This window comes from Osmerus eperlanus, chromosome 22 (genome assembly GCF_963692335.1).
Source record: "Osmerus eperlanus chromosome 22, fOsmEpe2.1, whole genome shotgun sequence".
Lineage (NCBI taxonomy): Eukaryota > Metazoa > Chordata > Actinopteri > Osmeriformes > Osmeridae > Osmerus > Osmerus eperlanus.
The window spans coordinates 3,443,239-3,587,417 of NC_085039.1; the positions used below are offsets into that span (position 1 = coordinate 3,443,239).

Consider the following 144,179-nt stretch of genomic DNA (forward strand, 5'->3'; position numbering starts at 1 on the left):
CGCTCAATGTCTTCCATTAGTAGACTTAAAAGCTCTCGTCTTGGACCGCCCAAATCTATTCCTTCCTCAACATGTCCAGTTTCATCAGAAAACTTAACAGAAATTCTCTTAAATGGATTGTATGATTTCCGGTTGAATGCTCTAAATGCACCATCGAGTACATTGTTTCGGTTGATGTTAAATCTGCAGCTCAAGTTGTAGTTAATATTTTTCCCAAGTTCCAAAATAATTTCTTTTGGGGAACAGTCAAAATCTTCTGTGCATCTGCAAACATTTTAATATTGTAAATATTAAAATGCAGTAAAGTCCACCCCCCCCCCAAATGCATTCAAAGTCACATGCCAAAATCTATATTTTCATCTAGAAACAACTGACCATAGACTGGAAACGCTACAACAAAATATGTACAACTCACTGAATTTCGATGTTATCCGTTAGCTGCATCTCATCTGGCTCTGACATCTCAGTCTCTGGCATGATGTCAAGGTAATCTATGTAGATTTCCTCTGCAGGTCCACACTGTAGGCCCAAAATCACTTTGGACAACCTCCATCAAATCAGGCACTTCAGCAGAAACTCTGTTTTGCTGCTGGTAAATGGTCTTCAGAAAGTGATAAGTTGTAAATACACAAAGATAAAAGATTACATCTATTACATTGATTTCGGAGCTAAAACTTAACACCTTTGTAAATCTTTACTTTCAAAAAAGTAAATTTTAATTCAAAGGTAATCTAATTTAGTTCTATCCACAACAATGTTAACCAAATCACACTTTCAAATTGGTAATTGAGCTTTGAGGTCTAGCATGCAATGCATTAAACAAGTGTTGAATGAAGTTGTAACTGCTGCTTTAATACCAAAAGGTACATTACACATGAGTCATTGCAAATCCTGTGTTAAAATTTATTTCACAGAAACATAAATGAGGCTGTCCAAAACACAAGTGATAAATACCCACCCCACTACTTGTATTATATTATTCACCTGCACTTCCTCCATGTCCATCCATCGAACATGGAGGTTCAATGGAGAGGTGATGTTGTGGTCCAGAAGAGTCCCAGACACCATGTTGATGACTGTGGTGCCTGACGTAGTTTCTCTGATGTAAAAATACTCAGTGGCTGAGGCATGTGATCCAACAAAGTCAAACAAGGCCTGAAATAAAATATGTACTTATTTACTAGCCGGAAAATATCAGTACAATGACAATCAAGGTTTATGACTGCCGTTTTGACCTGACATCCTTGCTGTGTTTATATATTTTAAATATAAAAAACTATAGTGTTTAAACCAAAAAATACAATTGCACTATATGCAAAATGTGGGTAACATAGTACCATATTTATAGTATAGTCAGTAGCAGGTAACGCAGTGTCATTTACACACCAGTGGAGGGCAAGTAGTAAAATGTTAAGGTTTTTAGTTTCTAGAGTTATGAGGCCTGCTTGCAGGCACCAGTAGATGGTCAATTTAGACAACAAGGACAAACCATGTCTATGTAGGGATGAGGAAATTGATATGATATTATATAATGTCATCATGTGTTCAGAGGTTTAATTAGGTAACCTCAGTGCGGAATGCTAAGCACTCAATTGAATGATTTTGCCTTCTGTAAAAACACAGCCTTTTCTTTGAAAAGCCGTTTTCATATTTGAGATGCAAAACCTTACAGATCTACATGCTTCAGATGGGTCATGGTTTTTGGTTGGAAAATCCCAAATTTTACAAATCCAGAAGAATCACATCAAAAAAATTTAGCAAATTAAGCATTTATACATCTGTACATTCAACAATGTTTACCTGCATAGGATCAGATGTATGGAACCGTCTGATCTTCATTGTGCCATCTGGAAAACTGACTTTCAGAGGTATGCCACCAGCAGGTTCCTCAGTTGTCCTCATGAGTCTCTCATCTATTGTCTGAGAGACAGTGAGTTTGTAACAGGTTGAATATGTGCCTTCTACTGAATAGATGCTTACGGAGATGATAGTACCTTCAAACGCCTCTCCTCGTAGTCGCAGACAGCTCGTCTGCTCTGATCCTGTCATCAAATAAAAACCATCAGCTTAAGAAATGTTAATCACCATGAAAGTTTGCACAGACAAGGAATTGATGTTGGCAGGAAGGCGCATGCGTATAGGAATACATAAGTGGTGTTAAGTTTAAACAAATCCAACTATACTAACAAGGTACAAAGCCAACCTAAAACCAACTACTACGGGGAAAGGTATGCAGAATAAATTATGTATATAGTTAATATACACAATATAAAAGGCCCTGGGGACTTGAGGTGCAGCCGTTGGTGTACAAGGAGAAGAGCAGAGGGGAAAGGCAAATACCTACAGTTAAATGTTCCAAAAATATATACCTTTTCTTGGTCAGCTCTCAATGACAGATTGTATTCAATGTCTTGTTGTTGCCGTACAGTCCTCCACTCCTGTTAAAACAATTATTAAAACCAGGAAGAAAATGCTATAACACTTTTTTATAACTATTGTTTAAATGACAATGGTGAACAATTAATTGAAATTGCTTGGGTTTTAATTCAAGTTGCACATTACTACAACAAACCAGAGTCAAGGATAGAGACAACAATGAGTCATAGAAAAAAAAGAAAAAACCCTTGACACAGCAGATAAATGTATTTGGATAGGTCCTCCAACCCCTCTATGTAAAGTTAGGAAAGAACAAGTTACCTCTACATCATGTGGTGTTCCAGGTATAGGCAGTACAACCAGTCCTGGACTTTGAGCTCTCTCAAGGTTTTCTACAGTCTCAGTGCTGGTCGGATGTAGACTCTGATGATGACTGGACGAGTTAGAGGTGTACCCCTGCAATTCAGAAAAGCAAATAGGACATGTGGTTACGCATTTGCTCTGATCCGCCAACCCCCCTTGTGTTCATATAAATAGTCACGGATGAAATCCAGTCCAATAGTAAAGAATTAAGACAGCAAGTTACCTACCTCTACATCATTTATTGTCACAGGTACAGTGAGGACTTCTGCTCTTGGACTTTGAGGCCTCTCAAGTGCTGGGTTGCCTTGTGCTTCATGTATGGTGTCAGGCGGTATGGGTAGATCCTGTGTCTGAAGAGACAAATCAGAATATTTTGTGAATTATGCACTTGACACATGGATGCAAATACAGTGAATAGAAACTGCACTGTACCTGCCCCACTTCAGCACAGGGGACAATGTAGAGTCTGCTCTTTCCCATCACTTTCTTCAGGGCTCTCACAGAGTTGGCTTGGACCTTTTTGATTTTTTTGCCCTCGTCTACTTTTGCCAGCTCAAACCCCACCAGGTTCAAGCTAATCATTGGGAATCTCTGACAAAGTGGTTCAATTCTGCCAGACTCCAATTCAGCTCAATGGTGGACAGTTGTCCATCCACTGACTCCTGCACTGGTACTCCTAAAAGAATATTGAAAACAAATGAATAAAAGACATAATCCTCTAAAACTGATAAACCATCCACTAGATTGACTATGCCTGTATTGGCTTGCAATACTAGTTTGATTACATACATTAACTTTTTTTAAGGATTGACAAACTGCAAATGCATTATCCATTTGATCATTTTAAAATTACAAAAGTTTCTATTATATTATATTACCAATGTCATACAAGTTAATATTAATTTTTGTCAAACACATTTCATTGCTTCTACCTAATAACAGTGCATGATGTACCTAATCCATTATTTGTTAGAGCCTGACGCGCAGAAGTTGATGGCAGAGACTGGATATCTGGTCTTGGGAGCAGAAAGAGGCCCACCTGCCAAGTCGAACGTCCCCTTCTGGAGGATGTGCCTAAATCAAAGTTTCAATAAGATTGAGATTTACTTTATGAATGAATAATTTCAATACTTCAGGCGATTTGCAAAGCAAACTTCCAGTTGTGGCATTATAGCACACCTAATTTAAAGCCAGCATGGAGCCCATCTGCATCTCAAATGAGTTTTAAGTATCTTGGTTTACTCGTATGCAGTTTAGCCAGCGGGACCAACTTTTAAGGGGTGGGAAAATAAATACATATGCAAGAGAACAATGGTTGTAGGCCTACTCGCCGAAGCCTTGAGCACACCCAATTATGTTATTGTAATAGGCTACAGTGTCATTTTGGAAACTTTTTGGTCGTTGGTGTGCTGCAAGATTTTTCCAATGTAAAAAAAATGTGCCGTGGCTAAAACAAGTTTGTAATCGCTGAGCTAACGTTAGCTTATGTCATTGATGAACACCATGTGCACCCCCAACCGATTAGGTTTTCAAGCTGCAATGGAAAATGTTTAAATAACGTGGCAGAATCGATAACTAGCTATATTTGTGCATTTAGGTAGGAATATTGTACAACGAAAGTAAAAAAATTGATCTCTGTAATTATCGTTAGCCATTATTAGCCAAATTACATAGTTGCCTGTGCCACCACTGAATGAACTGGATAGAGCTAGCTACAGTACTAACCTTGAACTCGATTTCCACGTCTTCTGAAAAGATTTCTGGTTGATCTCAAAATGTTGGTGCCAGAAGTCCCTGCCGATGGAGCCAACGTCAATTCGTGCCTAGCACGTTGCAGAGCATTAAACACTCGGTCAAACACTGCTGCAGCTGCAACTGGTTGCTCATTAGTGTCTTGATTAGTGTTCGTCGGTGAACGTGTCTCCGCCATAGCTCAATTAGCTATATGGCGATCAGCCTGTGCTGGTGAATTGTCAAGCTCCAGAAAGGCGCGGGAATTGAGCTAGGAGATTTCATTGGCTGAATAAAAAATAAAAAAATGGTGCGGTCTTCTGTGAGGTGTGGTCTTCAGCAGCTAATTTGCATGTTAACTAGATATCTTCTAAAGCCAATTTGCATGTTAACTAGATATCTTGTTGGCAATAGTTACTAGTAACTAAAGAATAGTTACTAGTAAAACGGGAATAGATACTAGTAACTATTGGATTAGTTACTAGTAACTAAAAAATAGGTACTGGTATCTAATGAAAAGTTACTAGTAAAACAGGAATAGATACTAGTACCTTTTGGAATAGATACTAGTTGGAAACAAATAGTAGATATCTGTACAGGAGAGCCCCATAGAATACAATTGTAAAATTGGTCAATTTGTTACTAGTAAAACGGGAATAGATACTAGTAACTATTGGATTAGTTACTAGTATCTAATGAATAGTTACTAGTAAAACGGGAATAGATACTAGTAACTATTCTTTAGTTACTAGTAACTATTCCGACAAGAGATATCCCAAAACCAATAAGTACTAGTAACTATTGCCAACAAGATATCTAGTTAACATGCAAATTAGCTTTAGAAGATATCTGGTTAACATGCAAATTAGCGTCTGAAGATATCTAGTTAACATGCAAATTAGCTTTAGAAGATATCTAGTTAACATGCAAATAAGCTTTAGAAGATATCTAGTTAACATGCTAATTAGTTTTGAAGATATCTAGTTAACATGCAAATTAACTGCTGAAGACCACACCTCACAGAGGACAGCACTACAGAGAAAATATCGACGCAAACCGATTTCAGAAATGGCACATACGTGTTATTGACGTGAATTTGAGAAGACTCGAAGGCATTTTATCGATGGAGACGATGGAAGAACTTGTTGCTAGTCTTTCAGAACTCCGAGCTCTCCACGCACTCGATGGCAATAAGAGAGCACAACGAAGACGCCTTCTCAGATCCTCGTATGCCATCAGGTAACTTTTGTATTTCGCTTTTAGAATTACATTACTCGTACAATGGTAATATGGTGGTTAGCCAAATATACCTTGTATTAGAGATCCCCGTAGGTTATATTCCTTAAACTAGCTTGCTTGCTGGCGAGCGCTAATGTTATCTACCTAGAATACAGTACCAGGGCTTGGTTTATACTTATCAAAATGTCTAGCCACAGGGTGACCAAAGGCAGGCAAGGGGAACTCATATTAATGTTAAATAATCTCATAAAGTGAAATGTTTATGCCTTGAGACCTTAACAAAACAATCACCATGGCAATGACTACACAATGGAACTTGCATTTAGCTTAGCTTAGTTCTAACAATAGGGGCCAATAAATGGTTATGGTGTTGCATGACAAGTTATTGGCTATCCAATCAGAATATGCAAAATGTGTGTCATTCAACAGTTTGTGATGGTGCCCTTACCTGTGTTGCAGCTGGCTAGGGCACACTCTCATACTCTTGTGTCATGGCGCTCCCCACTGTCCTATCTGAGGCAAAGGCTACTATTTGACTGTAGTTCCAAATTTGTGTCCTGTTTTTCATTACTGCAGGTACATGGATGACCTCCGCAAAGCAGGACGACCTGCCACCTCTGCTGCTCACCAGGCTGCTGCGCTGCTATTTGAAAATGGCGTGGGCACAGATTTGGACGTAGAAGCTGGGCAGTGCTCTGTGCCGTCACTGTCAACCAACACAGCGTACAAAGTAAACTTGTTACACTTCACGTGTGAGGAGTGAAGTGTGGAGAGGGTGGCGGGACTTCCGCTTCTTGGGGGTCCACTTACAGGACAGCCCATCCTGTAGTGTGAACACCTCTGAGCTGCTGAAAAAGACTGTACTTCCCGAGAACACTCAGGAGGAATAACATCACACAAAGACTGCTGGTGTCCTTCTACCGAGCCTCCATTGAAAGCATCCTCACATACTGCATATTCATTTGGTATACCAGCTGTACAGTGGCTCAGAGGGTCATAAACAGCATTGTTGGCTGCCCTCTCCCCGCACTGGAAGACCTACACAGATCCTGTTGTCTCAAAAAATGCCCAGAACATCATAAAAGACACTTCACACTCCTGGGCACTCCCTGTTTAAAATGTTGCCTTCAGGCAGACAATACAGATCAATCAAGGCAAGGACAAACATACTAAAACAGTGTCTATCCAACTGCAATAACCACTGTTGCTGCTGGCAAAACATAATGTGCACAATGTTATGTATCATGTAATGACTGTGTGTGGTTCTTTACGGTACAGTCTTAGGTATATTTATTTGAGTAATTTTAGCACTTTAGTAATTTTATCCTGATTTTTAAGTCAATGAATGATCCACTGACCGGAAGCACTTTAATTTCTTTGTACCTGTGACAATGACAATAAAGATCTATTCTATTCATTTGTATAGTATGCAATTGTGTTTGGGGGCACAGCCTGGCCCAAGGAAAATGCTGTAGACTGTAGTTACATGGAGATTTTTATTAATGGACCCAGTAGTGTTTGTTATGGGACAGTTTATACATGAGATGATCAAGAAAACTACCATACCTGAGAAATCCCCAGAACAATATAATGATCAATTCTCGCAACTGGCTGAGCCTAAAACATCAGAACAATGGCCATTTGGTCTCATAGACAGAAGTCCTTGTATTCCACACCTACACTGGTACAACATGATACTAGTGTGTCCATTTCTCTCAGGCAGACAGTCTGAGAGGTCAACCAGCCCAACACATATTTCCTACATTATCCTACACTAACTGCAGCTGAGGTGAGGCAGCGCAGATCAACCCTCGCAAGGCTCCTGGCCCAGGCGGTATATCAGGTAGGGCCCTTGGGTTGTGCTGACCAGCTAGCAGGGGTCTTCAGTGACGTCTTCCACCTCTCCCTCAGCCTGTCTGTACCCCCCACCGCTTCAAGATGACCACCATTATCCCTGTGCCCAAGAACACCAAGGTCACATGTATGAACCACTATTGCCCGATAGCACTGACCTCTTTCATCATGAAGTGCTTTGAGCGGCTAGTCAAATCATTCCTCTGCTCCTCGCTGCCCCCCACCCTGGACCCAATGCAGTTTGCATACCGGTCCAACAGGTCTACAGACGATGCCATCGCTCTGACAATGCACACCGCTCTCTCCCACCTGGACAAAGGGAATACGTATGTGAGGATGCTGTTCATTGACTACAGCTAAGCATTCAACACCATTATCCCCTCCAGACTTGTCTCCAAGTTTGTGGACCTGGGACTAAGCTCCTCCCTCTGCAAGTGGATCTTCAACTTCTTGACGGGGAAGCAGGTGGTGAGAATCGGTGACCGCACCTCATCCACACTGATCACCAACACAGGCACCCCCCAGGGCTGTGTGCTTAACCTTGTTCACTCACGATTGTGCGGCAGCCTCCTTGTTAAGTTTGCTGACGACACAACCATCGTGGGCCTCATCTCTGACAGTGTCAGCCTACAGAGAGGAGGTTGATGACCTGAAATCATGGTGTCAGGACAATAACCTCTCTCTCAACATCAGCAAGACCAAGGAGATGATTGTGGACTATAGGAGGCGGCAGGAAGAAGAGCATGCAACCCTACACATCAACGGATCCGAAGTGGAAGGTCAGCTGCTTCAAGTTCCTCGGGGTGAACATCAGTGATATGAAGATTTTCTATACATATGTGAGGTTGTCTCTTGCTGTGGTCAAGAGGTCACGCAGTGGGCCTTTGACAATACCCATATAGATCAGGGAATGTGCTCTGTTTAACCTTTGAGAAAAGTACAAACAATGAGTTATGACGCATCACCAGTGTGCTATTTCTCCTGTGCATTAAGTTGTGAAATGTGTACTGTTTAAGGGCATGTTTTGGTGGTTACTATATCTGTATGGGCCAGCTCATGTATATAATGGACCTCTGAGAGACTTGTTTCTCTCACATGCTATCCCTCTGTCATGGACTGATGGCATGATCCAACGTCGTTACTAATAAAACCGAGTCAACCCTTTTCTAATAGTCGTGCCTCCTTCCGGCTTGCTTGGAGACAGAGATCTCATCCTTACAATCAGCAATGATCTCACCTGGTCTGCTCACACTTACAAAGGTGGTCAAAGCGGCCTGTAAACGCCTCTTCTTCCTGTGGAGACTGAAGAAGTTCAGCATGGACTCAGTCATCCTCACTAACTTCTACAGATGCACTATAGAGAGCATACTGACTGGTTGCATCTCAGTGTGGTATGGGAGCTGCACAGACAGGGACCGCAAGGCCTTAAGTAGTGTGGTCTGTTCTGCTGAGTTCATCATCGGCAACACAATTCATGATGAATTCTCTTAGCCTTCATATATTACATCATCAAGAAATATAGCTATTCAATTGAATTGTACTCAAAACAGAAAATGTCATTGATAATCATCCAGCTTGTTGTAGTGCTGATACTTCTGGCTTGTACATTTTGCCATTGAACCACAACTTCCACCAGTTATTCTTGGACAAAATACATATGAGATATATTAATTATACAGGGATGATACCCCACTGGTCCCATGGGAAAATACAAATAATCATTAAGATATATTGTCTTCTTTCTCTGGTGTCTCCTCCGCACGGACAGACCCCCACACTAGCATCATGTTGTACCAGTGTAGGTGTGGAATACAATGACTTGTGTTTATGAGACCAAATGGCCATTGTTATGATATTTTAGGCTCAGCCAGTTACAAGAATTGATGATTATATTGTTCTCTGGATTTCTCAAGTATGGTAGTTTTATTGATCATCTCATGTATAAATTGTCCCCTAACAAACACTACTGGGTCCATTAACAAAAATCTCCATGTAACTACAGTATACAGCATTCTCCTTGGGCCAGGCTGTGCCCCCAACACAATCACATACTATACAAATGAATAGAATAGATCTTTATTGTCATTGTCACTGGTACAACGAAATTTAACTTTTTCCGGTCAGTGCATCATTCATTGACTCAATATCAATAAAAAGGATAAAATTACTAAAGTGCTAACATTACTCAAATAAATAAGAATTAATATACCTAAGACAGTGCCATGAACAACCACACACAGTCATTGCATAATACATAACATAACATTGTGCACATTATGTTTTGGCAACATTAACAGTGGTTATTGCAGTTGGATAGAAACTGTGTTTTAGTCTGTTTGTCCTTGCCTGGCTTGATCTGTATCGTCTGCCTGTAGGCAACATTTCAAACAGGGAGTCCCCAGGAGTGTGAAGTGTCTTTTATGATGTTCTGGGATTTTTTGAGACAACAGGATCTGTGTAGGTCTTCCAGTGCAGGGAGAGGGCAGCCAACAATCTTTTGAGCGGTGTTGATGACCCTCTGGAGCGTTTTCCTCTGAGCCACTGTACAGCTAGTATACCAAATGCATATGCAATATGTGAGGATGCTTTCAATGGAGGCTCGGTAGAAGGACCCCAGCAGTCTTTGTGTGATGTTATTCCTGCTGAGTGTTCTCAGGAAGTACAGTCTCTGCTGGGACTTTTTCAGCAGCTCAGAGGGGTTCACACTCCAGGATGGGCTGTCCTGTATGTGGACCCCCAAGAAGCGGAAGTCCCGCCACCCTCTCCACACTTCACTCCTCACACGTGAAGTGTAACCCAAGTTTACTTTGTATGCTGTGTTGGTTGACTGTGACGGACAGAGCACTGCCCAGCTTCTACGTCCAAATCTGTGCCCACGCCATTTTCAAATAGCAGCGCAGCAGCCTGGTGAGCAGCAGAGGTGGCAGGTCGTCCTGCTTTGCGGAGGTCATCCATGTACCTGCAGTAATGAAAAACAGGACACAAATTTGGAACTACAGTCAAATAGTAGCCTTTGCCTCAGATAGGACAGTGGGGAGCGCCAGGACACAAGTGTGAGAGAGTGTGCCCTAGCCAGCTGCAACACAGGTAAGGGCACCATCACAAACTGTTGAATGACACACATTTTGTACATTCTGATTGGATAGCCAATAACTTGTCATGCAACACCATAACCATTTATTGGCCCTTATTGTTAGAACTAAGCTAAGCTAAATGCAAGTTCCATTGTGTAGTCATTGCCATGGTGATTGTTTTGTTAAGGTCTTAAGGCATTCAAATGTCACTTTATGAGGTTATTTAACATTAATACGAGTTCCCCTTGCCTGCCTTTGGTCACCCAGTGGCTAGACATTTTGATAAGTATAAGCTAACGCTAAGTCCTGGTATTCTAGGTAGATAACATAAGCGCTCGCCAGCTAGCAAGCTAGTTTAAATAATATAACCTACGGGTATCTCTAATACAACGTATATTTGGCCAACCATGTTACCATTGTATGAGTAATGTTATTCTAAAAGCGAAATCCAAAAGTTACCTGATGGCATACGAGGGTCTGAGAAGGCGTCTTCGCTGTGCAGACATCGAGTGCGTGTGGTGATGAGCGCTCGAGTTCTGAAAGACAACACGTTCTTCCAATGTCTCCATCGATAAAATGCCTTCGAGTCTTCTTAAATTCACCAGTAATGAATCAATAGGCAATCAATTGTGCGTGGCGTATGTTGCCTTGTTGGAATTTGTTCAATAACACGTGTGTGCCATTTCTGTAATACATTCGTGTCGATATGTCCACTGTGGTGCTGTCTTCTGTGAGGTGTGGTCTTCGGCAGCTAGTTTGCATGTTAACTAGATATCTTCTAAAGCCGATTTGCATGTTAACTAGATATCTTCTAAAGCTAATTTGCATGTTAACTAGATATCTTCTAAAGCTAATTTGCATGTTAACTAGATATCTTGTTGGCAATAGTTACTAGTACTTATTGGTTTCGGGATATCTCTTGTTGGAATAGTTACTAGTAACTAAAGAATAGTTACTAGTATCTATTCCCGTTTTACTAGTAACTATTCTTTAGTTACTAGTAACTAATACAATAGTTACTAGTATCTATTCCCGTTTTACTAGTAACTTTCATTAGATACTAGTAACTATTCTTTAGTTACTAGTAACTAATCCAATAGTTACTAGTACCTATTCCCGTTTTACTAGTAACTTTCATTAGATACTAGTAACTATTCTTTAGTTACTAGTAACTATTACAATTCTTACTAGTAACATTATTATTCTTACTAGTAACAAATGCGTTTTTACTCGTCATTGCTTATGACGAGTAAAAATGACTACTTGATAGTACAATTTAAAATGTTACTAGTAAAACGGGAATAGATACTAGTAACTATTGGATTAGTTACTAGTAACTAAAGAATAGTTACTAGTATCTAATGAATAGTTACTAGTAAAACGGGAATAGATACTAGTAACTATTGGATTAGTTACTAGTAACTAAAGAATAGTTACTAGTATCTAATGAATAGTTACTAGTAAAACTGGAATAGATACTAGTAACTATTTGAATAGATACTAGTTGGACACAAATAGTAGATATCTGTAAAGCAGAGCCCCATAGGATACCATTGTAAAATTGTCCAATTTGTTACTAGTAAAACGGGAATAGATACTAGTAACTATTGGATTAGTTACTAGTAACTAAAGAATAGGTACTAGTATCTAATGAAAACTTACTAGTAAAACGGGAATAGATACTAGTAACTATTGGATTAGTTACTAGTAACTAAAGAATAGTTACTAGTATCTAATGAAAGTTACTAGTAAAACGGGAATAGATACTAGTAACTATTGGATTAGTTACTAGTAACTAAAGAATAAGTACTAGTAACTTTAAAATAGTGACTAGTACGTTTATAGAAATAAATGTTAAAACGGCCTGCCATATACTAGTATCTATTCCTGTTTTACTAGTAACTTTTCATTAGATACCAGTACCTATTTTTTAGTTACTAGTAACTAATCCAATAGTTACTAGTATCTATTCCCGTTTTACTAGTAACTTTTCATTAGATACTAGTAACTATTCTTTAGTTACTAGTAACTATTGCCAACAAGATATCTAGTTAACATGCAAATTGGCTTTAGAAGATATCTAGTTAACATGCAAATTAGCTGCTGAAGACCACACCTCACAGAAGACCGCACCATTTTTTTATTTTTTATTCAGCCAATGAAATCTCCTAGCTCAATTCCCGCGCCTTTCTGGAGCTTGACAATTCACCAGCACAGGCTGATCGCCATATAGCTAATTGAGCTATGGCGGAGACACGTTCACCGACGAACACTAATCAAGACACTAATGAGCAACCAGTTGCAGCTGCAGCAGTGTTTGACCGAGTGTTTAACCCTTGTGCTGCCTTCGGGTCACATGACCCAAAGGTTCATAACGAACCATCGTTGTGTTTACCCAATTTTACCCAATACAAAAACAAATAAAAATAATTTTCTTTTAACCTTTGCAATGTGGGGGGTCTGACGCATGCTTACAAAAATACAAAATTGCTTTACTTTGTTTTTGTATGCGGTAAAGTTGTCGCAATACGACGGTGGGTCACAACGACTGATGGGTCAGAATGACCCGAAGATAACACAAGGGTTAATGCTCTGCAACGTGCTAGGCACGAATTGACGTTGGCTCCATCGGCAGGGACTTCTGGCACCAACATTTTGAGATCAACCAGAAATCTTTTCAGAAGACGTGGAAATCGAGTTCAAGGTTAGTACTGTAGCTAGCTCTATCCAGTTCATTCAGTGGTGGCACAGGCAACTATGTAATTTGGCTAATAATGGGTAACGATAATTACAGAGATCAATTTTTTTACTTTCGTTGTACAATATTCCTACCTAAATGCACAAATATAGCTAGTTATCGATTCTGCCACGTTATTTAAACATTTTCCATTGCAGCTTGAAAACCTAATCGGTTGGGGGTGCACATGGTGTTCATCAATGACATAAGCTAGCGTTAGCTCAGCGATTACAAACTTGTTTTAGCCACGGCACATTTTTTTTACATCGGAAAAATCTTGCAGCACACCAACGACCAAAAAGTTTCCAAAATGACACTGTAGCCTATTACAATAACATAATTGGGTCTGCTCAAGGCTTCGGCGAGTAGGCCTACAACCATTGTTCTCTTGCATATGTATTTATTTTCCCACCCCTTAAAAGTTGGTCCCGCTGGCTAAACTGCATACGAGTAAACCAAGATACTTAATACTCATTTGAGATGCAGATGGGCTCCATGCTGGCTTTAAATTAGGTGTGCTATAATGCCACAACTGGAAGTTTGCTTTGCAAATCGCCTGAAGTATTGAAATTATTCATTCATAAAGTAAATCTCAATCTTATTGAAACTTTGATTTAGGCACATCCTCCAGAAGGGGACGTTCGACTTGGCAGGTGGGCCTCTTTCTGCTCCCAAGACCAGATATCCAGTCTCTGCCATCAACTTCTGCGCGTCAGGCTCTAACAAATAATGGATTAGGTACATCATGCACTGTTATTAGGTAGAAGCAATGAAATGTGTTTGACAAAAATTAATATTAACTTGTATGACATTGGTAATATAATATAATAGAAACTTTTGTAATTTTAAAATGATCAAATGGATAATGCATTTGCAGTTTGTCAATCCTTAAAAAAAGTTAATGTATGTAATCAAACTAGTATTGCAAGCCAATACAGGCATAGTCAATCTAGTGGATGGTTTATCAGTTTTAGAGGATTATGTCTTTTATTCATTTGTTTTCAATATTCTTTTAGGAGTACCAGTGCAGGAGTCAGTGGATGGACAACTGTCCACCATTGAGCTGAATTGGAGTCTGGCAGAATTGAACCACTTTGTTTGTCAGAGATTCCCAATGATTAGCTTGAACCTGGTGGGGTTTGAGCTGGCAAAAGTAGACGAGGGCAAAAAAATCAAAAAGGTCCAAGCCAACTCTGTGAGAGCCCTGAAGAAAGTGATGGGAAAGAGCAGACTCTACATTGTCCCCTGTGCTGAAGTGGGGCAGGTACAGTGCAGTTTCTATTCACTGTATTTGCATCCATGTGTCAAGTGCATAATTCACAAAATATTCTGATTTGTCTCTTCAGACACAGGATCTACCCATACCGCCTGACACCATACATGAAGCACAAGGCAACCCAGCACTTGAGAGGCCTCAAAGTCCAAGAGCAGAAGTCCTCACTGTACCTGTGACAATAAATGATGTAGAGGTAGGTAACTTGCTGTCTTAATTCTTTACTATTGGACTGGATTTCATCCGTGACTATTTATATGAACACAAGGGGGGTTGGCGGATCAGAGCAAATGCGTAACCACATGTCCTATTTGCTTTTCTGAATTGCAGGGGTACACCTCTAACTCGTCCAGTCATCATCAGAGTCTACATCCGACCAGCACTGAGACTGTAGAAAACCTTGAGAGAGCTCAAAGTCCAGGACTGGTTGTACTGCCTATACCTGGAACACCACATGATGTAGAGGTAACTTGTTCTTTCCTAACTTTACATAGAGGGGTTGGAGGACCTATCCAAATACATTTATCTGCTGTGTCAAGGGTTTTTTCTATTTTTTCTATGACTCATTGTTGTCTCTATCCTTGACTCTGGTTTGTTGTAGTAATGTGCAACTTGAATTAAAACCCAAGCAATTTCAATTAATTGTTCACCATTGTCATTTAAACAATAAAAAAGTGTTATAGCATTTGCTTCCTGGTTTTAATAATTGTTTTAACAGGAGTGGAGGACTGTACGGCAACAACAAGACATTGAATACAATCTGTCATTGAGAGCTGACCAAGAAAAGGTATATTTTTTTGGAACATTTAACTGTAGGTATTTGCCTTTCCCCTCTGCTCTTCTCCTTGTACACCAACGGCTGCACCTCAAGTCCCCAGGGCCTTTTATATTGTGTATATTAACTATATACATAATTTATTCTGCATACCTTTCCCCGTAGTAGTTGGTTTTAGGTTGGCTTTGTACCTTGTTAGTATAGTTAGATTTGTTTAAACTTAACACCACTTATGTATTCCTATACGCATGCACCTTCCTGCCAACATCAATTCCTTGTCTGTGCAAACTTTCATGGTGATTAAAATTTCTTAAGCTGATGGTTTTTATTTGATGACAGGATCAGAGCAGACGAGCTGTCTGCGACTACGAGGAGAGGCGTTTGAAGGTACTATCATCTCCGTAAGCATCTATTCAGTAGAAGGCACATATTCAACCTGTTACAAACTCACTGTCTCTCAGACAATAGATGAGAGACTCATGAGGACAACTGAGGAACCTGCTGGTGGCATACCTCTGAAAGTCAGTTTTCCAGATGGCACAATGAAGATCAGACGGTTCCATACATCTGATCCTATGCAGGTAAACATTGTTGAATGTACAGATGTATAAATGCTTAATTTGCTAAATTTTTTTGATGTGATTCTTCTGGATTTGTAAAATTTGGGATTTTCCAACCAAAAACCATGACCCATCTGAAGCATGTAGATCTGTAAGGTTTTGCATCTCAAATATGAAAACGGCTTTTCAAAGAAAAGGCTGTGTTTTTACAGAAGGCAAAATCATTCAATTGAGTGCTTAGCATTCCGCACTGAGGTTACCTAATTAAACCTCTGAACACATGATGACATTATGTAATATCATATCAATTTCCTCATCCCTACATAGACATGGTTTGTCCTTGTTGTCTAAATTGACCATCTACTGGTGCCTGCAAGCAGGCCTCATAACTCTAGAAACTAAAAACCTTAACATTTTACTACTCGCCCTCCACTGTGTGTAAATGAGACTGCGTTACCTGCTACTGACTATACTATAAATATGGTACTATGTTACCCACATTTTGCATATAGTGCAATTGTATTTTTTGGTTTAAACACTAGTTTTTTATATTTAAAATATATAAACACAGCAAGGATGTCAGGTCAAAACGGCAGTCATAAACCTTGATTGTCATTGTACTGATATTTTCCGGCTAGTAAATAAGTACATATTTTATTTCAGGCCTTGTTTGACTTTGTTGGATCACATGCCTCAGCCACTGAGTATTTTTACATCAGAGAAACTACGTCAGGCACCACAGTCATCAACATGGTGTCTGGGACTCTTCTGGACCACAACATCACCTCTCCATTGAACCTCCATGTTCGATGGATGGACATGGAGGAAGTGCAGGTGAATAATATAATACAAGTAGTGGGGTGGGTATTTATCACTTGTGTTTTGGACAGCCTCATTTATGTTTCTGTGAAATAAATTTTAACACAGGATTTGCAATGACTCATGTGTAATGTACCTTTTGGTATTAAAGCAGCAGTTACAACTTCATTCAACACTTGTTTAATGCATTGCATGCTAGACCTCAAAGCTCAATTACCAATTTGAAAGTGTGATTTGGTTAACATTGTTGTGGATAGAACTAAATTAGATTACCTTTGAATTAAAATTTACTTTTTTGAAAGTAAAGATTTACAAAGGTGTTAAGTTTTAGCTCCGAAATCAATGTAATAGATGTAATCTTTTATCTTTGTGTATTTACAACTTATCACTTTCTGAAGACCATTTACCAGCAGCAAAACAGAGTTTCTGCTGAAGTGCCTGATTTGATGGAGGTTGTCCAAAGTGATTTGGGGCCTACAGTGTGGACCTGCAGAGGAAATCTACATAGATTACCTTGACATCATGCCAGAGACTGAGATGTCAGAGCCAGATGAGATGCAGCTAACGGATAACATCGAAATTCAGTGAGTTGTACATATTTTGTTGTAGCGTTTCCAGTCTATGGTCAGTTGTTTCTAGATGAAAATATAGATTTTGGCATGTGACTTTGAATGCATTTGGGGGGGGGGGTGGACTTTACTGCATTTTAATATTTACAATATTAAAATGTTTGCAGATGCACAGAAGATTTTGACTGTTCCCCAAAAGAAATTCTTTTGGAACTTGGGAAAAATATTAACTACAACTTGAGCTGCAGATTTAACATCAACCGAAACAATGTACTCGATGGTGCATTTAGAGCATTCAACCGGAAATCATACAATCCATTTAAGAGAATTTCTGTTAAGTTTTCTGATAAAACTGGACATGTTGAGGAAGGAATAGATTTGGGCGGTCCAAGACGAGAGCTTTTAAGTCTACTAATGGAAGACATTGAGCGCTCCCCGATACTGACAGGTCCAGATGGACAAAAAAACCTTGCTCTTGACTCGATTGGTGAGCCCTTTTGTCTACATTTTCAGTTAACATTTTCATTTCAGTAGCACTGGCAAAAGATGGAATGGTTGCCTTGGAAGTTTTGAATAAAATGAAGTAATCATGGATAATTGGCTATTACATGTAAGACTACTTTGGAGTAATGTTATCATGTCAATTTTACTCTCCAGCTGTCAGATAAGACAAGTACTATATCATGGGGAAGGCTATATCAGTCAGTATGGTTCATGGGGGGCCATCACCGGGATTCTTTTCTCCCACTTTATTTGATTGCATTGTGAAAGGGTTAGGGTGAAACGTCTCACCCACCATCGATGATGTGCACGACCTTGACTTGCGAGCTAAAATCATACAGGTAATTTCAGTTTATTTTTTTATTTTTTACTTGACCTATTCGTGCTAAAATATCTGATTTTGCCAGGTATCAGAGGCCAAGTCCATGGAGGAGTTGTGTCCAGTCACAGTGACTACCTGTCTAATGCAGGCTGCCTACGAGCTGTAAAATGTCTGGAGGACAAAGACCTGCTTTTGCAGGACATCCTCCAGTTCCAAGTCGTAAACCGACTCCATGGTCCACTCGAACGGTATAATTGAGCATTGTTTTAAAAGTGCTGTTTGTCGATTTGAGCTCTAACATTGGAACTAGCATTCATTGTAAAGCAACCAGCGTACAAATGCTGTAAATTTTCATTTATCCCATGAAAGATATTTATACGGGATAATGATTCCCTGCACTATGCAGTGCCTGGTTACACAGTAACACAACGTGAAATGTTTAAGTTCTGTTCTTACAGTACACAATTTTAGTTTGCTTTTCAATGCTACATTTGTATAATGTGACAATTCAGGCTTGAGCTCACTCACCTACTGGATCTATCCACTTTTAATTCAAGGTTCAAGGAAGGCCTGAGGACATTAGGATTGTTGGAGGAGGTTGTCAAACAGCCAGAAGCCTTTCGTCCTCTCTTCTGCAGCCCACCACAGACCCTTAGCGCAGATGGTCTCGATCACCTGTTTGTCATCTGTTTTTCCAGTGCAGGAAGTAACAGACGAGTACAGGAAAACATTGCTGTGGGCTTTTGGAGAGACTACCTTCTAGATGCAGAGGGCAAGTAATAGATCAGTTTGCTTTTTATTTAGTTTACCATAATTTTACCAGGCAAGTTGGGCCTGCCCGTACATAGCTTGAATGTCACACATGATCCAAACCCCGGCCACTGACGAGTTAGACACACTACAGCTCGCTGACGCTTAACTTAATACTCTTGTGCATGATTCTGAACACCACTTAAACCTGCACTATAACTTTTTGAAACCCCAAAATATATATAAACTGTGTAAATGGTAGGACCTAGTATATTGGATCCAGTGGTTGAAAAATACAAATTTGACTGCCGTATTTTCCGGACTATAAGGCACACTTAAACGCCTTTAATTAAAATAAAAAATAAAAACTGAGCTTTATAATCCAGAGCGCTTTATATATGAAAAAGATCGAAAATGGACCATTCATTGACAGTGCGCCTGAGTGCGAACAATACGGTAATACAAACTATAGACGACAATAAAATGGCTAAATCGACATCAACTTGAAAATAATGCATATTATGGACAAATTAATAATGTGCATTTTCAGAAATTGGTTATTGTCCCAGTATTACCATGTTCAGTAATAACTAGTATAAGGCTGACAGGATCACTTTATGGAAAGTTGCATAGGGCAGCTTGAATTGGCTTCCTTATAACATTTCTTTCTTTACAGAAGGTAACTCCCCCTGCTCGTTGTAAGAAATTCTAATTTTGTGACTGGATGCAGTGCGCTACCTGCCATTGGCTTGAAGCCGGAACCATCCATCGAGTTCCTGCACACTGACGGTCTTTTACCTGGGGACACTCAACAGAGGGCGAAGTTTCCAACGGCAAACACATGTGTGAACTGCTTGCGTCTACCTTTGCACAAGGATTACACTGCCTTTAAGTACAATATGGACTTTGGTATTTGCAATACACAGGGCTTTGGTCAAGAGTAGGGCTTAGAATGAAATGGTATAAGGAAACTGTCAATAGGCTTTTTGTTTTTTGGTACTGTTCATCTTTAATTCACATTCAAACCAAGTTTTTGTTTCTGAACCTCAAACGTAATTTACAATTGTACAAAAATGTTGTTCAACTAAATGTGACTGAAGGGTTGTACAATAAGTGTCTTTCTGTTACTATAACATCACCTAGATCTATGAATCAAGCACATTGCAAGGCAAATCTAAAAAGAGAGCATAGACATGCATTAGTCATGTGATTCAAGGCAGTCCCCTGGCTGGCTCATTCAACTTATTAGAAATTTCAGTGCAGCATGTTTGATATTTCACTTTCAAGTCCACAATTCCCTCTATAGCCCTCAAAATGTCTTGCTGTTGTTGGTGGTTAAGATTTACATTGAGTTGTTGGACAACTACAGCTGGGAACTGTTCTTCGTCAGTTCGAAAGTTGTTGATGCCATGTTGTGCCAGAAGGGCCTCTAAACTGTCCTCCCTATATGGGTCATCACCAAATACGTTGTTGATGGGAGTGCTGTCTGCCTCTATGTTGGTCAGCATGCCCTCTGTCCAGATCTGTGAGGGTGTTCGGTTGTTTTCTGTCCTTAGACTGTGCTGATTCCAGGCCTCTCTAAACATGTTCAACCTACGTTGAATTTCTGGTAGATAGGTCGGGTGTAGTGATAACTTGTGGATGTCATTTTCTGGATCTAGTATGGCAGCATCCTCTAGGCTGTAGAATTCATTGTAGAAGTAGTGTAGAACTTGCAGGAACACGTCTCTCCAGAGGCGCTCTATCCTCTGGTTGTGAACAGATTCCCCTGTTATGTGACTACTGCGCTCTACACCCTGGACAATATTCATGAACAATGCTACTTGTGTGTTCTCCCCACCATGATCAGAGCGAACTCTGGATGGGAGTCCATACAGGCATGTTGCCTTCAAGAACTGTGTAAGTACAGTGACAGCTTTGTTGTTTGTATTACAGTTTAAGTATGTTACTAGGCGTGAGTATCCATCTATGGCTCCATGAACAACTAAGCCCCACCTGTAAAGGAAAAACTATTGGTCAACAAAATTAGTACTTCTCAGTTATATACAATACATCTTTAATGGTGCCATTTGTAGAATATGAGAAGAAACAAACTAGTTTCTCTTTCCAGCTGACAATCTTATAAATGCTGAATTTCTGATATTTCTGATAATCAGGGAATACATGTTCTACAGCTTTTGGAAGCTGGTTACTGAAGAAAGTAGTTTGCTTGGTACAACAGTGCATATTTAATTGTCAAATACAACTGAATACCTGATGAGACGCATGTTTCCATCCATATGCCACAGACTGTTGGGATATGGCACATGGTATGTTCTTCTTGCCACGGTAGCACTCCATCTTCGCGCAGCAGCCGCTGGGTCAATATAAGTCAGCATCGCTCTCACTCTGTCGTGTTACAAAGAATCCTTCTGCTCGCAGCAATGCCCTCATCATCTGAAACCACAGGCAACTTACACCTTTGGTAAAACATTTTTTTACTAAATTTACGTGTTTTGATAGAAAATTGAATCTTCATTCCCCAAGGTGGCATTAAATATATCAGAAATAATAGTCAAACATAATTAATTATGAATGAGCTAAAAGGAAAATGTCTCTGCAGTTGTATTTACATTAGTAATCATGAATCAGTCATTTACAACAGTGATAGATATTTGCAACATTGGTAAGGTATTGGATATCTATTTTAATCAATTTAATGTCACCTTAGTGAAACTCTATCTAAAACATTAATAACCCTAGGTGTTCTTAAACATTTGAGCGGTAGTGCATGAACACTGTCTATTTATTAATGCTAACAAAAAGGCCAACACACTTTCAGAATGAAAACGTGTAGGCTAGCCTACATCACACGGGCCAGGATGCTAGAAAATGTTACAAAAATACTGATTAGTTATAATACACTTATAACAATGTCACCTCATTTCCAGATCTCGGAAACTGTCTGTGAAGTCTTCTTATATGATCTTCAAGTTCCTCATTGGTTAGGGTTCTTGACCTGGAACTCCTAATTGGTAATCCAAGCGCTCTGGTTTTCTGATATAAAAAAGATGCTGAACATTTCAGCAGCTGTCCCATCCGCTTGACTGTGTAGCCTTGACCCACGAGGAACTGTATTTGCTGCCTTGTTATGGCAATTTTAGGTCTCCCTCGCTGGCCTGAGAACATAAGTTAGAGATACAAGTTGGGCAGAGATGGTCAGGAAACGTTAGCAACTAATGTAGCTAATAAAGACAATACTGTAAAGTCAAGGTAGATAACATCGGCGCTCGACAGCTAGCAAGCTATCTTAAGTAATAACCTACAGGGATCTCTAATACAAGGTATATTTGGCTAACCACCATATTACCATTGTACGAGTAATGTTATTCTAAAAGTGAAATCCAAACGTTACCTGAGGGCATACGAGGGGCTGAAAAGGCGTCTTCGCTGTGCTCTCCTGACATCGCATGTGTGGTGGTGATGAGAGCTCGGAGTTCTTCAAGGCTAGCAACAAGTTCTTGCATTGTCTCCACCGATAAAATACCGTCCAGTCTTCTTAAATTCACAAGTGATGACTCAATCGGCATCAATCGTGCGTGGCTTATGTTAGCTTGTTGGAAAGCTCTTTCTAATGCTCTGCATTTTCGTCCTATTTCTTCAATTACACATAGGTGTGCCATTTCTCAAATTGGTTCGTTGATATTTTCTCTGTGGCGCTGTCTTCTGTGAGGTGTGGTCTTCAGCAGCTAATTTGCATGTTAACTAGATATCTTCAGAAGCTAATTTGCATGTTAACTAGATATCTTCAGAAGCTAATTTGCATGTTAACTAGATATCTTTAGAAGCTCATTTGCATGTTAACTAGATATCTTCTAAAGCTAATTTGCATGTTAACTAGATATCTTGTTGGCAATAGTTACTAGTACTTATTGGTTTCGGGATATGTCGGAATAGTTACTAGTAACTAAAAAATAGGTACTAGTATCTAATGAAAGTTACTAGTAAAACGGGAATAGATACTAGTAACTATTGGATTAGTTACTAGTAACTAAAGAATAGTTACTAGTATCTAATGAAAGTTACTAGTAAAACGGGAATAGATACTAGTAACTATTGGATTAGTTACTAGTAACTAAAGAATAAGTACTAGTAACTTTAAAATAGTGACTAGTAAGTTTGTAGAAATAAATGTTAAAACGGCTTGCCATAGCCACCCGCATCAACGAATAGCTAGCTTTTCGTTGGCGTAGTGGTGGCGCTTGGGAAGCCAGAGGTGGTAAGTTCGAACCCAGTGCGGGACGATTTGCCCGATACCTCTGACGGAGCTTGCAAGACCACGTCTGTTACAAATGGTTAGAGCAAATTGTCACGGTGTGAGGTGGGGTAGGACCCAAATGAACGAGAGTTGGTAGGCATTGTAGAAGGGGTTTTAATGTCAAAACAGGGAACAGATAGGGCACTCACAGGGACATGGGTAGTAAGGACACGACAAAGACTGGACACAAAACAGAAACCTAAATACACAGAACCAAACGACACACAGGTGGACACAATGAAGCTAACGAGACAGGTGAAGACAATGACAGGGAAACACTAGGACAGGGCAAAACCAAAAACAACAGGGGGGCACGGCTGTGGCCGTGACACAAATGAATAAATGAGTGTCGAACTTCACAGGGATCTTCTCATAGAAAAACATCCATGCCTGTCGAGTGTCTGGTTCCCTGGGAAGATTATGAAAAGTGTCGGCATTCCCAGTACATCCTGGAACACTGCATTTACGATGGTCCATCTTCAACATACTTAAAAAACTTTCAAACTATCTCCTTTGTTGTTCGTGTGGAAGTACACAGAGCAGCGCGCAGCTAAACTAGTGTCTGAGATCCTGGCCCAGAACACCAGATAGCTGGTCTGTATGTAAATGTTGGGGCATGACAAACGATCGTTTTACAGCTGCAGTTTCAAGTTGTGAGATTTAGATAAGAAAGAGGTGTCAATGGACTTTGAGGTTCACTGTATGTCCATTTTACCCACCGAACTGTCGTTATTCAACTATGACAAGGTAAAATCTGTTTTCCAATCAATGACCCCTTTAATGAAAACAGAAAACCCCGCGAGCAGATAGTTCGGGAACAAGTGGGCTTGAAAGTCGACGACTAGAAGGGGAGCTGGCAGGGATCTTGACCAAAGCGTCAGTCCAAAGAAGGAAAATCCGTTAGCAAGGTCACATCCCGAGCCGCGACATTTGTTACATTAGTGTGATAGTTCCTAGACGATAAAAAAAAACGTCTGAAACACAATAGGCGACATAGTATTAGGAGTGCTAATTGTGAGTGCTAGAAGTACTTAGACTCAGTATTTATTAAATAAATAATGGATGTATCGATATAAAAGATGTACATTTTCAATATATTGCATTTGGCTAACCAACAACTTGAGGAGAGAATGATACATTGATCTAACAAACACGTTGAAACGCTTTATTAGTGTGTTCCGTGATTTTATTCAGATTCAGCACCTTGGACAGTTCCGTGTGATGAGCCCAAGCTGTGAACTACAAAATCGGAACTTTCCCGTATGCTACGTGTACCGGATTTTACAGTAACAAATGATCTGGAAAATATTCCAGATATATTCCAATATTCCTCGACATAGTGCAGTAAATGGTTTATTTACCACAGGGATTTCACTCTTGGTGGTCATTAAAGGATTAAAGCGGTTCACGTCATCCCTTTTCCCAACACACTTGAGAGACAGAGAGAGAGAGAGAGACTGGGCAAGATAGTTTTGAGAGCAAAAGCACCTTTGTGTTTTAACGGAACTAGAGCAGTTTGCTCAATCCATGTCGCGGCACCAGTAGGACATTATCTAGCAGAAATGTCTTTGAAGGATCCATTCCAAGTCAACATTCCTTGGAGGAATAATAATTTCAGTCTTTCCAACAGAGATCCTCCACTGTCGGACCAAGGGGAAACCATAATAGGAGTGTACCTGTTGGTGCTAGGTAGGTAGCCTACATCAATTGAGTTTCTGTAGCGTTTGTCAGAAATGTTGTGATCATGTTTAATTTTGTTGATAGGCGCTTCCATGTATCTTTGTACTTTCTTTGTTCATTTTCAATTGGAGCATGGATAAACGTGGTTTAGCATATGCTAAGCTATAAGTAGACCTGGACAACCTGTCTCAAGGTGTAGTACTAAGTCGTGGAGATCTTCATTCAAGACAGGATAGCAGTCAGATTAGTAACTAACGAGGTCAAAAACCCCAGTGATGTAGCACATAGCTGTTTGATTTGAATTTATTTTATTTTTAACATATTGTACTCTTTTTAAATAACTACTATCTAAAGATTGAAATGTGTGCATTATTGCTTTTTAAGAGCACTCTGACTAAAGGTTTTTATAAAGAATCGCATTTAGGTCAAAAAGATTATCATAGTTCTTTTTAGAAGACTTTCACAGGATTCGATTGGAACAAGGGGTTCCATAATATTCTTTTGGTTTTAGTTTTAGGAGTGCATAATATGATTGGTTTATACAGGGTTGGTTGGTTTTAAATAAAATATAGGACTTTTCCCACCTGATAACAGTAAAATAAATGTTGAAAACTTAAGGTGTTCAGTTAGTTAAATTCTCATTAATAATCATTACAAACAAAAGACACATTACATTTGATTATGACGGTGAAGGTAGCGTTAGGGTGTAGAGTTTCAAATTCAAACAGTTACTGGCTGTCAGAATATGTAAGAAACGTCCATTAAACTATCCATCATTGATTTGTAATCCATCAAACAACACAGAATTACTCATACATGTCTGAAACATTTTGGGTTTGTAGTGCAATAAAATAACATCATTTGGTGTTAAAATGTTTGGCACAGTTATGTCAGAATATGTTATTTATAAAATTCTCACGTGTGTGTGCTCTGCATTCAGTGTCTGATACACAGTTGTTATCTACCTACCAGGCTGGCTGTCGTGGTTTGGCAACAGTATCGTCATCTTCGTTCTGTACAGGCAGAGGGCATCCCTTCAGCCAACAGACTACCTGACCTTTAACCTGGCCATATCCGACGCCAGTATTTCTGTGTTTGGCTACTCCCGCGGGATCATCGAGATCTTCAACGTGTTCAAGGACGATGGATATCTGATCTCTTCCATTTGGACTTGCCAGGTACAGCTTGAGCTGAGGGAATCCTGTGAAAGGAAAAGGGTAGTTGTGTGTGAGATGTGTTGCCTCAAACTGTCCAAATATAGGTGGATTGAGCACTTTAAATTATCAATAGATTTATATAGTTGGTGACATGTTATTTGAAGGTTACTAACAGAGGGATCACACAAGTCACATACTGCATTAAGCCTCTACTGTCACAGCAAATACTGACACAAACATTTCATAAATGTTTAAAGGGGTCATTGACTGGGTTTTGGGGGTATTTCACAATGTTCCTTAAGGTCTCCGAATAGGGTATGTAACATTGGTTGGGCTGAAAATGGCCCGAGTGCTGTTCTATGAGCCCTAATGCATCCTGTGAAATAGCCCTTGGAAAAAAACAAGAGGTTTTCCCCTTTTATGGTATGCTCATGAATATATAGATGAGCTGCGTGCTGATTGGTTGGTTTACAACAAGTGAAGCTGCGGAGCAAAGACACAACAGGGCCAACAGCACTCACTGAAACTTCGAAGGTGGAGACTTTAAATTAAAACGTACAAATAAATCTATTGTGTCTGCACAACACTGTTTTCAACAGATTTACTAGATATAATTTCAAATGATAACATTAGTTGTTTCCACTTCTGTTGTCGAAGCAAACGGGATCGACTTAGGTGGGTAACGTTAGCACTACAGCTTAGCAAACAAACTATCATGATTCAACTCAGCTTCAGTTAGCTCTAGCTATCTAGATGAAAAATAGATCTGGACAAACATGCATCTTGAATTGTAGATTTATAGCAGAGGTTATAGCAACAGAGGTTATTTATTTGAATGAAACACAGTCAGGAACATGAAATAACGTGAGCCCCATTGCCAATAAACTAAATCATCACACATTCTACCGATGCTAGATACAGGCAGGATACGTTAGCATTGCGAATAACTGTTGCGACAACATCATACTACAGCTTGCGGTTGTGATGAACATAAGGTCGGAACAGCACCTCTTTTCAGCAACAGCTTCATAGCAAATCCTGCTTTACATTGTCCCAGGTTTTCAAAACTGTCCTCGGTGAAATGGTTCAAGCAAATGTGTAATTGAGGGTCGAACGGCACAGGGATCTTCTCATAGACAAACATCACAGCCCGTTGAGTGTTTGGTTCCTTAGGAAGACTCTGAAAAGTGTCAGCAGTCCCTGTACAGCCTGGAACACTGCATTTACGATGGTCCATTTTCAATATCCTTTAAAAACTTCCAAACTTTCTCCTTTGTAATTCCCGTGGAAATACACAGAGCAGCACGCAGCTAAACTAGTGTCTGAGATACTCGGCCAGAACACCAGAGGGCTTGTCTGTATGTAAATGTTGGGGCGTGACAAAGGTGATGCTACATTTGTGACGTCACAAATTCAGCTTTTTCGAAACCGATCGTTTAACAGCTGCAGTTTCAAGTTGTGAGATTTAGATAGGAAAGAGGTGTCAATGGACTTTGAGGTTCACTGTATGTCCATTTTACCCACGAACTGTCGTTATTAAACAAGGTAAAATCGGTTTTGCAATCAATTAACCCTTTAAAAACAGATTCATACATGTGCCATGCAACGGTTATGTATGTAATCTTAAATCTAGGTAGCCTTGAAAGAAAGTGTTAACATGTACTGTATATACTGACTTATCTTGTTGGTTTTGCATACAGGAGATGTTTTCCAGTTTGCTAGAGTAACATTTCTTGTATGTACAGTATGTCAAAGGTAGATACTTACAGATACTACTGTAGTGCAGAATAAACATAATCTACCATGCTTGACAAAGCAGAGATATGTTACTTAAAACCACTGTACATGAGTACTCGAGTATCTTTGTATATTGTGGTACAGAATAGTTCTATGGAAAGATGATCTTTCCAATATTAGCTTGCAGGGGACAAAACATTTAGCTCTTGACAGTTTCATAATTTATTCAGTAAAAAGTAGCTTGTTCGCGCATTCATCAAAGTGATTAATGAGGCTGATTCCTGCAAAAGAGGAGAGGTGGCCTTGTAAGGCTTTAAAGTGGAATTATCCTCAGGATGTAAAAATTGCAGGTTTTACCTAATAACTAAATTCTACCATTGTCTCAAGCAGGAGAACACCAACACTTTAGCCTCCTCTGGCCAATAGATGGTTTGTTGAAGGTGCTCCTGTGTTTGCAGTTGATGACAGGGTGTGATTAATGCAAGGACCAATATCGTTAATGGTGTCTTTCATCTCTCTATGTGATTAAAACCAGAGCCCTCTGCATTGGCTCCACTGATGTATTTTCTCAAATACATCTGATTAATTTACGGAATATTCATTACCAGATGGGTTTTAGTCTTTACACCTGTGAAAAACCATTAGACATTACCACCTCTGTCACAGGAACATGAGATGGGGCTGCAAAATTATTGTTATCCCCATTATCTGAATGTCAGACCAGCACCACACTACATTGTTAGTTTTCCAGTAACTTCCTTTTGATTCTTGAATAGTACTGTACAGTCATTGCATACAGATATCAAATGGAATATGAGAGTGAGCGTGTTATCTATGAAGAAAAAAATTACAGAATGTCGGTGAAAAGTTTGAGTTGACCTGACCAAATGAAATAGAAAAAACAATTACACTTTGACCTAGAGGAGCAAAAGCAAGTAAAATAAATAACAGGGAAACTAATTATGGGAACTCTGACCCAAAGAATGAGTCTTACAAACAATTTACAGCCACTGGCATGGTGATTGTGTCCTGCAGTGAGTGTAAAGGTACAGTACCCCGAGTCATACATTAATGCAAGCCAATATGGTCCCAAGCTTTTCTTCCTATGGACTTTTAGCACATGTACATTCACAGTCACCTAAACGTGACGGTGGTGTGGTATGAGTAAAGTGAATGCTGCTTGGGGCTTTAGTGAGCTAGTTTAGACCCGCTGATAGGATAAGAGAAAGGACATTGGCAGCTCTCTGCCAGGAAACAGACTGAACTCCATTCTCTGTAAATCTGAATCAAACACACCGACAACATACAATGGATTGATTTTCAGTTCAAGGATGCCAACTATCCAAATTGGTGAAACGTATATGCCACGTATATATAGTGAACGTATTTGATGAAGTGAAACTTATTTTTCAAAGACAGCATGCTTAGAAAATACACTGTCAACTACAACATGGAATTGACGTTTCTTTCATACCATGAAATGGCTTGGTTATATCTGATAAATGGTCTTTGTAAACTACTACAAAGAACTAGAAACAACTAACTATGTAAGTACGTTTTCAAAGCTCTAAGAATAACTAAGTATCATGTTGCTCTTTGCCAGGTGGATGGCTTCTTCACATTGGTATTTGGCCTTGGTAGCATCAACACCTTGACCATCATCAGTATCACAAGATATATCAAGGGGTGCCATCCAAGCAAAGGTAAGGGAATAACTGAGGCTCTCCTCTCAATGTTACCTAACGTACCGAAAGTGTACTGGTCAGATTAGAGATGATCAGGTGTGGAATACATTTATTTCAACAAAAGTTTTTCAAACTCAAATTGGTCAAAATGTTTTAATTACGTTTTAATTTAATTGTGTATCCCTAATAGCTTGCTGCATTACCAATAAAACTGTAGCAATGTGCCTGGTTTTCATTTGGATTGGGGCAGTGTTTTGGTCTGGAGCGCCTCTTCTGGGCTGGGGGAGTTACACGGGTAAGATAAAACAACTTACAATGTTGTGACTCTAAAGTGCCGTTGACTGCTTGGTATTGCATCTGTTTGTTTGTGCCCTAATGTCCACAATGTACCAAGTGAAAAAAAGACTGATACAGAAAAACATTGAATATAAAACAAACACATAAAAACTTTTTACTTTACTTTTAAGATCGTGGATATGGAACCTGTGAAATCGACTGGGCCAAGGCCAACTACTCCACAGTCTACAAGTCCTACATCATCTCTATCCTTATTGCCTGTTTCTTCATTCCTGTCATCATCATGCTATTCTCGTATGTGTCCATCATCAATACAGTGAAGCGCGGCAATGCCATGTCTGCTGAGGGAGACCTGACAGACAGGCAGAGGAAGATCGAAAGAGATGTCACCATTGTGAGTAGGAGCAATGTCACAATACCTGGACCGTAAACCCAGATTCATTTTAGTCATTCATCACAGTTCAGTGGCACAGTAAGAATTGAATAAGATTTGGACCCAAAAATAAACTTAGTCGGTCAGGGATACCACAACATACTGTAGCGATCTCAGTCACTACGCAGAGAGGTTTTTCTGGAATGATCACTTTATTACTTCACATCAATGCACGTAAATCACTGCTACTAAACCGCAAGCACGAAGAGGCTCATCAACCAGAAACACATCAACTTATTCAGGTGTCCCCGCCCCCTGGCTACTCTGCCAGCCCCCCCCCCCCCCCGTAGTGCATAGCAACCCCCACATGAGCTTTCGCTGCTGACAGAGAGCATGGACACCGGCACACAGGCACACATCACAATGAACATGAACCTGAACAAATCAACACATACAAGACGCTACAATACTAACCAGGTATGAAATTAATAGGGTGAAATTCCTCTTTTTGAATATGATCCTTTAAAATTAATTGGGACTTACTAAATCCTACAGGTGTCAATAGTCATCTGCACAGCCTTCATCTTGGCATGGTCGCCTTACGCAGTGGTCTCCATGTGGTCTGCATGGGGCTTCCATGTCCCCAGCCTCACCAGCATCTTCACACGCCTCTTCGCCAAGTCGGCTAGTTTTTACAACCCTCTCATCTACTTTGGTCTGAGCTCCAAGTTCCGCAAGGACATTGGCATCCTGCTACCGTGCACTCGCGAGGGGAAGGACACCGTCAAGCTGAAACGGTTCAATCCCAAGGCCGATGCAGCTGCCCCTGCTCATCAAGGGGGTGGTGGAGGAAATGTACTAAAGGCACCTGTTTGCCGTAAGAAGGATAAGTATGCACCTGGAGACAAACCCCTCCCAGCTCCAAGCCCAGATTCTGGGGTGTGTAGCCCCCCTGCCACTCCTCCTCCACCCGTCAACAAGGAGGTTTTCTACATTGAAATTCCTCAGCCATCTGAGGGACCAGAATTTGAATGTGACAGGCTGTAAAAACATTGTATTTGTTGTACAGTAACCATATGCTCCCATTTTACAAGAAGAGGCTTTGACTTTAGTCAAATATTTGAGCAAGTCTATGATTATGGTGGAATGTGTCGAAAGCGAACAAACCAATGTATACAGATTTGTTTCCAGTTGTATAATCTTTCATTTAGTTGTTATTGTCATATTTCTTAGACTGTTAAATAAACTGTAAATATACTGGGGTGTGTAGCCCCCCTGCCTCCTCCACCCGTCAACATGGAGGTTTTCTACATTGAAATGCCTCAGTCATCCGAGGGACCAGAAGTTGAATGTGACAGTCTGTAAAAACGTTTTATTTGTTGTATTTTGGGGTGTTTTATACATAATACATTTTCATGGAATTTTACATGAAAAGCTATCTGAAATTACAAAGGATTATGTAAAGGATATTTTTGTATTTGCTGCCTACGTATGCAATTGACTTGGTGTGTTTTTTCCTTATAATCTGTGAAAATCAATGTGAACTAAAACGTTGTATTTAACCCTCGTGCTGCCTTCGGGTCACATGACCCAAAGGTTCATAACGAACCATCGTTGTGTTTACCCAATTTTACCCAATACAAAAACAAATTAAAATAATTTTCTTTTAACCTTTGCAATGTGGGGGGTCTGAGACAGCCCAACGGTTAAAATAAAATGCTTCACTTTGTCTTTGTATGCGGTAAATCTGTCGCAATACGACGGTGGGTCACAATGACTGATGGGTCAGAATGACCCGAAGATAACACAAGGGTTAAAAGGATTTCCACAACATTCAACTCAATCAAATCTGTGGCTGCCCTTACAAAAAAGAAGTATATTAAAGTATACTGTAAGTGTACTAAAATATAGTACACTTTTAGTTCACTTTTGATATACTTTTAAGAAGTATGCTTTGAAAATAGTTCACTTTTGATATACTTTTAAGTATGCTTTGAAAATAGTTCACTTTTGATATACTTTTAAGTATACTTTGAAAATAGTTCACTTTTGATATACATTTAAGAAGTATACTTAGATAATAGTTCACTTTTGATGTACTTTTAAGTATGCTTTGAAAATAGTTCACTTTTGATATACTTTTAAGAAGTATGCTTCGAAACATAAAATTGCATACATTTGTTCTGGAGTAGGATGTACGTTTTCTATTATTATACAGCAAAAACAGTCAAAATAATTTTTAAGTACATTACAGGTTAAATTCTTTAGATCCATCTCATTCTAATTATTCATGTATAGGAAAATCTAATATGCATTGCACATAAAATCTTTTTTCGTACTGAAGCTGTAACCTTAATTACTGCAAAAACATTTTGTAGCCCTATACTCTTATACTAATAATTATCAATTGGAGTATTAATGGAAAAAACGAAAAAGCTACTTGAGAAAGAAGCAGACAGAAGGGTTGCATTGTGCATTTGAAGGTTATACTGTCAAACTGACTGAAGAACGAAATAAGGACGTGAAAAAATGAAGATAGCATGGCTCATTGGCTGGTCAATTCCCATGATGCAAGGCGGTAAATAATGTAAAAAATTGCCGATAAGTTTGCCGTTTGTTCGAAATACAAATGTAACTTCATGAATTTCGTTTTTTTTGTGTCTGCTTAGAATGTAGTGTTTTGTTGCGTGGTAATTGTCATTGTTGTGACGGTTTACCATTGTAACCATGAGTTAAATGATTGTTATGTTTCATAAAAGGAGCTGGATTATTATCATATTAAGTCCATTTCTTGACGTACTTACATGAATTGAAAGTGCATTTGAAAGTATTCCACAGTATACTTTGAGGTACTTTAGGAAGTATACTTCATGAACTGAAAGTGCACTACACAGGTTACTTTAGAGTATTCCAAAGTATACTTTATGAACTGAAACTGAACAGGCTATTTTACAGTATTTAAAAGTAAACCTCAAATACACTATAAGTGTACTTTAAAGTGTACTAAATGACTTAAAAAGTGGGCCAATTCAGTTTACTTAGTACAAAAATGGTATATAAATAAGTACACTTTTAGTACACTGCTAGTATACTCTTAAGTACCATGATAATAGTATACTTTTTATACTAAGTATACTTACAAAATAAACTTGAAGTATACTTCTTTTTTGTAAGGGTGAGGCTAATATAGTTTCTAACAGACCTTCTGCATAGGTGTAAAACAACGAATATTCTAAACTGGAGACAGCCTTCTCACAATGAAGAATGTAACTGCATGGGCAGGCGGCATTAGTGGTCATTTAACCCTTGTGCTGCCTTCGGGTCACATGACCCAAAAGTTCATAACGAACCATCGTTGTGTTTACCCAATTTTACCCAATACAAAAACAAATTAAAATAATTTTCTTTTAACCGTTGCAATGTGGGGGGTCTGAGACAGCCCAACAGTTAAAAGAAAATGCTTCACTTTGTTTTTGTATGCGGTAAAGTTGTCGCAATACGACGGTGGGTCACAATGACTGATGGGTCAGAATGACCCGAAGATAACACAAGGGTTTAAAGAACTGAAGCGGTCAACCTCAATTCCTTAGGCCAAGCCTGATAATGACCATTCATTTGAATCAGGTGTGTTGGAGCAGGGAAACATCTAAAACATGCAGGGCAGGGAGGCCCGAGGACCAGGATTGGGAACCCCTGCCTTAGGCGATATTTCATTCAGTTAGTTTTCAAATTATTATAATTTTTTTATAATGGATGATCAAATCGATTAAAGTTGTAATTGCGACCGAATAGGTGATAAGCCACATGAAAGATGTTGTTACATGTGAACCTGGATCTGTTTGAAGAGCAGAGATAATTAACCGGACGTTCGACAGGTAAGGTAAACTTTTTTGCTGAGTTCCACATTTTATGGATTTTGTCTCAAAATAGTATTGTTCGTGTGTATTTCAATGAAAAGACATGTCCAACTTTCTGGACACTAGACTGCGTTTTATCAGGTTTCAGGGTTATAAACTCTGAAGGCAAATAGATTGTGTATTTTCATATTTGAATGTCTTACAGAGCAGAAACATTGAACACTGAATTACGCATTGTTCAACAATTGTAATTCATTGAAGTAAAGGAAGTACACAAAACAAGTGAAAACTTGAGCAGAGCAGAATCCCTGAGATGCCTTTTCTTTAATCGGGAGTTAACTGCTGGATCCTGTGCTACTGTAACGCTTTTACGAACCTAACTGCCAATTATCATTCCATTTGGTGTTGCTTTCTCTGTATGCACTTCCAAAAGATAAAGACTTCTTAGTGTAATAACACGTGGAGTTAGGTAGTTAATGAAATAGTGTATTCTGAGTGTTTAGATACTTCAGACCAATATTGTTTAATTATTCTGTTCACATCTTAATTCCTTTTACAGCAGTCCTGTGCCAGGTCTGTCTATGGTACTAAATAAGACAAGTTGGTTATGCATACTGTAATTCAGCAAAAATAATGTGTCTTATTAAAACATCTTTATAGAAAGTTTACACAATTACATTTGTTCTTTTTTGTTGTGAATATGTGTCCTGTGCAAGTTCTTTCCCCAAAAATAGGAATCTCAAGTAAGAGTCACATTTCTTTTGCATTCATTTGAACGCAAATACAGTTTTTTTTATTTTACAAGCGTTGATTGGGATATTGCGTTTATTTTTTAAGAGATTATCAATCTAAATAAATGCACTGACTAATAAAGTAAATTGTTAAAAATCAAAGTTTTGATTGTACTGGGGCACAGCAGATTTATACTGGGGCACGTGCCCCAGTAAAAAGGGTCTAACGATGCCCCTGAGGCAAACCCTCAGCTTACTTTGTCTCAGTAGGTGTCCTTTTGAAAATCACATTACCTTTTCTATCTCTGCCATAACTATTCATTAGAGCACCAACAATAACTTTGCAGCACTGTTGTATTGGATTCGTCCATTTCTGTTTTAAATGGGGTTCAATAGAAGTTGCTGCTCAATATCAGTGATAAAACAGTTTAGCCTCTATTAAGGGAAAAATTTGTGTTGTATTATAGGGTTTGTACAGTAAAAAGATGCTCCCATTTTACAGGAAGAGGCTTTGACTTTAGTGAAATGAGCAAGTCTATGATTATGGTGGAATGTAAGCATAAGCGAACAAACGAATGTATACAGATTTATTTCAAGTTGTATAAGCATTCAATTTGTTGTTATTGTCATATGTCCTAGACTGTTAAATATACTGTAACAAGATCATAAGAAGAATGACGTATTGATGATTGATGATATATTTGGATAAAAAAAAAAATCTTGTTTCATACTGTAGCTCTTCTGCTAACATATAGCAGCTGGGCCATGTTCAACCATTACACAACATAAAGGCCAAAACAAGGTAATATATACACCAGGGGTGGTCAATCCTGAGGCCCACCCCTGAAGGGATGATTGAGGAGACAGAAACGGAACAAAGAGACGCAAGGCACAAAAAAAGGCTTTCGAAAGCTGTCCAGTTCCTGACAGGCATAGTACGTCACCAGTCCGTCGGCTTAGCTTTGTGTGAAATTATGTTGACCTCCTCTACAAGCTGGTGCCAACAATCATCAAAACATATGCCAGGAATTCAACTCAAAGACCAAAAAATGACACTGGAGATCATTTAAACACATCATCTGACACAGTACATTGGTTGTGTGTACTACTACTACTTTATTAACTTTAAAGAATCTTTTACAAAGTATTGAGTGATCTTCAATTTACATTGTTGTTGACATTGTAACATGATTTGTATTTCTTTGTCCTTTAGTGCTCATTTGAATGAGTACATCCCTTTTAACATAATAGCATTTACATGGCTATCCTATAAATTAAACTAATCCATTCCATCTTTTGGAATGTAAAAGTCAAATAAACTTTTGTCAAAATAAGCATAGAGTTAGTGTTCACAGGTCAAGGTTCAACTTAATAAAACACAAGCATTATCAGTATGATATACAACATATGCCTTTATTGTTGTTATTGATAAATCTGTCACTGTCCCATCTGACAAAAAAGAGAATACATCATGAAAAAAGAATAGACGAGAATAACAATAGTTATATGCACTGTATGTACAGTAGAATTACCATATCAAATTCACATGATTTCTTTGTGTAACTTACAAGTTAAAAGGGCAATTACTTTAAATAACAGGCAAACTAGACATGGCCCAGTCCTTTGTTGTAGTTCGTTTTGTGTTCAGGTTTTCTACATGCTGTAGTGCTTGTATGTATTACCCTGCTGGTCAGTCTCTTGTGATTAAAATACTGGTGACTCAAGAGTGACTGTTCATGATGGACCATAGAGTGAGGTTTCAAGCATAGAAACGCATGGCAATTAATTTCTATTAAACCCATGGAAATAAACAACAGGCTGTAGTGAAAATCTACATTGAATGTGGTCCTCAAAAAACTGGATTTTAATATTTGAACCTGAACACTCCTTATGAATTGTCATTCAAATTATGCCAAAGGAAATATGAGCCAACAACTGACCTGACTTAAATCTTCTGCATTCTGACCAACAGGGGGCACTACACTACCCTTTCATTATCCTTCGTGTTGTGATGAGACTACTGTATGTTTATCACGACAGACACCATACTGACTCCATTTCACATCACTGTTGTGTTGCCACTCAATATACATATACTGTTTTAATAAATAGATCTTTTAATACCTTAAAACTGTACATATTTTGTTTGCGCTCCCTTAGATGTTCTAAAACGACCTGACACCAAAGTAAAAAGAAGAAAACATTATTGTATTACATAAGGGCACCAAATTCCCAACCGTTTTTTCGAACATCCCAGGAAACATGAAAACATGTTCTCATTGTATGGGTCAATGCATTTGGAAAATAATGAAAACTTGATCTTTTGTTATACTGCTAATTGAAACAACAAAGAAAACAATGTCCATCCTCCCTTATAGTGCTCATCATTGAAGGCATAAACTTTGATAAGACTAACTATTATCCATTCCCACAACAACAAAAAGTTTAAGAATTCTCACAGAATACTTCTACATTTTCAAGTAAAACAAAATATTCTTTAAAAAATATCTACCTGTAGTTCACAAGGATTTACCTTTGTCACCAAGCATTTATTGTTAAGTAAATGAAAAACTTAATTAATCAAAATAATTCCACAAAATAGGCATTTTCGACCAGTTATTACATAAAGCATATTAAACAAACTTGTGGTGTAGCTTTGTGTGCAGTTAGCAGACTGAGAACCTCAGTTATGCAGTCAGAGATAGGAGCTAAAAGACTATTTATTCATCTTATGGATTAACAACCATAATGAAGGTGCTAACTTCCTGGTCTAAACCAAGTGGCTAACATAGCAACATTAGCTTGAGAGCTCATTTATTTACAAAGCCATCAAACAGGGGTAGGCTTTACGGGAAGCATGTTGTCATCATAGAAAAAAATATTGGTTAATTCTTTTGGCTTAAACGACACAAAACAATTACAAATAAATATATGTTTGTCTAAATAAAAATACAATTATTGAGAAGGTATCACTGCCAAAACTTGTCAAGTTTTAGTGCAGTTTGTCTAGAGTTTAAACTATGAGTAGACCACAAAAGCAGCATTATTTCAAACTGTGTTTCAAACTGTCAACCCACATTGATCAATCAATTGTGCCGAAATAACAAAACTAGAGTGATTGGTCTAGTCCTAGCGTGTGTCACATGACAACAAATCCTGTCAGAATTTACGTCTACTTTAGTTGGTACAGTACATTACAATATTGGTAACATGTCACAGAGTTTCTGTCTTATTTACTTTAACATCAAAACATTAAAATGCACTTGTACCTGGGAGAACTGTAGCCAAAAAGCAAAGCATTTACAATTCCATTGGAAGCTGAATGAGGTTTCAGAATGGCCACAGCCTAAACAAGTTTTTGCTACAACCACGTTATTTTTAGTTTACACTTTTTTCTTTCATTTGTTTTTTGGTGAGTAAAGACAACTTGCATGTCAACACGTGTAGCAGAAGGGTTTAAAGCTTGGACACAAGAAGAGCTCACTTCCTTAAGTTAACAAATGTGAGGTAACACAGGCTTCCATGTTGGAATTTGTAACCCACAGACAGATTATCTACTGGTATACTTAAATGTATTGGGGCTTTGAAAAAAGAAAAAGAAATCTAAATGGTAATTCGAAAAACAACAACTTCTAATCACATTTCCCACTTTCCATTTTATAGGACCAACAAATTATACAACTGGAATTTTTGTCTCCCTACAATGAAATAATCCTGATCATGCTTTTTAGTATATCCAACTTTATTTGCCAAACAGAAAATCCATGACTTTATTCAGAATGATAAGGTGTGGTACAGGCTCAGTCTCTTGCCATCGCAGTGGAACTTGAATCTATGAGTACATCTTTATAACAACACTACTCTGAAGTAAAAGGCACATTTTCATGAAATATGTCAAACGACAACTAAGACACAGGCAGTCTTAAGGGTAAAGTGTGTGTGTGTGTGTGGGGGGGGGGGGGCAGTAAGAGGGCATGAGTGACGAGAGGATGCAGCACACCTAGTCTGTGTCTGTTACGACACAAACCCCTTCCTTCAGAATCAGCGCAAGTCTTGTTTGGGTGCCCGGGAGTGTGAAAGCTTCCATCTGCCCCCTGTCCATGTGGTGCATGACCTGTGGGGGTCTCGTTCAGGTTTGGCTGTAAAACCCAGGCCCGCCTGGGGTAGCAAGGGGGCGGGGGGTAGGGGCTAGTGTGAGTTGAGGAATGGAGGGATGAAAAGAAAGGGTGGATAAGCCCTTTCTCTTTATCATTCTCTCTCCTCTCTCTTTATCCCCCCAGCCTTTAACTGATTAGCTATCCTCTACCTATCCAGAGCCAGATCAAGGTGCCTCATCCTCACATGACGTTTCTTTCCAGACTCCATCAGTGACTGTTTTTTTCTCTGTTATGCCCCATAGATTTTTGGTCCTTCCAGACAGATTTAGGTATGAGTCTGAGGGAGTCATACGAAGACCTTGGCTAGTGCGTCGGCTCCAGCGCTGCCAATGTAGCACTTGGTGGGGTGGAATGCCACATCGTGAATGGACTCGTCAAACTTCTTGCGGTGGGCGGTAAACTCTTGGATACAGGTCTTGCTCTCCATATTCCACAAGCGGATGGAGCAGTCATGACCTGGAAGAGAAGGAAGAATGTGGGTGTTGGGAGGGGGGAGAGAAAGGGAATGGATAATGAATAAAAAATAAATTAGAACATTGGTAGAAGAAGTCCACTAACAAAAATGTTGATACTTTGTTACCACTTTGGTCCAGTTACATTTATTTTATTTTACCATTTTAAAACACAGGTATGGAACAAACAAGGTGCACAACACATGGCAGCATTTCTCAAGATTTATTTTCACTGTAGTCTGTAGTTTAATCTCATATTGGAAATACAAGATGGTGGGTTATCACACTATGAACACAAACCCAAGCCAAGCAACACATATTGCAGTAACTATAAACTGGATAAGTACTTACTGCCAGACATGAGGTATAATCCATTGGGATCCACAGCTAAACTGGTGACTGCGTCCAAGTGTGCTACCATGGAGTGAATCAGTTTCCCTGCAATTTCAATACAAAAAGAAAACATACATTTTATTAAACTTGTTTTATTATTTTATCTAGACATGTGTTACTTTTTACTGAGACAAAACCTCTACTAGTCTAAAGATTTGTATTTCACAGCATAGAAAACATTTCCCCTGACAAAATCAGAGCAAACAAGCAAAGAGCACACACACCAGCTCAAGCACCAGAGTGTTTGTTACTGACCTGTGTTGTTGTCAAAGAACTGAATGTGGCGATCCTCCTGTGCGGTGATGGTGATGGGCAGAGTGGGATGACTCAGCACTTTGTTGATTTTGCATGGGGGTGCTTTGGAAAAAATATATTAAGAAATGTTGTTAAAGCAAAAACAACAGCAAACCTACAAACAAAGTATGATTTTGTGTACTTTAAGGACTTAAAAGATAAAAAAGGTAAAGAAAAGGTAAGAAAATAACAGTATTGGTTGGGGCAATACTAGTTTGTTTACCTGACTCTCTGTTCGACTCCAGCTTGAGTAGCAGTTGCCGCGTCTCCATGTTGAAAAGTCCAATCTCCCCCGAGCTGAAGGACGCCACCATGTGGGCAGGCTCGCTGCACACCAGGTCGGCTGACGTTGGAATGCCCAGCTCTGAACGGCAAACAACCCAATGCAGTTAAAATGTGTCCTGTCCAGCAGGTGTAGGACCGTTAAAGTCTTAGAGCATGCCTTTTTCCTCAGGACTGTTTGTCTCAACCACTCAAATAAAACCAATGTAAGTAACAACTGCAAGACAGATCAAATGCACCAAGTTTTTTCTGAATACATGAATGAATGTATTAATACTAGTGCTGTCAGTTAAACGCGTTATTAACAGTGTTAACGCAAACCCATTAGGTGCGTTCGACATGGACTGTGGCTGCATAAAAAAAACGGCGAGAGTTGCCTCTTGCAGTCGGGGAGGGGTTAAAAACGCCTCCTTAAAGTAGGACTTTCCTGCTTCTCGTGGTTTGCTGCGTTGACATCAGTCATGGCCGATCAAGCGCTGTTTGCTTACTTTACTTTATTTATAATTAATTAGTGAAGAGGCGGACTAAAACCCTTTCTTCATCAAATTTTTTATTCAATTAAACAGTTTGGTCGGGATTTGAGCATTGGCGAAACTGAAGGTGTCAGAATAATTACAAAACACGCGTCAAAGTTGTGTGTGTGAGTCTGGCCAATCATGAAATAGCTGTGTCGTCATTAGAACCCGTGCAGTTGCTCTTGAGAAAATGCGCTCGGCTACACAGCAGTTCTCGAATCGATCTCACGGTACTCTAATGGCTACATCACAGTGACCTAGCCTCGGTGCCGTCTCAAGTCGGACAAAAAGTCTAACCAGAATTCATTGTTTCAAGTCAGCCGCCTGCAGCCGGCTGCAGCGCTGCATGAAGTCAGTCCATGTTGAACGCACCTATTTTAACGGCGTCAATTTTCTTATCGCGAGATTAACGTTTTTTTTGGCCTAGAAAACTTTTTTCACATGCTGTTGAAACAACTACTGACGTTAGAAAAACTAAAACACCACACCGGATCTAGCTAGACCGGAAACAAAACAACAGGCACGCCGCACACACTTGTTTGGGCTTGCGAGCCAGCTAAAGAGTAGTCAAGTCAAGTCATTTTTATTTATAAAGCACATTTAAAAACAGCCAATGCCGACCAAAGTGCTGTACAAAATCATCAAATAGGGCAAAACAACAAACATCACAATTACAGTAAGCACAAGTGACCCTAAACTGACTCGAAAGCCAAAGAATAAAAATATGTTTTAAGACGAGACTTAAATGTCTCGGTGGTGGGGGATGACCTGATAAAAATTGGCAGTTTATTCCACAGAGTAGGGGCTACAACTGAAAAGGCACGATCACCTTTCGTTTTCAACCGAGTCTGTGGAATAGCTGGGTTGATGATCTAAGGGGCCTGGAAGTGTTATACAGCCTAAGAAGATCTGAAATATACAATGGAGCCAATCCGTGTAAAGCTTTAGAAACAAGTAACAACACCTTAAAATCTATTCTATATTTGACTGGCAACCAGTGAAGAGAGGCCAATATCGGGGAGATATGGTCCCTTTTCCTGGTACCAGTCAACACTCTAGCAGCCGCATTATGGACAAGCTGCAGGCGTGATAATGATGATTGACAAATGCCATAATACAGAGAATTACAATAATCAATTCGAGACGATATAAGTGCATGAATAACAATTTCCAAGTCCTTGAAAGAGAGGAAAGATTTTAGTTTTGCGATAGTCCTTAAATGAAACAAACTACCTTTGACAACAGAATTAATTTGTTTGTCAAATTTTAGTGCTGAATCAAAGATAACACCCACATTTCTGGCATGGGAGTGCACATTGGTGGACAAGGGGCCCATTTTTTTTGATAAATCATCAATCGATCTGGGGGTACCAAACAGAATCACCTCCGTCTTACTCTCATTAAGTTGGAGAAAGTTATTATCCATCCAGCACTTGATGTCTTTAAGGCAATCAAACAGGGACACCAGAGAGTTGGTATCACCTGGTTTTAACGGTAAATATAACTGTGTATCATCAGAATAACAGTGATATGGTATATTATGTTTACGGAGAATGGAGCCCAGAGGGAGCATTAACAGAGAAAAAAAGAATTGGACCCAGGATTGAACCTTGAGGTACTCCACATGTAATCGCTGCCGAAGAGGAGGAAATATTTCCAATATTTACAGAAATGGTTTTATCTTTAAAATAAGAGTGGAACCACTGTAGAGTCACACCCTGGATCCCAACCCATTGTTGGAGACGATCCAGGAGGATAGCATGATCAACAGTATCAAAAGCAGCACTGAGCTCAAGTAATATTAAAACAGCACAATTCCCAGTCACTGAACAACAAAAAATCATTCAGTATCTTAAGCAGTGCTGTTTCTGTGCTATGGTGTGCTCTGAAACCTGACTGAAAGTTGTCCAACACAACATTCTCACTAAGAAAAGGAAAGAGCTGAGAAAGAACCACCTTCTCCAGTATTTTGGACATAAATGATCATTTAGAAATGGACCTAAAATTGTTAAGAAAAACTAGAAGGAATAGTTCCATTAATAAGAGAGCTATTGATTATAGACAGAAGACTGGGGCCAACAGTATCTAACACCTCTTTCAAAAGGCGTAAGGGAACAATGTCTGTAGTGGAGAAAGTATACTTCATATGTGACACTATGTCCATCAATGTAGAGAGGGACACAGGGTCAAAGCAAGTGAGAGAAGCAGGGCAAGGGACTAAATCAGAAGGGTCACGATCAGTAAGTAAGATATGAGATCTAATAATGTAAACGTTGTTGATAAAGAAACTCAATAATTTTTCCGTAACTTTACGAGTAACATCAGGGAGGACAACAACATGGTTTAGTGCAATGTTTATTGCACTAAACAAGGTTTTGGGGCTATTTGCATTTTTAGCAATAATATCCGAAAAATGCTTTGCTTTAGAGGCTTTAACAAAACGCTGATAGGATCCTAGGCAATCTCTCAGTATCTCATAGTATACTTGCAACTTATCCATTTTCCATTTCCTCTCAGCTTTTCTACACTTGTCTAAGGGCACGAGTCTCACTGTTAAGCCAGGGAGAAACTTTGACTTTGGGTCGCTTAAGTTTGAGTGGGGCAACAGTATCAAGAATACCTGTAACTATGGTGTTAAACAGAGTGACTAGCTATTCTGTACCCAGAGAGAAGGTTGTCCCTGTAAGGCTGGTAAATGGAGAAGCTGTAAAGGCTGTAAAATTGCCCAGCAGTCGAGTGATCCATTGCCCAAATGTAGCGACCAGGCATATGATGCTTAGATAGTGGACAAGAGAGTGATGCATTAAAAATCACAGGTGTATGGTCAGATAGACAAATATCATCCAACTCAACATTTAAGACAGGAAAACCAAAAGATAAAACAAGGTCGAGAGTATGGCCACGATCATGTGTAGGGCCAGATACAGACTGAGTTAAATTAAAAGAGTCCACGAGTTGTAAAAATTGGCTAACCAATGGCTTTGATGGACAACAAACATGAATATTAAAATCCCCAATGATTAAAAGGTTATCAATGTCCGGCACAATCAATGATAAGAAATCAGAGAACTCGTGGATGAAGTCCTTATTGTATTTTGGGGGTCTATACACAAGTGCACAAAGCAGTACTAGGCTAACGTTACGTTTTGAGTAGATGGCGAGCGCGAGTCCCCGAAATGGATGCCAATAAGATTCTGAATGGAAAGTTTACTTTTAAAAAGTTGCCCTATGGTTCCATTGACAAGACCAAAGTGATATATGTGTTTTGTCGTTGTGAACTGAGCTATCATCGCAGTATGTCCAGTCTGAAATACCACTTGATGGCCAAGCACACAGCTGATGCGAATTCTCCGCCCCCTCGTCAAAGCCAGGCGATTGCAATGTTGTTTTCAATTTAAAAAAAACATTTGCACTAAGCAATCCGATCCACTTTTCCATGTTGATAAGAGCATTAAAATGAGAAAAAAATAATGGGACAAAAAGAAATCAAGGGACATTTAGAATAGATAAAATTGTGCGATTAATCGCGAGTTAACTATGACATTAATGAGATTAATCACGATTAAATATTTTAATTGTTTGTCAGCAGTAATTAATACATAATTGATAGGGGATAGGTGTAGCTCAATGGTAGAACATTTGAGTGGTAGAGCATTTAACTGCAGGTCAAGAGGCTGCAAGTTAAAATTGTCCACTGTGGATAAAAGCATTTCCTAAAGGAATAGATTATTATTCCATTATGTTTGTCAATGACCCAAGTCTGGTCCAGAGTTTTTATATTGGTGATCTGTAGGCTACAATAAAGGACAAAATCTGCTTGTGTCCACTTATTACACATTTCCTTACATACAGGAGCTGCTGCTCAAGATCAGTTGTCTGGAATACAGGCCACAAGGATAAAATACATCTACGATTTACTTGAAAGCATTTGAGGTCTTATTTTTCCTTAGAGTGTGCCGTAATCAGTGTTAGGGTAGTTCCTCAAAAAAAGTAATAGATTAGACATTACTAGTTACTTAAAAAAAGTAATGCTTTACTTTAGTAGATTACTCACTGCTGAAAGTAACTAGTTACACTACTAGTTACATTACTTTTGGATTACTCCGTGACATCACCTGAGATGCACTTGCCAAATAACAATATATATGCCCAAATCAACTCATACTTATTATAATGAGGACAGATCTCTCTTTTATGCTTTTTAATACCACAAAGCTTCGCTTGTTTCGCCTCCTGAACTCTGGGGCTAAGTCAACTGACGAGTGTTAAGCAAACACACGTAGCCTACTGTAAAGGGAAGTTTGATTTGTTTTTTTCTCCTCCCGATATGCAGATCGCAGTAATGCAAGTAACGCAAGACATTTTTGTATTAGTAACTGTAATGCGATTACTGACGTTATCAACAGTAATGCGTTACATTACTGCGTTACAGACAAATGTAATCTGATTAACGCGTTACGCCTAACACTGGCCGTAATCAAATATAGCATCTACTTTACAAGCTGACAATGGAAGGAAGTAATGATAACCGACATACAGTATATTTGTGAATGACGGCCTGTTTCTTTGTCAGTGTCCATACCTCCTTTTTCGTTGAAGACAGCGAGGGCAGGGGCAATGTCGGCGGCATTCCACAGGCGCACCGTGCCGTCCCCAGAGCAGGAGAGGAGGCGGTGGTGGACGGAGCTGTACACCAAACCCCACACTGAGTCATTGTGACCGCACAACGACCCCCGCAGCACAGACGGCTCTGAGGGGGAAAGACAATGAGAGAAAGAATGAGGGAACAGAACAGAGAGTAGGATGCAGAGAGTCCATATTACTACTTATTAAAACTACAGAAATAAATAGCAAAAAAGGACAGAGAGAAGAAAACAAAGGATGGATGGAGTAGTTAATCCAAAAATGGCGAGAACAAGGAGGAAGCTGGTATATTCGCTAAGTATTATTAAGATCTCGGACCATACCATACGAATCATAGGGGTCGATGTTTGGGCTGGGGGTGTTCCAGCTTTGGATCGTTCCATCCACCCCCCCGCTGAAGCACTGCTCCCCCGTAGAGCTCATAACGACACACAGCACTGCACCTCTACAAACATACAAGTAATCCGATCACTAATGCTTAGGGGTGTAACAATATATTGTGGAACAATATATCGCAATACAAAATGTTTACAATATGTATCGCAGAGTTATGGCAATATTTTTACAATATGACGTCTGTTTGATCCTATTGGTTGAGCTACCAGCATGCGACCTACTCTGCACCTGTGTCATGCGTGTATTCATTGCATTCACAGAAATTATAACTAAATAACTAAATTGTATGTACAACAAAGAAAATTATTGAAAATGTTAAATGTTTTGGAATTAAATCTGTTAAGTGAATTTCAGTTTAATTTAAAATGTTGTTCAAAATATTTTGATACGTATTGTATTGTACACCCAGTATTGTGATACGTATCGAATCGTGAGCTGAGTGTATCGTTACACCCCTACTAATACTTCATGGGTTCGGCATCACATCTGTAGTTTAGATATTATATATTTATAATATTACCACATTAATATACATTTGGGGATGATGCCATGATGTGTGTGCAAACTCACCGATGGGCCCTGAACGTATAGATGGGTTCGACATCTAGGGCAGCACACCTAGGAGGATGGAAGAAAGTGTTCCTGTTAATCCTTTGGTGTTGAAATCACATGCAAGTAACCAGAAAGATAACAATGAGTCAAACATATCTAGTCTGTTATTCATCGTCATTTGATGGTCATTTGAATAATTGTCATGATTAGCAAAACTTTCATTGTCTTTTACTCATCTCGTCTTGTTTAATGCAATTAAGGCCATTGAAAATTCATGAGTGCCTACATGTATAATGTTTAAAATGCAACATACTGTAGTATAACTGTTCTCTTTTCTTTGGAAATAAAAATAACTTTTATAGACTGGTTCCAACAGTGTCATGCCAGTCCTGAAATATTTCAGCTATACTCGCTAAAAAACTAAACAAGCTCCTAAATCACATGTTAATGCCCACAGACACAATCTAAAGAAGTGCAGTATGTCAACAGCCACTGAAAAAAAGGAACATTGGCCTTTTTGCTACATCTCTAATGGATATGAGGAACCTTTGCCGAGTCAACCTTTTATGTACCAAATGGAAGGAAAACATTTCAAACAAGAAACCTTCTCTTACTTCTTGGCGGGCGCGGTCTTCTGGAGGTTCCATAGCTTGAGCGTGTGGTCCTCGGACGCGGTGACCAGCACAGGCTCCACTGGGTGGAAGGCCAGGCCGCGGATGGAGTCAAAATGGCTCCGCAGGGTGAACTTGGGGTTCCAAGTCTTCCTCAGAGTGTCTTGGTTGTTACCAATCTGAGGAAAGGTAAAAAGAAGATGACAAATATGAAACCCTTTAAAAGGTTTTAGGCTTTAGAGTCTTACATGAAAACAACTTGATTTGTAAAACTGTGTTCTGAACACCCAAGGTTGTGAATGGTCTTAGGGAATGGCATAGCACTTTGCTCAGAACTCAAAACCTAATGCTACAAAAAGAGAAAACAAGCCTGTCTATCGCCACTTGGCATTTTCAACTGTCTTTTTGACTATTTATAACCTACATATTGTTTAAGAAATGCCCACATAGGATTCTGACGGTTGACTTCCGCTTGCTTGTTCAGGTTCAAGTGATGTGGACCTTTACGACTATTTATACAAACACAAGATGGGCTTAGAACGAAAGTTCCATGGGAATACACCCACAGTAAAGCCTACCAGTCAACATAGTCTCTCTGTTACTCAATCTCCTCAATAGTGACCTCGTTCTGCAAAAGCACCACAGCAGCAGTTCACTTTGCTTCCAATTGATCTAAAGTGAGCATTTATGTGAGTAGGGTGTGTGTCTGTGAAATTGTTTGAATCCATACATGCACTTTTCTGAATGTTCAACCTGCGAGAGCATGACTGTGTGCATATTTGAAAGTACGAGTGCAGTGCGTGAGCTTGCATGAGGACAAAAACAAAAGCAAGAGAGCAAAAGCTATTCCAATGAGTGCTTCAATACTAATGTGCCAGGACCCAACTCTCTTCCATCGTTGCTGCTCAGCTGAGAGGATTGCTATTGATTTTGGAGCTTCTGTTTGCTGCCTCAGTCACTAGCTCAAACTTGCATGTAAAAACATAGCTGAGCTTCACTTTATTTGGACTTGTATTCACTTTATTTCCATAACCCAACTTAGAAAATTGCTAAAAACAATACAATATAGTCTTGAACCAAAACAAAAATGTAATTTAAAGACCTTAAATTGTACATGCATCACAAAGGAGAAATACTCAATCACATCTTCTAAGTACAAGTTCCACAATGAAACCTTGCTTGGATTTTAAGCTGGTGTAGGCAAGTTTTGCAAAGCTAGCTATTTTAGCTTATACAATATTCCACCCCCTGCCTTCAAAGCCACTCCCACAATGTCTGACGACAGAACTGACAGGAGACTAGTCTAGTTAGTCCACAAGAGAGAGATCAACTCACTGAGCAATCTGGAACTGGATTTATTGCCTGCTCTTTCACCGCCATTCTTATGCCTCTAGCTCGGTTGTTTAGAATACCTCTGCCTAGCCTTGTTGAAAACGACAGTAACATGCATTGAGTGCAGGGGACAGAGTGCCCGCAGTTAAGTAGGTAGACAGACAGGTAGCCCGTCCAATCATTAGTCTCGGAACGGTCTTAATGATTTGTCGTGTTTATTACACTCCTGCGACACCAAAAGATGTCGGATTGATTTTATGTCACCTTCAAACCTTTAAATGTATTGGTTGCTATCAAGATGTGTTTCAAAGTTTATTTTGGCAAAATAATTTGCTTCTCAACAACATTGCCTACACCATCTTTAAGCTTTTTATATCTCAGGATCAAGACAGCCCTAAATAGCTTTGTGCCTTCTTCTGAATCCTCTATTGCATATATTCATATATGTTCATATTATAATGGAATGTCTAAATGCTATATTCTATGCAAGATGCTGGCAAAAAAGTACTGCAAGTTTACAATTAAGCTTAGAAAACATAGGAAAACATTCCTATACAAATTTGCCAGTGTTCTAGCTTGGGAGCAAGTTATCATCTAGCTCTGTTCATCCTATCAATCAGTCAACGAGACAACAGAAAGCAGAAGTTTAAAAGCATGTTTGCCTCCCATCGTTGCCCTATTGGACTCAAGAGCAAACAGCAACGTGTCCAGGTGTGGCACAACCGTTGGCCTCTCAACATTAGATTTTGGGACTTTCCCAGCATTAAAACAGATGTTGTGTTACATTATGAAGGGACGGTGCCCCTGTATGCTCACATCATATGCTAGGCTATCCGCCTCGTTGGCTGTTGTGAGACCCGCCAGCTCTCCCAGACCCAGCTCACTCTCGGCCGCCTCATCTACCCGGCCCATGATGAAGGATTTGCCCGATGTGGGCGGGAACGTCATTGCCTCTACTGGGATGGAAACAGACAGGAACAGAGAGGAGACGGATAGGTTAGTGTTAATCTAATCAGTTTAGTCTCTTTAGAGGAGAAGTCATATGGGGAACAAAACCATGGACTGCAGAACCACTTCATCCAGTCTGAAATCAACTTTGACCATGACCAGGGGCTTTGTTTACAAAACCTGTCTTGTGTTGCATTGTTTGGAGTCTCACACCAAGTTTTTGTAAATGCTAACTCTGTTTTCCACAGCATTTGTACGGTTTATAAAAAAGTCCTTGATTGCTTGTTGTCTGGGAAGTACAATTCTAGACGGAAGTGTGAGCAGGTTACCTTCTTCTGGCCGGCCGACTTCGTGCTCGTTGAGCCTGGGCACGCTTGGTCGGGAGGGGGGCGTCAACGAGGGCTGCATGGACGGCAGGTCCTCAGCATCCCGCAGGTTGGCCAGCATGTCCTGCAGCTTAGACCGGTTAGGCCCTGAGCACAGCAGAGGAGGAAACAAAAGTGTGATGGAGGAGGAAGGGAGGCATGGACAGGGGAGAAGAAGAAATGTGGTAGAGGGGCGAAAAGATTTAGACAGAGAGGTTTAAGCAAAGGGAAGAAAGGAGGGGAAAGAGAGAGAAGACAAAAAGAGGAGTAACAAGTGAAATAGTTGGGAAAATTATCAAAAAGAGATGAGGGAACAAGAATGAAATGCATTTTGAAACCAAAAACGGAAATAATATTCTAGAAAACACATACAATGCAAAACTCACAAGGGCACTAAAATAAATATCTAAAACAGGAGATCAAAGACAAGCTAATAAAAACAATGCAAGCGCAGTTTTGTGGAAAAGAAAACTAGCAAAAAATAACTGAATAATACACAAATTGAAGCAACTGAGAAAAACTTAAAAACTGCAGAGTTAAAGCTCATCCAAGGACATGTTTTATGTAAGCATAGGTGCACTTGATCAACTATGGCAGATAACCAGACAAGACATGAAAACAAGTTGGGAGTCAAGAATGGGACTAGTGATTAACTTGAGACAACGATGTGGAGTAGGGCTAATTAGGGATGAAAAAATCTCAACAGAATGACAAAACAAACAGACATGGAAATCAACGCATCAACACTTGGAGGGCACACAGACACCATGCAAAGAAAAAATGACAGAGATGACTGACGAAGCGTCCAAAAGAAGGAAAGGTAGCAGAAGAGTGCTTACGAAAGGAGAAGATGCGACTATGTACCATGATCCATTAAAAAACCTCAATGGAGCTAAAAGGTCTACGCCCAGCCAAAAGGAATGAAAAAGAGAGAGAGAAGGAATCGAGGACCTTGTCTCACTTACTCTTCACCCCCTTTTTGCCCTTGCGCTCCTTCCTGTATTGTTCCTTGAGTTGGGCTATCAGACCCTGGTCCACATCCCAGGCCTCAGACAAGTCGGACTGCTCATCCTTCTCTACACGCAAACATGGAGGACAGAAACTTTGAGTGTTGATATGTGTCCACAACTTCCTCCAGACCCCATCAGGGCCCCACTGTCCGAAGTGGTTTGAAATGATGAATGGTTTGAGTTCAAATGCCTCAAATGAAGAAAAAGAAGCCCATGATAATGATTGCAATGAAAATAATGATATAAGAACTGAGTCCTATGATGTACCTTTTCAAATGATTTATCCGTATACAATTTTTTTTTATGTGTGGTAGAAGCATCCATTTAATGTTTTTCCCTGTTACCAAAATGGGTGAAACCAGAGAGCCACTTAAAGGAGGATGATGTCAGCACATTGGACTCAGAAAATAGAATTTGTAGGGGTATTCAAATTCTCTTCAGTTGGAAACACAGGGTTGAAACAGATAGGAAAACCATGTCTTGGGGTTACTGTAACTGCACCAGTTGACATGGAAACAGAAAACAAATGACAAAAACTACTGTACGACAAAGGATTCAAATAAAATAATGACAAAAAGGTAATTAATAATGATAAACAATTATTACATAAATTAACATCAAATTCATTATTGAAAAGCATGTACATTACAGTCTATTAATTATGTAAATGTGATTTTAATTCACCACATATTGTAATCATAGTAAAACAAAAATGAGTTGCTTGGAGTTGCTTGGCTTCTTTGTACTTGCTCATCAGTTGGGTTTTATGGAGACAGAATAGCTTCAATCATCAATGAGAATGCATGCGCACAGACGCGCGCGTGCGCGCACACACACAGGATGACAAATCGGTTTCATAACCAGGCGGTTAAGAGCCTGTCACTAAGATAATTTTAGACCATGGTGATGCGTGGGTGCTCAGTTTAACTTGAGAACCCATACTGGCAATGGTAGGTTTTTATACAGAAATGGTCCATGGCAATTAATGAGATTGGCCGGGTTTCCCAGATTCGTTAAGAAGCTCTTAACGCTAAGAGCTTCTTAAGCTCTAAGAGCTTCTTAAGCTCTTAGCATTAAGAGCTTCTTAACGAATCTCTTAGCGTTAAGAGCTTCTTAACGAATCTGGGAAACCCGGCTAATATCAGTATCTTTACAGAGGATCAATGGGTAACCTAGACTTTGCATTGTTGCACAAATAACAAAATATCTTGACTGTTCCGTCCTTGTTATGTTTCTGTTAGGTTGTCCATGTTGTTAAAAGCCCTTCACGATGCTGCTAATACTGAATATTGTTATTTTGGATGTTACGTGTATTGATTGTGCTAAGGTTTACACAGGGGTTATTTATGGGAGGTTTATTGGAGGGATATTGCACTTTGTATTGCACTTTTTATGTCAAACTATGCAGTGTTTGAATTCTCTAAAGAGAATTTCGTTGTTTTCTATGACAATGACAAATAAATATATTGAAATTGAAAATTGAAACCTAGACTGGAACTCGGTGAAGACCGTTCTTGAGGTTGTGACTGATACTACATCATGGACAAACTACTTCCTGCAGGTGCACTCAAAAAGAATGATTCTGAAAATGAAATTTACCTATGTGGTGTTTACATATACACAACTCTGTACTGTTTATAGATCTTCACCCCAACTTAAATCACTTAACTAAAAGGATAAACAATGACAACATTTGTGACATGAATACATACATAAACATCATCATAGGGTTTTGATAGAATCCCAGAGTAATTAACCAATCATTTCATCTTAAAAACATTTCGCTTACCACCCCGCAAATGGAACGCAACTGCATTACACATTCCTCTTTAGCCATGAACCTGTGAAGCGTTCTGTGAATCACTGACTGTGTGGGAACGTCTTCTCTCATTGGCGGAGGTAAACAAAAGGTGTTGCTAGGTGACGCCTGTGAAGGGGGTTTCTGTTTGCATGGAGGGGTCAGCCAGGTTGCCAGCTGGGGACACTATAAAGACAGCTCAGGTATCATAGAAATGACAAGCTCTGCTGAACTTGTTATTCAGAGGAGGTTGTCAGCCTGTATGCTTGTTTGGTCTGTAATACTGGAGCTAAAAGTGTTCTTTTAATCTGTTGTCTCCACTGGAAATGTGTTATTTTGTCCTCATTATGTCCTACTGTCCTACTTTTGTCCACATCAGAAACCTCTGCTCTCAGATGTCTCTCCCATGGTATTTTCCTCAGACTGTTTCCAAACTAAACAAATGGACTTGAACGCAACCACCCCTGAAAAATGTCCACTAGGTTCACAAAGGCTGTTTAATCCTTGGTGTTACTGTTAATGCTGAATTAGATTTTTTTATATTTCAGACCAATTCCTGAGTTTATGGATGTACCATTTCTCTATTACAAATTCCACCTCAGAATGAGGGACTGTTCAATACGCTTCACCATTGTCCTCAATCATGGCTCCAAATGGTCTCAGTACCATCATTAGTTAGTTAGTCCCCCACTCATAACACCCCTTACCCCAGTCTCCGTTGTCTTCGGCACTCCTGGACTCTGGTGAGCCATCCAGCTCGTCCGGACTGGCCAGGAAGTCAAAGCCCTTCAGGGCCTCCTCCGTGTCGGGATCGTCGCTGAGGTCAGAGGACGTGGAGGAGGGAGAGGGGGAGGTCTTCTTCCTCACCATCTGTGGAGGACCAGCAGTTGGCAGATAACTGACGCAAGTCCCCAAATAGAATTAAACTCCCAAACTTCTTTAGTAGATCAGAAAGAACCATGAGAAATTTGATTAATACACTTGGGACAATATTTAGTTCAAACACATTGAACACAAATATAAGACACATTGGCTATGGATGAAATCTTACAAAGTTATATTTTTTATTTATTTTTTGAAATTCAAGTATTCACTTCCTAAACTTCTTTAGTAGATCAGAAAGGACCATTACAATTTTGATTAAACACTTGGGTCTGTGTTTAGATCATTGAATATATTTAACACAAATATAGAGCCCATGGTTTTTGAAATGTTTGCCGAGTTCTGTTTTTTCTTTTTCTTTAAATCTTTTTAGAGAACCCCAACAAACTCTGGCTTGTGAAGAGGTCTGCCATTAACCACAGATCAATGAACAATAATAAAGATTACAAATAATGATTACTATATTACTTTTATATTGTTTTGAATGTTCTGAATATAATAAACAATGTTTGATCTATACCCTGCTATGTTAGCTCATTAGAACATGACCGTGGTCATGTTAAGAAGAGAAATATGCCTACATATGAATTATGCTGCTTGTATCACGGAAACTGTCATTATGCTGTTTGCTAAAGCTTGCTTATTCCTGCACAGCCATAAGTTAGTTCTTTGTGAGTAGGAAATGTCTGTGACACTAGAGAGTAGGTCAAAGTTCAAAATGTTACCAAAGTGTATAATGCCATGCAACTTTGAACAAGGAAAATAGGAGGAATGTCAAGGCCATTTTTAGGAACCCTATCTAAAGGCTAAACAAACACTATCTAGCACCATGAATGCTGTCTCTTCTTTCTTTGCTTGCGAAGCTTTGTTGATTGTCAGTCCCCTTCCATATTGTGATACTATTTAACTGCCCTTCATCCTGTATTCATTGTCCTTGCCCAACTCATTGTCTTCTGAGATGCTCAACTTGAGTGTATCAGACACCTGCACCTTACAGATCTGTAATAAATACTTAGATTTAGTTTTGAACTTGTATGTGGCAATTGACTTCATTCTCTTGGTACTTTCACAGTGTAGCCGGTGTGTATCGGTGAAATTCACTCCTCAGGTATGTAAAAGGCCACCCGCGTCAACGAATTGCTAGCTTTTTGTTTGCGTAGTTGGTAGTGGTGGCGCTTGGGAAGCCAGAGGTGGTAAGTTCTAACCCAGTGCGGGACGATTTGCCCGATACCTCTGACGGAGCTTGCAAGACCACGTCTGTTACACTGGTGCCGTGACCCGGATCGCTAGGTTAGCATCAGCTAACCGGCCGGAGTGAGTTTGAGGGGTGAATGTAGCCGGTGTGTATCAGTGAAACTCACTCCTCAGGTATGTAACAGGCCACCCGCATCAACGAATTGCTAGCTTTTCGTTCGCGTAGTTGGTACTGGTGGCGCTTGGGAAGCCAGAGGTTCTCATCAGGCAAGTCCTCATTCTTGCAGTTTCTTGTATGTGTAGATGTGTTTGGCAGGCTTACCGTGGCCAAATCCATGATGGTTTTGTCTCTTCCTTCGCTGTCATCTTCGTCATCCTCGTCGCAGAACTCCGCAGCAGCGCTCTCAATGAACTTGAAAGCCTCCAGTACCGTGGCTGAGTCCGACATGTCAGGTTTACTGAGGCAAGGAAGTGAGAAGGAGAGAGTTAAAGGACAAAAGAAAAAAGAGGTTTAGTGGGGGAGATACCAACAAGGATACAGCACTCTTTCTTCATTTACTTGCTACTGTAAATTCCCCCCTAAACATGTCAGCAGCTGAACAGACCGAAGCTACTAGCCATTGTCTTAACCCTAATTTTAGCTTCCAATTCTGTCAAGGCCTTACATGTGCACACTCTGGGCCGTCATTGATTATCAGGCTGTGCTTTCAAATTCATACAAACCATCACCCAGCATAAGCAATCTAAATTCATCCAAGACACCGTGGCGTTAGCTGTGAACCTACCTGACCATATCGCTATCCTTTAGGGAAGACGGTTCAGTGCCGTTGACCATGGGCTCGGTCTTGTGGTCTGATGACCTGTCTCCAGGGTCCCCAGCCAGACCTAGCAGCGCCCTCACCCTCTGGGATTTCACGTCCAAAATAGTGTCCGTGTAGCCCACCTCCTGGAGATACCTGAAACGGAAAGGGGAAACATGCCTTACATGTCTGATGTTTACATGTTTGAAATTAACGAAAAGGATAGGTGTTGTGGATATAATAGTTAATTAACTGGTTTCCCATTTCATTGCCCTCCGTGATTTTAATCCTGTCTTTTAAAGTCACTTAAAGCCACTTAAGTCATGAATACAGTCCATGTCATCATGTTGACAGTGATGTGACATGGATTGGGTCACTGAGGAAGCCTGTTGGTGTGTCATATGCTCTTATGGTGAGTAGGCTTCAAAGCCGACAATTAAGGTCTACAGTTCAAGTAAATTGCATTTGAAAAGTACATTTTCTATAGATAGGAGCTTTTCTATGTAATTGTTTTCTTAAAAGTGTCAGCGTACGACAATTATATTTTTACATTTCAAGGGAATAAACCAATAAAATATATACCCATCTTTGTTAGTAAACATTTAAAATGGTATACTACATTGAAAAATGGGTGTGAAAAACAATAAAATAAATACATTTCTTATTCATTTGGGTTGGACAATACAAATATAAACACACTCATGGAAAAATGCACCCAAAAAAACCTGAAAGCAAAACCATTTTAGATTTACTCTTGAATTCACTTCCAAAACTATCCACAATTTAAAACACATCGTAAGCCCCCTCAACACACCACATACAGTACCTCACTCTGCAGTAAAGCTGAGGCTATGTTGACACCCTTTATCCTTCGAGAAGCCGCTTAATTCTGCTGCGAGTGAAAATAGCATCTTGTACACATTTTGACAGAGAAATGAAGGAAGGAGGAGAGAGAGGAGGAAACGGTTCCCCTTGGTCTCTAGCTGTACCAGCCTCGCCAGTCACAGAAGGGCTGAGTGCCCCGACACAATCCTCCATTCATGGGCACTTGCACCGTCCCTGTCTCTGACACTGTGTCTCTCTCACCCCCCCCCCCCCCCCGACACACACACACACAACATGCCGACCAACACGCATGTACACTAACACTCACATCCATTCAGTCAAATTCAATACAACTTTCTTCACTGTTATTAAGTGCCTGGCTGGCCTCGCTGCTGATTGGTGCAAACAGGAACTTTTGTAATGTTTGGATGAAAGAAAGTGAAAGTCGGAAGACACTGCTTAGTATGTGCCTGACATTCCATGCAGGCTTTTGTTAAAAAATAAAAAAACATATTTCACAATATTTTTCAGAAGAAGTAAAATGTTATAGTCTCTGTGTATACATCTGTGTATATCTCCCTCTGTTTCAGTCTGCTTCACTCTTTTCTCTCTTTCACTGTGTACCTCTGTCCCTATGTCTGGTTCAGTGAGTTCATGGTGTGTGGGGGGGGGCCTTGTTCCTTGTGTAGTTAAGTGCCTGCCTTTAGCTGTCGCTCACGTCACTGCTCCCCCCCCCCCCCCCCCCCCACACACACACAACAAAATATAGAATCAATATCAGTAAGAAGATGGCTCACGCACTGTCATATACTTCCTGTACTAGCATGACAAGGACTGTTCCACTGTGTGTGTGGGCTGGGGAGATAAGATCCGGGGGAGAGGGGGGGTTAGGGTTATGGTTAGGCATATCGGCTGGCTTATGCTCTGACATGACGGAATCACTGACCACTCTGTGGAGCACATGTGACCGTGTGGAGTGAATACTGGTACTGTATATGTGTGTGCGTGGGTTTTTTGAAAGTCTCCCACAGCGTGTGTGTGTGTGCTACAATTGAAGTGTGTGTGGGGGTCATGGGAAGGATCTTCCTGTAACGTCTGCGTGTGTGTGCTGGTGTACCTTAACGTGTGTACTGTTTCCTCTGCTTTTATTAAGGAACATGGGTAGATACCAGGGCTTGCGCAATGGTACACACACACACACACACAAACAGGCCCAATTCATATAAAAGCATTAAGAAGATTGGCTCTGCTTTCACTGCTTATTGTTTTAAGAGACTCACAGCTGATTATGCCGTCACCACACACATGAATTGCCGTTTCCATGACTTCCTACTACCTAGAACCCATTGTTCCAACATGTGTTGTTTCGCGGTTTTGCGCGTGTTGAGTCACCACAGACAAAGAGCTGTGTGACAACATGAACGATATGGAATTACCTTGAGGCTGTCCAGGCATCCTTCTGACTTGTTACGGGGGAGGCCTCATATTATGTGTGTGTCTCATGTGTCTGCATGTGTGTGTGTCTCGTGTATGTCTGTCTTATGTGTCTGTGTGTGTGTTTCATGTGTCTGTGTCTCGTGTGTGTGTCTTGTGTGTGTGTGTCTTGTGTGTCTCGTGTGTATGTCGTGTGTCTGCGTGTGTCTCGTGTCTTTGTGTCCAAACCGGAGCTTCCCTTGGGAGTCTGCTAAATTAGGTAGTCAATGAGAGGTCACTGTGACATTTTGTGGTGCAAAGCATGAGCTAGCGGTAGGGTTGATGGACTGTGTGTTTATGTTTATATATGCGTGTGCGCACACTCACTGTCTGAGTAGCTGTCGTCCCTGTTTCCAGTTAAGCTGATGACTGCTGTTGGGGGGGCTAGGGACTTCGTTCTCATTCCCGTCATCTGCGTAAAAAAATACATTAGAGATAGAGAGAGAGAGAGAGAGAGAGAGAGAGAGAGAGAGAGAGAGAGAGAGAGAGAGAGAGAGAGAGAGAGAAAGAGAGAGAGTGAGTGAGAGGACGAAGTCCAGGATATGCCCATACAATCTTAGCATCACATCACTGGGTATGAGAGATCTCCATCTGTAGCCTTATGGAGGACCACAATACATTACTGTACTATTAGGTTCAAACTAAGGTTAAGTTTTGTCTGAAGTTTTTTGTGTATTGTTACTTTGTAAGAGCAGTTCTACACACTGTGCAGTGTTTCCCACAGATTAGAAAGCAATTTGTGGTGGTGGTGGTGGCGGGGGTTCGCCCCGTGTCTGACCGGGGGGGGTCAAAATAATTCCTTCATTGATAATTCGTTACAAAGAACGTTATTATATTAAATATTAATCAAAAATGATTCACACCTTCACAAAATCCACATGCCCAACCCCAAATTCACACATTTAACACACTATACAAAATTCACACCCCATTCAAAGTCCTATCTGCCAGAAACAGAAGAATAGAAATGAGCTCCCTTGTCCTGAGACCTGACCCGTTCTCCGTACGTCGCTTATTACATCCAAGATCAAATGACACATCTAAGATGACATCATCTGGCTAATTCGGTTCTTCGAACACACTTGTTGTTTATGATTAGTATAGCTGGATTGAGTTATACGTTGGTCTAAAAGGGGGTATGTATCGATTGTAGAAACCTTGATCAGCAACGCTGCTATTGGCTGCTCACCGTGGCCAAAATGAGCGCCCTGTTTTTTCTGCAACAGAGCCAACAGAGCAACAGCTTGCTCGAAGGTTACTCCGAATTTGAAGATTTTATCAGAACGCCAGGGAACACCTCAAAGTCTGCAAAATCCAAGAAAGAGGGCTGGCAAAAAGTATCAGACCAAATTAAATGTAGAGGAGTGACGCGTTTTATCGCTTATTGGGTGTGCTTTGCCTTCGGCAAGGGCACAACCTTTGTTCTCTCACATATATATTATTGGGTGTGCTTTGCCTTCGGCAAGGGCACAACCTTTGTTCTCTCACATATATATTTATTATTATTATTTATTTTTGCCCCCCTAAATCTTCGTCAATATTTGGCCTACATAGACAACCTAGGTGTCAAAAGTTTCGTCTTGGTAGCGATTGAGTTGCTTGTATTTTTATTTACGTTCCGTTGCATGGTTTAGGCTCAAGTTAAGTTTTTGTGGCGAAAAGTGAAGCTAACGGTGGCTAATTTGCTAGCCACAGTCACTGACGTTACTAACGTCACTAACGTCACGAAAACACGCGTGACTACCTGTAGCAGAACATTCGTTTCGCATCTGTTAACTTGGGGGATAGCTAGGCTAACTATAGCTTTACTGCAAGGCAGCTGCAGAAACGCCACAAGCAAAGAGGCCAGGGTGATAACTATTTACTCAATTCACTTTGTGATGTGAAACACAATTGTGAAATGTAATGTACAATATTAGCTGATATTATTAAGGAAGTAGGCCCACATCTACTTTCGGAAACGGTAGTCTACTATTTCACTGAAGCATTAGCATCATGACATTAGCCTCTGTTGCCCGGGCAACACATACTACAGTGGTCTATGATGCATCTGTTTTCAATCGTTAAAATAAACATTCCTCACAAATACATTTTCGTTGTAGGATTTATTATGACATTACATTACAAGTAAACGATTTGTTGGTGAAATTATCATTACCTGTGGTTTCAAACCAGTGTTGCTCACTGCAATGCTGTAGCCTAGGCGAGGCACACTACAAAAACATCTACACAGCTGGAAGTCAAACGGCGACAGAACATGTTCGGCACTCCCCTTACTTAAATCAAAAGTCTTTCAATAGGTGAAACTATCTGACTACTAACCTGAACTTCATTGCCACAGCCTAAACTTCACTTGTCAATCTGTTCATGAAAATAATTAATTTCAGCCTAAACCGTACAATGGAACGTTTAATCGAATTCAACCAACGCAATCGCTACCAAGACGAACACAGCAGTAGTCTAGTACTGTACTGTAGTAGTAGAATTTACCGGGGCAGCTTCTCCGCACAGGGCTATATCGCATTTTGCGTTGTTACTGACAATGATCTCTACCAGTGAGCTTTTTATGAATGAGCGATTTTCCACTAAATAAATGTCAAGCTTATTTACGTTTTTGGGAGCATATTTTCAGTTAGCAGATGGTACTGTTTGAATCGCGATTCCATCTTCTACTGCTATGGCGTGAAATTAGTGGCAGGAGAGCGAGCTCTGTAAAAACGATTTGTAACTTGCAAAAAAGATTTGTGTCTCTGTAGAAAATGATTTGTGTACTTGCAAAAAAAAGTTTTGTGTCTCCGTAGAAGAAGGCAAGATTTGTGTACTTGCAAAAAAGATTTGTAACTTGCAAAAAAGATTTGTGTACTTGTAAAAAAAAGTTTTGTGTCTCCGTAGAAGAAAAAGATTTGTGTACTTGTAAAAAAAGTTTTGTGTCTCCGTAGAAGAAAAAGATTTGTGTACTTGTAAAAAAAAGTTTTGTGTCTCCGTAGGAGAAAAAGATTTGTGTACTTCTAAAAAAAGTTTTGTGTCTCCGTAGAAGAAGGCGGGAACACTGCTCCCAAAACCATCTAAGCCAATCAAATATAGCCATTTCTGTGTCTAGTATCATTGGACATTTTCGTCTGTCTATCACACAAAGAACGTCAGCGAATAAGAACAAAACTAGAATGCTGATGATTTCAATGGCGAGTCATTTGGTAAGTAGTTCAAAATATCCATGGGCATGTATCTTTAACCTGTTTACGCTCCTGTTTCGCCCGCGAGACAAAAATGCTGCCTCCCCCTTCCTCAGTTACGACGCACTAAATTCTAAAAAATATATTTTTTAGACGCTACACATGTTATACATCGTTGGAAAGCTACGATTCTTGTGCTTCCATTGAAATAAACCAATTCAAGATCAAGTCGCAATAGCAAGCAAAGTCAACGTCTTTTTCCGGTGAACATTCCTTCAACAATGCCAAAGAAAAAAGTTGTACTCACCCTAAGTTGTTCAAATAGGTCCAGGTGTGCAAATCATGCCATCAAAACTTGATCTGCGTAAGTCCCAAGGGTTCAAAGTATCTAACCATGTAAAGTAATTCGTCCAAATACAATGTTTTACGTTCATGAATAGCCATTATCCTTTGTTTCATTATGCAAGTTAGCCGAAGGAAGAAACAACTTGTTCACATAAAAGTGTTATTTTCTCCGATTTATCAACGGAGTATTTACAAAATGAAGGTCTCAAAATGTCCGTTGAACCCTCCCCTTTTGATTGACACCTTGTTCGACCCAATAGGAGCTTCCATGCCCCGTTGACAGCCCTCTAAAGCCAACTAGGTCTGTGCGTCCTGCCCCCCCCCGCCCCCCCCCCCCACACTCGTTCTAAACAAATTTCTCGAACTGGCTTCGACTGGCTCTGAAATTAGCTCGTTAGCCTTGTAGCTGACAGCTAGCTGAAAATGCCAATACCTCATTTGTATGCGTCTGTGGAGCCTTCAAAATAACAGTCGATTGCGCAATATGGTTGACAGAATCAGTGTTCTTTGTGCGCCAATCCTTGGAATCAGATAAAGCACTCCAATGTGTTCATGCTTCAGTTTTTGTGTTTCAGTATTACTAATTAGGGATTTAGCTATTATATATGATATTTCTAAGTACCAGAGATGGGCCAGAGATAACAATTATGAAAAATAATACCTTTTTATTTGACCTTGACCTTGGTTACAAAGGGTCATTTTGGAGTCTCCAAAAGACCCTTTTAGAAAATTCCTGGATGTACTCTTATAAAAACATGTGTCAAATATGAATATATTGTGGTATTATGTTTGACTTTTGATTTGAATTGGGTAAGGCTTCAACCTGTGGTCCAATTTAGTCTTCCAGATAATACCTACCACCTCTAGGCCTCTTCAGGCCTCTGTTTTCAAAACAAAATCTAGGCGGAAATAGAAATTTTCACTTTCCTTGTGTTCAAGCTTCTATTACTCAACACTAGAAGGACTGACAGGGGTCCTGACAACAGGGGACATAACTTCAGAGTGTCAGCTTTCAAAAGAGATCATTTACATGCATGTACTCCAAATGGTTCAAGAACAGCTTCCAATTTACTTTGGGTATGCTGTTTAGGCGTTTTCAGGCAAATTTAACAGGAACATGAAAAGGTTAATGCAACATTTAAAGATTATTCTTTAAATGTTAACACTCTTAACAGTATAAATTAATGGATAAGAGTCGTAGTAAGTTGAATAGTTTTTTAATGTAAATATGTATTCGGATATTTAATTAGACGACCAGTCATTAAACCTAGCATTAGTTGGACAATGTGCAGCTAAATGGCAGGGAACTGCCGCGAAATCACTCAATATAGTTAGTGGTTTTCATTCAAAATGAAAGCTGGCAGTAAATAATACACTCTAGAGTGAAAGATCCATATCTTTTTAATTTATGCGCTTAACTTTCCCAGCCAACATTTGAGATCTATCCAGTGTGTCCAGCTCATGTTTAGTTTAGCATGGTGAATACACCAACATTAAAAAACATGTAAAGTTGTGAACGCTTAGTATGATGTTTACCGGCTGCAATTTAGCTGCACATTGTCCAACTAATGCTAGGTTTAATGACTGGTCGTCTAATTAAATATCCGTATACATATTTACATTAAAAAACTATTCAACTTACTACGACTCTTATCCATTAATTTATACTGTTAAGAGTGTGCTAACCGAATAATCTTTAAATGTTGCATTAAAGGTACATGCCCATGGATATTTTGAACTACTTACCAAATGACTCGTCATTGAAATCATCAGCACTCTAGTTTTGTTCTTATTTGCTGACGTTCTTTGTGTGATAGACAGACGAAAATTTCCAATGATACTAGACACAGAAATGGCTATATTTGATTGGCTTAGATGGTTTTGGGAGCATTGTTCCCGCCTTCTTCTACGGAGACACAAAACTTTTTTTTACAAGTACACAAATCTTTTTTGCAAGTTACAAATCTTTTATGCAAGTACACAAATCTTGCCTTCTTCTACGGAGACACAAAACTTTTTTTTGCAAGTACACAAATCATTTTCTACAGAGACACAAATCTTTTTTGCAAGTTACAAATCGTTTTTACAGAGCTCGCTCTCCTGGCACTAATTTCACGCCATATACTGCCGGTAACGTCGTAGAATAATCTTTAAAGGGGGTTCTTTATTAATGAATGAATGCAATGTGAGTAGCCTAGGCTAAATGCCTGAAAATATCACGAGAAGGGAAAACTTAAAAGGACGTTTAAGTCATAGAGATTAGGTCAATTTTTACACCGGTCTGCCAAATTTATTCGTTTTGATTCAGCTATGAGGCTGCCTCTTGCAGGGGAAATGAGAAGACATCATATTTCATTCTACATTTCACTCGTATTTTGAGTTGTAAATGAGCAGCAAAAAAAAGATGCTTTTAAATCTATGTAATCTTTATAAATAATAAGTAGGCCCTATGCATGTTTATATAAAATATACAGAAATATCAGTTGTAAAAATGTCATTAAAAAACGGACCCCTGTGCAACCGACGCAAGCAAGCACATCCTACAATTTCCCCAGAAATTGTACCCTCTCTAGTTCTTATTCTTATTGTTATATATATTTTATATTTAAATTGTTTTATTCTTAGATTGTTTAGTTCTTAGGAATAGTTAAACTTCTGTACCTTTACTTAATTTAAGATTCGTATATGTTTAGTGTTTGCACCTCCCTGCCACAGTAAATTCCGTGTTTGTATAACATACATGGCTAATAAACCGAATTCTGATTCTGATAACGACATCTCTGACGTTGATAACAAACCAAACCGTTTGAAATCGGTTGAAAATTGAGCAAGTTATGGTTATTTAAAAAGTACATGTAGCACCAACACAATGTTATGGGTGAGCGAGTTGACTGTAGCAAGATGGCCGCCATGTGCGGACGTTCGACTCCGTTGGCCGGCAACGTGGACGAGACATCTAGCCTTATATATATCTATGGTCACAACATCACAATCAGCACACGTTAGCAACGACGCATAGATACGCCGTTCTAGTAACAGACAGCGATATCAGTGAGCCCTCAGCATTAATACCGTAGCTAAAAGTCTAGGTAAGTTGAGGCTACTTTTCACTAGGTACCTACTGTAGAGTTGAAATCAGGGCTCTCAAGTGTCACGCATTGAGCGTGACAGTAACTCATATTGGTCTTTTGTCACGCACTCCCGCCACACATTGTATTTCTCACGCGGAAAAACTATTTATAACATATTGAATATGCCGCAGCGCCCAACCAAAATTTCTCTGGCCGCGCCGCTCTCACTTAACCTGGCTCTGCCCTCCTACGTACTTCCGCTCAATTTTGATTTTACAGTTTTACAGTCAATTTTACACCAAAAACGTTGAGCAGGGCAGCTTCGGATTTCTTGAATAAACCCTGTTTCATTCATCATTTGCCTCCGTCCTACCTTTCTGACCTGCTGACAGTCCATCAACCTACAAGAGTTTTGAGATCTGCAAACTTAGGCCTCTTAATAGTTCCTAGATCGAGACGTCAGACTAGAGGAGATAGAGCATTTTCTATTGCTGCTCCAAGACTCTGGAATAATATTCCTCTGGAAATTAGAACAGCACCTTCCTTGTCCATTTTTAAAGTGAGTTTAAAGACCTTTTTAATTGATTTGTCTTATAAATATGAAAGTTGATGCGGTTATTCTGTTTGTCTGTGTATGTTATCATGTTGTGGTCCTATTTAGCACTCTGTATAGCACATTGGTCAACGGAAGTTGTGTTTAATTGTGCTTTATAAATAAAGTGATTGATTGATTGATTTAAAGGTCTGGGGGGACAAGTGACTTTTGTGAAACGTAAATGTACTTGTCCAAATGACAAGTGCCTCAAAAAGTTAATGTCAAGCCCTGCAATCCAGTGTCCAGAGATATATAATTACCTGATCGACACTCCAAGTGTATATACCCTGGAGAAGTTTGTATTTTGCCACCGCAGTTGAGCCTGCTTGACGTTGTGTGACGTAGGGTGATAATTGGTCTATTAGTCGTTTTTTGGAAACCAAACATTTTTATAGGTCCAATCAGAAAACAGAGGGAGTGGCTGAGAACGACGACGTTGTTGTCGTTCGCTAGTTTGAGTTGTAGTTCAGTAATGGCGGCGGAGTCGCTGCCGAATATCCAAAAGTTAAAGCCGGCGCAAAAACAATCTTTGTTAAGTTTTGTTGGTGGCCATGATGTTGTGGCCCTCCTCCCCAGTGGCGCCTTAATGCACGGGCTTACCTGGGCTTAAGCCCGGGGCCTCGACCAATCAGGGGCCTCTTAATATAATACAAAATAATAATGATGATAAACGTCCTAATTCGCGGTGTCATTATGCTCTACAGTGGCATCTGGTGGTGGATGTGGAGGTGGAGGGAGGCCCCCCCCTCCCCCTTATCTAAACAAATGTAACAAAATGTAACAAAAACTATAAAGGGTATAATTTCTTGGGAAATTCTAGGGTGTTGCTTGCGTGCGTCGGTTGCAGATGGGTCCATTTAATATGCCCACAAGCTGAACCCCCTTTGAGACAAGCTATTCTAACAACGTTGTTACCGGCAGGAATTTTTCAGATGGAATCGCGATTCAAACAGTACCATCTGCTAACTGAAAATATTCCCCCAAACGCAACTTTTTGTCTCAGTCTACAGCCCTGCATGGAGAATCTGAATTGTGCTACGAGCAAGCTAGCCTAGCTGCTGTTGCTAGCCAAACTACACTGAGGGGATTGTTTGAATGCGCCTGAAATTAAAAAAGTTTCTTTTGACATAAAGTTTAGGCTGTGGCATTGAAGACAGCGACGCACCACACAAGCTTGAGTTTAAATACATTATTTAATGTGACATTACTTACTGTACATGCAAGTCTTGAATTGCTTAAATGTATAATGCTGCTAGTACACCATGGCACGATACTTGCTGTGCAACAGCAATGCACGTTGTATCCATGCGTCGTTGCTAACATGTGCTGACGTTGTGACGTAGGCTAGCACTGAGTTCCCTTTGTAGACACAAGGAACCTTTTGCCACAAAAACTGAATTTCAGCCTAAACCTTGCAACGGAACGTAAATAAAAATACAAGCAACTCAATCGCTTCCAAGACGAAACTTTTGACACCGACGTTGTCTATGTAGTCCAAATATTGACGGATCCTTATGGGGGCTAAAAGAAATTGATTGTGCGAGCGGGCGGCGGGCCTCAAAAAATGAAAAAAAAGTCCAAGTGCTATTAAGACACCCCTGCTCCTCCCCACAGGGTTCGGGAAAATTAGATTTTCCAGCTATGGCAGCTAGCTCTGTTACAGTAGTGGTGAAGGACTTGGCTAAGGCGAACGCTAGCGATTGGTTTTGGCAGATCAGAGTGGCTCTGGGCAGATCCAATAGTTTTAAACTTCATCAGAGTACCCGCCTTCAAGGAAGTTAACGCTTGTCAATGGAGCGATCCCAGACCCTCTGTACAAATGAAATGTACGAGGGTCTGGTTAGGACCAGGTTAGCTCTTATTTACTCCCTTTCCACCAAAGTGAACCGGGAGCGAGTTCGGAGCTGGTGCTAGAGCCAGTTCGGAGCTGGTTCAAGAACAGAGCCTTCTAAGAACCGGTTTGCTTTTCCATGGGCTAGAGAGCCATCACAGAGCCACGTCATTACGTCACTGTATATACGTCTCATCTTTCCCATCAACGCTAGCACGGCAGCGCCAAACACAAAGCAGAGCCCGTCTAAAGGCTGTTTATCAATCCGAAGAACGCTAAGAACGCGATGCGTGTTTTCTTGGCTATTGCGCAATACCCTGGACTCGCAGCAGTATGACAACACTGGCATTATCAGCGCAACATTTTATAAACTTTTGCTGTATAGTGCTTGTGTATTACATTTGTGTTAAATATAGGCTCAATAGCTCATAACATTTGTGTTTGTTATTTCACTGATTTGATTGGATTCTGATAAAATGCAGCAACTAGTGTCTGCACTGCACTGCAATGCTAGCTAGGTTATCGAAAAGTCTGAGCAAATTTACAAATTAGCAGTTTCATCAATAAAATAAGCACATTTTCAGCAACTACACTGCCCACTTTTCATTACATTTGAATTCAGATGCTGATTTACAAGTACTGCTTAGCTGAAATATGAATTGTAAAAACTTAGAGCATTGGCGGTCAAAGGATTCTGTTCATCTTGTTGGTCACGGTAACCCCGCCCCAAGCGGTTCTTACTTTGTTCCCAACAGGGGCGGAGCAAGGGTTGTGACTCAGGGGGGGCGGAAACTGATTGGGGGCCCCCCTGTTATTAACATTTTGCAGTGCAATAAAATATAACAATAAAAAGTAACCAATGGCACCTCTATTGTGAACAGCACATATTAGCCTATATAATAAATGTGTTCAGTCATCCTAGCACCTAATGTGCGAACAAAATGTAGGCCTAGGCCACTAGCCTCGCATTCAGCATTAATTAGAATCTTTCACACACAGTAGGCCTACACAAATCCATGCATAACATGGGTTTAATGATCTTTCCATTTACCAAATACACTATATTCAAATTCAACGGACTTGGCCAATTACAATAGATTCATTAATAATACTAAGCATGGGTGGTCCAATAATAGGGAGAAGTTCCCTACAGAGTTTGGCAGGGAGGGGATCGAGAAGGCAGCTAGTGGGTTTCGAGGAGTCTATCAGCTCGATGAACGCTTCCATAGAAATAGGGTTAAAGTGAGTGAGAGCCTCAACATGCAGCATGCTTGGTATAGGGGAAAGTTCAGTGTTGATGGCCACTCCTCCAGGACTAGTCTGTAGTTTGTCCCTTATTGCATAGATCTTTTGGTCAAAGAAATCTAAGAAATCATTGGGAGAGAAATCTGAACTAACACAGAGTGTACTTTTCTTAGTGAGATTTGCAACAGTATCAAATAGGAACTTAGTGTTGTGTTTGTTCTTACTAATCAACCTAGAGAAATAGTAGTATAATAATAACTAGAGAGGGTACAATTTCTGGGGAAATTGGGGAAATTTCTGGGGAAATTGTAGGGTGTGCTTGCTTGCGTCGGTTGCACAGGGGTCCGTTTTTGAATGACATTTTTACAACTGATATTTCTGTATATTTTATATAAAAATGCATACTTATTATTTATAAATACATTTGGCAGACCGGTGTAAAAAATTGACCTAATCTCTATGATTTAAACGTCCTTTTACGTTTTTCCCTTCTCGTGATATTTTCAGGCATTTAGTCTACTCATTGCATTCATTCATTAATAAAGAACCCCCTTTGAAGATTATTCTACGACGTTACCGGCAGTACTGTAGATTAGAAGATGGAATTGCGATTCAAACAGTACCATCTGCTAACTGAAAATATGCCCCCCAAAACGTAAATAAGCTTGACATTTATTTAGTGGAAAATCGCTCATTCATAATAAGCGTCAGTAACAACGCAAAATGCGAGAAGCTGCCCCGGTAAATTGTACTACTACGGTACAGTACTAGACTACTGCTGTGTTTGTCTTGGTAGCGATTGTGTTGGTTGAATTGGATTACGTTCCGTTGTACGGTTTAGGCTGAAATTGATTATTTTCATGAACAGATTGACAAAGTTTAGGCTGTGGCAATGAAGTTCAGGTTAGTAGTTAGATAGACTTTTGATTTAAGTAAGGGGAGTGCCGAACATGTTCTGTTGCCGTTTGACTTTCTAAACAGCTGTGTAGATGTTTTTGTAGTGTCTCGCGTAGGCTACAGCGTTGCAGTGAGCTACACTGGTTTGAAACGACAGGTAATGATAATTTCACCCACAAATCGTTTACTTGTAATCTAATGTCATAATAAATCCTACAACAAAAACGTATTTGTGAGGAATGTTTATTTTAACGATTGAAAACAGATGCATCATAGACCACTGTTATGTGTTGCCCGGGCAACAGAGGCTAATGTCATGATGCTAATACTTCAGTGAAATAGTAGACTAGCTACTGTTTCCGAAAGTAGATGTACTTCCTTAATAATATCAGCTTATATTGTACATTACACATCACAATTGTGTGTCATATCACAAAGTAAAATTAGTAAATAGTTATCACCCTGGCCTCTTTGCTTGTGGCGTTTCTGCAGCTGCCTTGCAGTAAAGCTATAGTTAGCCTAGCTATCTCCCAGAAGTTAACGAGCTGCTAAACTAATATTCTGCTAGAGGTAGTCACGCGAGTTTTCGTGACGTTAGTGACGTAAGTAGCGTCATTGACTGTGGTTAGCAAGTTAGCCACCGTTAGCTTCACTTTTCGACACAAAAACTTAATTTCTACTTAAACCGTGCAACGGAACCTAAATCCCAATAGAAGCAACTCAATCGGTACCAGGACGAAACGTTTGACACCTAGGTTGTCTATGTAGGCCAAATATTGACTGAGTTTTAGGGGGGCAAAAAGAATAATAATAATAATATATATGTGAGAGAACAAAGGTTGTGCCCTTGCCGAAGGCAAAGCACACCCAACTAGAGAGGGTACAATTTCTGGGGAAATTGTAGGGTGTGCTTGCTTGCGTCGGTTGCACAGGGGTCCGTTTTTGAATGACATTTTTACAACTGATATTTCTGTATATTTTATATAAAAATGCATACTTATTATTTATAAAGATTACATAGATTTAAAAGCATTTTTTTTTTGCTGCTCATTTACAACTGAAAATACGAGTGAAGTGTAGAATGAAATAGATCTTCTCATTTCCCCTGCAAAAGGCATCCTCATCGTTGAATCAAAACGAATAAATTTGGCAGACCGGTGTAAAAATTGACCTAATCTCTATGACGTAAACGTCCTTTTAAGTTTTTCCCTTCTCGTGATATTTTCATGCATTTAGCCTACTCATTGCATTCATTCATGAATAAAGAACCCCCTTTGAAGATTATTCTACGACGTTACCGGCAGTACTGTAGATTAGAAGATGGAATTGCGATTGAAACAGTACCATCTGCTAACTGAAAATATGCCCCCCAAAACGTAAATAAGCTTGACATTTATTTAGTGGAAAATCGCTCATTCATAATAAGCGTCAGTTACAACGCAAAATGCGAGAAGCTGCCCCGGTAAATTGTACTACTACGGTACAGTACTAGACTACTGCTGTGTTTGTCTTGGTAGCGATTGTGTTGGTTGAATTGGATTTAACGTTCCGTTGTACGGTTTAGGCTGAAATTAATTATTTTCATGAACAGATTGACAAAGTTTAGGCTGTGGCAATGAAGTTCAGGTTAGTAGTTAGATAGACTTTTGATTTAAGTAAGGGGAGTGCCGAACATGTTCTGTCGCCGTTTGACTTTCTAAACAGCTGTGTAGATGTTTTTGTAGTGTCTCGCGTAGGCTACAGCGTTGCAGTGAGCTACACCGGTTTGAAACGACAGGTAATGATAATTTCACCCACAAATCGTTTACTTGTAATCTAATGTCATAATAAATCCTACAACGAAAACGTATTTGTGAGGAATATTTATTTTAACGATTGAAAACAGTTGCATCATAGACCACTGTTATGTGTTATGTGTTGCCTGGGCAACACATAACTGAAATAGTAGACTACTGTTTCCGAAAGTAGATGTACTTCCTTAATAATATCAGCTTATATTGTACATTACACATCACAATTGTGTGTCATATCACAAAGTAAAATTAGTAAATAGTTATCACCCTGGCCTCTTTGCTTGTGGCGTTTCTGCAGCTGCCTTGCAGTAAAGCTATAGTTAGCCTAGCTATCCCCCAAGTTAACAGATGCGAAACGAATGTTCTGCCAAAGGTAGTCACGCGTGTTTTCGTGACGTTAGTGACGTAGTGACGTTAGTAACGTCAGTGACTGTGGCTAGCAAATTAGCCACCGTTAGCTTCACTTTTCGCCACAAAAAGTTCAGCCTAAACCATGCAACGGAACGTAAATTCCAATAGAAGCAACTCAATCGCTACCAAGACGAAACTTTTGACACCTACTTTGTCTATGTAGGCCAAATATTGACTGAGTTTTAGGGGGGCAAAAAGAATAATAATAATAATAAATATAGCTGCAAGCAGCGATGCGGGTTCCTCCGCAAAATGGCTAAATATTTTAAACATGTACACTGTAGAAGATCGAGACTTGGACAACATGAGAGCAAAACTACTTCATGTTTGGCCAACGACAATAGGCTGAATGGGGATTTGAACTCATGAGCATAAGGTTACAAGTCAGTCTCTCTACCCTCTCTGCTACACAGCAACTGTTGAGATTTTATGAATAGAAAGGGTAGAGTATTACCTTTTATAGGATATTGAAACTCTTCTTGAGTTGATCTCTTTCCAGAATCTCAGTCAATGCACAATTAACAATAGTGATGTGGGCAACGGGGCTAGGCAGAGCTCACGTTGCTAGGGTTAGGGTCAGCTGCTTGCGAGAATAGCTTGTGATAGTACAGCAGCCGACTCTCTGGTCCCATTAAACTACACAACATGCACAATCAGGGTGACCAACAAGATTATATTAACTAACAAACAATAACATTACAAACATCTAACTGAATGAACACAACAACTGAAATCCCTCGCACGGCTGTTGTAACCAAACTATTTTCCACAAGTCTTTGCGTTTTTTGACATGCCGCACTGCATGCTGGGTACACAAGGGTGCTGACGCTGATTATCTATCTGTGCTCCGACTGCGTGATATGAGTATTAGCTTTGGTCAGCTTTGGGACAAAGGTTAAGAAACGGTTGACATGTCAAGGTAAAATTGCAGTTTTGCAGGGTATTTCAGAATGATGTCATCCTGTTTAACTAAACAGATAATCAAAATTATGACATTCCCAAAGGCAGTGGCTGGATTCAAACCTGTGACCTTGCACTTTGCAGGACACCGTTTCAATCCACTGAGCTACCGTCAAGGCTGAGAACATGTGGTCAGTTACTGTATATAACAAAGAAGCCGTTTCTCCTGTAGCACACATTGTTCGATTCAGCCAAAATTTAAACAGCTGTAATTCAATGATCTTTTGACATATCAAGGTAAAATTGCGCATGGTACTTCAGACCGATGTCATCCTGTTTAACTAAACAGGTATTCAAATGTAAGCCAATTTAGCCAGCCAATTGAGCTCCTCAGCCAATTGAGCCATTCCCAGACATGGATGACACAAAGTTCAGCAACTGGATAATAAAAAAAGCAGTTTCTCCAATGGCTAGCATTGTCAGATTTGGTCCAAGTTCAAACAGCTGTAATTCAGTCATATTTTGACATATCAAGGTGAAACTTTGCATGATACTTCAGGGGCATGTCACCTTAAAGCCTATTAGGTTTGAACCATCCTTCAAAAATACATTTGATGTTCAGTTACTGTATAAAAAAATACGCTGTTTCTCCTGTGGTAAGCATTGTAAGATTCGTCCAAAGTTGAAACTGCTTGTACATTTCCTATAAAAACGGGACAACGGAATGACTGGGTTGCTGCTGTAAAGAATAACTTACTCATAGTTTTTTTTAAAAGGTTGTTAGGAGTGCCATAACTTGTCAAATTTCAAATCATGCCTAGCATCAGTGGGGATGTGTCCTGGCTCAGGTTACTGAAATGAATTTGTGCAACAGGCAAGGGATCCACCTGAACAATTAATTTACTTCATTAGAGATAACCATTAGAGTTATCTCTACCATGCGTAGACTACAAGTAGCTAGCTACTGTGGTGAACCTGGCTTGTTTTGCAGTGGTTTACACAGTCTCGCTAAACAGATGATCGGAGTGTTGTGATGGGCTCAAATAAACACGCATTGCTATGTTTTACAACCGGAGGATTTATCGGGAGACTAGAAACCGTTTTGCCAGAATAAAAAATTAAAAACTATGCTTCTGACTGGTTTTGAACCTACAACCATTTGCTTACCAGCCAATTGAGCCATTCCCAGACATGGATTACACAAAACTGGATAACAAAAAAAGCTGTTTCTCCAATGGCGAGCATTGTCAGATTTGGTCGAAATTCAAACATCTGTAATTCAGTCATATTTCGACATATCAAAGTGAAACTTTGCATGGTACTTCAGGGGCATCTCACCTTAAAGCCTATTAAGTTTTAACCATCCTTCAAAAATACATTTGATTTAGTGACACAAACATATTGAGGCAATGTGTACATTTACATAAATACACCCATTTCAGCCATTTTGTACTTGATTCAATTGCCTTAAGTAACGTTTTTAAATATGTCAATGATACATATCTGTACCAAATTTCAAGTCAATTTCACCTTTGGTTCAAGAGAAGAGGAATTTTGAAGATTTTCCCAAATTATCACAGTACAGGAAAATCCATCATGGCGGACCTTATGGGTCCTTGAGGGTTTTTTGTTCCTCATGAAAAATGAGGCATGCACACCAAGTATCAGAAGAATTGGAGCAATGGGGTGGAAATGCCATCACTTTGAAAATCGGACTTTTGGGCGTGGCCTGTGGCGCCCCCTATGGTCCGATGTGGCCCATATTTGGTGTGGGGGTACCCACTTGGATGTAGTATCAATGTGCCAAATTAGAAAATTTATGACCAGGGACTTTTTGAGATATTGGGGCGCAAGGAGAAGAAAAATAATAATAATAAGAAGAATACCAACAATAACAATAGGTTCCCTCCTACCGGAGGAACCTAATAATAAGAATACCAACAATAACAATAGGTTCCCTCCTACCGGAGGAACCTAATAATAAGAATACCAACAATAACAATAGGTTCCCTCCTACCGGAGGAACCTAATAATATATATGTGAGAGAACAAAGGTTGTGCTCTCGCCGAAGGCTTGAGCACACCCAATAATAGTATAGTAGCCTATAGTCATCCTAACAGTGACAACTAATAATAAACAAACTAATAATAAACAAACATAGGCATATATAACAATTCTTTCAGCAACAATTTGGGCAAGCTACACGCAAAACCAAGCCCCCATGAAGATAAAAAACGAGTGTGCAACACACACACGCGTGACGCGCACTGCAGTTGACCACCTACAGGCATGCTACAATTGAACTAAAATTCCACTAAACTATAATCATTTTCTTTTCCGAACTGACATGTATTGTGCATCTCTCAAAACCAGCAAACTCATAGCCTACACACAGGTCAAAACACATTATTTATCAATTTCAGACAGCTGAAAGTCCTCTCTGCCTTAGCACTGCTTATCGGAATTGTCAAGTGTGAATGGCAAGGTTGGGGAAAGCACGGTTCATGTCGTTGTCAATGAGAAATGGTAGGATGCTGTGTGTTTAGTTCATGATTTTCAATGCTCAGCTCACGGTACATAGTACGAAGTGTAACAAATTCATCAACCACATAATCGGCCTTAGACAGATATTCCGAATAGAACTCCGCAAGCGCTTTAATTTTCCGAGCAGCATCAGGGTGACAAAAATGTTTCGGGTTCATCACAGCAAATTTCTCAGCCATTCTCTTGAAATCAGCAAAGCGATGCTCAAACTGCGAAAGTTTGCTCAACGTCTATCCTACTGTACGTCTACTACGTTTCTACGTCATGTAAACAAATTGAAAATGTACATATATTTAGTCAAATTGTATTGTATTTTAGTTAATCCCCATGCTTGATGGAGTAACAGGAATGAATGAGACATTAAAACAACCTGATGATCACGATAATCCTTGTTCATACAACTTGCCCAGGAACACTGCGCCACAATAATAATCTCACCTACAAAGAAGCAATGTGATATATTTGCGAAGAGATTGCACACAACTATATGGAAAAACGATATTTAGTCAAATTGTCTACCATGGATACAATCAACGTTTTGTTGCCAAAGAGAAATTATGAAAAAACAAAATCATAGATCGCGGGGCCCCCTCGGGTGCGGGGCCCGGGGTTTACGGCAGCCCCGCCCCCACCCCCCCTCCACTACTGGTTCCCAATCTAGACCAGCTCTGAAGTGGTGCTATTTGCGAACCATGTACGAACCACTTACAAACCACTTTTCCGGTTCTCAGTCTGTCGAAAGAGAAAGAACTGGTTCGCGATTAAGCACCGGCTCCGTACCGGCACCCAAAATGCGTTGGTGGAAAAGGTTTAACTATGGAATTGGCAGGAATCAAGCGCGTCTCCCCCGGAGTTCTTAGTCGAGCCTGCCACTTATCAGCCAATCAAAAAAAAGAAAGGGGCTACACAATAGCCAATCAGAAAATGGTTCTATTGTATCTGAGTAAGATTTAACGCAACAACCAATGAAAAAAAAGTATATCCTGGAATTGTTCACGTGATTTTGCTACGTCGTCTTCCGAAAGTTTCGTTCACCCACAGAGGAAACCACTGGAGCTCGAGCATTACTTTGAGCACAGAGTAAGTCATGATCTCCTGTTTTAATGTAACAACAAATTCACAACTTGTTTGACACAAACAATGACAACTTGACTGCTGTTAGAAAATGTTTCCCAGATAATTAGCATCAGTTTTTCAGGAGTGTCGGTAACTTAACCAACAGTTTTACAGCCTGTTCACTGACAACACCTGCTCAGAACAAGTAGTCTAGGCCTAGTCATATTTTCATTTTCACACGATGACTGACATATTGTCACATTATAAACATCTCTCTCCAAATAGGCATAATAATTGTATTAGCACTAAATACATTTAAGTGTATTGCATAGTCGATGGTATAGGTCACTTTTAAAATCATGTCATACTTTATAATTATATCCTGGCCATGGATGCACTAATCATAGCATCTGTCTTTCAAAGATGTCAGGTAAAAAGCAATTCACTAATTAATTTTGTCACTCTTGCCTGTCTTCAAAACTTGAGAGCCCTGTGAAATATACATTGTAACTAACATCCGTACACCTCGGATGCTACACTACGAACATGTCGACTCTTGATCTGCCAGACTAGTGGGTTCCCCTTTGTTCTTTTGGTGAGCAGTCTCACCTACTTACCCGGCGTCATGGAGCCGGCCAGCTAAATAGTTATTTAGTACTAGCGTTGCTACCTGCATATACCTACAGCTGGCAGCTATGCTCCGTTTTTCTCCTAGATTCAGACCTAGCCCCGGTAAATTGTAGAGATAGCTAACTACTACACTTCTGTTGTGTGGGAATCACAGGAGCTAACCCAGTCGAAGGACGTACAAAAATACAGGAGCACACCCCACAATTTCCCCAGAAATGGTACCTTCTCTAGTTAGTTATGTTATTAATTTGTTTACAATATTTTCAGGCTTCAACCAGTGCTGCTCAAGCAGAAAGACAGAGTCAGGGAGGGAAAAAGAAAGATTTGTTAGGCATTGAACAAAGAGTAGGAGAGGAGGACAGCATCCAACATGCTGCTGTGAGAGAGCCAGCTGAAGCAACAGGTGATGTGGACAAACAGATATAGAAACAGGCAGGTAAGAAAGCAGGGGCCCGTTCTCAGTACGTCGCTAACTCAGTTAGCTGGATTTGATTGTTGACGATTTGTCATTATCTTGGATTGTTCGGTTCTTCGAAGCTCATCCTGGACTATGCTGTCATAGCAACAGGTTTGTAAGCTTTATGTAAACACGATTAGATTGAGGCTTTACAAGCAGAACACACATACAGAAAGTCTGTCACAGACATGTCTTGTCCGTTTTTACTACAGGAACCTGTTGCAGAAGGTGCAGGAATAATTAGCAGAATTTAACATGAAACCGAATTAATTGCTCATTGCGTGATAGATAGGCTCCTTAAGCACAGCGCAATATGCTAGCCTATACTTTTTGAGAGGATAGCCTATCGTTTTTTTGTGAGGGTGTCATTTACATAATACATTTGTTGAAACCACATGACATATGACATTAAAGATGATAAATGAAAATATGAAAGTATAAAAAAAAAAAAAAAAACATAGGCCTAGCTTACTGTAACTAGAGAGGGTACAATTTCTGGGGAAATTGTAGGGTGTGCTTGCTTGCGTCGGTTGCACAGGGGTCCGTTTTTGAATGACATTTTTACAACTGATATTTCTGTATATTTTATATAAAAATGCATACTTATTATTTATAAAGATTACATAGATTTAAAAGCATTTTTTTTTGCTGCTCATTTACAACTGAAAATACGAGTGAAGTGTAGAATGAAATAGATGTCTTCTCATTTCCCCTGCAAGAGGCAGCCTCATCGTTGAATCAAAACGAATAAATTTGGCAGACCGGTGTAAAAATTGACCTAATCTCTATGACTTAAACGTCATTTTAAGTTTTTCCCTTCTCATGATATTTTCAGGCATTTAGCCTACTCATTGCATTCATTCATTAATAAAGAACCCCCTTTGAAGATTATTCTACGACGTTACCCGGCAGTAGAAGATGGAATAGCGATTCAAACAGTACCATCTGCTAACTGAAAATATGCCCCCCAAAACGTAAATAAGCTTGACATTTATTTAGTGGAAAATCGCTCATTCATAAAAAGCTCACTGGTAGCGATCATTGTCAGTAACAACGCAAAATGCGATATAGCCCTGTGTGGAGAAGCTGCTCCGGTAAATTGTACTACTACGCAGAGCCATAGAAAAAGAGAGTTGCGACACTTCCATAGACTCCCATTGTTATCGAGGAATGCGGAAGTAAAGCGTGTCACATGCGACCTGTAGTTCCAAACATTGCATTTTCCACCGTTCAACCCCATTCATTTTCAGTGTCTCCGAAGCAAGTTAGCTGGTAAATTGATGAAAATCCTTCATTTTTTCATATTTTTACCACCACATATCAATTGTTATTAGTAGTATTTCATATAGCTAGCTTTAGATAAAGTTTATCGTAAGATTATAGCTTGTTTGATTCGAAACGCAGTTAGAGCTAGACGGTCTAGCTAGTATCTAACATAAGCAACACTTTTACTGAAGCTAGCTAGAGAGCACGTGTATCATAACCAGAAGTCAGTTGGCTTATAGTCTGTCAAATTAGTTCTAATTATTGGTGTTCGTTGGCATACAAAGTAAGTCTTCTATATATAGCTCTTATTAGCCTAGTTAGTAGAGCTCGCAACAATGAATTGCAAATTAAGTGGTCCGAAGCAAGTTAGCTGGTAAATTCACGAAAATCCTGCATTTTTTCATATTTCGACCACCACATATCAATTGTTATTAGTAGTATTTTATATAGCCAGCTTTAGTTAAAGTTTATCGTAAGCTTGTTAGATTCTAAATGCAGTTGGAGCTAGACTGTAGGTCTACGTAAGCAACACTTTTACTCTAGCTAGCTGTACATGTATCATAGCCAGAAGATCACCGGATCACTACAAACAAAGGGGAGTGGAAGAACACAGGACATATTGTACAATAAAATGTTTTATTGAATGCAGTTGGTTGCCTTGTTTATTCTGTTCTATTTACCAAACTCCTTTCTTGTCTTAAATTGAGCAGTTGCTGGTGATAATGGTTAGATTCAACTTGCATCAAGTACTACAAATATAAGTGTTGTTAATGTGGTAGGCTAAATTGTAAGTGGGCTGATGAATAAAAAAACATTTAACAAGACCCATTTACTTCAACCGTCTAAGGTTAAACGTTAAGTGGAACAATATAGTCCTCATTAGGCTACTGTTTGGTATGTACAGTATGGTACAGTACCGTTTGTACAGTATGGTAGCTAGCATAGCCATTTCTAGCTCTGCTTCACAATATTGCGTTATGTATAAGTTCATGTAATACATACATGTTAATAAAGTATCAGACATACATGATACAACACACCAGTAACCAATTGACATTATGTGTTAATATACCGAAAATGTCCGTGAATCGAGATGGTGCTGCTGTCTGTCCCGCCGAAAACCATTCAAACAGGTTGACAGCAGTGGGGGTTTTGTTTAACTACAGGGAGCTACCGGAACCACGTGACAAAAAAATTCTAGCTTTTTTCCTGTGTTTCACTGGCAGTGAGTGTTCACAATGTTGTATTTCACTCCATTCTACACCAAACACGTCAGGGAGGACTGCCTTTTGTAGATACGAGTCTGCTGAAGATAGCCAGAATATCGGATTTCTTTAACCGAGCCTGTTTCATTCATCATTTGCCTGAGAAAGCGACTTCCGTTGGCCAGCTTCATTGAAAACCATTCAAACCGGTTGACAGCAGTGGGGGGTTTTAGAACTACAGCGAGCTACATGAACCACGTGATCACGTGTTGGCGAGATCAAAGCGTGTCGCAACTCTCTTTTTCTATGGCTCTGCTACTACGGTACTAGACTACTGCTGTGTTCGTCTTGGTAGCGATTGCGTTGGTTGAATTCGATTTAACGTTCCGTTGTACGGTTTAGGCTGAAATTAATTATTTTCATGAACAGATTGACAAAGTTTAGGCTGTGGCAATGAAGTTAAGGTTAGTAGTTAGATAGATTTTTGATTTAAGTAAGGAGAGTGCCGAACATGTTCTGTCGCCGTTTGACTTCCTAAACAGCTGTGTCTCGCGTAGGCTACAGCGTTGCAATGAGCAACACTGGTTTGAAACCACAGGTAATGATAATTTCACCAACAAATCGTTTACTTGTAATGTAATGTCATAATAAATCCTACAACGAAAATGTATTTGTGAGGAATGTTTATTTTAACGACTGAAAACCGATGCATCATAGACCACTGTAGTATGTGTTGCCCGGGCAACAGAGGCTAATTTCATGCTAATGCTTCAGTGAAATAGTAGACTACCGTCTACCTCTCTCCGAAAGTAGATGTGGGCCTACTTCCTTAATAATATCAGCTAATAATGTACATTACATTTCACAATTGTGTTTCACATCACAAAGTAAAATGAGTAAATAGTTATCACCCTGGCCTCTTTGCTTGTGGCGTTTCTGCAACTGCCTTTCAGTAAAGCTATAGTTAGCCTAGCTATCCCCCAAGTTAACAGATGCGAAACAAATGCTCTGCTACAGGTAGTCACGCGTGTTTTTGTGACGTTAGTGACGTAGTGACGTTAGTAACGTCAGTGACTGTGGCTAGCAAATTAGCCACCGTTAGCTTCACTTTTCGCCACAAAAACTTAACTTCAGCCTAAACCATGCAATGGAACGCAAATAAAAATACAAGCAACTCAATAATACTCAAACTCCAAATATTGACGAAGATTTAGGGGTGGGAAAATAAATAATAATAATATATATGTGAGAGAACAAAGGTTGTGCCCTTGCCGAAGGCAAAGCACACCCAATGAGCAGCATGAGTGGTCAACATAGTGCAATCAGATACTGGGTTAAATAATGAATGAATGTCAGTGGGAGTCCTTGGCCTGGTTGAAGAGGCCAGTAGCAGATGGAAAGAAACTGTTCTTACGCCTGGGACACACTGGCTGCGAAGCGCCTGGACGCGCCGTGCAGCGCCACGATCGGCTACGATCTGCTAAGACTGAGCAAAAGCTGTTCACCAGACGTGCATTTCTCCGCGCCGGTCACCAAGCCTTTCAGCTACTCTGAGCTTTCCTTTACGCTGACATGGTACATAAACATGGCATTGGCTATATCCCAGCATTGATCCTTATCTATGTCGTCCTTGTAAAATTGTTGCTGACATAGACAACAACTCCCTGTGCTTTTCAACTTCGAGAATTCATTTGATGCTGATTTTAGAAATCGACTTGGGGGTTCTCTCTCGGTAGGCTATGTCTGCGTGTGTGTTGTGTGCAACGCGTGACAACTCGTTTCTCTCAAACAAACAAAACAACTACGGGCATGCTAGCTCAACGGATCAATCTGTTTATTTTCATTCGTTTTCATCAGGGTAACCATAAAGGACGTTCTTACCAACATTGTGTAATTATAAAGTCTACAACTTTACAAATGTTCACCGTAGTCTACAATTAATGGAGTAAAATCTTAATAACATGTTTTTTTATTCAAATATATCAACTAATATGGTGTATTTCATCATCCTGCAGCCGATTTCGCAAGCGTCTCGCGAAAAAATTCGACCAGCTGCCGAAACGATCGCTGCAGATCGCAGGCGATCGCAGCGCTTCACAGCGCTTCGCAGCCAGTGTGGTCGGTCCCATTTGATAGCATGGGCGCCGAAAGAAAAAAGGAGGCGCTTCCAGGCGCGTCGCAGCAGATCGCAGCCGATCGCAGGCAGTGTGTCCCAGGCGTTATGGTGTGAGGTTTTGGTCCTGATGGACCGCAGCCTTCTGCCGGAGGGGAGTAGCTGGAACAGGGAGTGGCCAGGGTGGGAGGGGTCGGCCACAATCTTCTTCGCTCGCCTCAGGGTCCTCGAGGTGTGCAGGTCCTCGAGGGTAGGCAGATTGCAGCCGATCACCTTCTCAGCAGTGCGGATGATACGCTGCAGTCTGCTCTTGTCCTTGGCAGTGGCAGCAGCGTACCAGATGTTGATGGAAGAGGTGAGGATGGACTCAATGATGGCTGTGTAGAAGTGCACCATCATTGTCTTTGGCAGGTTGAATTTCTTCAGCTGCCGTAGGAAGTACATCCTCTGTTGTGCTTTCTTGGTGAAGGAGCTGATATTCAGTTCCCACTTGAGGTCCTGGGAGAGGATGGTGCCCAGGAAGCAGAAGGACTCCACAGTGTTAACTGGGAAGTCGCACAGGGTGATGGGGGTGAGTGGGGCTGTATTCTTCCTGAAGTCCACAACCATCTCCACTGTCTTAAGAGCATTGAGCTCTAAGTTGTTCTGGCTGCACCAGGTCACCAGGTTGTCAGCTTCCCACCTATAATCAGACTCGTCCCCGTCAGAGATGAGCCCAATGAGGGTGGTGTCGTTCGCAAACTTCAGAAGTTTGACAGATGGATGACTGGAGGTGCAACTGTTGGTGTACAGGGAGAAGTGCAGAGGGGAAAGGACGCAGCCCTGAGGAGATCCGGTGCTGATGGACCGGGAGTCAGAGACTTGTGTTCCCAGCTTAACGCACTGCTTCCTGTCAGACAGGAAGTCTGTGATCCACCTGCAGGTGGAGTCGGGCACGTTCAGCTGGGAGAGCTTGTCGGGGATGATGGTGTTGAAGGCAGAGCTGAAATCCACAAACAGGATCCTGGCGTAGGATGCTGGGGAGTCCAGGTGCTGTAGGGTAAGTGGAGGGCCATGTTAACGGCGTCATCCACAGATCTGTTGGCTCTGTAGGCAAACTGCAGTGGGTCCAGGAAAGGGTCGGTGATGGATTTGAGGTGTGCCAGCACAAGGCGCTCAAAATACTTCATAACCACAGAGGTCAGGGCGATGGGTCTGTAGTCATTGAGTCCTGTTGGCTTTGGCTTTTTGGACACAGGGATGATGGTGGAGGACTTGAGACAGGCTGGCACATGGCATGTCTCTAGGGAGGTGTTAAAGATGTTGGTAAACACCGGAGACAGCTGGTCAGCGCAGTGCTTGAGGGTGGCAAGAGAGACAGAGTCTGGCCCAGCTGCTTTGCGGGGGTTCTGCCTCTTGAAAAGTCTGTTAACTTCACCCTCCTGAATGGAGAGAGTCGTCACTGTAGAGGGGGGAGGCCACATGGGTGGGAGGGGGTAGATCAGGACAGTCCAATTGTCTTTCAAATCGAACTCGTTCAGGTCGTTGGCCAGGCGGGAGTCGTTAGTGGAGTGGGGGGCTCTGGGCTTGTAGTTGGTAATCTGCCTGAGCCCTCTCCAGACAGAAGCAGAGTCGTTAGCAGAGAACTGGCGCTTCAGTCTCTCTGAGTACAGTCGTTTAGCCTCTCTCACCGCCTTGCTAAACCAGTTCTTTGACTCCTTGAATCTGTCTCTATCCCCACTCCTAAATGCTTCCTCCTTCTCTGACCTCAACCTTCTGAACTCTGCTGAGAACCAGGGCTTGTCGTTGTTGAAGTTCACCCTGGTGTGTGTTGGAATACAGCAGTCCTCACAGAAGCTGATGTATGATGTCACAGCCTCTGTGAGTTCATCCAGACTATTGGTAGCAGTCGTGAACATATCCCAGTCAGTACAGTCCAAGCACGCCTGCAGATCCTGCATAGCCTCACTGGTCCACTGTTTTGATGTCCTCACAACAGGTTTACAGAGCTTTAATTTCTGCCTGTATGCAGGGATTAGATGGACCATGGCATGGTCAGAGTGACCCAGTGCTGCACGAGGGACGGCGTGGTAGGCTCTACTGACTGTAGTGTAGCAGTGATCCAGAGTGTTCTCTTCTCTGGTTGGGCATTTGATGAATATGCCACTGCATACATGTTTTTTTTTAAATATAGAATAGAAGTATGCAGTGGCATAACGACATCTCTGACGTTGATAACAAACCAAACCGTTTAAAAATCGGTTGAAAATTGAGCAAGTTATGGTTATTTAAAAAGTACATGTAGCACCAACACAATGTTATGGTTGAGCGAGTTGACTGTAGCAAGATGACCGCCATGTGCGGACGTTCTAGACTCCGCCGTAAGACATCTAGCCTTTATATATATCTATGGTTGTGAATGTGTGTGTGTATGTGAGAGACGCAGGAGCGACCGAGAGACGGAGGGAGAACAGGGAAAGGAAATGCAGCTGAACGAATACGCTGCGTGTTTTAAATAGTGTTAAAAAATTATAATAATAACAAAACGCAATATGTGGCGGCCGGTGTTGATTCTGTGGCGCACCACCTCAAATTGTTGGGAAACACTGCTGTGTTTGAGGTTTAGTATCGTATGTAGCCTACTCATACTTTAGTTCCACACCAAAATGGTTTGGTATGGAACTAAAGACAGGCACTGTGAACATCCATGCTATGTGGCCACTGAGTCACCCCAGATTTGACCATGGTCTGTGCCAACTTGAAAATTTAAGGGATAGTTACATTTTAACAGTAGTCAATAACTACCGTTTGTACAAGTGGAATCCTTAGAAATATTAAATTTGAGTCACCACCAGTTTGCCTTTCAGTGTCACAGACTTACCAGAATCGTAGGTAGGTGGTTTCATGTCCCCCTGGTTCAGCTCTGTTCCATATTTGAGTTTGTGGTATTTTGCCCTGAGGGAAAAAGTCCGGAAAAGGACAATGAAAAAAGGACAAATTAAATTAAGGGACATTAGAGGGCCCCTTTTGGCTCTGAAGATACACATCATGGATGAAAGATGTTGGTAGTTGATAAGATCCAGGCCCCATTCTATCCCACTGGGGGGGTACATGAAGTCTCTGTTGCAGTATTTGAATTTGATTAATTCGATAGTGACGGGACTGCCCTGTCCATCCTGTCCTATTACAACAACAAGCACATAATGAGAAATAATAAAAATATACATATATGTAACAGACGTGGCCACGCTCCGTCACAAGGTCTACGGGCCGATGTCCGCCACTCGCTGGGCTTGAACACGCCACCCCTGACTTGCCAAGCGCAACCACTACCAGCTACGCCAACGAAAAGAGCGAATAGTGTCTTACTGAGTGTACTTCGTGACTGCCATCTGACTGTAAGTAACCAGAGTTTGTTTCATTCATTTGTGTTTAGCTAAAACTTTGTCTCAAGGACAGAGGGTAAGGGTATAGCAGCTAAATTTCTCAATAGGTAGCTAGCTAGAGATCAAGTTTCAAGGTACTTGCCGCCGAGTGAGACCCTGGCTTTGTTTGCATAATTAGGGCCATTGTAGAATTTGGTTAAATAGCTCTGACTTCTGTAATCAGATTCAGAGCGAATAGTGTCTTACTGAGTTTAGCATATTTAAGGCGGCTAGCACTGCAGAGGCAGCATCGTCTGGCAGCCTCGGTGCACGAAGACTCGGTCGAACAAAGACAGGGAGTCTACCTGCGGGCGTTTGCATCCCATGCTTCTCTGCACGACCTTGCGCTGACAGAGACATGGATCCGCCCAGAGAACACTGCAACTCCAGCTGCTCTCTCCGTCAACCACTCATTCTCTCATTCACCTCGCTCAACCGGGCGAGGTGGTGGGACAGGTTTGCTTCTTTCCCCACATATTAAATACACATCCAGCCCACTCTCTGTTGCTGCCAAATCATTTGAACACCATTATGTGATGCTAACTGATCCTATCAAAGCATTTTTAGTTGTCCTCTATCGCCCACCAGGGCCGCTAGCTGACTTTGTGGAGGAGCTGGACATGCTCCTCAGCGTCCTCCCGGATGATCGAACACCGCTGATACTCCTTGGGGACTTCAACATCCACCTCGAAGGAACGCAGGCCGTCGACTTCAAGTCTCTTCTGACTTCCTTCGACCTGAAGTTGCTGAACACACCGGCGACCCACAAGGCAGGAAAGCAGCTCGACCTCATCCTGACACGTAACTGCATCACTGACTTAACCTCTGTAACCCCACTACACATTTCTGATCACTCCTTCATCCAATTATCTGTCTCTCTCCTTCCAACCCCTACTACCTCCGCTCCCTATCCCCCTCCCATTTCTCCTCCATTGTAACATCCTCCCTCCCTCCCATTGACAAGTTCATGTCCCACCCCACTGACACTGCCACTAACACCCTGTTATCCACATTAACTGAATCACTCGACACTGTCCCCTGTCAACCAGGCCTGCGCAATCTTCTCCCTCCTGCCCGTGGCTCACGGATGTTATTCGTGAAGAACGGTCCATCCTTCGGGCAGCTGAGAGGAGATGGCGCAAGTCCAAAGACGGTCTTGACCTTGATAAGTATCACTCCCTCCTCAAATCCTTCTCTGCCCGCATAACTGATGCTAAAACCCACTACTTCCTGACCAAAATTAACTCTGCCTCAAACCCTCAAAAACTTTTCTCCACCTTCTCCACCCTTCTTAACCCCCCCACCCCCCCCCCCCTCCACCCTGAAGACAGACGACTTGTCCTCCTTCTTTGAGAAAAAAGTTGCTGACATTAGCAGCCGGTTCCCTGAACCCACCTTTCCTACCCACCCACCCTCTATGACTGACCCTACTAAATCTCTAAACTCTTTCTCTCTCCTGTCCGAGGCAGAGATCTCTGACCTCATTCTCTCTCATCGCCCCACCTCCTGTCCCCTTGATCCAGTCCCCTCCCCTCTCTTTCAAACCATCTCTCCCTCCATCATAACTTTTTTTTTCCATGTCCTTAACTCTTCTCTTACTTCTGGCACTTTCCCCTCTGCCTTCAAACAGGCCAGAGTTAGCCCTCTACTCAAAAAACCCTCCCTTAACCCAGCCGTCCTCCAGAACTACAGACCAGTATCACTGCTACCCTTCTTTTCTAAAACAATTGAACGCGCTGTCTCTAACCAACTGTCAAACTTTCTCTCTCAGAACAACCTGCTTGACCCCAACCAATCGGGCTTCAAGACTTGCCACTCCACAGAAACTGCCCTCCTGTCAGTCACCACTGCCCTCCAGTCTGCCAGAGCGGCTTCGAGGTCATCCGTCATCATTCTGCTGGACCTTTCTGCAGCGTTTGATACGGTTAACCATCATATCCTGCTCGCCAGACTTTCTGAAATGGGCATCACTGGCACTGCACTTCATTGGATCTCATCCTACCTGTCAGGAAGATCCTACCAGGTCTCCTGGGGATGCAAAGTGTCAGGACCCCGCCAGCTCTCCACTGGTGTCCCACAGGGCTCTGTCCTTGGACCCCTCCTCTTCTCTCTGTACACCACCTCGCTTGGACCAATCATCACCTCCCATGGCTTCTCCTACCACTGCTACGCTGACGACACGCAGCTGTACCTGTCGTTTCCCCCGACTGATCCGAGGATCTCAGCTAGGATTGAGACCTGCCTCGCAGACATCTCCGACTGGATGACCAAGCACCACCTCCAGCTGAACCTCACCAAAACAGAACTTCTCATCATCCCAGCCAAGCCTTCCATCTCCCACGAGCTCTCGATCACCCTGGGATCTGCAACGGTGACCCCTTAATCCTCTGCCAGGAACCTCGGGGTGACCATCGATGACGAGCTCTCCCTCACAGCCAACATTGCTGCGGTCTCCCGGTTGTGTATATTCACCCTCTACAACATCCGGAAGATCAGGAGATGTCTGAGCATTCCACCCAGCTGCTAGTCCAAGCACTTGTCCTCTCAAAGTTGGACTACTGCAACTCGCTGCTCGCCGGTCTCCCAGCATGCGCAACCCGCCTTCTCCAGAGGATTCAGAACGCGGCGGCCCGTCTGGTCTTCAATCTACCCAGACGCTCCCATGTTACCCCGCTCCTCATATCCCTCCACTGGCTTCCCATCACGGTCTGTATCAGATTCAAGACTCTGGTACTGACCTTCCGAGCGGTGAACGGGACTGCACCCGACTACATCAAGTCTCTCCTCCAGCCTTACACTCCCACCCGCCACCTTCGGTCTTCTTCTGACAACCGTCTGGTGGTCCCACCTCTCAAGAGCGCCCACTCCCAACCCAAGCTCTTCTCCTGTCTGGCCCCCCAATGGTGGAATCAACTCCCCTGTCTCCCCACCTTCAAGAAAAGGCTCAAGATGCACTTGTTCCGGGAGTACAACGGCACTTAGGAATGCTTGGCTGGATCTGATGTTAGTTTCCTCCAGAATCACAATGACTCTTATTGAGAGACTTGTTGCTCTTGTTGGTTGGTTGTAACGGATTTAAATTCTTGTACTATATTTTTTACTGTTGATTGTTTTTCTACAGGTACACTTGCACTTTTGAGTTTCATGTTGTTTAATTGTAACTTGTTTAACTGCATGCCCTTATGGTTCTTCACTTTGGCACTTATTTGGTTTTCACAATGTATGCTTCATGTTTTGGCTGCTCGCAATGTTCGGGGCTATCTCGTTGTTATGATCAGTGACCTATGCACTTTTGTAAAGCTCTCTCTTGGAAGTCGCTTTGGATAAAAGCGTCTGCTAAATGCATAAATGTAAATGTAAAGCTAGCTCTTCCTTGACGCCGGTCGCCTGTTATATACTTGAGTGAGATTCACGGATTCACACCCGTTACACACACATATACACACATCAGAGAGAGAGAGAGAGAGAGAGAGAGAGAGAGAGAGAGAGAGAGACAGATAAACAAAATTACAAAAAAGCAAGAGTGAACAGCCAGTAAAGGAAAAAGAGAAAACGAGATAGTGAACAACAGAGAAAGTTGGAAAGAGAGCAAAGGAGAAGTCAACGGAGAGAGAGGGAGACAGAGAAAGGGTGAGCATGGGTGAAAGACAGAGACGAGGAGCTTGAGAGTCAAGAACAGTTTGTTCTGATGCTCCAATCGAGAGGTGGTCTGGGAGACATGTTGTGCATGTTCTCTTCATAGCTGCTCTTCCCTCTCACGAGACTTACCATGCTTTAAGCCTGTGTCTCCACCACATCACCCATGTGGTCAGGACTGAACTGCATTTGTGTGTGTGGGTGAGTGTGTGTATGTGCGTACGTGATAAAGGGAGAGGTTGAGTGTTTGTGTATGTGAATTAGTGTGTGTGAGGGTGTTTCAGGCAACCAGTCGGTATAATCCCTAGGTCGCCTGGAGTGTGATAAGTAGAACAGGGGTGTGATGCCACACATCAATCCCAAGATAAAGGAAGGTGCGCCTAGCACATGATTGCGTGAATGCTGTTCTGGGGACAGGATGTCTGCCTGGAACTACGTTTCCCACTATTCCGTTTGTGTGTGTTTAGCATGTGACATAATCCTGGGTGTGAGATGAATGTAATATATGGTTCAATAGTGAGTGAGTCAGTATGTATGTAGTATGTGTCTGTGTGTATGTGTGTGCGGTGTGTGTGTGTCTGTCTGTGGGAACTAGCATGTATCACATTCACATGGAAGGATTTTACAAATGTAGAACAAGAAAGTAAGAGAAAAAACAAGAGTATTTCTTGTAACTGGTTCTCTCATTAAATGGGCATGTGTCAGCATGCATGTGTGCCGACACATATGATCACAGGCTAACCCTGTTTGTTGGAGTGTGTGTACACATTGTGCATACAGAACCCACCTCTCCTGTTTTAGGGCGTACTCCAGCATCTTGATCCTCCTGACCAGATCCTTCTTCAGGTTCTCCTGTCCCTTCCTCTCCCCCTGCAGGAAGGCTATCTGGGCCTAGGAGAGAACATCAGATACGTGATACACAAAAACACAAGTTCATCCCAGGTTACAAATTATTGTATGTCATAAGTGTCATGGAATGTACTTGAATGGAATGACACACAGTTGCACCACAATCAAGAATTCCCAGGGTTACTGATGAAAACTGCTGATATCCTTGAACTATTTTGAGGCTGTGTGGTGATGGCAGCCTTTATCACAGCTCATAGCATTTCAATGAAATAATCAGAGGACCTGTTCCTTGAAGTTAAGATATACAGAGAGAAAAAGAGAAAGTGATAGAGACAGGGAGAAAGAGAGGAAGAGACAGATGTATATTACATTTACAATACAGTCACAAATGCATTCCGTTTTTGTGTAGGCTTTGCCCATGACAAACTAGTCTCTCAATCTATTTACCGTTTTTTAAACACTGGTTGACTGTAGACACAAGTCTGAAGACTGATTCAGTTCAACCTCCTGACACCTTCCGAGTACTTATGGGGTTCTGGAGATTTGACACCAGATCTGCTGTCATGGTGACCAGCTGGCTGGTTAGTGAGTGAGTGAGTGAGTGAAGAGGCTAATTGAAGCTGATCAGCCAGGCCACACAGGGACAGAGGGCACTCCCAGTGCTTAATCCCATTAAACAGAAAAATGGAAAGGTTCCTCCTAATCACAGACACTCTCCAGTCCCTGACACTTCTGCCATTTCTGCTCTCCCTCTTAGACACATACATTTTAGTCATTTAGCAGACACAAATGGAAAGGTATCACACTCACACACACAAAAGTTTTCTTGTAATTTCTAGGAATAGGGAAGAGGGCAACAGAAAGCACTGTGTTGTTTGAGGAAGCAGAGTAATCCTGAGGGAGACTGAATCGAGATAATGAGCTATTTGCAAAACAAGCAATCCCATAATAACCTCCACCCACACCCACACATCAACACGCACACACACAAACAAACGCGGTCCATCTTTAGCTGCTCTATGAATTTAATTGTCCTGTGAATTCAGAAACAAATTTTTCCAATGATTATCTTGACTTTATGTTGAATACAATTGAGTTACATACCCTTGACATAATCCTGTAATTCTTAATAAAAAAAATATACGGGGGGAAAAAAATTTGGACACAGAATATGCTACGCAAAAGCATGCTGGAAATAGCTTTGATTAATTAATAAATCAGACATAAAATTAATTTGGCCGGGGTTTTCTCAAAGGCCATTTATTTATGAACAGCAAATGTGGCAAATACTGGAGTTCCATGGGGGGTGCTAGTTTTACCTAGGCAGAGTTGTTCAACCGTGTCACAGGAGTTGTGCACTACGCCCTTCTGAGGTATGAACCACACATAAGCTAATAGCCCATGTAGAAACTGCGAGATACCTCTCCAAAATGGCTGACTGTCTCTCTTCACATTCCTGTGGGTGGTTTGTGGAGGGTCTAGGGGGTGTAGCGGGGTTTGCTCGTTTAAAGATAGAAATACTTAATTTATCATAAAGTCTGGGGCACCACCCTAATATTGGTTTAGGACATTAGGGAATCCTATGTTTAATATGTAATAATCAGTCTCATCTTTAGGAATGAATTCGTTCTAAGAGTAGAGCCAATTGTAACATCAGTGAACACGCACGTCAAAATATCTTTACAATGAATTTATTCAAGTAAGGTAAACAGATCTTATGAAAAGTTGGATTATGGGTTTGATATGAGAGATTGGTTTCAATGAACAGAATGAAATGGTCTAACTTAAAGAAAGGCAGAAATTGTACAGTCAGTGATTACATCCTTACAAATCATAAACAGAGCTCACGCCAATGCCATGTCGAGGGGGAAAGAGCGTTAGCCATAGTTACGTTTGATCAGGGGTTGATCAATGATGTTGAGGGCGGTTTGCGCCAAAGGTCCATTTGAAGAATCTGAAGTCACAGCGCGGCTGCGCTGGGTCATGTGACTGAGTCTGCGGGATCTCAGTGAAGTCGCATTTGGAATTGCGTTTTTGGTTCTTCTGTTGAAACGTCCAGATAGTGTCGCGATCACTATAAAGTTGAATCTCAGGAGAAGCTTGGCGACGTCCTTGGAACGCCAATCCTGATGGCGTTCATGCCATGGTCGGTTTCGCTGGAGTCCGAGATTGATGGTCATCTTAGGGCTTTATACAGTTCGAGGGAGGACCCGTCTGGGGTCAGATGTGGATTGGGGGAAGCTGGGTTCTCAACTCCCCCCTCCTTCCTTCACACCTACCAAAGGTGTGATCTGATCTCTGGCTGATCATTCGATGGTTCAAATATTGTTCTGGACATCTTGGTACAGTTACAAAATATAGTTGAATGATTGTTTTATTATGATAGCTTCGTGTAGATACCAAGAATGACGTGGTTATCTTTCAGGAAGAAGGAGTTGTTACTAGAATCAAGATTTCAGTGAACACAACATTAAAACAAAGTAACAAACATACCACATATCCCTCTCATAATTCTCCACCTTGTACTCTTGTGGTAAAGTCTCAAGAACTTTCCTCAAAAGTTCTGATCAAGGTATGTTCTTTGTTCAAATCGCCGCTGAAACGGATAGCAAATGGTCGCTGGAGACGTGTTGTCTAAATCAGGCCCTTTGAAGCTTGCAAGCTAGCAGGAGGGCTGATTTGGTAGATTGGGGAGGTCCCCCCCCCATTCTATGGTTCCTTTGCATCGGCGTTTGGTGGGTAATCAGCATACTGAGGGTGTCACAAGGGCTGATTCTGATGTGATTGAATCACTCTTCAGGTGTGGCAAGATGTTGGCTCCGTGTGGTCTTGTGGACCTCACTACAGGGGGCAGTTAGTCCATATAAGATTGAATGCACGTACACTCTAACCAAAACAAGTCCCCTTTTGTATACAATTTGTCAAATTTAATTCTTGTGTATAGAGAGAGAAACACAGACACATAACTTTGCATTCTTTGTTTTGTTGACATATTTTTTTTTAAGCTTGATTTCTTTACTTTCAGTTAGATAATACAATGCATTACTTTTGGTGGCAATAATGTAATCTCACATACATATCAGAATGACATCTTCTGAGAAATTGAAGACTTATGTATTTTTTAAGGTTATGGATGTTCGAAGTTTTGCATTTTGTTTCGAAGGTAATTTCTTTGCGTGTGTAATCCTAAAGAACCGAGGGAATAGACAAAATACCTGTGTCAGGGTTACTGCTGTCAATAAAACATACATGAAGTAAACAAATAAACATTATTTTGACCGAGGCCTGGCCAACACAGCCCATCAACTCTCCAAAGTGAGGGAGCAAAACTGATCGATCACCTGATCTGAACGTACTCAACGAGGACAATCATGATCAATTTGACAATTGTGTTTAGCTAATAGACTGGAGTAAATTCACGATGTAGTGTTGACATCAAACACTCACTCAGATCAATGACTAAAATAAAAACACACAAATCATATTGCCAACTCATGAACGCTTTAGAATGACCCCCAATTCCAATCCACATAAACGACCATGGTCCTGTTCCACAAACCACACCATAGACCTAACCGACTTGAGCTTTAATCTTATGCAATGAATCACAAGAGTCTAATCCGGAGTGAAGCCTCGTTTGTGCAAGACTCTCAGATGTTCGAGATGCCGCCGCCGCCCCCCCACACACACACACACTCACCCCCTTTCCTACCCGTGGCTTTCCTGGCATAGGGTGAGAACGACCGACCTCTGGTTAATTAGGTGATAAATGTCTGCCCCGCTCTGTCACCTCCGTGTCCCGGCCCTCAACTCTTTCTTTACCTCTCTCTATAACCATTATCACATTTTCTGTCTGCATCTCATTAACAGGCTACTATAGCTTTCGCTCTCTTTCACTCTTCCCCCAGTTCATGACTTCCTCACACTAACTAATCGCTCTCCCTTTTGCTATTACTTTTTTGTTTCCACATTCGTTCATTATTTTAATCTTCCTTTTCTGGGAAGGAGTCTCTTCTTTGCCATCCAATGGCAAAGAGGAGCTCCAGATAGCACAGGCAGGTTTGGGAACCGAAGGAGAAGGGGGCTCCCACACGTAGACAGCGATCCCTCGTCTGGTTACAATGCGAGGTGAAAGCTCACCGGTTACCCTGTGGAAATGAGACAGGGTGGGACACTTCATCTGACTTAACGTCACAAGTGGGCCTCAACGGTCACTGCGTCTACAACATGAGCTACATGTCATACGATACTAGCTTAGCCGCGTGGGAAGGAAAAACATGTGAACAATCTTAATGTGGATTTAAAGGGATTTGGAGAACAAGGAGATCAAGTGATGCTGTGGGCTTAAAGCCTCAGTTAAGAGTGGTACTTTGCAAAACAAGCTTTTTTGGGGGGTCGTTGTGGTACACAAAAATATGCTTCAGTTCAGGTCTGAGGATGACAGTTCTGAGGATGAGGAAGACCTGAGGATTGCTGCTGTGTTTGCCAAATAATGTGTACAGGTATTCAGATAGCTAGTGACATGCACGGCTCCATAATCATACAATGAATGATCAAATGTCCTCCCCATTATCGGATTATTACCTCCTCCTCTCTGAGAAGTACGTATTCCACAGCCAAAGGGCATCTCTCTCCTCCATCCAACTCTCATTCTTTCTCTCTCTGGCTGGTTCTGTTGGTGTTACACCCACAGATTTCTAAATGGAGTGACTCATCGCAGAGCACCACCCAACCGCCTACCATCACCCTGAGAATCTTCCGGGCATTTCCCACCATGCATCACTGTCCCTTTTCCAATTCTTTCTTCCAAGGCTTCCCTGGTGATTGCCCCTCATAATCAACTCCGGAGGCACTTAACCCCCTCCCTCCCCCCCAGCTCCCCATGCCAATCTCGCTGCGGCGTCTTTTCAACTCACCAACAAACTAGTTAATTCAGTAGCTGTTAGCCCAAGCTTAGCTAGTGAGTGTCATTTCATCCAGTCACTGAAATTATTTGTCTCAAAGCTGATGCAATCTTGCAGCGTTCAGAGAATATGGGGGTCAATATAAGGGGGTCTGTTTGGTATTTGTCTGATCAAACTTCTTCATCGCTTAAAGGGGAGCTTGTTTTCGTTTTTTGGGGGATGGTTGAAGCCACAATAGGCACCGCTGCTCCAGTGAGAGCCTCTACAGACACAGCTGTTGGCGCTGTGAGCTGTTAGCACTGTAAAGCCCAATTTATACTTAGGTCGCAGACACTTTTGAAAAGGTCGACGACAGAAATGACGTCTCGGTCGACACTTTTAACCGTCGCTTAGAAGTGTCGCCTACCAGGAGAAATTTCTACTGGCGCTCACATAGTGAAAAATTAAAATTGTCAGTTTCTCCGATTGATCACCTAGGCTACAAAGCGTTAACAATGTAACCATAGCTATGAATGTAACGGTAAAATGATTCTGTTTACGTCACGCGAACCTTGAGCACAGGCGACTGTTTTCCGAAGTATAAATGCAGCAGCCTGAGCGACACTTCTTTTTTTTTCGTCGGCGACCATTTCAAAAGTGTCCGCGACCGAAGTATAAATTAAGCTTTAGACACCAATAGGGATGAGTTCAGCTGAGGCCCTCAAGATTGACGTCATAACATGTCTGATCCCAAAGGACATTTATGATTAGTTGTTTCTTGTTTCTCACACTCGGCTCTTTGCGTTTGTGGTGTGTATGCTGTATGTGTGTGCACATGATGCCTACTGTAGGCTGCCAGCTGAAATACCCTGGTTGACAGCTAGATAACCATCAAGTCTGTGTGTGGGTGTATGAGACCTTGATGAGTTGTTAAAAATGTGTATGTCGCAGCTTGCTGTGACATTTTCTAATTCTGATCTTGGTTTGACTTGGAGGGAAAACACTGGAGTTCATGCCTCTGCTTCTTGTGTTTTCAGTCTGTATTTCTAATTTCACAATTAGGCTACTGCATGTTTGCAAACTGGATACCAAGTCACCCATATAGGATCACAAGTCAAACAGCCCCAAAAAAAGATGATCAATAGTTTTAGGAATAAGCTGCTATACATGTATACAATTTCCACTAATTTGATGCCAACAACAGTATAAAAACAAAACAATACTCTACTAATGTGAAGTTTGCCATTCTTGTGATGTGATGTCAGAAGTCCGTTGCCATGGCTTCTCTTTGCCACTGAGCAGAGAATATTTCTGATCATGCCTCAGTGTACATACATTTGCAGGCTCTTGTGTAGGATATCGACCGTAACCATTGATTTCAATGTAATTGGAAGGTACAGTCGGCTAAAAGAGCATAGCTTATATAAGAAGGAACACAGAGCACATTGCACTGGGCACGCAACTTATGTTACACTTCTTTTCCTCTACCATAACGGACACAGATGTTCACACCTAAAGAAGACAGGTCATACCAGTCCCCCAAAAAGATACGTTTGATACAGTGAGATGTGAAATAGCATTGACTATCTTGTCAAGCACCAGGACTCAACAAGAAGAGGTGACAGCACACTAATATTTGTACCCTTTACTGCCCTAACTTTTGTTAAAGTTCAAGGTCAAGTCTTTTATTGTCAGATGCACAGAACAACACAAGGTCAGACTGGGCACTGAAATTCTTAGGACAAGACAGCGCAAAGCAACCTGGCATAACATAACATATAAGTACACAGAACATAGATTACATCTATGATAAGCTAAAATATAGTAAACCTAAATATAAAAATAATATACAATATTCAATACAGTATACTAAACTTCTAATACACATAATAACCTGTAATAATCTTATAAACCTATACTAACCTAAGACAAGTGAAGTACAATAGTGCAATATTGCTGATAATGCAACCAGTAGCTGAAAGTGACAGTGTATAAAGTGACTAGTGAGAAGTGTATAATTGTCCATATCAGTGTCCATTCAGAAGCCTGATGGCCCTTGGAAAGAAACTGTTGTCCAGTCTGCGTGTGCAAGACCGAATGCTTCGGTATCGCCTGCCTGAAGGCAACGGGGTAAAAAGACTGAAGGATGGGTGGTAGCAGTCCCTTAGAATCCTGCCAGGCATCGTGTGTGGTAGGTGTCCTGTAGCGCTGGGAGCTTCCTGCCGATGATGAACTCAGCAGACCGGACCACACTACGTAGGGCCTTGCGGCCCCTGTCTGTGCAGCTCCCATACCACACTGTGATGCGACCAGTCAGTATGCTCTCTATAGTGCATCTGTAAAAGTTAATGAGGATAATTGAGTCCATGCCAAACTTCTTCAGTCTCCTCAAGAAGAAGAGGCGTTTCCGGGCCGCTTTGACCACCTTGTCCGTGTGAGCAGACCAGGTGAGATCATTGCTCATGTTCATCCCGAGGAACCTGATGCAGCTGACCTTCTCCACTTCCACTTCCGTTGATGTGTAGGGGTGCATGCTCCTCCTCCTGCCGCCTCCTATAGTCCACAATCATCTCCTTATTCTTGCTGACGTTGAAAGAGAGGTTATTGTCCTGACACCACAATGTTTACCTTGATCTTTTTTTAATTTTAATAATTAAACTGAAATATAGAGTGCAATACAAATACAATTTATTATTATTATTATTATTATTATTATGTCAGGGTATCAACCTCCTCTCTGTAGGCTGACTCGTCACTGTCAGAGATGAGGCCCACAATGGTTGTGTTGTCAGCAAACTTAACAAGGAGGTTGGAGCTGTGCGTTGCCACACAGTCGTGAGTGAACAAGGAGAACAGGAGAGGGCTGAGCACACAGCCCTGGGGGGTGCCTGTGTTGGTGATCAATGTGGATGAGGTGCAGTCACCGATTATCACCACCTGTGGCCTCCCCGTCAGGAAGGGGAAGATCCACTTGTATAGGGAGGTGCTTAGTCCCAGGTCCACAATCTTGGAGACAAGTCTGGAGGGGATGATGGTGTTGATTGCTGAGCTTTAGTCAATGAACAGCATCCTCACATACGTATTCCCTTTGTCCAGGTGGGAGAGAGCGGTGTGCATGGTCAGGGCGATGGCATCGTCTGTAGACCTGTTGGACCGGTATGCAAACTGCATAGGGTCCAGGGTGGGGGGCAGCGAGGAGCAGATGAATGATTTGACTAGCCGCTCGAAGCACTTCATGATGACAGAGGTCAGTGCTATCGGGCGATAGTCGTTCATGCAGGTAACCTTGGTGTTCTTGGGCACAGGGACAATGGTGGTCCTCTTGAAGCAGGTGGGGAGTACAGACATGCTGAGGAAGAGGTTGAAGATGTCACTGAAGACCCCTGCTAGCTGGTCAGCGCAGCACCTGAGAGCCCTACTTGATATGCCATCTTGGCCAGGTGCCTTGTGAGGGTTGATCTTTTTGAACCAAAGCCTACAGTTAGTGTAGGAACACCACTGGCTAGGCCTTCAGGTAGCTCCACTGGAGGGGGTCACTGTCCCTCTCAAAGCGAACGTAGAAGGCATTCAACTCGTCTGGCAGTAGGACAGAGAACTGGGTCTCACTCTAGCCTCTCCCTTTGTAGTCTGTAATGGCTTTAAGTCCACTCCATATGCGCCTGGGGTCAGAGCCATGGTAGCTGGACTCCACCTTTGTCCTGTAAGCCCTTTTTTGGATGTATCCACAAGACACTGCCATGCTAGCTCCTCCGGGTGTCTAACTCTCATTGTAAGGTTACCAAGGCAACTGCTGAGGTTTTACCTATGAGGCAGAGGACACTGTGTGACAGACAGGGAGCGGATAATCCCTGTCATTAGCCACCTTCTCTAAAACAACACTGGTCTGGGACAGAAATTGATAGAGAAATCGATTCTAAATTATTTTATTTTAATGATGAGTGGTGATCTGCAAGGTTATGGAGTATCTGGAAAGTTGTCTTAGCTCTGGGTGTGTTCAGGTATTTCAAGTACATTGCCATGATAGTTAGAAACAGAGATTGAATACACAACCATATATATTCAATTCAATGGTGCCTTAGTTTAGCCTACATGTAGGGAAAATGGGTAACCCACTTAGAAAGACAAAAAATAAAATAATAATAATTTATTCACAATCTAGTTTTTTTTGTTACTGCTCCAGATCAGGGCATGGAAGTAACACACAACTGGCATCTGTGATAACAAAAAAAAAAAAACATACAGAAAGACAGTGATACTGTTAGGAAATGAAAAGGCTGACACTTTGAATGTTTTCTTTGCTGGACTGATGAGCTGCTTTTGTAATAATTAATCACCAGGACTATGAGCTTAGAATACAGTAGAATTATTTCCAAGCTATTACTACATCTAAGCTCACTGACCCACATGTAAATGCAGGGGTAAATAATAACAAGAACGAGAATATAGCTGACAGAGAAATCCTAAATATGAGCTAAATGACCACAAATGTACTTAAGACTTAAGTTATATTAGTCCACCCTATGTGTATTTCACAAAGGCTACGTCTCTCTCACATGAAATAATTTGCCTCCCTCACACTTTTAAAATCAGCCCTTATGTGTGATGGGGTAGTGAACGAACTGGACTTTGCCTTTGATGCACCTCATCTACAGCCACTTTTAACACCTACAAACATATAGCCCTCGCTGTGACACTACATTTCCTAACTCCTATGCTATCGAAACCAGATACTGCCATCTGTATCATAAAATCCCATTGTCATCTCCGACAAAGCACGTGTCATTACCTGTCAAGATTAGCGTGTGTCCCACTATGCAAGCGCCCAAGTGCAGAGCAAACATGGAGCATTCTGGGGCTGCTCTATGTCCTCACGCTTAATCTTCCAGAGTTACAGAACATTGAGTCATCCTGGCACCAACTAGCCCTTAGCCAAACTCCCTACCCTTCACCTTTTCGTCCATCTGCCTGCTGGCTATATGTAACCCTCTGCTACTGTCACATCTGTATTCGGAAAGTCAAGAAACATTTTGGAATGTAGAGTCCTCTGGGGGAATTCCCCGCTTGTTAAATCTGGAGCAGTTTGCTGGCGATGATTCATAAAGAGTGGGAGAGGGAAGGAGAGGGGGATGATAGGCGGAAAAAAGGGGAGAAGAGTAGTGAAGAACAGATACCAAGCAAAAGAGTGTGTGTTGTGCTATCATTCAGATGCGAACTTGGAACACAGCCTAATTTTTATAGGCAAAATGAACAGGTCCATTAAAACACCTGGAGAAGGTTGGTACCAGAGGGAATATCATGAATGAGCACAATCAATTACAAAGTACAACTCCATCTATTAGTCTCACCTGGATTTTTACTCCATGCAAAATAAATCCATTCTAATGCTTGCCTTTGCAAAAGATTTGAGAATCCGACAAGACTTAAATAACCTCAGGTTACTATGGAAACCCCAGAATATCTAGACACCAAACAGCAGCAACCATGGATACGTGCATAGCTAATAAGGACCCTGGAGATTGCACATTCCTGAAAGCCTGTGGAAGCACATAAAATTGACCTATACACGTAAGAATTTGAACACTCAACCTCTTGATCTACAGTCAAATGCTTTAACTACTGAGCTATACCCCTTTAGACAATATTTATGCTATAAATGTGTTGCACAACCACTACATGACTCTTTCTTGTCTTTCACTTGACTTGATGCATTGTCTTATCCTGATACCTGTTGTTGGCGATCGTCAACAGTTGCAACGAAGCAATGCACAGAATCTCTTGGTTAAGCTTGAAGTGTTGTAGGAGACACACACACACACACACACAGGTTTGCAGACCTAGGAACCATTTGGGGAAAAAATCTCCTTTCAGGAGAGAATGGCAGGAGAGTGATTTTCTGGCACCATCCCTCAGGGAACGCACTGACAAGCGCGCACTTCTGAGGGTGATGGGTCTTTGATTAGAACAAAGAACCTCTAAGCCCAAAACAGGGCCACGGAGCCAGGGAGGAAGAGGAGGCGTGGGGACAGAAGGAAGAACCCTTGCCAACTGCAGCCTGGGATAAACATATGACTGTATATATCACGACGAGGCGGAGAAGGCGAGTAGCCCCAAAAGTCTGTCTTTTACCTTGCTAATGCATTGCTGCTCTAGAAAGCTGTGGAGGCAGAAGAGGTGGCTGGGGTATACTGTATTTCTCAGGACTGGGAGACATGACGTAAGGTCTGACTTGGTGGAACAAATGCCCCCCCCCCCCCACACACACACACACACACACACACACACACACACTATCACCAGGGAACATTTTCCCATACAGGGGACCAATTCCTAGCCTGGTCCTAACCAGGGGATGTACTCTGCTGAAATGTACTCTCGTACATTTCATTTGTACAGAGAGTCTGGCCTCGCTCCATTGACAAGCGTTGACTTCCTTGTAGGCGGGTACTCTGTTGAAGTTTAAAACTATTGGATCTGCCCAGAGCCATTCTGATCTGCCATAACCAATCGCTAGCGTTCGCCTTAGCCAATTCCTTCACCACTACTGTAACAGAGCTAGCTACCGTAGCTGGAAAATCAAACTGTTCCCGAACCCCGTGGGGAGGAGGGCCACAACATCATGGCCACCAACAAAACTCAGCAAAACTTGTACTTGCTCTGGCTTTAGCTTATGGATATTCGGCAGCGTTGCCACAACGGACCGAATGGCTTCGCTCGCATCTTTCTCCGCCGCCATTACGGAACTACAACATAAACTAGCGCACGACAGCCACTCCCTCTGTTCGCTGATTGGCCGGTAGAAAATTAACCGGAGACATCGGACTTACTTACCTCATGGCCAGACCTAGTACAGAAGCAAAATCTAAATTGAGCGGAAGTACGTAGGAGGGCAGAGCCAGGCTAACCAATTCCAGCCACCAAATCCCAATCCGCCTCTACCAGATTAAGAGGCAGGGCTATATTAGTGTTAAATTGGGCCCCTGCTATACTAGTAAACACTGGGGTAATGCACTCAAAGCTGCCCCCCCCCCACCGCCACCCTCTTTATGTAGCGAAAACAACAAGGGCCTTGGGAAAAAGCACTGAAGTAAGAGACAGAATGCTTGTTAAAACAGTACATTCTGTTTTTGTTTTGTGTTTTTCTTTGGCCTCTACACACCTTAGACTCAGCAGAATGCATTCCTGAAACGGCACAAAACACACAAGAAGTCTACACCTGGTGCGTATACCCACGGACCTCCAGTCTTAGTAGTTCACTGCTTGGGCTGCAGTCTGTCACATGCCGTAGAAAGTAATTGTGTCCCCTGAATATACTGCAACCAAGTCGGATTCTCAGTTTTGCAGTAACAAAAGGGATGACCTACTGACCTATATTAACGTCAGATAAATAGACCTAAAGACGGATGCTCACTAGGAGTCTGTGCTAGGGTGCTAGGGCTGTAACACACAGATGCATGCTCACTCGCAAACACACACGCATACACACCTTGGGTGGCCCACACTCATCCCTGTGGCAAGCAAACTAATGGTAGGCTCATTTAGATTGTTAAAGGTTTCCTGGAAGAGGAAGTAAAAACTGCAACAATCCATTATTTTCTGTTAGAAACCTAGAGCTGACAGTTAAATATTCAGGCATTTAGTTGAACTATTCCCTTCTCTAGGTTCGTCAGAATCCTTTGCGACTAATAAGAGACAGCCCCAAAGCAAATATTTCCTGATGTGTCACAGGAAGTGGCTTTTGATAGTATGCACACCAGCTCAACTGTTTTTTTAACCTAATTTTTCATAGTGGGTTAACAACCGCCCATACACAAAGCTTATACTGTACTTTTGATCTATCACACACTGTCATGTGTCAACAGACAAAGTTTAAGGAGTACAGACTGGGCATTATGATACAAAGTGACCGTTAAGGTTGACTGAGTGAGAGAGAGGTGGAGGGAAAACTGTTGTAATGTTTCGACACAGAAAACCTTGAAAAGGAAAAAGATGCTTCAAGAAAATTATGAAATGGTGCTATGAAAGTGCTAGAGCAGAGGCTATTGCTAACATAGACAGCAACCCTTCCTTTGAGAGACAGCCAAATGATAGCAGCCTTAAAATGCAGTCCATTCACCATTTATAATCATCTCTATAATAGCCTACACCTTTGTATGTCACTGTGAAAAATTCCTCACATAAGTCACGTCTCCCTATAAAAAAAAAAAGTGGTTTTCCACTTTTCACCACTGTAAAGACTGATCACGTAATGTAAATATGACCTGTTTCAACACATTTGTAAAATAAAGAGAATGAGATAAAAGAATGCATTTGTACAAAATATTAAATATTACAAAGATAAAGATGATTACTATATACTATAGACTACAGTACACTGGAAAGATCCTACAAGCTGTCATTGTATTTGTTGACAAGAAGAAGTCCTATGAGATGTTAACACAAGCTATGTGGCAATTCAACCAACAGGAAGTATGTAACCTCTGGAATGTATGTAAAAGGGGAGGGGCAGCATTGCTATGACTACACCATGCTGAATCAATATCCTTCTTCATGTCACATATAAAATCCAGTGGTGGGGTCATGCCAGTTTGAATAAGGAGACATGGTTGAAAATCAAGCTTCTGCTTAACTTAATAGAATTGGGCCTGGCAGGAATGAGTGCACATAGACACTTAACTAACAACACTGTTCAAATATTCCACTGCGGCTTGATTATGAGTGTTTGTACACTGTCCGTGGTGCTCATTGCCAACCGTGAAATGGAAAACTAATATTCAGTTTTATTTCAATTAAGTGTTAATTAATGTCATTTTATTTATGTATTTATTTTAAAACAGGGGGTTCAGCACAACCACTTTTCATGGTACTGGCTTCAGGAGACCTCCAGACGGGTTTGTGTGTTTTACGTCCCCTTGCTCACGAGGTGGTTAGTCAGCACTAGTTAGGATTCCCTCATCACGTTTCATGAGACTGCTGTTCATCGACCGTTTTTTCACCGAGGTGAAAAAACTAACAATAAAACTCTCACCTCATCTAAACAGATCGTTTTTCAGCTGCCAACCTTAAATGGCATCTGGAAAAAAAGCTTGTGCATATGTTTGTGTGATTACCATGTGATCACCTAATGAGTTAAAGAAGCTGGCGTCCATGTGTTTAATGGCATGTTGAACTGCACCTTCATTAAGTCAATACAATATGCCACCTCAAGAAATTAGTGACCTACTCAAAAGGTAGTTAAATATAGCACTAAGTAAACATTTTGACAGTGGAAGTTGAGGATAATTTAAGAAATTACATGTGTGTTATGTGTTGTTGAATTGAAAATGGGAGTTACCGGATATGTGGTCTCTCAATTTGGTTTTCCCATTTCCCTTGAGGCACTGGTTAGCGGGTGCTTCTATGCCTGGGGATCACCACAGGGTCCTTTTTCAGCCTCGGAAGTGCGGTTTGTTATCGTGCAGACTCTTTTCATTCTCACCGCTGCTTGCTTTTCCCCACTCAGTTCATTTCAGTCATCTGCTCTCTACGCTTGTGTGGTCTGCATGTGATCTCTAGCCTGAGAACATCACAAGGGTTAGCGAAAGGCTAACCAGAAGTTACAGTGGGGCAAGAGTGCTGACTAGTCATAACAGTCTACCCCCCATGTGTCGTCTCTTTCCTTCTTATTCCTTCTGCCGTGCCCTTTTACTTTCTTCCTCCTCTTCAACCAGATCCTCTTTTTTGAAATGTATTAGTTCCAAACCTCCCAGATTAAAGAGAGACAGTGCTGCACATCAGCAACGGTGTTTCCGTAAAATAGAACTTCCATCCTTTAAAGACAGGATACTTTCAGCTGGAACACTTCAAAGTGGAGCGAGTCGACCAATTCATTTTCTGGGGGATACGTAAAACTTGAAATCAGGCCACCAGTCCCACTGCATCTGTCAAAAATGTAATTGCCATTGTGAGTTGAGCTATTGCTATCCGTCACATGATGACTCTTCAGAACTGTGAGAATTGCCATCCTAGACCATGTCAATATCAGATCCATGGCATCCAATCAACACTGTATTGAAGAAAGTAAACACTGAACAAGCCAGGGTTTCCCACAGCACTTTTCAGTTAAGGCGGCCGCCTAAGCAACACACGCCTGCCGCCTTAACTACGTAGTTTTTTTGATTTTTTTAATAGCGATATCCGCCGTGTTACTCAGTCCTGTTTTCTCACTTCCATTCCAAAACGCCAGTCTCCCTTCTCTGCAGAACGCATTAGCCTATCGCACAAACTATCCCCCCCCCCCCGGTCTGATGGCAAACCCCCACCCTACCACCTTAACTAACAAATTGTAACTACATAATACATGGCGTATACATCACTGTCCGAGTCTCCGGGGAAGGTATGTTTTGTTGTCAAGGCAATCTGTTGTGTTGCTGTTAGAAGCAAGAGAGTGTTGTAACTGCGCTGAGGCGTGATCATGGGTGTTGTCCGGGGGCGCCGTTTACATTACACAGAAAAATAAGCAGGTGTACATACCATTCCTGACAAGGAAGCGTAGAACAGGAGGTCCATGCCTCAGAGGTACATCTAGACCAGGCCTGTGTTGTTGACAAGAGCATGGGAGCGCCAACATGCAACAAGAGTCTTTATCATTGCCGGAACACTGTAAGACCTGTGTCCTACTTTGTGTCTTCCCAGCAAATCCACCTGATTTCGCTAAAATGTTGTACACATTGTGTTGCCTTTACAGATTTGGATGTGCTGAAGGCTGTGGTGAAAGTCTCTGGTGTCCGTGTGTCCGTTGGGGCTTGAGCTCCAAATGTTTTCTCAAAAGCCCCAAATCTTTGAGGTAAAAATGTGGTTGTAATTTTCGGCAAATATAACAATATGAGTCCAACATAATGTTTATTGTCATGACTGTCTTTCTGTTCCCCTCCCCTTGTGGGAGTGTGTTTGTCTGTCAGATTCAATGTGAGGGTTACAGCTCGTTTGTCTTTGGTCATTACCACCACCTGTCTTGTGTTAACCTGTTGATTACCCTGTCTATTTAATACTCTTTCTGTGTGCAGGTCCCTGTCAGATCGTTGCATGTTGCCCCCCCGTCTTGTGTCTCGTGATTGGTGTAACGTTCGGCTACCCCAGTGCTTCGACCTACTGTTTTGTTTTTGTTATTTTCCTCGTCTGTTACGGGCACTTTGATTTTTCCCGGCTTAGTCGCCAAGGTGTTTTTGGTTTTGATTTTTCCCTGAACGGTTTTATAAATAAACCTCGGCTTGCATTCAACTGCCTCTGACTCCTTGGACGCTACCTGACAGTAGGGCTGTCAACGAATATTCTAAATTCGAATATATATTCGAATAGTTGTTAAAAACAGAATTTCGAATGTGAAAATTAATATTCGAATATAAAAAATAAAATAAAAACGGCAGCAACGGCAGCGGTGGCAGCAGCGGCGGCAGCAGCGGCGGCAGCAGCGGCGGCAGCAGCGGCGCGACTGTCTGCTTTGCGTGTGGGCATTACTAATGTAGGCTAGTCGCTACTGTACTGACTGTATATTGCATGAATAAAATAGACTATATAGGCTACAACAGATTCATGTACTGGTTTGATTATTTGCCGTTTCATGCCAAGGAAAAGTTCCATGTTTAGGCTACCACAGCACATTTCGCTCGGAGCGTTCAATGTCGGTTCTATACTGTAAAACTTCAATTAATGTTAATAATATTTGTTTCAATCACTGAATGAAGCCTGCCATATTTGGGACAAGAATCGCGACCGTAAATTGCTTGCACAAAACTCTTGATCAGCACTCAGCATTTGTTTATTGTTGTCGTTCATTTAAACCGCTATGCGTAGAAAGCGCGACGGTGCGGGAGAGTGAGAGAGTGAGTGAGTGAGTGAGAGACCGAGAGAGAGAGAGAGAGAGAGAGAGAGAGAGAGAGAGAGAGAGAGAGAGAGAGAGAGAGAGAGAGAGTGTGTGCAAGCGAGAGGCCAAGGTCTGCGGTCTTGGCCATTAGTTCATTTACTTATTTTTGTGTAGGTAATATGTTGTTAAATATGTTTAAACTTAATTAAATTACCTATACAAGTAGTTATGTCTCGTTGTATTAATTTGTCCCGTTATTGACGTGCCTAATGCGCAACCAGAAATTCGAATATATATTCGAATATGTTGTTTTTTTAAAATTTAATATTCGAACGTCATTTTTGAGCAATTTTGACAGCCCTACCTGACAGTTTATACTACATAAAACACAAAAAACAATTTTGCTCTCAAATGAATGCAAAAAAATCTTGCACGCTACGCACACTCACATTACCTTTGGAAGTTCATATCGAAGATCACATCAAAGCTTGACTAGCTCCTAGATTGGGGCTAAAGGCCGAATTATACTACTCCGACTCCGTTACGGACAGATAGACGGACGGAGTCAGAAGGATTCCTTGAATTTATAGTACTCCGAAGGCTGTGGGTGCTGAAAACAATTCACCACCAGAAGAGTAGGTGGCGCTGCACTGCGATGCTAGCTAGGTTATCGAAAAGTCGGAGCAAATTTACAAATTAGCCGTTTCATCAATAAAATAAGCACATTTTCAGCAACTACACTGCCCATTTCTCGTCACATTTTAATTCAGATGCTGATTTACATGTACTGTTTAGCTGAAATATGAATTGTAAAAACTTACAGCAATGGCGGTCAAAGGATTCTGTTCGTCTTGTTGGTCACGGCAACCCCGCCCCCGCCCCTGACGCAAGCGGTTCTTAATACGGACCAATCACAGCCAAGGGGTATCCGTAAAATGACGGACGGACAGACGGATAGTCAGGAAAATCAGGAGGCGCACTTAGAGCTCTCCGAGGGGCTCGGAGAGGGCGTTCCATGTCGGAGAGGGCGTTCCCTGTGTCCGTGTCCGTGAAAACGGAGTCGTATAAATCGGCCTTAAGCCCTGAATGTTTTTTATGTCTGGCTCAGCCCCTGGTTAGGACATCATCATGAACAAACAATCTGCTTTAACAAACTGTAAGAGGCAGGCTTAGATTCTCGTGTAAAATAAATATTTACATCCGGCATACATAGGAAAATGTTGTGACAACTAAGTAAAGACATTTACTTTTAACTGGAGTAAGCTTTCTTTCTGGGCACTTTGTCTATTCTCCCCCTCTCAATGATTAATCCAGGGGTCAGTGACTGCTTATGGATACACTACTTTGTTGTCAAATGGACTCCAAGCCACACTGAGTGGCCAAGCTTCTGTCCTGGTCGTCTGTTGGTCTTGTGAACATAAGCCTTGTGAGCGTTGTTAGAATAAAATGCTAATGTGCAGTCTACAGTACGTTGTAGGTCTATCGTATCTCAGCCAGCACAGTCATTATGGGCATGTTAATGTGATCCTGTATACCACACCATTAGAAGGTACAGATGTATAAAAACACCAAAAATGCATTAAAATATTGAGTTTGAGTTTAAGTGTGTGTTGTACCATGTTAGGGGCTTGTGAGCTCAGCCAGGTATTCATTATCTAGCATTAGGGGTGGAACGGTACATGTATTCGTACCGAACCGTATGGTACGGGCGTCACGGTTCGGTGCATGAAATTATACGGAGAATACACTGTATAAAAATAAATAAAACGTGCGTGCAAATTAATTTATGTAATGCGGAACTACTGTTAGAGACTCATGTTCTTTAGGGACATCTAATCTGTAGCTCTGAAGCTCTGATTGGCGTTGCCGTGAGTCAGAGAGTGGTGGCAACCCACGAGAGATAGAGGACCCGCCGGCCTTTTTAAGATTGCAAGTTTAGGAAAACTTCGGTTTCCCATTCAGTTACAGTAGTACAGGCGAGAGTGGTGGATAAGACAAGCACTGTGTGTTGGCGTTGTTCAGCAGTTGTGGGGTGTGAGTGGAAATACATCTAACATGCTAACGCATATAACGCATCTGGCGTGTGCTAAATGACTACAAATGTCCGACGCCATCACCCAGGTGTGCCAATCACTGGAACGAGACAAAAAAAAACTGTTCAACTTCTCCCTACAGTACTTAACCAGCCATTAGATTCCACATACAAATAGGGCCAAAAAGATTACTGACGCAATCGGAATTTACATGTCATCTTCAATGCGCCGTATACACTCGAAAAGAACCTGGTTTGTTTTGCTTTTCCCTCCGTTGTACCAAACTCGTACCGAACAGTGATGTCTGAACCGCAGTATCGAACCGTGACTTCAGTGGACCGTTACAACCCTATCTAGCATCATGCTAAGCAGATGGGCAAAGCACAGCTGAGGCAATTACACATCTGTCTCAGGCAATATCATTTAATTAGTGCAAAAACTATTGGATTAAAAAAAATATCTGTGAGAAGATAAGGGTATGGGAATGACATGTTAAACCAGCAATGAGGCCTGGGGGGCTTCTCTGGCCCCGTGACATTTTAAGTGAGCATAATTTAGGTTTATAATACTCAGTGGGCTCAAAGCAGTGCAAAGCAGTGGTGTTGGTAAATCATAAAAACTCCTGTGTCATTATGCAAGACAATGATACACTGATTGAGACTGCATGTTCAGTCAGGAGACGCAGGTAGTATGAGCGTTGATGTTATGAGTGTCCAGACATATCCTCATGGCTGTAGGGTTGTGCTTTGCGACAGCTCTCTTAACGAAAAACCCAACTTGATATCAGAGGCAGAGAGCTTATATATCACAACTAAGATTAGGAGCATTTGGAACGCACTTAGTGAAAATGTCAGAAGAGTATGAGAATTCCTGGTCTTGAATAGACCACCCTGTAAACGCTGATTTGGATGATGGGATGTGTGTAGTATGACAGTCATATTGCTGACTGACGCAAGCGCACCTCGGAGTCTCCTGCCTGAACCAGTTTCACCTGTTTATTTTCAGAGCATTGGACTTGAACCTGAAACAATCTAATGAAGGGGAACTAGCATTTGCTGATTACAATATGAACTGTGTCAAGTGTGGGGGGGGATTATTGAATGTCAAGATAATAGCTAGGGATATATAGTTACAGGATGTGACAGTGAAGTCTTAGCATTAAGCAGTTCCTCTTCATCTAGGCTGAAGCATAGTAGGCATTACAATTACACTGACTGGGCCTGACATAGTGGGACAACAGTCTGACAACTCCAGTTATGTCCTTTCCCATCCAGAAAGATCCTTCTAGTAATTCAAATTCTAAACACCTGTACAACAAACTGATGGTGAAAATATGGAGGGCTAGTCAGGTGGGAGGCTGATTATGATACCAGACAGTCTTACTCATGAGGTCCGGCACTAAAACTACAGTAAACCAAATGGCTTGTGAAAACACTTCATCACTCCAACGGTAAAGTACAGAGACAATGGACTCAAACTCCATACGCTCAGAAAGCATAGCAGGACGGTCAGTGGAAGACATTGGAATGCACTCATAAATTAAAGATAAAATGGGCCAGAAAAGTGTGGGGACACACAAATCCACCCAAAATGAGCAGCATTTCCAGAACTTTTGTGTCTGGAATGCCTGACAGGCTCAATCCCACGCCTTCTAGGCCATCTCCAGGTGGTTGCTCGAGGGGCGGTCAGAATCCACAGTCTATTCCTGTGAAAATCTCAGGGCTGTGTTTAAAATCAAAAGGAGGCAAAGAGGCAAGCAATGACTGAGAGCCTGCTCTGAAAACAAAAGCAAACACCTTCTGGGTCTGGTCGAGGGAGGCGGGAACGGCGTGAGATTGGAGATCCTGGGGATGCTCCAAATCAGGAACAGGAGGCTTAGAAGACCACTGTCTGAGGAGATGAAATCCCTAGAAACTGAAATGGCAGCTTAGTGAGCCGGGTCAGGGAACCACGTTGTATGAGCAGAAACCCAGCACTATAAAGTGAAATAAAAAAGGAAATACACAAATTTATACAGGAGAACTCCAAAAAGAAGTTAGTGAACATTTCCAGCTCTTTCTCCCATATTTCTGCCGCCAACTCGTGTTGTCGTCCTCTGAGTGATGTATTTATAGTGCAGGGTTAGGGAGGGCAGGAAGGAAACAAAGTGGTGATGACAAACTTCCTTTGGGCCACAGAGGGACTCAACAGAATCTCTCAGTGAACATGTAGTCCACTTACACATCAAAGCAGAACTTAATCTTGGTGTCATGTTATAAGCTCTTAAAGACCGAAAACAGTTGACCTGTGCTGGTCGATAGTTTTGAGAGGGATATTTGATACTGCTACGAAACATAAGAAACAACACATCATTCTTTTGAGAGAGAGAGAGAAAATGGTTGGCAAAAGGTTTAATGGAAGCCTGTCGGTAACAGACAGTGCTTGATCAAGGTGCCATTCAAATGAGCTCCACAGTCATCCTCTTCATGGTACAGGCACTACACAGGTCAGCTTGTTGTAATAAGACCCTAATGCAGGCTCAGTAACATATTTTTTGTTTTCCTCAGGGCTGGTGTTAAGGCCGAATTATACTTCTCCGACTCCGTTACGGACAGACGGACGGACGGAGTCGGACGGATTGGTTGAATTTATAGTACTCCGAAGGCTGTGGGTGCTGAAAACAATTCACTGCCAGAAGAGTAGGTGGCGCAACGGTTTTTTGTAAGTCGTCGTCGAGTGTTTATTTACCTAGGTTATCGAGAAGTCGGAGCAAATGTACAAATTAGCCGTTTCATCAATAAAATACGCACATTTTCAGCAACTACACTGCCCATTTCTCGTCACATTTTAATTCAGATGCTGATTTACATGTACTGTTTAGCTGAAATAGGAATTGTAAAAACTTACAGCAATGGCGGTCAAAGGATTCTGTTCGTCCTGTTTATCACAGCAACCCTGCCTCCGCCCCTGACGCAAGCGGTTCTTAATACGGACCAATCACAGCCAAGGGGTATCCGTAAAATGACGGACGGACAGACGGATAGTCAGGAAAATCAGGAGGTGCACGTAGAGCTCTCCGAGGGGCTCGGAGAGGGCACGGAGAGGGAATTCCTCGTCGGAGAGGGCGTTCCCTGTGTCCGTCTCCGTAAAAACGGAGAAGTATAAATCGGCCTTTATTCCTGGTCTGGTTCCTACAGGGAAACGCTATGCTTCATCGGAAACTGATCAGACTGTCTATTCTACCCTTTCAATTCGATTTTCACATTAGATTAGATTTTAATGGAATGCAGGTTCACTCCAACAGTATATGAAATGTAAAGCTGCATAACAAATGCATTAGGATATGGAAATAGTTTCTGAACCACTGGCAACAGAGCAGCTCTCATTCCACATTGACATTTGTTGCTGCCATTGAGCTCCTTCTAGTCCGATAAGCAATGAAGGAAAGGAAAAAGGGGCGGGTGAGGGGGGGGGGGGCTGAAACATCTTCTAGCTTTCGTCTCTAGGCCTGGACACATGGGGAATGGGGAATGAAATGGGAAATGAAATCGGACATTGATTGAAGCTAATATTTAAAGTTAACAGGAGAGCAAATGCCATACATAGATATACATCATTAATTCCAGTAGGAATAAGCATGGCCCTTTAAAGGGAATGCACTGTTTATGAATCCACTGTCATAAAAACATAGGTTGGCTGTAAATTATGTAATCCTCTGGCCATTTCATGAGAATGCACTTAGCACTGGTCTATGGGAGATGACTAGACGCACTCATGCATAGTTTGGCAGAACAACTCACTGGCCAAGCTATGTTAACAACCTAGAGACTCAACATTCCACACTCACCACAAGTCATGGGGTAACCTTAAAGCTGTTGTCACCTACGAATGTATTCACCTTGGGTTGATGCTGCTCTGTTCTGGATGGTTATCTAAGGCTGGCCTGGTTGAAGGGGAAACTATTGATATATTAATTTGATAACAAATGATTGATATACCTTTATAGGTGACAGCATTCCAGAAGTCCTCAGGCCTATGGGATGATTCCCAAACTGCTTATTTTGAAAATGTTCTGGTGTATATGGAAAGCCCATTTCTCACATTTATAATGAGGTTTCAGTAGACTATACACTTAAATGCATACGTTGTGAACTCCTGGTTGCACTGCTACTGTATCGTTTAACGTAATTCTGCCAACATTAGACTACTACGCAGCTGAGTGTAACGTAGTTCACGACAGAACGCGCGTTTCTTTGTACAAACGACATTCTTTTAGCGGAGCTGTCATAGCGCCGTAAACATTACATTTAAAGATTATTTACCTGCAGTTCGGCTCTCTCCACCTCCCATTGCGCTCTTTCAACCTCAAAGCGGGCCCATTCGTGCTGTAGAAAGTGCAATATCCCTGGAATACTGTACTGAGCCCTTGCCGCCTCTCCGCCACCAACGTCGTCTGACTGTGGTAATTTGCCAGCGACGGGCAAACCCGAGTTGTTATTATTGTTAAAAAATACACCGGGCCCTGCCTGTTCGTCCATGGCCAGGCCAGGTATGTGCGTTGGGTCAGCGAAAGCTGGCACGACTGCGCTCAGTCGGATGGGTTTTCTCTGTCGCCCTAGAAATATGAAAAGGAAGGAAATAGGTATCCACAGCTTTCTCTACTGGGCAGGCACACTCATGTCTGAAAGCCAGCTGTCAATTGGTGACGTACACATGAACTCCCGCCCATACCAAGAGATTCCTTTTGTCATTGGTTGATTTAAATGACTGACATAGGGACAAGCCAATTGTAAAGAAATGCGCGTGGTGTTGACATCCCTGTCAGCCTCAGCATTGTGGAATTTGGAGTTCAAATTTAAAGCGTTTTGACGAGGCCTACTTCCATTAAACTTTTTATCGAGTGTAGGCTCCTGTTACAAAATTTGTGCAGGTTTTTTTTTTGTGCCAAAATGACCATTACACATATTTCCTCTCTAGAAATTAGACTCTTATCAATACATCTATCTGTCGATGTAGATATATATTAATTACTATAATAGCCTAACAAATGCCACACGGATTGATGATATCCGATCAGAACTACAACTCAATGGACAGGGTTTACATGGGCGCGGATAATTCATTGGTCAAGACCCCGTTGACCAAACCCTATGTTAATCAGGTGATACGTCATTGCAGCCACACTATTTAATTTCAGTTGGCAGGCGTGCATGGTCAACTTTTCTTCCCAGTTCACATTGAGAAATATAAAGCGGAATAAGACAATGCCTCCTTTCGAGAGACAACCACCCCAAAAACCATTTAAGCAGAGGAAAACCTTTGGTGATTTTTATTCCTCGATGAACTGTTTCTTGTCATTAGGTAAGGTGTTATGAATCTGCATGTTTATGACCCGTTTTCTCTCATCAACAGCAACAAGAAAGCTGGAGGTTGCGGGGATCCGGTCAAAATTTCCGACTAAAATTCCGGTTAGTTTCAATGTCATTTAAAATAAATTGAGTTTAGATTGCACGGCAAGCTTTGATCAAAGTTTTTCTTCCTCAGGTCATAATTGAAAGGTATCAACGTGAGAAGTTTTTGCCGCCTCTGGATAAAACGAAATTCCTTGTCCCGCAAGAACTTTCCATGACACAATTTGTTACAATTATCAGGTAAGGGTATTATTTGTAGACGGACAGTATAGACCTATGCCTTCTGACCCATAGTTTATCCATTGACAAGTCGTGCATTATTGCATAGTTTCAAATCAGCTGATTTGTGTCAGCCGCGCACGTCTTCGACATGACTCATGACCTTGTGTTTCACTGAATGGGAAACAGATTTACTCGTCTGCTTTTTTCATTCCATCCATATTCTGAAAGTCATTTGGTTAATTGTTTTAGAAATCGGATGTGTCTGATGCCAAGTCAAGCCTTCTACCTGCTCATCAACAACAGTGGACTCGCCAGCATGTCTCTCACCATGGCTCAAGTATACAAAGACCATAAAGATGATGATGGCTTTCTTTACATGACTTATGCCTCTCAAGAAATGTTTGGCGATTCTATTGAATCTTGACCAGTTTGTAAGGTTGGGCGTGCCCAATAATGGGTGTTTAAGGCTTTATGTACATAGAATATGGGTTTTGTATTGAATAATTTTTAATATCCCATGAGTAAACTGTCTGTTTTAAATGTGACGGTAATAAATTGTTTGCAGCTTTATGTGGACTTTTTTTTAAAATGGTAAACAAGTCCAGGCTTTCTTTAGCTCTAGTGTGGAATTTGGCTTTACCCTCTGTATTTACATGGTTACTACAGATCCACTGTCAATTTGATGAACTGTCTCCTCACACTGTCCACCTCAAGATGGCAGCATTGCTCTTCTGCCAACTACTACTTAACCCTCATGCGGGTTTTATTTGTTTAATTGGGTATTCATGACGTGCCCATTTCAAAACGTGTCGTAATTCAATTGCAGGATATGTTTAGTTGAACAAATTGCAAATGTATACCTTAACTCAGTAATACACACTAGGGAGCTTTGCATTTTGCACTGAACCTAAATTCAATTTTTCTTGATGTATTTGCATTTTTTAAAGGCTCTTCTAGACATGCCTGTTTTGGTGCCAAATAAAGTTTCACATTTGTTACAAAAGTTTCTCTACCTCGACAATAGAAATGTTCCAGTGAACAGCAGAGGATGCATTGTTTTAATAGGCATAATTAAGTGCCCCCCATAGCAAATAACCAATTGACACAAGTAGAGTGAATTAGAGTAGTAATTTAGTCCTACTAAACAGTTTGTATGTTTGGTTTATTCAGTTCTCCAAATACACTACCACCCACAGGACATGTCTTAGACATGGATGGCTAAGCAACACCTGACAATGTTTCCATGCAGTATTATGTGAAGTAAGATCAGTTGTGAGAATGTTTGTGAACCATATTCAAATAATTCACTTATGTACACTTCAAAATTGATAGCTAAATCGATTTTGGGTCAGTAGCCCAATCTAAGCATCGTCTTCCTGCCATCGAGATTTGCTGTGATTCAAGGATTCAGTATAGTTTTCTCCTGACAAATAGTTTGGGAAAATCAGCCAAATGAAACAACTACTATAGCGATCCACATCCACCACAAATCTCAGTTGTAGATTCTACTCTGGGGGGTGTTCCATCAACGTCGATTAAGGAAAAGCGAGACTTATTTAGCCAAGTCTCACTTACTTTAGCGAGAGTTCCGTTCCATTAAGGTGGCTTATTTTAGTTCTAGCTACGTAACCAAGGTAACTTATACTTCGGAACTAGCCTGATCCGTGTCAGGCTAAAAGTCAAGCTAAACTAAAATGTGTTGCAAATAATTTCAAACAGGCGTAAACAGAATCTCAAAAGACAGTTCCGTCGAGTAAATTCGTGCGCGCAAAGCACTTAGTCCGTGTTCCGAAACGTAAAGTCAGACTTTTTGAAGTGCAGACATGAATGATTTACGTGTTTACTTCATCTCCAAAAAATATATTAATTTAAATAAACAAGTTAAGAAATAATGTCACTTTACAGTTTTTCTCGATTGGTTACACACATTTTCTGAATGCATACCTCATACTCTCAGAACTCTACACACAAATAAAAAAAAACACACACACAATGGGCAAAACCCCTCACTTCTGCAAAATTAAACTTAACATTCAAAACAATGTTATTTAATCTCAAAATGGTATTTTGTTTTCAAATGACAAACACAAACCATCATATGAATAGACATTTCTAAGAACCATTTGAACACTGATGTGCTCAATGTAAAACACTATGATGAGTGGAAAACACTTCATTCATCATAGTGAGTTAGGCCTTTTTTGTTCAGTGTTACATTTACTACAGACAGTACATACATAAGTGTGTTGTAAAATATTGAGAATATTGTTTTTATACTCAGAACACAGAAATACACGGTAACAAATATATTTTACGTATTTTTCCCAGAAAAACAATGTACACAGTGTACATCCCAACCAACACAAAGTTGCACATACAGTGGTCTACATACAAAACAACAGAATAATTTACTGTATAGTGTATACAGTTACATTATTATTATTTTTCTTTGTATTTGCCGTAATGTTATGGCGTTATTTTCTAGGACCATGTTCATGATTTCAGTTTCCTGTTCAGGAGACAGAAGACGTTCCCGACCACCTTATGTTGGTAATCTTTCAGTTCTGCCAAACAAATAGTAAAATACGGTAAATACTGTGAAAGGAATACAAAGTAGGAATACATTTTCCAAATACTTGAAACATACTTTATTTTTACAGTCCTACAGAACAGTCCACAGGCAATACTGTACTCATTGAGTACTGTATTGATATGCAGTAGGCCTACTGCAATTTTGTAGTGAGAGTAGATTTCTTACCTATTCTCATTTCGGAAAGTCCGGATGATGGATGCTACAGTGTACCTACTCAAATTTGGCTGTACTCTTTGCCCAGCCTCCCTCATTGTTAGACCATGGTTGACTACATGGTCAACCAAAGTGGCTCGGATCTCATCAGAGATTATGGTCCTTGGCCTTCCTCATCCTCGTCCTCCCCGTCCTCCTCCTCTTACTCTCACTCCTCTGCCTCTGTTTCCAATGTTGGCATCCATTGCTCAAAAACAGAAGAGGTCACCTGTTGCCCTTTTATTCTAAAGCTCTGATTGCTAATTGTAAAACTGTGTGACAGGTGTTTGTCCATGCGATGAGTCAGTGTGCGTATTTGAATGGCAGTGTGTTCCTTGTGAAAACAAAAGATTTTCTTCATGAAAATTGTGCCAAATGCAGAGAATTGTGTGTAGTGTTTTGAAAAAAGTGTGTTTTAGAACTGCAATTTGAGTGTAAAGCAAGAATTGTGCTTGTAGTTTAGCAGAATTGGTTCATGGGGTTGGTGCATGAGTTACATGTTGTGGTCATTGTGTCTCAAGTACCAGTATTTGTGTGTAAACAATTGAGAAAAACTGTAATAATATCAACAACAAAAAGAGACAGAAAACAGCTGAAGGTGACGTTATGACTATCGGCATGCCGCCCATGAAACACTGGCGGACCACTGAGTAATTGCCGACTATCGGCTTGAGGATGGTCAGCCAACGGAGGCCCGACCGCTGCAAGCCACTAACGGCGTGCCACCCAAAAAACGCTGGTGGCCCGTCGGTCACATGCTAGCTGGGATGGAACACCCCCCAGGTCTTCTACTTAAAACTGTTGATGACTTGAGAAATTTTGTCAACTAACCATGCTTTTCCAGGGAAATTAAGAGCACAATTTGGTTGACAGCTGAATTCCCTTACAAAAAAGAAGTATACTTCAAGTATTTGTAAGTAGGCTATACTTAAAGATCCTATAAAGTGGACCTGGAAACTAGTTTTAAGTTCGCCACATCACAGAATAATGTGTTATTAACTACCCATCCAAATTCGAATGAAAAAATAACACCGACAAGTATGTTAAATTAGGCTTTAAAATCGTGAAAAAATCAGCAGTCTTCTCTCCTTGAGACTGGGGGGGGCGTGTTGCCTGAAGGAGCTGAAGCTACACCCCTCGCTGCCTAGTGCCTACCTCCGACCCAGATAATGGACGCTATGTCAAGCCGAACAAAACCGTATAGAATTGGTATTTATTTGTTCAATGAGTGAAACATACAGATGCATATAAATGAAATGTTCCCCTGAGCTGTAACAGTAAAAATGGACACCAGAGACAGCAGACAGTGAGCTCTCCAACTAGGCTACTTCTAGCACATTAGCTACCATTTCACCAAAATACCATCATTCTACACCGAGTAGCCTAATATCAATTTAGCGGTTTGCACTAACTCATAGAAGAGATACCTCTGGAAAAGTTATCTAGTATAATTATAACAAGCACACAGAACTGAGTGATGAACTGCTGGCGGCGGTGGATGGTCCAGGTGCGACCGGAGGATGAACAGCCGGAGGGGCGATGCTCGGTACGGCTCCGCGCTGCAAGAGAAGCCGTGTGTTGGTGAACCCCGTCTGTCTCTGGTCCATGTTAAAACTGTCCACTGTGAAATGGTCAGTGCAGAGGCGGCTGTTGGAGTTTATCCGAAGCTTTCCATGAGCGTGTCTCTTCACAAAATCTATCCACCTATTTTTCCTTTCATTAGCAATAGTGAACTTAAATGGCGTTGCAGCGCAGCTGTAGTTCTTGCATCCAGGGAAGATGCAGTTGCAGGTGGTGAGAGACATCCTGAAGCTAGCTAGCTATCTGATGTAGGCTACAATAACAGTACAGCAGGAGGAGCCATTCAGTGATCTGACGTTGATAGGGCGAAATGACGTAGATAGGGCATTTTTTGGCTCCGCCCATTAAAACCTGATCTGAAAACGGAAGAGAAACTGTTCTTCGGTTTAACTCCACATTTCAGTGTGACAAAGTTTTAGCGCTTTGCACATGCTTTCAGGAACTCATTTCACACGTATATAATGTACTTAGAAGCAAAACATGGAATTTACTTTACAGGATCTTTAAGTATAAAAAGTATACTATTATCGTGGTTATGGTTGCAAAGGGGCGGAAAGTTTCCGGTAAACTTCCGGAAAGTTTCCGGAAAGTTTCCACGGGAATTTTGGCTTGGGAATTTGGGAAATTTTGAAGGAAAAAAAAAAAGGGCCAAAGTTTGTTTTCAAAAGCATATAACAGGGAACTTCAATTTAGTTGAGAACAAGACTATGCACGCCTCGCTCAGCTGGACCCCGAATGCAGCTGGTTGGGAACATTGTCTGCCAGAAACAAAACCTAAACCTGATTTACTTGGAGCTGAAAGAAATGGCTTGAGTTGCCTGCCCTGTTGTAGCAAGTTTAGCAAATGGTTGTCACACATACATGAAATGTTCTTAATATAGTTTATTCCCGTTATTTTAAAATAGATTAGATTTTTCGTAAAAACGTTCATGACATGATGGCAAATATTATATTATGTTAAGCGTGAACATAGATTGTTGACATGTCTATCTGGAGCAAAGACGAAGATTAATAGTACTTTAACTGATAACCACAATAGGAAATGATGTATATATTTAAATAATATTAGTCTTGCCTTCAGAAGCTTTTGTTAAACACACTCATTATTATTTTTTTGATCATGTCAAAGCCAGACTGCTTTTGTGGGACAATGAAGGTCCTCAGTGACTCTATGTTTCACCCCCACTTATCTGATGGAAACGTCTTGTATATAGTTCTGTTAATATGCCCCTTTCAAAGGCACGTTCAATAAAGTAGATATTTTAGACACACTTCTCAATTTATTACATTATTTCCAAGTCTTGTTAGATCACGTTATATCCATTAATAGGCGTTTGGGTTAGGGTTAACCCTACAAGGTTGAACATATAAAACACAAGCCACATTTCTACACTGATGTTAAATTGAAGGCAGTGTGATTTTCATGGCATTTCGTTTGAATATAAAGTTGACAGTAAGCTATGGTAAGTCTGCATTATGGAAGATTTCTGTTACAAAAATAACTATTAAGCTTTCTTTGCCTGGCGAGAACAACGACGGAGCTAAGTGTTCATGTTAACAGTTTATTTAATCCGATACAATGCGTTGGAAATCATACTCAAATCACGAAGAAAAAAAACAACATATGTGAGGAGTTCCATCTAGAATAGCCCTATATTTAGTCCTATAGCCTATTTCTAAAAAACAAGTGAAAGGAATACTATACAGTGACAGCATACATTTCCGTAAAGTTGCATCATATCTCTGATTCTTATCGGACTTGTACCCCATTCTGCCACTGCAATGCCTTAGCTCACACGCTCGCAACCATATAAATCTATGCTCGCGACTGGTTGTCGCAAAGTATGAAGTGTACAGCTAGTTGCAAGCGTGCACGAGGTCTCGGAGCTAGGGAAAAAAGAGCCACTGTTTAAAGCTAGACCGGAAGAGTCGGAAGTGGAAAGATGGCGCGGTCCAGTTTCGTACTCTCGCTTGCCTCACTGCGCCACTGAGCTGAGTATGTCCACACAAAAGTTGTATTATAAATGTTTGCATGCATATCTGCTCATGACAAGGTAAATACAGTTAAATGACCCCAAAACTTACAGTTTATTCCTGTTAAAGTACTTCAAAATATACTTTGGGATACTTGCAAGTGCACTTTCAATGAATGTAAGTACTTAAGGAAGTAAACTTTATAAACGTGTATTTACTAAGATTTACCATAGTATTAATATGTTTAGGGGCCCTTCCAACGCCACCGATCTTGCATCACTTGATGAGAACGGGTGACCGCGCAAAGCGACGCTTATTATTAGCTGAAAGAAGCTAACTCCTGCGCATGGTAACATCTTGTGTCAATCCAGCTCTTCTTATCAAAAGCAACAGTCATTTAACTCATGGTTAGAATGGTAAACCAGCACAACAATGACAACTAGAGAGGATACAATTTCTGGAGAAATTGTAGGGTGTGCTTGCTTGGGTCGGTTGCACAGGGGTCCGTTTTTTAATGACATTTTTACAACTGATATTTCTGTATATTTTATATAAAAATGCATACTTATTATTTATAAAGATTACATAGATTTAAAAGCATCTTTTTTTTGCTGCTCATTTACAACTCAAAATACGAGTGAAGTGTAGAATGAAATATGATGTCTTATTTCCCCTGCAAGAGGCAGCCTCATAGCTGAATCAAAATGAATAAATTTGGCAGACCGGTGTAAAAATTGACCTAATCTCTATGACTTAAACGTCCCTTTAAGTTTTCCCTTCTCGTGATATTTAGCGAGGTGAATTTAGTTTCATATTCGACATTCGACATTCGTCTCACATTCGGAAAACGCTACTTTGCAGCGTCGAGTTAGTCGACCGGGTGAAAATTACCGATACAATTTTGAAAAATGACTGACCTATCCGACCGATGACTTTTATAATGATTTTATGACTATAAAACCTCAAACAAACAGCAGAGTATTCCAACAATGTCTGGTATACTTCCACAGCCTTTAATTTTTCAATAATGTTTTTAAAAGAATGATGTCTCTGAAAATAGCATGAAATCCTTGCTAATCTCAATATCTTTTTCAAACTTGTGTCAAAAAATCTCAAATATACACCAGATTATTCTAATAATGTCTGGTTTACTTCCACACCCTTTACTTTTCCAATAAAGTTTTGAATACAATTCAAATTAATCGCTAATCTATGAAAATAGCATGAAATCTTCACTAATCTCAATATATTTTTCAAATTTGTGTCAAAAAATCTAAAATATACACCAGATTATTCTAATAATGTCTGTCCTACTTCCACACCCTTTACTTTTTCAATAAAACTTTTTTTTAAATGATAGAAAATCGCTAATTTCTGAAAATAGCATGAAATCCTTGCTAATCTCAATATCTTTTTCAAACTTGTGTCAAAAAATCTCAAATATACACCAGATTATTCTAATAATGTCTGGCCTACTTCCACATCCTTTACTTTTTCAATAAAACTTTTTAAAAAATGATAGAAAATCGCTAATCTCTGAAAATAGCATGAAATCCTTGCTAATCTCAATATCTTTTTCAAATTTGTTTAAAAAAATCTCAAATATACACCAGATGATTCTAATAATGTCTGGCCTACTTCCACACCCTTTACTTTTTCAATAAAACTTTTTTTTAAATGATAGAAAATCGCTAATCTATGAAAATAGCATGAAATCCTCGCTAATAGAAGACGAGTAATCATTTCATACAAGAAGACAGGATCACATCCACCACAACGGTTCCATTGACAGTCTCAGCTGTCAAGTCTTAGGTAAAACACTTTATATGTAAGGAATATTTTGAATCCAGTCAATACTGAGAGAGAGAGAGAGAGAGAGAGAGAGAGAGGTATGTGTAAGATTACTCTGATGTAACCCCTCGACACACCCCATCACATGGAGTGTCTGCCTGTCAGAAAAATTGAAGATGTAACTTTTTTATTCTGTATAAAATGATACTGTGTTCAGCATTCCTTGTGTGCAAAGAGAGGCCTACCCCCAAATCTGAACTCTGGGTACACACACAAGACCCTTATCTTGGGGCTGAGGACTAAGGGGGAGTTTGTTTGTTTTAAAGAGATACTGTTTGACAAGGGCTAGATGGAGACGCAAACTCTGGTGACCATTTGCTTGACACCTATATGGTTGAGTTTTTACGACACCAGAACCAGAGATTCAACTATGGTTGATGACGCAAACACACACACGCGCGCACCAGGTCTATGCAAGGGAGCCAATGAAAGAAGAGTGTGGAAGAAATTGTCAAGGGAGTCAAGTGGCTGAGCGGTTAGGGAATCAGAGTAATAGAGTAATCAGAATGTTGCTGGTTCGATTCTGGCCGTGCCAAATGACGTTGTGTCCTTGGGCAAGGCACTTCACCCTACTGGCCTTGGGGAGAATGTCCCTGTACTTACTGTAAGTCACTCTGGATAAGAGCGTCTGCTAAATGACTAAATGTATGTCTCCACTGGAACTGCATGACTATCAGTTTAGTCTAGAAATGTGTAACTACAAAGCAACCAGATGATTGGAGAGTCTCTACATACTTTAAAAACAATAAAGACCAGGCTAAACATACAGTGATAATGGCAACATATCTCCCTCTGGCATGAAGGTCAGACTACAGTATTACAAATTGCATAGCTTGTAATGAGAAAGTATAACTAGTCTTTTTAAATTGGATGATGTTAATCCCATAGTAATGAACAGTTTTGCTATATCTTAAACACAGTTTTTATTCAGTGAATAGTGTTTGGAATAATCCTTTGACATCTGAATGAACAACAATTGCTATTCTCATTAATACTCTTCTACTTGACATTATATAGATTGCATGCTCTGAATGCATGAGGTGGTATCATGCAGAGTGCTTGGACATGACCCACAGAGAGTTCAACGCCGCCAGAACAGAAACAGACTGGAAATGCCTGGCCTGCAACAGACGGAGTGCCTGAAAATGTCCTGCACTAAAAATAATGTCTTTGTTTTAATAAATGACTAATACCACAGTAATAAAGATTAGAGTTATGATGTTTAGCGTGGATTTCATGCTATTTTCAGAGATTAGCGATTTTCTATCATTTTTTAAAATGTTTTATTGAAAAAGTAAAGGGTGTGGAAGTAGGCCAGACATTATTAGAATAATCTGGTGTATATTTGAGATTTTTTGACACAAATTTGAAAAAGATATTGAGATTAGCGTGGATTTCATGCTATTTTCAGAGATTAGCGATTTTCTATCATTCTTTTAAAAACATTATTGAAAAAGTAAAGGGTGTGGAAGTAGGCCAGACATTATTAGAATAATCTGGTGTGTATTTGAGATTTTTTTAAACAAGTTTGAAAAAGATATTGAGATTAGCGAGGATTTCATGCTATTTTCAGAGATTAGCGATTAATTTGAATTTTATTCAAAACGTTATTGAAAAAGTAAAGGGTGTGGAAGTAGGCCAGACATTATTAGAATAATCTGGTGTATATTTGAGATTTTTTTAAACAAATTTGAAAAAGATATTGAGATTAGCAAGGATTTCATGCTATTTTCAGAGATTAGCGATTGCGTTGGTTGAATTCGATTCAACGTTCCGTTATTCGGTTTAGGCTGAAATTAATTATTTTCATGAACAGATTGACAAAGTTTAGGCTGTGGCAATGAAGTTCAGGTTAGTAGTCAGATAGTTTCACCTATTGAAAGACTTTTGATTTAAGTAAGGGGAGTGCCGAACATGTTCTGTCGCCGTTTGACTTCCTAAACAGCTGTGTAGATGTTTTTGTAGTGTGCCTCGCCTAGGCTACAGCGTTGCAGTGAGCAACACTGGTTTGAAACCACAGGTAATGATAATTTCACCAACAAATCGTTTACTTGTAATGTAATGTCATATTAAATCCTACAACGAAAATGTATTTGTGAGGAATGTTTATTTTAACGATTGAAAACAGATGCATCATAGACCACTGTAGTATGTGTTGCCCGGGCAACAGAGGCTAATGTCATGATGCTAATGCTTCAGTGAAATAGTAGACTACCGTTTCCGAAAGTAGATGTGGGCCTACTTCCTTAATAATATCAGCTTATATTGTACGTTACATTTCACAATTGTGTTTCACATCACAAAGTAAAATGAGTAAATAGTTATCACCCTGGCCTCTTTGCTTGTGGCGTTTCTGCAGCTGCCTTGCAGTAAAGCTATAGTTAGCCTAGCTATCCCCCAAGTTAACAGATGCAAAACGAATTTTCTGCTACAGGTAGTCACGCGTGTTTTCGTGACGTTAGTGACGTGGTGACGTTAGTAACGTCAGTGACTGTGGCTAGCATTAGCCACCGTTAGCTTCACTTTTCGCAACAAAAACTTAACTTGAGCCTAAACCATGCAACGGAACGTAAGTACGTATTTATTTGAACGTATTTAGCCTACTCATATTGCATATTTCATTAAGAACACCCTTTGAAACAGCTGCGAACCCCCTTTGAAACAAGCTACTGTAACAACGTTGTCACTGGCAGTATGGAATCGCAATTCAAACAGTACCGTCTGCTAACTGAAAATATGCCCCCCAAAACTTAATTAAGTTTGACATTAATGTAGGCCCTATGTATTGTATTATTGTATGTATTAATTAATGGCTAATTCAAAATAAGTTCGCTAGAGGCAAGCTAGCTGCTGTTGCTCCACATTTCACTGATTGTTTGAAAGCGCCGGAAATTAGAACATTTCTTTTGACATAAAGTTTAGCTGTGGCATTGAAGACAGTACTACACACTGCCAGTGGGCGAGCCGAGTCTGACTGAGGCTAACGTCAAAACAAGCCGCGGTGTCACTCAAATTCCAAGTTTTACACATCACAAAAATATGCTGACCCGCTGGCTATCTTCGCAATCGCCATATCTTTAAAACACTGCCCTCCTTCTGATTTTTGATGTAGATTTGACCCTGGTACGAAATTAAGAAAATACTCATCAGAGATCGACAACAGCTGACGCAATCGTCAACGGAGGCTGACGGGGTTCTCACGTAGCAAACCAATCAAAGTTTTTACAGCAACCTACATTAACATCTCACCATCTGGCTGTCTTCACAATAGTCATATCGTCATAACATTGCCCTCCTTCTGTTTTTTGGTGTAGAATTGACCGAACTATAAAATTACGAAAATACTAAACTACTATGACGCTTGCATGGCTGCCGCCTAGGCAGTCTCACGGGCGACCCGCACTCGCTCAAATTACAAAGACTTTCACGACCTAAATAAAAAATCAGAGATGGCAGTTCCACTTGAAATTGCTTTCTCAACAAAACCCAATGGTTGGTAATTTTGGGGTTTGGCATTTTTCACTCATAATCCAAGCTCCAATTTGCGTGCTAGAACGTCTCTATCACGTTGTATCCATGCGTCGTTGCTAACGTGTGCTGACGTAGTGACGTAGGCTAGCACTGGTACCCTTCGTTGACAAAAGACACTTTTTGCCACAAAAACGTTGTAACCTCCTAAACTGTGCAAAGGAGTGTAAATAAAAATACAAGCAACTCAATCGCTACCAAGACGAAACTTTTGACACCTAGGTTGTCTATGTAGTCCAAATATTGACTGAGGCTTAGGGGGTCAAAAATAAATAATAATAAATATATGTGAGAGAACAAAGGTTGTGCTCTCGCCGAAGGCTTGAGCACACCCAACTAGAAAAAGCTGTTCCTGCGAAACAGCAGTGAGAATGCTGAAAACCTGAATGGGGATAGCTGACCATGCTAAAAAAGCTGAAAATAGTGAACATTTAGTAGAAAGTTATAAGCTGAAGCTTCAAAGCACCCGAAAGGTATTTTTGAAAGGGGCAGGAGCTGGACGAAGGCATAAAACTACAGAAAAGAGAAGACCAATGCAAAAAGAGAAATAATTCAGAAGAATTTGAAAATTTTGTAGAAAGTCATTTGCTCAGGTTTCAAAAGGTCTGAAATGTATTTGAGAGGACCTGGAGCTAACTGATTAAAATGCTGCTGCAAAAAAGTTGAACTATTGTGGGTAGTAAATAAGATCATGCTACATCTAACCAGCGGATCATCTTGCAAGTGTGTCAAAGTGGTATTTTTACAGACTGTATTAACACCGTAGGCGTGAATAATGCATGCATCGTGATTGTCGTCCATCTGTAGCCGAAGCTAAGCTAGAGAGAGGATGCAATGGGAGACTTTCTACAGTAAGCCATATCTACTGCTTCAAATTGAAAACGGAGACCATCTTTTCATTAAAGACAAGTTCCTTAATCTCTGTTGTCAATATCGCCAATAAAAAGTAAATACTCTTCAGTTACGAAGCATTTGTTTGTAGCTAGGTAACGAATATTATGTCTGGAAAAACGTAGCTAGCTATGTGACCTGGTTTCACCGTATGATGACAGTCGTAGTGTCACTAGAATGGCCATAACAAAAGATCATATTTCAAATCTGTCTGCTGTTCTACATTGCCCACACAATTATATATATATATATATATATATATATCAACTCTAACATGGCCTGTATCTTGTATCGAAAGTGCTCGAAAATTAGCTTGTCTAATGTATGGTGGACTGAGAACATATTTGTTAGTCAAAGCAGAGCGAGCGGATGTCGTGGGAGAATTCCTACTGTGTTAGATTTACTGCTTCAAATTGAAAACGGAGAAGATATTTAGAGTAAAGACAATTTACTTAACATCTGTGTTCAATATCGTCAATTAAAAGTAAAAACCTTCCAGTTACGAAGCGTTTGTTCGTAGGATTAACGCCACCTGCAGCAAACACTTATTGTGCTGCCTTTGGGTCACATGACCCAAAGGATCATAACGAACCATCGTTGTGTTTACCCAATTGTACCCAATACAAAAACAAATAAAAATAATTTTCTTTTAACCTTCGCAATGTGGGGGGTCTGAGACAGCCCAACGGTTAAAATAAAATGCTTCACTTTGTTTTTGTATGCGGTAAATTTTTCGCAATACGTCGGTGGGTCACAATGACTGATGGGTCAGAATGACCCGAAGATAACACAAGGGCTACAGTACCCCAGCCCCGGTTTGGCTGTTCGTGACGGTCAGCTATGACAGTCTTGAGCCTTGATTTTTGCAGATTTCTGTGAAACTTGCTAAAATAATTAATTATTTTAGCAATTAATAATTATGTACACTTTAAGCTCAATGTACATACCTTGTTTGGCCAATTTGGTCGATTGTGGAAAAGAAGTCGAAACGTTTTTAGTTATGGAGAGCCATCGGGCTAGCTCGATTATAAGAGAGAACTAGAGAGGGTACAATTTCTGGGGAAATTGTAGGGTGTGCTTGCTTGCGTCGGTTAAACGCAAGCAAGCACCCCGTCTGTATATAATATAAAATAAAAAATATGCCCCCCAAAACGTAAATAAGCTTGACATTTTAGTGGAAAATCGCTCATTCATAAAAAGCTCACTGGTAGCGACCATTGTCAGTAACAACGCAAAATGCGATATAGCCCTGTGTGGAGAAGCTGCCCCGGTAAATTGTACTACTACGGTACAGTACTAGTAGACTACTGCTGTGTTCGTCTTTTGCGTTGGTTGAATTGGATTTAACGTTCCGTTGTATGGTTTAAGCTGAAATTAATTATTTTCATGAACAGATTGACAACGTTTAGGCTGTGGCAATGAAGTTCAGGTTAGTAGTTAGATAGACTTTTGATTTAAGTAAGGAGAGTGCCGAACATGTTCTGTTGCCGTTTGACTTCCTAAACAGCTGTGTACTGTAGATGTTTTTGTAGTGTGTCTCGCGTAAGCTACAGCGTTGCAGTTAGCTACACTGGTTTGAAACCACAGGTAATGGTAATTTCACCAACAAATCGTTTACTAATGTCAGAATAAAACGAAAATGTATATGTGAGGAATGTGTACTTTAACGATTGAAAACAGATACATTATAGACCACTGTAGTATGTGTTGCCCGGGCAACAGAGGCTAATGTCATGATGCTAATGCTTCAGTGAAATAGTAGACTACTGTTTCCAAAAGTAGATGTGGGCCTACTTCCTTAATAATATCAGCTAATATTGTACATTACATTTCATAATTGTGTTTCACAACACAAAGTAAAATGAGTAAATACCCAGACAGCAAAATGTGTTTGGGCCAGATTTGGACCAGGTCTTCATTAGCATTTGGCGCAGATCCGCTAAACGGACCTGGACCGGGCTCATCCTTTCCAACGGCCCAATACCGGAACAGGTTCGAATTACGGATCAGAGACAGATCTGGGCCAGAAGTGGCCCAGTACAGTTATTAATGCCATGACGTGTGGTGCGGATCTGGCCCAGATCCGCGACTCACATCAAGAGCTCATCTGGCCCTGGTCTGTGATTCATACTTAGGCTATTATGGGCCAAACAAATATCCACGCAATTTGTAATTTTCAAACGTTTTATTTTATTTTAAAACAGGCAAAAGAGAACATTACAGCATTTAAAAAAACACGGGAATTGTTACGGGAATATGCACCGGTTCATTTAAATTTAATTTCATAGTGTGTTGATGTTGAAGACTATATGTGTATAATACAGTGAGACTTTGGATATGGTACTGACGTCCGAACTAGTTAATGTATTTGGACGTGAGAAGTGGGCGCTAGCAGTAGCTAGCAGCGATCCCCGCAGGCTACTAGCAGCTATGCTAGCTACAGACAAAATTGTGGGTATAGTGGCTAGCGCTAACATGGCTACGATGTTGCAGCTAACACACAATGGACACGATATTCAGCAATGTTGGTAAATAATAAGCAAAGATAACCGTTTTGGCCTTATGTTCACATTAGTTGTGTAGTTGTGTTGTGTTAGCTAGTTGTGTTGTTTAAAAGAACCTACTGTACCAGCTAACCGTATATGCTACTAGCTTGTCTAGGCACGTACGTCTGAGGTTGTCAGAATGTGGTGTAAACTAAGTTTGTAAACTTTTATGTTTAATATAAATATTTAACAGACTAACATGACATCAACACCAGTTAACTTTTAAATTTTTACTTAGGCCTATAATGCACTTACCAACAATCACAACAATCACAAAGACGGTGCAGCCTGCGGTCTTCCACTCTACAGTCAGATAGAGTGGCAGGTTTATGTGGGGGAAAAGCTTTCCGTTAGTTGTGGCGCGTCTGCTCTGCGCAGCTCCCGCGTATCCGGCCCACACCCGCCGGGCGGACTCGATTCAGTTGTGGCGCGTCTGGTCTGCGCAGCTCCCGCGGATCCGGCCCAGAGCCATAGAAAAAGATTTATTATCATCTTTTTCTATGGCTCTGATCCGGCCCACACCCGCCAGGCGGACTCGATTCAGTTGTGGCGCGTCTGGTCTGCGCAGCTCCCGCGGATCCGGCCCAGAGCCATAGAAAAATATTTGTTATCATATTTGTATATGGCTCTGATCCGGCCCACACCCGCCAGGCGGACTCGATTCAGTTGTGGCGCGTCTGGTCTGCGCAGCTGCCCCGGATCGGCGCTGCAACCGCCGGACGGAATGTTACAGCCAGAATTGCTATAGAGGTCTGGCGCAAATTTGGTGCAGATCTGCATAGTGAGTGCGACTGCTGCGCGAATCTGCTGATTCGAAAACGGATCTGGCACAGATGTAAATGCTGTCTGGGTAGTTATCACCCTGGCCTCTTTGCTTGTGGCGTTTCTGCAGCTGCCTTGCAGTAAAGCTAGTTAGCCTAGCTATATGTCCAATCCAAAAAATAAGGATATTTTCCGAGACCCAAACTCTGCCGAAACCATAGATATCCTTTATATGACTGTGCGGTCAGAAATACAACTCTTGGCAGTTTCGAAAACGTACCCAATTCTGCTTTCATGGTGCGTGTCTGTTTGGTTGCCACGGTGATGGCGCAGCTGTGATAGCTAACGAGCTAGGCAGAGAGAAAAACGAACATTTACCTAGCATCCACACCTCAAACAAGTTGACCTAGACGCAAAACTACACGTCCAATCAATAACATGAGGATATTTTCCGAGACCCAAGACTCTGCCGAAACTAGAGATGTCCTTTATATGTCTGTGCGGTCAGAAATATGTCTCTACCGGCAGTTTCGAAATCGTCTTCCTTCTTGCTTTCTCTGACGGATTTTACCCACCTCTCCATTGAAGTTAGTGAGAGAATTTGAAAGGCTGCTCTCGCTTCAAGGCTCATAGCTGAAAATCTGTAAGTGTGAGCTCTTTAGTAGTTACATTGCCTGAAAGAGGACAATTTTTCCTACATTTTAAGGTATAACTTGTTTCTGTAAGTTAAACGATATGAATGTTAGAGGAATTTGTTTGACAATTTAGTTGAATATCAGAAAAAGAACAGCCAGCAGAGTGTGCCACTCTGCTTGCTGCTCATTCATAAAAATCAAGGAGCAAACATTTTAATGTATTTTAAACTGTCATAATTCAAAATTGGCTGAATATTTGAAAAAGCTGAATCAAAGTATGCTGAAGTAGTTACGTTTGAAGGAGAGGAAGCTTTTTAATGATTTGAAAGGATTTACCATTACTTTTAAGGCCAGACACCACAGGTTATTAGGGTATTTTTTTTACTAATAGATATCCCCATTAAACTTGGCAAGTTGATTACTTATATTAAGACAATGTTTTTTTGCATTACAAGTTTTCTGAATATTTTATGTAGATATGTAAATTATATGCAAATGAGGCGCAATATACTTAAATATGCGCACATTTCCAAAACTGAAATCTGAACATTGGTTAAAGCTAGGTAAACACTTTTAGTGTCCTTTTGTTGATACTTTTAATATAAAGTTTTTTACAGAGGACATTTTTGATATCTCTTTTTATCACTTCAGAAATCAGAAAATACTCTCAACACTCATAAAAACACGATTTTCGCCACTTTTTTTGAATAAAATGCCCGATAAATCAGGCTATGAAATATTTATAAACAAACCCTTCTGTAAACTCCTAGACAAAGTAAATAGGAATATAAATAGAAAGTTTGATTTATGTAAGTACTACAGAAGTGGAGATTTCACGCTCAGAGCATGAGAAAAAACTCATTTTGAGAAAACGGCCTTTAAAAGATATGTGTTGTAAATTTTTAGACAAATGTATTTGAAAGCACTATTTACAGACAAAATATCTAATCAAGAATTTAGCAACCACAACAGACAACATCCCAAACACATTAAAACTAAAAATTGAACCAGCATTGGCCTTTAACTGAACAGAACTGTAGTCAAACACACGCACCCGCACAGACACACACTGCGACCAGAACTGCCACCCTGGTTTGGTGGTTGTCGCATTTATATTTATTTGTTAGCATTTATGTCTGCAGCCTAGTTTTCCATGCCTGCTTCATATGTTGGACCCTCATCCCTTTCTTGCTGATGCCTTTTCACTTTTTTTGCGGTGCTCAGACACTTGCGCCTGTGCTTCATGCTGGTGGTGTAAGCCTCAGCTTTGGATATTCGGAACCGATCAGTTTCCCTCATGGCGTTAACTGTCACAACTGTGCTCTGAAGCCACAACCTCTCCATTACACTTAGCATGGCAGAGGCACCTTCATTAAAAGTGGAGATGGCCATACTGGCTGCTGCCTCAACCCTGCTTTTACCCACAAAAACCGTTTTTGGACACCGCGCCCACATAACAGAGTTGAGGCACTCATTTGCATTTTGAGTGCCTCCATGCTGCATTCGCTGCAGCAGGCTGTCACTTGACATCCGGTTGTACACTGGTATAAGCTGCTTTCCCACCTCACGGGTTAAATAGTTTCCAGCATGCTGCTTGTGGCTACCAGGTGATTGCCCGTTCTCCTCTGCTTTTCTAAACCAACACCAGGAAGGATTGCACCTGGTGTGCAAGGGGTTATCATCTGTGGACATACAGTGGAGGAGACTTGCCCATATTGCTGCCTTCATCCCGTCTACTGAACCCTGGTTATTTATAATTGCCCCCCTGTAATAATTTTGCAAATGTTTGCATTTATTTGCAGTTAGCTTTCCCAAACCCTTTCCTCCTAACTTTGCCTGTGCACTCAGCTTTCTTAGAGCTGTCCCCATTCGCTTGTGAGCGTGATTGATACATTCTAGTTTAACAATGTCATGCCCAGGGTATGGGTTCAGTGCAACCACCTCCATAAATGCTGCACTATCCCCATCTGACAGCATCTCCGTGTACCGCACCTGGTGGCGATTCACCGACCTCGCCCACATCCTCTTTGCGGACTCCTGCTCCATTGCTTTACTTGACCCTGTGAAGTTCTTAGCACAGTCATTGTGAGTGTCCTTCCAACTGTCAAACTCCTGCTCTGTAATTTTTTTTTCTTGCTTGGCATTTTGTTTTAGAGCACAAGCATGGCAGTATGAGGATAGGACCTCATAATCTATTACCAGCCCCGAAAGGAGGTCAATGCAAACACCAATGCCATAATGAGAGGTGAAGCCTCTTTTTTGCCAGGTTCCATCAAAAGACACGCTGATGTTAATGACAGCATCTTCATCCTCCCTCAGCAACTCTGCCACTTCTGGGTCAACATCTGCATAAGCCTGTCTGATCTGCTCCCTGGTCCTGTGCAGTGACTCCAGCCCTCTCTCAATTTCTGCCACTAAAATCAAATATTTAGTGTATTACTTACTGTTCATTTGGCCAAGTGTTAATGTTAAAGTTATGTTTTTGCCACTAAAGTAAAACAAATTATGTGTATTGGTAAGCTACATTATCTAAATATTGTCCACTCTGATATTAAAAGGAAAAGGCTGTGGGGTTTACTGTAAAACTGACTAAATAACACATGAATTAAATACTTTATTGATCCGTAAAACAAATGGATGAAGGCTACAGTGGAGCTGTGTGGTTGGTGGGGATACAACAATGCTTTCGTTCATTAGTAATTGACTTTGTCCAAAGTGCCACATTGTTTTCCACCAGAGTGAGAGAGATGCATTCCTTTTCCCCTACCACTTTAAGTCTCAGCCCTGTTTCCATAGCCTACCTGTCACTCTCTTGTCGTGTTTCTGATAGGTTTTCAAATGAAGAGCAGGTATCCCTAACACTTTACTAATTTTCTTGAGCGCAGCATACCCCAACCCTAACTCGTGCGCTAAGAGCACCATTCCCACATTCACGTCAAAGGCAACGTCGTTTCTCGTTCCGTCTTGAAGACGCGTTGATGTGTATATACTTTTGCGGTACCCATCTCTTTCGCCAGAAGCAAACTGCTACAAAAGCCTTGATTTTGCGGATCAATATTAATTTTAAGCCCTGTCCCTGCACAATTAGGACAAATTAATCCATGAACCAGTTCATTCAAACGCGCCACATGAACTATCAACCACTGCTGTGAGGCGCGTTGTTCACCGCTATCTAACTCTTTTCCTATCGATAGTTTTCGCATGGATGCGCTTTGTGAAGGAACTTGATAGTCTTCTTCATTAGACTGTTTAGTCTTTTGTCTGGCAAATGACAATTGTTGTCTTCTTTTCTTAGTCGTTTTTGTTCGCGCTTCTTTCGGCATTTTGAGATTTAAAAGGTACCACTGACAGCTAAACCAGGAAGCATCAGCGCACATCACGTGATGCATTTGAACGAATCAAGTTATCATAAATCGACTCCAGCCAATGGAATTTCTTATTTTGGTCTAACCCCCCGTTTGTATTTTCACGATTGGTTGCTGATACAAAGGAAATTACCATGTTTGGATCGGATAACGTTGTGCAGGAGAAGGAGAGCTTTACAACGATACCACGAATGTCATGGTGAAGCAAACGGTCGCGGTACTGTATGTTACATTAGAATGCTAACTTTTGTTGAATTTTGTTGAAATCCACAGGCGTAACAAGACAAAGTGCAGTAAAATAAACATTTTAAGATATATTCTGAACGTTTTCTTTCAACTAGTTTGAAAATAGACATGATGAGGAAGGAAAATAACAAAAAATGTCAAAATTGACCAGTATATGAAAAACTCGTATTTTTGCCTGCCGTGTCTGGCCTTAATGGGAGAATAATTTGCACAAAAACCTTAATGTCTTAAAAAGTATAAAAGTGAGAAATGCCAAAAGTCTTAGCCAACATCTCCTGAAGGAGCTGAACGTTTTGATACAAACATTGTAGGAATCGGTGAAAGTATGCAGGACTAGTTAAAGGCCAAAAAACGGCGGAAGAACTAAGAAGTTGAAAAACAATAGTGCATTCTCACAATAATAAAGAGAAACAGGAAAACAATAGTGAGAATGCTTAACAGCATTCTCACAATAAATATATATGTGAGAGAACAAAGGTTGTGCCCTTGCCGAAGGCAAAGCACACCTAATTACCACGCAACAAAACACTACATTCTAAGCAGACACAATAAAAAAACGAAATTCATGAAGTTACATTTGTATTTCGAACAAACTGCAAATTTATCAGCAAATTTTAACACTATTTACCGCCTTGCATCATGGGAATTGACCAGCCAATGTGCCACGCTATCTTCATTTTTTCACGTTGTTATTTCGTTCTTCAGTCAGTTTGACAGTATAACCTTCAAATGCATAATGCAACCCTTCTGTCTGCTTCTTTCTCAAGTAGTTTTTTCCATTAATACTCCAATTGATAATTATTAGTATCGTATAAGAGTATAGGGCTTCAAAATGTTTTGGCCGTAATTAAGGTTACAGCTTCAGTAACAAAAACGATTCAATGTGCAATGCATAATATATTTTCCTAGACATGAATAATTAGAATATACAAGATGGATCTAAAAAATGTAACTTGTAATGTACTTTAAAAGTATTTTGACTGTTTTTGCTGTATAATAAAAGAACGTAGCCTACATCCTACTCCAGAAAAAATGAATACCATTTTTTGTTTTTAAGTATACTTCTTTTAAGTATATCAAAAGTGAACAATTTTCTAAGTATACTTCTTATAAGTATATCAAAAGTGAACTATTTTCAAAGCATACTTAAAAGTATATCAAAAGTGAACTATTTTCTAAGTATACTTCTTAAAAGTATATCAAAAGTGAACTAAAAGTGTACCATCCATTTTTTAGTACACTTATAGTCAGGGGTGAAAGTAAGCCGGTACTGGCCGGTACGCCGTACCGGTAAGAAATTTCTTTTAAATTACGACACACGCAGAGGCCTGTCACGACAAGGCAAGCAAAACAAGCAATTGCTTGGGGCGCCGAGCTGGCTTGGGGCCCCAAGACAACGACTGGTTAAGAATAAAATGCAACAACAAACTGTGTGAGCAAGGGTGCATCACTAAAGTAGGACGTGATCGTAAATAAATTAACAGGTTCCGCCATTGTTATTAGATCTGGACGAGCGGAGCGCTTGGACCCAGAAGAGGCTAAATGTCACGTGTGACGTCAGACTTAACAACCGAATAGCGCGCACAGTAGCCTACAGTAATTGCGCCAACATGTTTTAGCAGACGGACGCACAACGCTTCGAAAGCGATTCAAGAGAGGATAGATGACAAGTGGAACAAAGAAAATGCAGAGAAAAATGTATGATATGTTTAAAAGAAAAGTCCATAGCAATGAAACAGAAAACCCAGGTAAAGTTAGCAGAATGGTAATTCAAGATGAAGATGATTCAGAAGACGATTTAGAGGAAGTTCAAACCCAGGAGTCACAAAGTCAGGAGAATGAAATAACTGAAGGATCTTCAGGAACAAGTACAGCAGGACCATGTGATAATGATGATGTTAGGCCTACTGCTTACCCCTCAGTATGGAAAAAAGAACAGTACAAGCAGTTCAAGGAAAAAAATGAATGGTTGTATGCTAAATCAGGAATGCTTGGCTGTACCCCATGCCAAGAAGTGAAAGATCTCGGTGTCATGGCATCCAGTGGTGTCAATATTGCTAATCAGTGGGCTAAAGGAAAGATAGCCCCATTTGGTACATCAAGGGATGTTCAACTTTCATCACTGCGAAAAAAGATTTTTGAACATAGACAGTCTGCAGCACATAATGAAGCGATTAAAATTCAACTAACTGCAAAAAAAAACATACTTTTGAGCATGAATGTCGCCAGTGAGGAGGCTACATATGAGACCACTGCAAGAGTATTTAGGACAGCTTATTATGTGGCCAAAGAAAGCAAACCTTTCACAGACTTCGAGAGCCTAATTGACCTGCAGCAAGCCAATGCTTCTGATCTAGGCTGTGTTTTGCACAGTAAGACTGTCTGTGTTGATATAATTGATCATGTGTCTTCACAAATGAAAACTGCACTTCTGAAAAAGATAATAGAAAATAGATGCAAGATCACAGCATTACTAGCAGATGAGTCAACCAGTTCTGGACACAATTTAACACTAATTGTGTTTTTGAAGACCAGTGTTGATGGAAACATGGACCCCGTTGCCTTTCCTTTGGACCTGATTGAGCTGGATAGTCTGTCTGCTGCCCATATCAAAGACAAGATAATGACTTGCCTGTTCAAGAATAGCTTCACTACTGAGTTGCTGCAGGAAGTCTTCATAGGGTTTTGCAGTGATGGGGCCAATGTAATGTTAGGTGTGAAGTCAGGTGTGGGGAAGCTGCTCCAGGATGACTTCCCAGGAATCATGCTGTGGCACTGCCTTAATCACAGACTGGAGCTTGCTGTGGACCAGGCACTGGACTCAACAGGGGGAACAAAAGACTTTCAGGCATTCCTTGACACCCTGTATTCTTTATATAGCCAGTCACCAAAAAATGTGCGACAGCTGAGTGAATGTGCTCACAACCTGCACATCACCCTCAACAGGATTGGGAGAGTGTTCAGTGTCCGCTGGGTCGCTTCTTCATGTAGGGCAGTCACAGCTGTATGGCAGTCTTATCCAGCCTTGGCACAACATTTCCGGGAGGCATCAGAGGACACTTCCAGGGATGGCAGAGAGAGGGCCAAATTCAAGTGGCTGCTTACAAAATTGTGCTCTGTTAATTTCCTGACAAGTCTTGCACTGATGTTAGATGTTCTCATTGAACTGAAGAACTTGTCAGAAATTCTTCAGGACAGGAAGACCACACTTCAGAAGGCCCATGACATCATGTCACTGTATGTGAAACGTATCGAGAGCCAAAGTACACACTCAGGCCAACATGTTGTTGAAGCAAGCAAGGCAGAAGAAATTATGGAATTCAAGGGAGAAAAGTTAGGTGTTGGCAAGTCCCCCATCATTGACTCTGTGAAGTTCATCAAAGCAGTAGCAGAGAGTATGAAAGACAGACTCTTCACCACCACAGCAAACAGGGCACATGCCAGTGTCAAAGCCACTAGAAAAGAGGCCTACAATAGCCTCATCGGTAAAATGGAGGTTCTTAATCCTGACAACTGGGACCATTGCAACCCTCGGTATGGCGAAGAAGAGGTAAGGGATCTGTGTAATGCTTTTCACCTGAACGAAAAGGAGGCACACCTTGGGTTCATTGAATTCAAGGCAAGTGGAGGAAGAAGCGTTCCCAACAGGTTGAGGAAATTGCTCATTGCTGTGGACACACTGTCGGCAAGTAATGCAGACTGTGAGAGGGGGTTCAGCACAATGAACACCATTATAACAGATTACAGAAACAAACTAACAACAAAAAATGCAGCAAACCTCCTCTTCATAAACACAGTGGGTCCTCCATGTAAGGAGTGGGATGCCCTTCCTTATGTGAAGACTTGGCTTGGCAAAGGAAGGAGAGCTGCTCATTCAACCCAAGGCATGGCTCGTCGTCATCGTCAAGCAGATGAGGACAGCTACTTCAAGCCTCTTTGGAATTTATTTTAAGTGTTAAACTTAAAATAAATTCCAAAGAGGCTTTACCTTTTCTGTTCTGTTCCACTGTTCTGTTCTAACTATTCAGCTAAAAAATAAATAAATAAATGTTGAAATTAAGTGTTTGCAATTTATTCATAATCAAAAACAGATACAGGTGGGTTAAAGAGTGATACTAGAGTGATAAGAAGTCCTAGTGAATGCTTGATAAGTAGACTATAATACAGTAAATAAACAAATAAATAAATAATAAATAATTAGGCTAAGTGAAATTTTCGGCGCGCGCATTACACCGCGCGCATTAAACCTGTATCATAGTACCACCAAGAAGTAAAAACTACTTTCACCCCTGCTTATAGTATACTTTGATATACTTATTTTGTAAGGGTTATCATGGAGACACTTTAAAATGCACAATGTATCAGCTTGGAAGAGTGACACTTTTGATTTTGATTAACGCTTCATGAAGGCGAAAAGTACTACTGTGGCCGGGACGTGGCAACGCTTTGCAAAAGCCACAACACAAACGCAAAATCTGCAACGCAAACGTAGAAGCCACAACACAAATGCGAATGCCGCAACACAAATGCAAAAGCCACAACACTAATGCAAAGGCCACTTTATCCTAATGATGCGAGAAAGCCTGGGAGGAAAGGTTAGTCACCAGTCAAGTCTTATCAGTTATTCATTCAAGGGTGCGAGGAGGCAAGGTTGTATCTGAGAGAAGGGAATCAAATGTATTACTGTGGACCGAGTAGGGACTCAAATTAAGTAATTTACATTGTGAAGTAAACAACTTTGGTTAGGCCTAAGTAAATTTATGGCACTGAGAACAATCACACATCCGTGTAACTGACAACACTGCTGTCTGTAGCTCCTGTCCTTTTTCCTATCTGACAGGAAGACTGCTGCTGTTTACTGCAGGTACAGTACAATAGTCCTTCCTCATGTGTTTCAGTTTTGTCTTTCCTTCAAATAGCATAGGAAGAGTAGCAAGCAGACCAAAAATAACTCATACTGTATGCACTGGGGTACCTCTGTGATCCAGAAGGATATGATTGTCTTCTCCTTATTCCAGGGGCATAGGTTTCATTATACATGTAAACAGCAAATCTGTTCCCTCCACTTTTTATTAAGAAAATAATATTAACGACTAATAACGACTGCATCCAAATTTGAAAAATAACCTATGCCCTATTCTGACTGTGACTGTGCATCATTGTGTCTTTATTTGATATAATCTCAGAGCTAATATTACAGGACAGATGAGGTCTTCCCCAACACAGCTCTTACCATCAAATCAGTGATTTTACAAAAAGAGAATAGAAGTGAAAGTGATGACAATATCTAATGTTATGTGTTTGAACCACCAAGTGCAAGATAGATAGATTTTAAAGCTTGGACAGTATTGTAGTAAATATCTTTGACCACTAAGAGGAGCTCACAATCTTTACAATAGAAAATTCCAGCAGAGGTACTTGTGCAAAGTTTAGATTGCTTCAATCAAATCTAGTAAAAATAATCTGGATTTCTATAAAAATGTATGTTATATTCAGCTGCATATGTATGTGCTTGATGTTTTTTAAGTAAGATTACACCCGTATGACCACACGTATCCAGCTTTACTTTGTGGACCTCAAGTGCTGCATTGTTGCAGCAGGGAACACTAGATGAGCAGCATCAACAGTTATGGCTCATTAACTGTAAGAGAATCAGCCAAATGTATTATGCGCAAATATATTGACCATCTCAGGTCAGGAAGGGAGGGTGCAGGTTGTTTTGGTTTTGCATAGTCATGCTCAACACCAGCAAAAGGCTTTCCTTTGCCACATTAAAGCAAAAAATATATATATTACATATATTCTGAGTGGGTACGTGTAAGTGGGTCTTTGGTGTGCTCCTTCAGATTATACAGTTCTCACTAATTCATTCATGCCAGATCAGGGGTTTCCTCATGGAATGTTACAGAGATGGAAAAGAGATGCAGAAAGAGAGAAAAATTTGTGAGTAAGTGTGTGCAAGAGAGTATGGTTGTCTGTTATTGTGCGTCTTGCTTTGGCAATACGGTTGAAATGACTGTCATGCTAATAAAGCTGAATTGAAGAGAGAGAGAGAGAGAGAGAGAGAGAGAGAGAGAGAGAGAGAGAGAGAGAGAGAGAGAGAGAGAGAGAGAGAGAGAGAGAGCTACATCTGCACCCTCCTTCTCAACATATCATCAAACGGACAATCCGAGGCACCTATCACTTTCTAGATTTGTCAAGACTACCCTCTTACCACTGGTTGCCTTTTTCAATGTAGACTTCCATATTGCCTGGTGAGAGGAAGGTAAGGGAGACACTGAGGCCTATTTATTTAACCGCATAAAGATCCCTGCTTAATGTAATGGTACAATCAGCGAACGACCGCAGATCTTTGAAAAGCCAATACTCTGAGTTAATGAGGCCTACAGTTCTTTTAAAAGCTTTAATGTTCCAAACTTTAAAAACTGTCCTCGGGAGTTCTCAGGCCTCTTTTATTTTAACTAATTTGGCTCTGGCATTGTAATGCTGAGAATATTAGTCATCAATAAAGTGAAACTTAAGTGTAGAGCTGACAAAGAACATCTATCCTGACAGAGTTTCAAGTTGATCGCTGCCCAACATGATTCATCTGCATTCAATGCATCTGTTTATTACAGTTTTTCTCAATCACTTTGGCTCAATTCTCAAATGAGAATAATTCTTTTCAAAACAAGAAGTTGAAATCTGAACAATTTGATTCTTTTTCACACCAGATTTGATTGAATTTCTTATTAATTCAAGCAATTTGAATGTTTTTTGGCACGTGTGCAAGAGTAAGTATAATTGTCTACAATTCTCTGTCTGCTGATAAAAACTGATGAGTGGATTCTCAGTGACATTGTCATACTCTTTGTGTGAGCCATCACATGCAAAATGATTAATTAAATTATCAAAATCTGTCTGACATACAGTAGATGTATGAATATCTATGACATGGAGTGTTTGTGATGTCTGCTAAATTGGCAAATTACCCGCCAGGTGACATAATACTGTAATGAAATAGGAATGACAATGTTACCAATCAACCCATTTATGTTCTCTTTTTATGCATGGATGTTATTTTGAGGCAATTTTATGTTTCTACAAATCCAAAGTTACTGTACACATACAAAATACATAAATGTGTGTACTATAGTATTGTACAGTATTGACTTTTCCCAGTAAACTTGTAGCTACAGTTGAAATCGGTATCTCAAAAGCTCACTGTGATACACAATAGCATGTAGTTGGACAAACTGACATTATTGAATAGTACAATCATCAGTCAGTGTGAAAAAAAGAGAAAAATGACATTTGTAACAAACATTTCCATGGTGAAAAAGCATCTAAACATTTTGACCAGTACTGCTCACATGATTACAAAAAATAATAATTTCATTTTGCATTTGGCTGGCATTGACGCAATAACTGGAATTTGAAGCATGAATTACATGTTTTGGGTGAGAAACTACCTTTTGCAGACATGCAATAGATGTGATGTCCCAATAAACAGTTGTGACGATTGCACTTATAGTTTAGAGAATGTTAAGACGATGTTTCCAAAAATGAGCCAAAGCGATTAAAAAAAAACATAATTGGGTGTGATTGCCAATGACAAGGCACAACCTATATTCTCATATATATTATGTATTGGGTGTGCCTTCCTATGGCAAGGCACAACCTATATTCGCTGTCATATATATTTATTGGTGGCCAAGCAGCGAAGCTGTGAAGCCACCTTAAGTGTTTCTACCTTTTCTTATTATTGGTGGCCAAGCAGCGAAGCCACCTTAAGTATTTCTACCTTTTTGGGGGCCGAGCAGCGAAGCTGCGCCGCAAAGCTGTTTGTACCTTTTCTTATTATTAGGGTTCCTCCGGCAGGAGAAACCTATTGTTATTGTTGGTATTATTATTTGGTGGCCAAGCAGCGAAGACACCTTAAGTATTTCTACCTATTTTTCTTCTTATTATTACACATCTTCTTCCATGGGAGTCTAATGCAACCCCTAGAACTGTAGGGTCAGAAGTTGTGAAATTTGGCACACTCTTTGGGGCCAGTCCCCTAATCAATTTCACCAAGTTTCATGTCTCCGATTAAAACCCTCTAGCGCCACCAATGGGTCAAAGTTGAAAAGTATTCTCCTGTCTGGCCCCCCAATGGTGGAATGAACTCCCCACCTCAATCAGGGACACTGACTGTCTCCCCACCTTCAAGAAAAGGCTGAAGACACACTTGTTCCGGGAGTACAACGGCACTTAGGAATGCTTGGCTGGATCTGATGTTAGTTTCCTCCAGGATCACAATGACTCTTATTGAGAGACTTGTTGCTCTTGTTGGTTAGTTGTAACGGTTTCAAATTCTTGTACTCGCTGTGAAATATTTTACTGTTGATAGTTTTTTCTACAGGTACACTCTTGCACTCTTGTGGGGAGTTTCATTCATTTGCAACCGCAACATCAGAGATTCGAATCCAGCCAAAGCTGACGAGCTTGTCACTGGTTATCTGTTTACACTATCAAACCTCACTTCACACTACTAAAATGATTTGAGATTTTCGAAACCGTTTGTCCGGTACAGCCAATTGAAATTGGCAGCAGAGCCGCCAAACAGAGACTGCTGTCGTATCTCAGCACATCTTTGATGGATTCACGCCAAACTTGCTGCGTGTACTCGGAATCGTCTTCTGAGGATGTCGAAAGTTTCTTCTGGGTCATCTGACCTGCTTGGCCATCCCATTGCTGCCTGCAGCTATATTTAGGGTTCCTCCGGTAGGAGGGAAACTATTGTTTTTGTTAGTATTCTTATTATTATTAGGGTTCCTCCGGTAGGAGGGAACCTATTGTTTTTGTTAGTATTCTTATTATTATTAGGGTTCCTCCGGTAGGAGGGAACCTATTGTTTTTGTTAGTATTCTTATTATTATTTTTCTTCTCCTTGCGCCCCAATATCTCAAAAAGTCCCTGGTCATAAATTTTCTAATTTGGCACATTGATACTACATCCAAGTGGGTACCCCCACACCAAATATGGGCCACATCGGACCATAGGGGGCATCACAGGCCATGCTCAAAAGTCACATTTTCAAAGTGATGGCATTTCCACCCCATTGCTCCAATTCTTCTTAAACTTGGTGTGCATGCCTCATTTTTAATGAGAAACAAAAAAGCCTCAAGGACCCATAAGGTCCGCCATGATGGATTTTCCTGTACAGTGATAATTTTGGAAAACCTTAAAACTTCCTCTTCTCTTGAACCAAAGCTCTAATTGACTTGTACAGATATGTATTATTGACGTATTTAAAAACGCTACTTAAGACAATTGAATCAAATACAAAATGGCTGAAAGGGGTGTATTTATGTAAATGTTAGTGGTGGGCATAGATCAATTTTTTTAATCTAGATTAATCTCACTGTAATCTTGGCCTTAATATAGATTAAAATGACTCATTTGAATTCCGCCGAAGGCATTCAGAATATGTGTGCAACCCAAATAATGACTAAAAGTAAGTCTTTGAGAACGGGTTTCTCAAGCCAGGTGGCGCATTAGACCAGGAGCTCATCTCCTGTTTCCAAAATGCATCACAAACTGCTTGAGAAAGCTGTTCTACTATGATAATTGGTGATGAAAATAAATTATGTTCAATAAGATGTACTTGTGTTTATTAACTGTTTATTAGATTAGTTAGCTTGGTTGATAGAGCTGTGCTGACGGGCTTGCCTCGGTTGCACTCAAACATCGTAGTTTGACGACGACTCTTCCCCTGCGCTACATCAGTGCTTGGCCCGGCATTTTCCGCATTAGCTAAGGGATGCTTTGCGTTTAGGTGGTATTTGAGACTGGAAGAACTCCTACAGTAAACTAATTCCGCATAGCACAAGGTGCAAACAACCTTAGTCTTGTCGAGGTTTCCATTGGGAAGCTTCTTAAAAATACATTTTCCCTGAAGCAAACCAGGCTGCTTCGTAGCTGCATCCATTTTAGCACGTCACGTTTGATGTGATAATTTCATACACAAGGCATACACACAGGTTCGAAGACTTGTTCTCGCCCCCTACAGTGCAATTCGGCTAGGTATACATCCGCGCTAAAATATCAAGGTGAAAGTCATCATAGCTTGCGTAGTATAGACCCAGCTCCCAACCCAACTTTGAGAATAGATTAACAGCGATATTTTTTGCCGTTAATCGCCGATAAGAGTCGCAGCGCGTTAACGCGCGTTAACGCTGATAACGGCCCACCACTAGTAAATGTACACATTGCCTCAATATGTTTGTGTCACTAAATCAAATGTATTTTTAAAGGATGGTTCAAACCTAATAGGCTTTAAGGTGACACGCCCCTGAAGTACCATGCAAAGTTTCACCTTGATATGTCAAAATATGACTGAATTACAGCTGTTTGAACTTGGACCAAATCTGACAATGCTCGCCATTGGAGAAACTGCTTTTTTTTATGATCCAGTTACTGAACTATGTAATCCATGTGTGGGAATGGCTCAATTGGCTGAGACGTTGTTCTGGTAAGCAAAGGGCTGTAGGGTCAAAAACCAGTCAGAAGCATAGTTTTT

General features: G+C 40.9%; 6 protein-coding genes and 1 long non-coding RNA gene across 10 annotated transcripts; 4 read left to right on the top strand and 3 right to left on the bottom strand.

Moving 5' to 3' along the window:
• Positions 1–481: 481 nt before the first annotated feature.
• LOC134009115 (uncharacterized) lies at positions 482–3,321 on the bottom strand. Its single transcript, XM_062448838.1, has 8 exons — positions 3,172–3,321; positions 2,967–3,089; positions 2,698–2,832; positions 2,370–2,438; positions 1,995–2,042; positions 1,801–1,920; positions 985–1,155; positions 482–601 (listed from the first exon to the last, which is right to left on the bottom strand). Exons 1-8 carry the CDS (start codon positions 3,319–3,321, stop codon positions 482–484), a joined length of 936 nt encoding a protein of 311 aa, XP_062304822.1.
• Positions 3,322–13,228: 9,907 nt separating this feature from the next.
• On the top strand, positions 13,229–14,500 carry LOC134008995 (uncharacterized). Its single transcript, XR_009928214.1, has 3 exons — positions 13,229–13,341; positions 13,993–14,112; positions 14,391–14,500. It is a non-coding gene; the product is annotated as an uncharacterized LOC134008995 (long non-coding RNA).
• A 90-nt stretch (positions 14,501–14,590) lies between these two features.
• Positions 14,591–17,319, top strand: LOC134009116 (uncharacterized). The gene is made up of 8 exons (XM_062448839.1): positions 14,591–14,638; positions 14,721–14,843; positions 14,978–15,112; positions 15,366–15,434; positions 15,762–15,809; positions 15,884–16,003; positions 16,646–16,816; positions 17,200–17,319. The coding sequence occupies exons 1-8, from the start codon at positions 14,591–14,593 to the stop codon at positions 17,317–17,319; spliced, it is 834 nt and encodes a 277-aa protein (XP_062304823.1).
• A 2,835-nt stretch (positions 17,320–20,154) lies between these two features.
• Positions 20,155–22,721, bottom strand: LOC134009117 (uncharacterized). The gene is made up of 3 exons (XM_062448840.1): positions 21,863–22,721; positions 21,197–21,379; positions 20,155–20,938 (listed from the first exon to the last, which is right to left on the bottom strand). The coding sequence occupies exons 2-3, from the start codon at positions 21,319–21,321 to the stop codon at positions 20,155–20,157; spliced, it is 909 nt and encodes a 302-aa protein (XP_062304824.1). The 5' UTR covers positions 21,322–21,379; positions 21,863–22,721.
• Positions 22,722–24,645: 1,924 nt separating this feature from the next.
• Positions 24,646–31,725, top strand: opn6a (opsin 6, group member a). Of its 2 annotated transcripts, XM_062448629.1 has the most exons (7): positions 24,646–24,929; positions 25,893–26,098; positions 29,418–29,517; positions 29,690–29,794; positions 29,967–30,190; positions 30,725–31,153; positions 31,472–31,725. In XM_062448629.1, exons 1-7 carry the CDS (start codon positions 24,803–24,805, stop codon positions 31,532–31,534), a joined length of 1,254 nt encoding a protein of 417 aa, XP_062304613.1. In that variant the 5' UTR covers positions 24,646–24,802; the 3' UTR covers positions 31,535–31,725. The 2 variants fall into 2 exon arrangements, with proteins under 2 accessions (XP_062304613.1, XP_062304612.1); XM_062448628.1 differs by having other exon boundaries at positions 24,648–24,929; positions 30,725–31,725.
• Positions 31,726–36,151: 4,426 nt separating this feature from the next.
• On the bottom strand, positions 36,152–112,505 carry strn (striatin, calmodulin binding protein). Of its 3 annotated transcripts, none has more exons than XM_062448797.1 (18): positions 112,159–112,505; positions 89,041–89,144; positions 84,074–84,147; positions 58,008–58,092; positions 55,368–55,538; positions 54,905–55,040; positions 53,214–53,376; positions 50,664–50,774; positions 49,663–49,806; positions 49,202–49,338; positions 47,057–47,232; positions 46,461–46,508; positions 45,818–45,939; positions 45,433–45,600; positions 40,277–40,417; positions 40,015–40,116; positions 39,718–39,804; positions 36,152–39,370 (listed from the first exon to the last, which is right to left on the bottom strand). In XM_062448797.1, exons 1-18 carry the CDS (start codon positions 112,372–112,374, stop codon positions 39,201–39,203), a joined length of 2,355 nt encoding a protein of 784 aa, XP_062304781.1. In that variant the 5' UTR covers positions 112,375–112,505; the 3' UTR covers positions 36,152–39,200. The 3 variants fall into 3 exon arrangements, with proteins under 3 accessions (XP_062304781.1, XP_062304780.1, XP_062304782.1); XM_062448796.1 differs by having other exon boundaries at positions 49,202–49,341; XM_062448798.1 differs by lacking the exon at positions 50,664–50,774 and having other exon boundaries at positions 49,202–49,341.
• A 504-nt stretch (positions 112,506–113,009) lies between these two features.
• Positions 113,010–114,315, top strand: map1lc3c (microtubule-associated protein 1 light chain 3 gamma). The gene is made up of 4 exons (XM_062448150.1): positions 113,010–113,158; positions 113,249–113,304; positions 113,381–113,487; positions 113,719–114,315. Exons 1-4 carry the CDS (start codon positions 113,047–113,049, stop codon positions 113,891–113,893), a joined length of 450 nt encoding a protein of 149 aa, XP_062304134.1. The 5' UTR covers positions 113,010–113,046; the 3' UTR covers positions 113,894–114,315.
• The last annotated feature ends 29,864 nt before the right edge of the window (positions 114,316–144,179 follow it).

Bases quoted from the DNA above. Each gene is read 5' to 3' on its own strand.
- LOC134009115 (XM_062448838.1), bottom strand. From the start codon at position 3,321: ATGATTAGCTTGAACCTGGTGGGGTTTGAGCTGGCAAAAGTAGACGAG. The intron at 3,090-3,171 runs GTACAGTGCAGT...TTGTCTCTTCAG, and splicing joins CCTGTGCTGAAGTGGGGCAG to ACACAGGATCTACCCATACC. The intron at 2,439-2,697 runs GTAACTTGTTCT...TTGTTTTAACAG, and splicing joins GAACACCACATGATGTAGAG to GAGTGGAGGACTGTACGGCA.
- LOC134009116 (XM_062448839.1), top strand. From the start codon at position 14,591: ATGGGAAAGAGCAGACTCTACATTGTCCCCTGTGCTGAAGTGGGGCAG. The intron at 14,639-14,720 runs GTACAGTGCAGT...TTGTCTCTTCAG, and splicing joins CCTGTGCTGAAGTGGGGCAG to ACACAGGATCTACCCATACC. The intron at 16,817-17,199 runs GTGAATAATATA...CACTTTCTGAAG, and splicing joins TGGACATGGAGGAAGTGCAG to ACCATTTACCAGCAGCAAAA.
- LOC134009117 (XM_062448840.1), bottom strand. From the start codon at position 21,321: ATGCTGACTTATATTGACCCAGCGGCTGCTGCGCGAAGATGGAGTGCT. The intron at 20,939-21,196 runs GTATTCAGTTGT...TTTCCTTTACAG, and splicing joins GGAAACATGCGTCTCATCAG to GTGGGGCTTAGTTGTTCATG.
- opn6a (XM_062448629.1), top strand. From the start codon at position 24,803: ATGTCTTTGAAGGATCCATTCCAAGTCAACATTCCTTGGAGGAATAAT. The intron at 26,099-29,417 runs GTACAGCTTGAG...GCTCTTTGCCAG, and splicing joins CTTCCATTTGGACTTGCCAG to GTGGATGGCTTCTTCACATT. The intron at 31,154-31,471 runs GTTTTCTACATT...GTCAACATGGAG, and splicing joins CTCCACCCGTCAACAAGGAG to GTTTTCTACATTGAAATGCC.
- strn (XM_062448796.1), bottom strand. From the start codon at position 112,374: ATGGACGAACAGGCAGGGCCCGGTGTATTTTTTAACAATAATAACAAC. The intron at 89,145-112,158 runs GTAAATAATCTT...GTTCTCTCCTAG, and splicing joins TGGAGAGAGCCGAACTGCAG to GCCCAGATAGCCTTCCTGCA. The intron at 84,148-89,040 runs GTGGGTTCTGTA...TTTTTCCCTCAG, and splicing joins TACGCCCTAAAACAGGAGAG to GGCAAAATACCACAAACTCA.
- map1lc3c (XM_062448150.1), top strand. From the start codon at position 113,047: ATGGTCAACTTTTCTTCCCAGTTCACATTGAGAAATATAAAGCGGAAT. The intron at 113,159-113,248 runs GTGATTTTTATT...TCTCATCAACAG, and splicing joins TAAGCAGAGGAAAACCTTTG to CAACAAGAAAGCTGGAGGTT. The intron at 113,305-113,380 runs GTTAGTTTCAAT...TTTCTTCCTCAG, and splicing joins AATTTCCGACTAAAATTCCG to GTCATAATTGAAAGGTATCA.